General features: G+C 51.2%; 2 protein-coding genes across 2 annotated transcripts; both read right to left on the bottom strand.

The window, feature by feature from the left end:
• Positions 1-15,210: 15,210 nt before the first annotated feature.
• grcc10 (gene rich cluster, C10 gene) lies at positions 15,211-29,836 on the bottom strand. Its single transcript, XM_085974783.1, has 3 exons — positions 29,631-29,836; positions 27,291-27,467; positions 15,211-20,032 (listed from the first exon to the last, which is right to left on the bottom strand). Exons 1-3 carry the CDS (start codon positions 29,692-29,694, stop codon positions 19,893-19,895), a joined length of 381 nt encoding a protein of 126 aa, XP_085830909.1. The 5' UTR covers positions 29,695-29,836; the 3' UTR covers positions 15,211-19,892.
• A 3,449-nt stretch (positions 29,837-33,285) lies between these two features.
• Positions 33,286-119,987, bottom strand: LOC147095734 (CD166 antigen-like). The gene is made up of 13 exons (XM_085974782.1): positions 119,857-119,987; positions 91,806-91,915; positions 90,180-90,381; positions 87,618-87,682; positions 83,141-83,228; positions 69,528-69,710; positions 63,659-63,786; positions 50,070-50,202; positions 49,092-49,127; positions 46,386-46,421; positions 42,325-42,454; positions 36,345-36,426; positions 33,286-33,840 (listed from the first exon to the last, which is right to left on the bottom strand). The coding sequence occupies exons 1-13, from the start codon at positions 119,924-119,926 to the stop codon at positions 33,832-33,834; spliced, it is 1,272 nt and encodes a 423-aa protein (XP_085830908.1). The 5' UTR covers positions 119,927-119,987; the 3' UTR covers positions 33,286-33,831.
• Between the last annotated feature and the right edge of the window lie 16,694 nt (positions 119,988-136,681).

Genomic DNA, 136,681 nt, shown 5'->3' with positions numbered 1-136,681 from the left:
TCAGGGCTAGGATTATAGGCTGTGGACTGGCACTCAGGGCTAGGATTATAGGCTGCGGAGCGACACTCAGGGCTAGGATTATAGGCAGCGTAGGGACACTCAGGGCTAGGATTATAGGCTGCGGAGGGGCACTCAGGGCTAGGATTATAGGCAGCGTAGGGACACTCAGGACTAGGATTATAGACTGCGGAGGGGCACTCAGGGCTAGGATTATAGGCTGCGGAGGGGCACTCAGGGCTAGGATTATAGGCTGCGGAGGGGCACTCAGGGCTAGGATTATAGGCTGTGGAGGTACGCTCAGGGCTAGGATTATAGGCTGCGGAGGGGCACTCAGGGCTAGGATTATAGGCTGTGGAGGTACGCTCAGGGCTAGGATTATAGGCTGCGGAGGGGCACTCAGGGCTAGGATTTTAGGCTGTGGAGGTACGCTCAGGGCTAGGATTATAGGCTGCGGAGGTACGCTCAGGGCTAGGATTATAGGCTGCGGAGGGGCACTCGGGGCTAGGATTATAGGCTGCGGAGGGGTACTCAGGGCTAGGATTATAGGCAGCGGAGGGGCACTCATGGCTAGGATTATAGGCTGCGGAGGGGCACTCAGGGCTAGGATTATAGGCTGCGGAGAGGCACTCAGGGCTAGGATTATAGACTGCGGAGGGGCACTCAGGGCTAGGATTATAGACTGCGGAGGGGCACTCAGGGCTAGGATTATAGGCTGCGGAGGGGCACTCAGGGCTGGGATTATAGGCTGCGGAGGGGCACTCGGGGCTAGGATTATAGGCTGTGGAGGTACACTCAGGGCTAGGATTATAGGCAGCGTAGGGACACTCAGGACTAGGATTATAGACTGCGGAGGGGGCACTCAGGGCTAGGATTATAGGCAGCGGAGGGCCACTCAGGACTAGGATTATAGGCTGCGGAGGGACACTCAGGGCTAGGATTATAGGCAGCGGAGGGGCACTCAGGGCTAGGATTATAGGCTGCGGAGGGGCACTCAGGGCTAGGATTATAGGCTGCAGAGGGGCACTCAGGGCTAGGATTATAGGCTGCGGAGGGGGCACTCAGGGCTAGGATTATAGGCTGCGGAGGGGCACTCAGGGCTAGAATTATAAGCTGCGGAAGGGCACTCAGGGCTAGGATTATAGACTGTGGAGGGGCACTCAGGGCTAGGATTATAAGCTGCGGAGGGACACTCAGGGCTAGGATTATAAGCTGCGGAGGGGCACTCAGGGATAGGATTATAGGCTCTGGAGGGACACTCACGGCTAGGATTATAGGCTGCGGAGGGGCGCTCAGGGTTAGGATTATAGACTGCAGAGGGGCACTCAGGGCTAGGATTATAGGCTGCGGAGGGACACTCAGGGCTAGGATTATAGGCTGCGGAGGTGCACTCGACCAGGATTATAGGCTGCGGAGGTGCACTCAGGGCTAGGATTATAGGCTGCGAAGGTGCACTCAGGGCTAGGATTATAGGCTGCAGAGGGGCACTCAGGGCCAGGATTTTAGGCTGCGGAGGGGCACTCAGGGCTAGGATTTTTGGCTGCGGAGGGGCACTCTGGACTAGGATTATAGACTGCGGCGGGACACTCGGGGCTAGGATTATAGACTGCGGAGGGGCACTCAGGGCTAGGATTATAGGCTGCGGAGAGGCACCCCTCAGGGCTAGGATTATAGGCTGTGGAGGGGCACTCAGGGCTAGGATTATAGGCAGCGGAGGGACACAGGGCTAGGATTATAGGCAACGGAGGGACACTCAAGGCTCGGATTATAGGCTGTGGAGGGTCACTCAGGGCTAGGATTATAGGCCGTGGACTGGCACTCAGGGCTAGCATTATAGGCTGCGGAGTGACACTCAGGGCTAGGATTATAGGCTGTGGACTGGCACTCTGGGCTAGGATTATAGGCTGTGGAGGGACACTCAGGTCCAGGATTATAGGCTGTGGAGGGGCACTCATGGCTAGGATTATAGGCTGCGGAGGGGCACTCAGGGCTAGGATTATAGGCTGCGGAGGGGCACTCAGGGCTAGGATTATAGGCAGCGGAGGGGCACTCATGACTAGGATTATAGGCAGCGGAGTGGCACTCAGCGCTAGGATTATAGGCTGCGGAGGGGCACTCAGGGCTAGGATTATAGGCAGCGTAGGGACACTCAGGGCTAGGATTATAGGCTGCGGAGGGGCACCCAGGGCTAGGATTATAGGCTGCGGAGGGGCACTCAGGGCTAGGATTACAGGCTGCGGAGGGACACTCAGGGCTAGGATTATAGGCTGCGGAGGGGCACTCAGGTCTAGGATTATAGACTGCGGAGGGACACTCAGGTCTAGGATTATAGACTGCGGAGGGACACTCAGGGCTAGGATTATAGGCTGCGGAGGGACACTCAGGGCTAGGATTATAGGCTGCGGAGAGGCACTCAGGGCTAGGATTATAGACTGCGGAGGGGCACTCAGGTCTAGGATTATAGACTGCGGAGGGACACTCAGGGCTAGGATTATAGGCTGCGGAGGGACACTCAGGGCTAGGATTATAGGCTGCGGAGGGACAGTCAGGGCTAGGATTATAGGCTGCGGAGGGGCACAGGGCTAGGATTATAGACTGTGGAGGGGCACTCAGGGCTAGGATTATCGACTGCGGAGGGGCACTCAGGGCTAGGATTATAGGCAGCGGAGGGGCACTCAGGGCTAGGATTATAGGCTGCGGAGGGGCACTCAGGGCTAGGATTATAGGCTGCGGAGGGGCACTCAGGGCTAGGATTATAGGCAGCGGAGGGGCACTCAGGGCTGGGATTATAGGCTGCGGAGGGGCACTCGGGGCTAGGATTATAGGCTGTGGAGGTACACTCAGGGCTAGGATTATAGGCAGCGTAGGGACACTCAGGACTAGGATTATAGGCAGCGGAGGGCCACTCAGGACTAGGATTATAGGCTGCGGAGGGACACTCAGGGCTAGGATTATAGGCTGCGGAGGGGCACCCAGGGCAGGGCTAGGATTATAGGCTGCGGAGTGGCACCCAGGGTAGGGCTAGGATTATAGGCTGCGGAGGGGCACTCAGGACTAGGATTATAGGCTGCAGAGGGACACTCAGGGCTAGGATTATAGGCTGCAGAGGGACACTCAGGGCTAGGATTATAGGCTCTGGAGGGACACTCACGGCTAGGTTTATAGGCTGCGGAGGGGCGCTCAGGGTTAGGATTATAGACTGCAGAGGGGCACTCAGGGCTAGGATTATAGGCTGCGGAGGGACACTCAGGGCTAGGATTATAGGCTGCGGAGGTGCACTCGACCAGGATTATAGGCTGCGGAGGTGCACTCAGGGCTAGGATTATAGGCTGCGAAGGTGCACTCAGGGCTAGGATTATAGGCTGCGAAGGTGCACTCAGGGCCAGGATTTTAGGCTGCGGAGGGGCACTCAGGGCTAGGATTTTTGGCTGCGGAGGGGCACTCTGGACTAGGATTATAGGCAGCGGAGGGACACTCAGGGCTAGGATTATAGACTGCGGAGGGACAGTCGGGGCTAGGATTATAGACTGCGCCGGGACACTCGGGGCTAGGATTATAGGCTGCGGAGGTGCACTCAGGGCTAGGATTATAGGCTGCGGAGAGGCACTCAGGGCTAGGATTATAGGCAGCGGAGGGACACAGGGCTAGGATTATAGGCAGCGGAGGGACACTCAGGGCTCGGATTATAGGCTGTGGAGGGTCACTCAGCGCTAGGATTATAGGCCGTGGACTGGCACTCAGGGCTAGGATTATAGGCTGTGGAGGGACACTCAGGGCCAGGATTATAGGCTGCGGAGGGACACTCAGGGCTAGGATTATAGGCTGTGGAGGGGCACTCAGGGCTAGGATTATAGGCTGCGGAGGGGCACTCAGGGCTAGGATTATAGGCTCCGGAGGGGCACTCAGGGCTAGGATTATAGGCTGCGGAGGGGCACCCAGGGCTAGGATTATAGGCTGCGGAGGTACGCTCAGGGCTAGGATTATAGGCAGCGTACGGACACTCAGGGCTAGGATTATAGGCTGCGGAGGGGCACTCAGGGCTAGGATTATAGGCAGCGGAGGGGCACTCATGACTAGGATTATAGGCTGCGGAGGTACGCTCAGGGCTAGGATTATAGGCAGCGTACGGACACTCAGGCTAGGATTATAGGCTGCGGAGGGGCACTCAGGGCTAGGATTATAGGCTGCGAAGTGGCACCCAGGGCAGGGCTAGGATTATAGGCAGCGGAGGGGCACTCAGGGCTTGGATTATAGGCAGCGTTGGGGCACTCAGGGCTAGGAGTATAGGCAGCGTTGGGGCACTCAGGGCTAGGAGTATAGGCAGCGTTGGGGCACTCATGGCTAGGATTATAGGCTATGGAGCGGCACTCAGGGCTAGGATTATAGGCTGCGGAGAGGCACTCAGGGCTAGGATTATAGACTGCGGAGGGGCACTCAGGTCTAGGATTATAGACTGCGGAGGGACACTCAGGGCTAGGATTATAGGCTGCGGAGGGACACTCAGGGCTAGGATTATAGGCTGCGGAGGGACAGTCAGGGCTAGGATTATAGGCTGCGGAGGGGCACAGGGCTAGGATTATAGACTGTGGAGGGGCACTCAGGGCTAGGATTATCGACTGCGGAGGGGCACTCAGGGCTAGGATTATAGGCAGCGGAGGGGCACTCAGGGCTAGGATTATAGGCTGCGGAGGGGCACTCAGGGCTAGGATTATAGGCTGCGGAGGGGCACTCAGGGCTAGGATTATAGGCAGCGGAGGGGCACTCAGGGCTGGGATTATAGGCTGCGGAGGGGCACTCGGGGCTAGGATTATAGGCTGTGGAGGTACACTCAGGGCTAGGATTATAGGCAGCGTAGGGACACTCAGGACTAGGATTATAGGCAGCGGAGGGCCACTCAGGACTAGGATTATAGGCTGCGGAGGGACACTCAGGGCTAGGATTATAGGCTGCGGAGGGGCACCCAGGGCAGGGCTAGGATTATAGGCTGCGGAGTGGCACCCAGGGTAGGGCTAGGATTATAGGCTGCGGAGGGGCACTCAGGACTAGGATTATAGGCTGCAGAGGGACACTCAGGGCTAGGATTATAGGCTGCAGAGGGACACTCAGGGCTAGGATTATAGGCTCTGGAGGGACACTCACGGCTAGGTTTATAGGCTGCGGAGGGGCGCTCAGGGTTAGGATTATAGACTGCAGAGGGGCACTCAGGGCTAGGATTATAGGCTGCGGAGCGACACTCAGGGCTAGGATTATAGGCTGCGGAGGTGCACTCGACCAGGATTATAGGCTGCGGAGGTGCACTCAGGGCTAGGATTATAGGCTGCGAAGGTGCACTCAGGGCTAGGGATTATAGGCTGCGAAGGTGCACTCAGGGCCAGGATTTTAGGCTGCGGAGGGGCACTCAGGGCTAGGATTTTTGGCTGCGGAGGGGCACTCTGGACTAGGATTATAGGCAGCGGAGGGACACTCAGGGCTAGGATTATAGACTGCGGAGGGAGAGTCGGGGCTAGGATTATAGACTGCGGCGGGACACTCGGGGCTAGGATTATAGGCTGCGGAGGTGCACTCAGGGCTAGGATTATAGGCTGCGGAGAGGCACTCAGGGCTAGGATTATAGGCAGCGGAGGGACACAGGGCTAGGATTATAGGCAGCGGAGGGACACTCAGGGCTCGGATTATAGGCTGTGGAGGGTCACTCAGCGCTAGGATTATAGGCCGTGGACTGGCACTCAGGGCTAGGATTATAGGCTGTGGAGGGACACTCAGGACCAGGATTATAGGCTGCGGAGGGACACTCAGGGCTAGGATTATAGGCTGTGGAGGGGCACTCAGGGCTAGGATTATAGGCTGCGGAGGGGCACTCAGGGCTAGGATTATAGGCTCCGGAGGGGCACTCAGGGCTAGGATTATAGGCTGCGGAGGGGCACCCAGGGCTAGGATTATAGGCTGCGGAGGTACGCTCAGGGCTAGGATTATAGGCAGCGTACGGACACTCAGGGCTAGGATTATAGGCTGCGGAGGGGCACTCAGGGCTAGGATTATAGGCAGCGGAGGGGCACTCATGACTAGGATTATAGGCTGCGGAGGTACGCTCAGGGCTAGGATTATAGGCAGCGTACGGACACTCAGGGCTAGGATTATAAGCTGCGGAGGGGCACTCAGGGCTAGGATTATAGGCTGCGAAGTGGCACCCAGGGCAGGGCTAGGATTATAGGCAGCGGAGGGGCACTCAGGGCTTGGATTATAGGCAGCGTTGGGGCACTCAGGGCTAGGAGTATAGGCAGCGTTGGGGCACTCAGGGCTAGGAGTATAGGCAGCGTTGGGGCACTCATGGCTAGGATTATAGGCTATGGAGCGGCACTCAGGGCTAGGATTATAGGCTGCGGAGGGGCACTCAGGGCTAGGAGTATAGGCAGCGTTGGGGCACTCATGGCTAGGATTATAGGCTATGGAGCGGCACTCAGGGCTAGGATTATAGGCTGCGGAGGGGCACTCAGGTCTAGGATTATAGACTGCGGAGGGGCACTCAGGGCTAGGATTATAGGCTGCGGAGAGGCACTCAGGGCGAGAATTATAGGCTGCGGAGAGGCACTCAGGGCTAGGATTATAGGCTGCGGAGGGACACTCAGGGCTAGGATTATAGGCTGCGGAGGGGCACTCAGGGCTAGGATTATAGACTGTGGAGGGGCACTCAGGGCTAGGATTATAGACTACGGAGGGGCACTCAGGGCTAGGATTTTAGGCAGCGTAGGGACACTCAGGGCTAGGATTATAGGCTGCGGAGGGACACTCAGGGCTAGGATTATAGGCTGCGGAGGGGCACTCAGGGCTAGGATTTTAGGCAGCGTAGGGACACTCAGGGCTAGGATTATAGGCTGCGGAGGGGCACTCAGGGCTAGGATTATAGGCTGTGGAGGGGCACCCAGGGCTAGGATTATAGGCTGCGGAGGTACGCTCAGGGCTAGGATTGTAGGCAGCGTACGGACACTCAGGGCTAGGATTATAGGCTGCGGAGGGGCACTCAGGGCTAGGATTATAGGCAGCGGAGGGGCACTCAGGGCTAGGATTATAGACTGCGGAGGGACACTCAGGGCTAGGATTATAGACTGCGGAGGGACACTCAGGGCTAGGATTATAGACTGCGGAGGGGCACTCAGGGCTAGGATTATAGGCAGCGTAGGGGCACTCATGGCTAGGATTATAGGCTGCGGAGGGACACTCATGGCTAGGATTATAGGCTGCGGAGGGGCACTCAGGGCTAGGATTATAGGCTGCGGAGGGGCACTCAGGGCTACGATTATAGGCTGCGGAGGGGCACCCAGGGCTAGGATTATAGACTGCGGAGGGGCAACCAAGGCAGGGCTAGGATTATAGGCTGCGGAGTGGCACCCAGGGTAGGGCTAGGATTATAGGCTGCGGAGGGGCACTCAGGACTAGGATTATAGGCAGCGTAGGGACACTCAGGGCTAGGATTATAGGCTGCGGAGGGGCGCTCAGGGTTAGGATTATAGACTGCAGAGGGGCACTCAGGGCTAGGATTATAGGCTGCGGAGGGACACTCAGGGCTAGGATTATAGGCTGCGGAGGTGCACTCGACCAGGATTATAGGCTGTGGAGGTGCACTCAGGGCTAGGATTATAGGCTGCGAAGGTGCACTCAGGGCTAGGATTATAGGCTGCGAAGGTGCACTCAGGGCCAGGATTGTAGGCTGCGGAGGGGCACTCAGGGCTAGGATTTTTGGCTGCGGAGGGGCACTCTGGACTAGGATTATAGGCAGCGGAGGGACACTCAGGGCTAGGATTATAGACTGCGGAGGGACAGTCGGGGCTAGGATTATAGACTGCGGCGGGACACTCGGGGCTAGGATTATAGGCAGCGGAGGGACACTCAGGGCTAGGATTATAGGCTGCGTAGAGGCACTCAGCGCTAGGATTATAGGCCGTGGACTGGCACTCAGGGCTAGCATTTTAGGCTGTGGACTGCCACTCTGGGCTAGGATTATAGGCTGTGGAGGGACACTCTGGGCCAGGATTATAGGCTGCGGAGGGACACTCAGGGCTAGGATTATAGGCTGTGGAGGGGCACTCAGGGCTAGGATTATAGGCTGCGGAGGGGCACTCAGGGCTAGGATTATAGGCTGCGGAGGGGCACTCAGGGCTAGGATTATAGGCTGCGGAGGGGCACCCAGGGCTAGGATTATAGGCTGCGGAGGTACGCTCAGGGCTAGGGTTATAGGCAGCGTACGGACACTCAGGGCTAGGATTATACGCTGCGGAGGGGCACTCAGGGCTAGGATTATAGGCAGCGGAGGGGCACTCATGACTAGGATTATAGGCAGCGGAGGGGGCACTCAGGGCTAGGATTATAGGCTGCGGAGGGCACTCAGGGCTAGGATTATAGGCTGCGGAGGGACACTCAGGGCTAGGATTATAGGCTGCGGAGGGGCACTCAGGGCTTGGATTATAGGCAGCGTTGGGGCACTCAGGGCTAGGAGTATAGGCAGCGTTGGGGCACTCAGGGCTAGGAGTATAGGCAGCGTTGGGGCACTCATGGCTAGGATTATAGGCTATGGAGCGGCACTCAGGGCTAGGATTATAGGCTGCGGAGGGGCACTCAGGGCTAGGATTATAGACTGCGGAGGGGCACTCAGGTCTAGGATTATAGACTGCGGAGGGGCACTCAGGGCTAGGATTATAGACTGCGGAGGGGCACTCAGGGCTAGGATTATAGGCTGCGGAGGGGCACTCAGGTCTTGGATTATAGACTGCGGAGGGGCACTCAGGGCTAGGATTATAGGCTGCGGAGAGGCACTCAGGGCGAGAATTATAGGCTGCGGAGAGGCACTCAGGTCTAGGATTATAGACTGCGGAGGGACACTCAGGGCTAGGATTATAGGCTGCGGAGGGACACTCAGGGCTAGGATTATAGGCTGCGGAGGGACAGTCACGGCTAGGATTATAGGCTGCGGAGGGGCACAGGGCTAGGATTATAGACTGCGGAGGGGCACTCAGGGCTAGGATTTTAGGCAGCGTAGGGACACTCAGGGCTAGGATTATAGGCTGCGGAGGGACACTCAGGGCTAGGATTATAGGCTGCGGAGGGACACTCAGGGCTAGGATTATAGGCTGCGGAGGGACACTCAGGGCTAGGATTTTAGGCAGCGTAGGGACACTCAGGGCTAGGATTATAGGCTGCGGAGGGGCACTCAGGGCTAGGATTATAGGCTGCGGAGGGGCACTCGGCAGGGCTAGGATTATAGGCTGTGGAGGGGCACCCAGGGCTAGGATTATAGGCTGCGGAGGTACGCTCAGGGCTAGGATTGTAGGCAGCGTACGGACACTCAGGGCTAGGATTATAGGCTGCGGAGGGGCACTCAGGGCTAGGATTATAGGCAGCGGAGGGGCACTCAGGGCGAGAATTATAGGCTGCGGAGAGGCACTCAGGTCTAGGATTATAGACTGCGGAGGGACACTCAGGGCTAGGATTATAGACTGCGGAGGGACACTCAGGGTTGGATTATAGGCTGCGGAGGGACACTCAGGGCTAGGATTATAGACTGCGGAGGGACACTCAGGGCTAGGATTATAGGCTGCGGAGGGACACTCAGAGCTAGGATTATAGGCAGCGGAGGGGCACTCAGGGCTAGGATTATAGGCTGCGGAGGGACACTCAGAGCTAGGATTATAGGCAGCGGAGGGGCACTCAGGGCTAGGATTATAGGCTCTGGAGGGGCACAGGGCTAGGATTATAGGCTGCGGAGGGGCACAGGGCTAGGATTATAGGCTGCGGAGGGGCGCTCAGGGTTAGGATTATAGACTGCAGAGGGGCACTCAGGGCTAGGATTATAGGCTGCGGAGGGACACTCAGGGCTAGGATTATAGGCTGCGGAGGTGCACTCAGGGCTAGGATTATAGGCTGCGGAGGGGCGCTCAGGGTTAGGATTATAGACTGCAGAGGGGCACTCAGGGCTAGGATTATAGGCTGCGGAGGGACACTCAGGGCTAGGATTATAGGCTGCGGAGGTGCACTCGACCAGGATTATAGGCTGTGGAGGTGCACTCAGGGCTAGGATTATAGGCTGCGAAGGTGCACTCAGGGCTAGGATTATAGGCTGCGAAGGTGCACTCAGGGCCAGGATTTTAGGCTGCGGAGGGGCACTCAGTGCTAGGATTTTTGGCTGCGGAGGGGCACTCTGGACTAGGATTATAGGCAGCGGAGGGACACTCAAGGCTAGGATTATAGACTGCGGAGGGACAGTCGGGGCTAGGATTATAGACTGCGGCGGGACACTCGGGGCTAGGATTATAGGCTGCGGAGGTGCACTCAGGGCTAGGATTATAGGCTGCGGAGAGGCACTCAGGGCTAGGATTATAGGCAGCGGAGGGACACAGGGCTAGGATTATAGGCAGCGGAGGGACACTCAGGGCTCGGATTATCGGCTGTGGAGGTTCACTCAGCGCTAGGATTATAGGCCCGTGGACTGGCACTCAGGGCTAGCATTTTAGGCTGTGGACTGCCACTCTGGGCTAGGATTATAGGCTGTGGAGGGACACTCAGGGCCAGGATTATAGGCTGCGGAGGGACACTCAGGGCTAGGATTATAGGCTGTGGAGGGGCACTCAGGGCTAGGATTATAGGCTGCGGAGGGGCACTCAGGGCTAGGATTATAGGCTGCGGAGGGGCACTCAGGGCTAGGATTATAGGCTCTGGAGGGGCACAGGGCTAGGATTATAGGCTGCGGAGGGGCACAGGGCTAGGATTATAGGCTGCGGAGGGGCGCTCAGGGTTAGGATTATAGACTGCAGAGGGGCACTCAGGGCTAGGATTATAGGCTGCGGAGGGACACTCAGGGCTAGGATTATAGGCTGCGGAGGTGCACTCAGGGCTAGGATTATACGCTGCGGAGGGGCGCTCAGGGTTAGGATTATAGACTGCAGAGGGGCACTCAGGGCTAGGATTATAGGCTGCGAAGGGACACTCAGGGCTAGGATTATAGGCTGCGGAGGTGCACTCGACCAGGATTATAGGCTGTGGAGGTGCACTCAGGGCTAGGATTATAGGCTGCGAAGGTGCACTCAGGGCTAGGATTATAGGCTGCGAAGGTGCACTCAGGGCCAGGATTTTAGGCTGTGGAGGGGCACTCAGGGCTAGGATTTTTGGCTGCGGAGGGGCACTCTGGACTAGGATTATAGGCAGCGGAGGGACACTCAGGGCTAGGATTATAGACTGCGGAGGGACAGTCGGGGCTAGGATTATAGACTGCGGCGGGACACTCGGGGCTAGGATTATAGGCTGCGGAGGTGCACTCAGGGCTAGGATTATAGGCTGCGGAGAGGCACTCAGGGCTAGGATTATAGGCAGCGGAGGGACACAGGGCTAGGATTATAGGCAGCGGAGCGACACTCAGGGCTCGGATTATCGGCTGTGGAGGTTCACTCAGCGCTAGGATTATAGGCCGTGGACTGGCACTCAGGGCTAGCATTTTAGGCTGTGGACTGCCACTCTGGGCTAGGATTATAGGCTGTGGAGGGACACTCAGGGCCAGGATTATAGGCTGCGGAGGGACACTCAGGGCTAGGATTATAGGCTGTGGAGGGGCACTCAGGGCTAGGATTATAGGCTGCGGAGGGGCACTCAGGGCTAGGATTATAGGCTGCGGAGGGGCACTCAGGGCTAGGATTATAGGCTGCGGAGGGGCACCCAGGGCTAGGATTATAGGCTGCGGAGGTACGCTCAGGGCTAGGGTTTTCGGCAGCGTACGGACACTCAGGGCTAGGATTATACGCTGCGGAGGGGCACTCAGGGCTAGGATTATAGGCAGCGGAGGGGCACTCATGACTAGGATTATAGGCAGCGGAGGGGCACTCAGGGCTAGGATTATAGGCTGCGGAAGGGCACTCAGTGCTAGGATTATAGGCTGCGGAGGGACACTCAGGGCTAGGATTATAGGCTGCGGAGGGGCACTCAGGGCTTGGATTATAGGCAGCGTTGGGGCACTCAGGGCTAGGAGTATAGGCAGCGTTGGGGCACTCAGGGCTAGGAGTATAGGCAGCGTTGGGGCACTCAGGTCTAGGATTATAGGCTGCGGAGAGGCACTCAGGGCGAGGATTATAGGCTGCGGAGAGGCACTCAGGTCTAGGATTATAGACTGCGGAGGGACACTCAGGGCTAGGATTATAGGCTGCGGAGGGACACTCAGGGCTAGGATTATAGGCTGCGGAGGGACAGTCACGGCTAGGATTATAGGCTGCGGAGGGGCACAGGGCTAGGATTATAGACTGCGGAGGGGCACTCAGGGCTAGGATTTTAGGCAGCGTAGGGACACTCAGGGCTAGGATTATAGGCTGCGGAGGGACACTCAGGGCTAGGATTATAGGCTGCGGAGGGACACTCAGGGCTAGGATTATAGGCTGCGGAGGGGCACTCAGGGCTAGGATTTTAGGCTGCGGAGAGGCACTCAGGGCTAGGATTATAGGCAGCGGAGCGACACTCAGGGCTCGGATTATCGGCTGTGGAGGTTTACTCAGCGCTAGGATTATAGGCCGTGGACTGGCACTCAGGGCTAGCATTTTAGGCTGTGGACTGCCACTCTGGGCTAGGATTATAGGCTGTGGAGGGACACTCAGGGCCAGGATTATAGGCTGCGGAGGGACACTCAGGGCTAGGATTATAGGCTGTGGAGGGGCACTCAGGGCTAGGATTATAGGCTGCGGAGGGGCACTCAGGGCTAGGATTATAGGCTGCGGAGGGGCACTCAGGGCTAGGATTATAGGCTGCGGAGGGGCACCCAGGGCTAGGATTATAGGCTGCGGAGGGGACACTCAGGGCTAGGATTATAGGCTGCGGAGGGACAGTCACGGCTAGGATTATAGGCTGCGGAGGGGCACAGGGCTAGGATTATAGACTGCGGAGGGGCACTCAGGGCTAGGATTTTAGGCAGCGTAGGGACACTCAGGGCTAGGATTATAGGCTGCGGAGGGACACTCAGGGCTAGGATTATAGGCTGCGGAGGGACACTCAGGGCTAGGATTATAGGCTGCGGAGGGGCACTCAGGGCTAGGATTTTAGGCAGCGTAGGGACACTCAGGGCTAGGATTATAGGCTGCGGAGGGGCACTCAGGGCTAGGATTATAGGCTGCGGAGGGGCACTCGGCAGGGCTAGGATTATAGGCTGTGGAGGGGCACCCAGGGCTAGGATTATAGGCTGCGGAGGTACGCTCAGGGCTAGGATTGTAGGCAGCGTACGGACACTCAGGGCTAGGATTATAGGCTGCGGAGGGGCACTCAGGGCTAGGATTATAGGCAGCAGAGGGGCACTCAGGGCGAGAATTATAGGCTGCGGAGAGGCACTCAGGTCTAGGATTATAGACTGCGGAGGGACACTCAGGGCTAGGATTATAGACTGCGGAGGGACACTCAGGGCTAGGATTATAGGCTGCGGAGGGACACTCAGGGCTAGGATTATAGACTGCGGAGGGACACTCGGGGCTAGGATTATAGGCTGCGGAGGGACACTCAGAGCTAGGATTATAGGCAGCGGAGGGGCACTCAGGGCTAGGATTATAGGCTCTGGAGGGGCACAGGGCTAGGATTATAGGCTGCGGAGGGGCACAGGGCTAGGATTATAGGCTGCGGAGGGGCACAGGGCTAGGATTATAGGCAGCGGAGGGCCACCCAGGGCTAGGATTATAGGCTGCGGAGGGACACTCATGGCTAGGATTATAGGCAGCGGAGGGGCACTCGGCTAGGATTATAGGCTGCGGAGGAGCACTCAGGGCTAGGATTATCGACTGCGGAGGGGCACTCAGGGCTAGGATTATAGGCAGCGGAGGGGCACTCGGCTAGGATTATAGACTGCGGAGGGGCCCTAGGTGTGCCAACTCTGGTTGGACGTGGTCCTGGGCCTTTCATCACATGATCTCTCGCCTCCAACTGCCTCTGCCCGCACAGTCCCACCATCAGTGGCCCGACACGTCCATCCTTGCGATGCATCGCCTTCCCACACCAAGTGTAAAGTGAGCAAGACCCATTGCTGCTCAAGTGGAAGATTCCTGGCCGCCAAACGGCAACTTTTCCCCCTCCAATATTTTTACAACGAATAAATGGAAGTGCTCAAAGAAAATGAAAACAACAGACAATGTTGTTTTTTTAATACCCCTATGATTTGTCTCCTGGGTGTTTGCTCGGAGCAGTGCCCTGGAGGTTAATCTTTGATTCCTGGAGACTCCAGGTCAGTCCTGGAGGGCTGGCAATCCTAGTCGGGCAATATTCAGTGGGCCACAGGGTTCTTACAAGTCTGAGAGGGATGGTTAAGGAGCACTTAGGATGGGGAGCCCCTCAGGATGGGTGAGGGTTCTGGCGTGCTCACAGTAGGCATGGGGTGGGTTTCGGGGCATGAGACCTGGGGTGGGGGCAGAGGACTCAGGGCAGGTGTGGGGTTTCCAAGCACTGGAGCGGGATGGAGCCTCGGAGTGTAACGAAGCACCGGACTGGCAAAGCACTGTTAAAGGGTTGCTGAACCTCATGGCGGATTTATCCTGAAGCAATCGCTTAGCAGCAACTCCCGACTCCCCAAAGCCTTTCCACCCTCTACAAGGCACAAGTCAGGAGTGTGATGGAATACTCTCCACTTGCCTGGATGAGTGCAGCTCCAATAACACTCAAGAAGCTCGACCCCATCCAGGACGAAGCAGCCCGTTTGATTGGCACCTCATCCACCACCTTAAACATTCACTCCCTCCACCACCAGCGTACCATGGCTGCTGTGTGTACCATCTACAAGATGCACTGCAGCAACTCGCCAAGGCGCCTTCAGCAGCACCTCCCAAACACGCGACCTCTACCACCGAGGATAAGGTCAGCAGGCGCATGGAAACACCACCACCTCCAAGTTCCCCTCCAAGTCACGCACCATCCTGACTCGGAAATATATCGCCGTTCCTTCATCGTCGCTGGGTCAAAACCCTGGAACTCCCTCCCTAACAGCACCGTGGGAGCACCTTCACCACACGGACTGCAGCGGTTCAAGGCGGCGGCTCACCACCACCATCTCAAGGGCAACTAGGGATGGGCAATAAATGCCGGCCTTGCCAGCGAAGCTATATCCCGTGAATTAATTATTTTTTTAAAGAAACTAATTCGAGGAGGGCACACACAAGGGACAAGCACGACAATACAGCTTACAGGATTGGCATCAAGCAGACCCATTACAAAAGATTGGACCCATTACATATCTTTATTGCACACATGATATGAAATCCTCAAGCACACATGACAATGAATTTAAAAACACGCTTATATTAAATAGAAAACGCAGAATGATGTGTGTCAAGAGATGGGAGCAGTAAGTTGCAGAAGAGCACCATCAATTGCAGGAGCATGTAGTCAAGTCATGTACGTCTTTCAGCCCAACCTACATGGGCCCCAGGTGATTTGTAGCGTTTCCTTTAAATTCATTAAGTAACGACTTCAAGAAGTTTCCCACAGCACCAGCTGGCTGAAGGGGGATCAATCAGGGCCACTAAATTAACCCCTCGGTCACTGAAGAGACATTGCCCAGTTTGATCCTGTGAAACAAGGCCATAAAAAGAGCAAACCAGGCACTGGGTTTATTTCTAGAGGGATAGAATTGAAAGGTAGTGAAGTTATGCTAAACCTGTATCGAACCTTGGTTAGAGCACACTTATACTGTGTACAGTTCTGGTTGCCATATTATAAAAAGGATATAGAGGCACTGGAGAGGGTGCAGAGAAGATTTACAAGGATGATACCAGCAATGTGAGGGTATACATATCAGGAAAGGATGAACAGGCTGGGTCTCTTTTCTCTTGAAAAGAAGACTGAAGGGTGATCTAATAGAGGTCTTTAAAATTATGAAAGGTTTTGATAGAGTGGATACAGAGAGAATGTTTCCACTTGTGGGGAAGAGCATAACTAGAGGCCATCAATGTAAGATAGTCACCAAGAAATCCAATAGGGAATTCAGAAGAAACTTCTTTACCCAAAGAGTGGTGAGAATGTGGAACTCACTACCACAGGGAGTGGTTGAAGCGAATAGTATCGATGCATTTAAGGGGAGGCTAGACAAGCATTAGAGGGAGAAGGGAATAGAGGGTTATGCTGATAAGTTAGATGAGGAAAGACGGGAGGAGGTTCGAGTGGAGCATAAACGCCGGCATGGACTGGTTGGGCCGAATATCCTATGTATCCTATTTATCAGACAAAAATTTGACACCCAGCCACATAAGCAGATATTAGGACAGGTGACCAAAAGACTAATCAAAGAGGTAGGTTTTAAGGAGAGTCTTAAAGGAGGAGAGAGAGGCGGAGAGGGGGAATTCCAGAGCTTAGGGCCCAGGCTGCTGAAGGCACGGCCGCCGATGGTGGAGCGATGAAAATCTGGGATGCGCAAGAGGCCAGAATTGGAGCAGCGCAGAGATCTCGGAGGGTTTTTGGGGGCGAGTGGAGGTTATAGATACAGGGAGGGGCAAGGCCACGGAGCCATTTGAAAACGAGCACCAGCAACAAGTTTCACATTAAGTAAGTAAAACAAAAATAATAATGGCCCAAAATTTGCGGTTGGAGGCTTCCCGCGGGCAGACGCCTCCGACCTGTAATAAATCTACGGATGTACCTGGTGGCCCGGGAGGTACGGAGACTCGCGCTCCTGGGCCTCTCCGGGTACCCACGGGCAGTGCCCCACGTTTCCCAGGGGCGCAGGCGGTTCGCAAACGCCCCTGGGATCACATGGGCCGGCCCAACCAATAAAATGGAATCCCCATTCATACTTATGGGAGTTTTGTACGTACGGAAACCCCATAAGAATGAATGGGGATCACTTAAAAAATGCACCAACATATGAAATAATTTTTTTTTAAATGACATTTAAAATTAATTAAAATACCATTTAATTAAATATTTTAAACAAAAATGTAATGTTTTGAAAATGTTTTTAATGGGCTAGAACTTCGAGTCCCCACGGGTGAGTACGCGCCGGGTACTCACGCGTAGGCCCAACGAAAGTGCCGGTTTCGTGCTCGCACTGCGCGGCAAACCGGAACTTGTTCCCTTAAAGGAAGGGGTTCAAAGGTCGAACGCGTGTGCCAGAGAGGCAGCGCGTACGCCTGGAACTTCCGATTTTTTTGCAGGTTTTTCTGGGAGGGTAAGTCTCCAGCAGGTCTTCCTGTCAAATCTATGAATACAGATTCCCTGCTACCATTGGCTCTCCATGGCCCACGTGATCCCAGGGGACGCATTGAACTAACTGCGCCCCTGGGATACGCAAGCACTGCGCACCGGCAGTTGGAGCAGGCCCAGGATCGGAATCCCATGTGGGCCCACAGCACAACGGGAAGCCTCCAAGCCGAATTTCTGGGCCAATATGTTTTAACGGGGCTAAAAATAAACTTACCTTATTGGGCAGGGTTTTTAAAGTATAAATGAGTGACAACATTTTACTTTTCTATTTTTTAAAACTCTTATGCTGGTGAAAGCAAGCCTTTCGCTGATTCTACCAGGCGCAAGAATTTCACGGGCATTCAGCGGGCGGAAGTTGGGCAAATAGCGCAACTCTCCGCCCGCCCGCGGGGGCCTATCTCCCGGGGCTGTGGAGGATCTGTCGAGAGGATTCCTGACAGATCGCACGTTGCGGATTTCAGCGCGTGCGCTTCGCAGGCCTAAACCCGGAACGTGCGCGGCCCCTACGGGCGCGTGCGCACCTCGTATGGGTAGGGGGTTGCAAAATACGGCCCAATGTATAGGTTTAATTGTGTAACTAAGTTTTATACAGGGGATCCGTGGAATTTTTTATAACATGACGGGGGGGGGGGGGCCTCAGAAGCAAACAGGTTGAGAACACTGGTTTAAATAATAAAAAGACGGTGAGCTTCATTAGTCCAGCAGTTTGATTCCCTTTCTTTTCAAGCTCTCTGCCCTCTGGTGGTCATTTTCTTTTAGCGAGGTATATTTTTTTTGTGGACTCTTTTTCTAGTGTTGTTGACTGCAGGAAACTGCGCTGCTTACGACCGATCTCGGGGCGGGGGGGTCTGCTCCCCCCTTTTGCCGCGGGCGACGACGCGACGTCGGGTGTCAGCACCAGCCAGTGGTCAGAAGGTCGTGGGCCCGAGCCCCACTCCAAAGACTTGAGCACAAAAATCCCAGGCTGACGCTTCCCAGTGCCAGTGCCGAGGGAGCGCTGCGCTGTCGGAGGTGCGGCCTTTCGGACGAGACGTCAAACTGAGGCCCCCCGTCTGCCCTCTCGGGTGGACGTAAAAGATCCCGCGGCCACTATTGCGAAGATCAGGGGCGATCTCCCTGGTGTCCTGGGCCAATGTTTATCTCTCAACCAACATCACTGAGGAAAACAGATGATCTGGTCATTTATCCAACTGTGGGATCTTGCTGTGTGAAGACTGGCTGCTACATTTCCTACATTACGACAGCACTTCATTGGCTGTGAAGCACTTTGGGATGTCCTGAGGGTGAGAAAAGCGCTATACAAAGGCGAGTTCTTTCTTCCTTTGACCCTATTGAAGGTGCTGTCTCTTGCTCGAGACCCCATCCCATTCAGGGCGCAAACGCCTCCTGTTTTACTGCTGGCTATTGGCCGGGGAGGGCAGCACTTTTAGTTTCTAAACCAGCCCTGGTGCACGCAGTTAGGTCCCTGGTCTCGCAGCAGAAGGGTCGGAGACGGGAAGTCTGTCTGTGGTCAGCTGCTGGGGTGGAGAGGAAGCTGCCTTTGAGTGCACCGAGGCCAAACACACACAACCCCCTGTGGGTTTTTTTCTTTTCTTTTTTTGTGTGTGTGTGTGCGAGTTCTTCGAAATTTGCAGTGGAAATATATCCTGGAGCGCAGTAAACAAACACGTTCTTGTTTCAATTCAACTGCACCACCACCCTCCCCCCCCCACCCCCCACCATCCACGGGGGTGAGTTCAAAGCCAAGGCTGTCCTGTCGAGAGGGTGAAGTGAATGGAGACTGTGTGTACGCTAGGAAAGGGATGCGTGGAATACACAGCGTGCAAGTCAGGGTCCTTCACGCACCTCCTTCCTTACGGCTAATCGCAAACTGAGTGATTAGCCGTAAGGAAGGAGGGGCATGAAAGAACCTGATCGCAAGCAGAGTGTTGGGCGAGGTCTGAGGGAGCAGCAGGACAAAGCTACTCCCCCTGCTACAGTGTCTCAACTCGGCCCGGGGGCCCATTTTAACCTGGGAATCGGGGGCAACGCTGACTTTACACCGGTTTTACTCGTTCCGTTGAAGTTAATATCGGGCCGGGTGTAAAGCTGGCGTTCCACCCCATCCCGTGGGATTCCCATCCGCCGAGTTAGATTAAAATGACCTCTCAACCCCCCCCCCCACCACCCCCGGGAGTGTCAGCTGCTATTCGACTGCGGCGAACTGCAGAGCCAAGTTGTACCCCATCCTTTGTGGGGGGGGGGGGGGGGGGCAGACTCTGGGCGGTGACGAGCGGCGGGAATCCCGTCCTTCCGCTCACCCCTGCCCAGCCAAAGGAGCCAATCGCAGCCTTGGCGCAGGGGGCAGGGAACCATGCCGCAGGTGGGCTGGCCTGCACGCCCGGCAGTGCCAACACCCGCTGGCCCGTGATCATCTCCCAGCGGCTTTCCCGGTCAGTCTGCACTGAAAATGAAAAACACAAAGATGTTCTCGGCAGATGGCGGGTGTGCGTGGGGCGGTGGGACCCCAGCAGCTTGAAGATGTTTCACCCCCATCGCTTGAACACCAAATGGGGAGGGGGGGAACGACTGAATGTGTCGGAATGAGTGACAGTGCGATGGCGCTGGGAAGAACATAAAAGGCACGACCGCTGTTACAATCTGGACCGAGAGTTCCAGCCCCCTCCCCCCCGCATCGCTCTCGCTCGCTCTCTCCCGGGAAGTTACGACGCGGAGATGCTGGCGCTGTGGGGAGGAACCGTCATCGGAGGTAGAAACATGGACTTGAGCTTGCCGGACATGGCCGCTATCTCGGGGTCCTGTCCTTCGTAAGCCTTGACGATGCGAGCAAACTTCAGCACACCTTTAAAAGACAAAGAAACAAGGACGCTCAGTCACACACTCCCGTTTTACATCCCGCGCTCGACGACCGGAAGCGTAACGGTCTTTCACGCGATATGCGTAAAAAAAAAAAAAATCCTCATCTCTCCCTCAATCAATTGCAACCTTTGGTTCTTCGACACAGGTTACGAACCAGATTTATTAGTTTTTTGAGGTGAGGTTGGTTTAAGGCTTCTATCGAGCGCCAGACGTTTGGCGACAAAGACCAATGGACACCGATCCCGATGATGCCCAACAGAAAGACAGACTTGAGATGAGGAGGAATTTCTTCTCTCAGAGGGTCGTAAATCTGTGGAATTCTCTGCCCCAGAGAGCTGTGGAGGCTGGGTCATTAAATACATTTAAGGTAGAGATAGACAGATTTTTGAATGATAAAGGAGTGGGTTACGGGGAGCGGGCAGGGAAGTGGAGCTGAGCCCAAGATCAGATCAACCATGATATCACTGAACAGCGCAGCGAGCTCGAGGGGCCAAATGGCCGACTCCTGCTCCTATTGCTTATGTTCTTATTGAGGCTCGAGTGGAAGTGCCTGGGATAAAGGCTGAAGCAGTAAACTGGGGCAACAAAACAGTAGTGGTCAGTGGCACAATCGGAACTGGGTAGCAGAGCGTCACAGGGATTTATCCTTGGCATCTAGGAACACGGGGAACGGGAGCAGGCCATTCGGCCCCTCGAGTCTGTGCCGCCATTCAATGAGATCATGGACTGATCTGTATCTTAACTCTGTCTACCTGTCTTGGTTCCATATTCCTTAATACCCTTACCCAACAAAAATCTACCAGTCTCAGTTTGGACATTTTCAATTGGCCTCCCCCCCCACACCCCCCTCCCCCAGCCTCAACAGCTTTTTTGGGGGACAGTGTTCCAGATTTCCACTGCCCTTTGTGTGAAGAAGTGCTTCCTGACATCACCCCTGAACGGCCGAGCTCTAATTTTAAGGTTACTCCCCCTTGTTCTGGACTCCTGCACCAGATAAAAGTCGTTTCTCTCTATCTATCCTATCAATTCCTTTAAACATGCTAAACAGCTCAATTAGATCACCATTTAATCTTCTGTACTCGAGGGAATACAAGACTAGTTGATGCAAACTGTCCTCATAATTCAACCCTTTTATCATGCTGGTATCTAAAAAAATGCATAACATCTAGGCTTGCAGTCAATACCGGGTTGTACAGGAAAGCAGCATACAGTATTTGGCAGAAAGGAATAACATTCAGGGAGAAGTACAGAGGCTACAAAAGTGACCAGATTGAGTTATATTGAGGAGCGAGCTTCGGTGGTGATCCAGCTGGCAGATGCACCGCTCAGCGATACAAACCAGGAGTTCCAGGCCAAATCTCTGGTCTGCCTGCAGTATTCTTGCAGCCGTGGCTCAGTGGGTAACGCTCCCACCTCCGAGTCAGAAGGTCGTGGGTTCCAGTCCCACTCCAGCACGAAATCTAGGCCGACACTCCCGGTGCAGTGCTGAGGGAGTGCGGCACTGTCGGAGGTGCCGTCCTTCAGAGGAGACGTTAAACTGAGGCCCCGTCTGATCTCTCGGGTAGACGCGAGAAATCCCACCGGCCACTATTTCGAGGAAGAGCAAGGGGAGTTCTCCCCGGTGTCCTGGGGCTAATATTTATCCCTCAACCACCATCAACTATCTGGTCATTAGATGTCTTGACAGGGTAGATGCAGGGAGGATGTTTCCCCTGGATGGGGAGTCTAGAACCAGGGGTCACAGTCTCAGAATAAGGGGTCGGCCATTTAGGACTGAGATGAGGAGAAATTTCTTCACACAGAGGGTGGTGAATCTTTGGAATTCTCTACCCCAGAGGGCTGTGGAGGCTCAGTCGTTGAGTATATTCAAGACAGAGATCGATAGATTTTTAGGCACTAAGGGAATTAAAGGATATGGAGATCGGGCGGGAAAGTAAAGTTGAGGTAGAAGATCAGCCATGATCTTATTAAATGGCGGAGCAGGCTCAAAGGGCCGTATGGCCGACTCCTGTTTCTGATGTTCTTATTGCTGTTTGTGGGATCTTGCTGTGTGCAAATTGGCTGCCGCGTTTCCTACAATGCAACAGCGGCTACATTTCAAAACAAAAAGTACATCAGTGGGTGAAAAACGCTTTAAGACATCCTGAAAGGCACTGTGTAAATGCACCTTCTCTCGGGAGAGTACAGTTTGCCTGCACGGAGGGGTTGGTGGACATCAGTCAAAATACCTGCTGCTGATCGGTATGTAGTGGCCGCGGCTGGAGAGTGTGTGCACGCACACGGGCGTCGACACATGCCTCAAGAGTCCGATGGAGGCAAGGCTGGGCTCGGGCTGTTCACCAGACTGATTTAGGTTCACCAGACAGATTCCTGGGACGGCAGGACTGTCATATGAGGAGAGATTGGGTCGACTAGGCCTGTATTCACTAGAGTTTAGAAGAATGAGAGGGGATCTCATTGAAACGTATAAAATTCTGACAGGGCTAGACAGACTGGATGCAGGGAGGATGTTTTCCCTGGCTGGGGGGTTGAGAACGAGGGGTCACAGTCTCAGGATGCAGGGTAGGACATTTAGGACTGAGATGAGGAGAAATTTCTTCACTCAGAGGGTGGTGAGCCTGTGGAATTCTCTACCACAGAAGGCTGTGGAGGCCAAGTCACTGAATATATTTAAGAAGGAGACAGATAGATTTCTAGACACAAAAGGCATCAAGGGGTATGGGGAGAGAGCTGAATATGGTATTGAGATAGAGGATCAGCCATGATCATATTGAATGGTGGAGCAGGCTCGAAGGGCCAAATGGCCGACTCCTGCTCCGATTTTTCTAACCCCTTATGGTAGAACAGCCTACTGATCTCACTAGAATTTAGGCTCGGCAGTGGAGAGTCAGCACATTCAGCGGTGGGAAGAAAAGTGATGGTAGCTGGGCACATCAGCAACAACTTGCATTTATGTAGCGCCTTTAATGTAGTAAAACGTCCCAAGACGCTTCACAAGAGCGTTATCAAACAAAATTTAACACCGAGCCACATAAGGAGATGTTCGGACAGATGACCAAAAGCTTGGTCAAAGAGGCAGGTTTTAAGGAGCGTCTTAAAGGAGGAAAGAGAGGTAGCGAGGCGGAGAGGATTAGGCGGGAATTCCAGAGCTTAGGCCCTTGGCAGCTGAGGGGACAGCCGCCAATGGTGGGGCGATTAAAATCGGGGAAGTGCAAGAAGCCAGAATTGGAGGAGTGCAGATAATTTGGGGGGCTGTAGAGCTGGAGGTGATTACAGAGATAGGGAGGGTCGAGACCATGGAGGGATCTGAACACAAGATTGTGAATTTTAAAATTGATGTGTTGCCGGACTGGGAACCAATGTAGGTCAGCGAGCACAGGGGGTGAGGGAGTGAACGGGACTTGGTGCGAGCTCAGGGGGTGAGGGGTGAACGGGACGTGGTGAGAGCTCAGGGGGTGAGGGGTGAACGGGACTTGGTGCGAGCTCAGGGGGTGAGGGGTGAACGGGACGTGGTGAGAGCTCAGGGGGTGAGGGGTGAACGGGACTTGGTGCGAGCTCAGGGGGTGAGGGGTGAACGGGACTTGGTGCGAGCTCAGGGGGTGAGGGGTGAACGGGACGTGGTGAGAGGTGAACGGGAATTGGTGCGAGCTCGGGGTGAGGGGGACGTGGTGAGAGCTCAGGGGGTGAGGGGGGAATGGGACTTGGTGCGAGCTCAGTGGGTGAGGGGTGAGCGGGACTTGGTGAGAGCTCAGGGGGTGAGGGGTGAACGGGACTTGGTGCGAGCTCAGGGGGCGAGGTGGGAACGGGACTTGGTGAGAGCTCAGGGGGTGAGGGGTGAACGGGACTTGGTGAGAGCTCGGGGGGCGAGGTGGGAACGGGACTTGGTGAGAGCTCAGGGGGGTGAGGAGTGAACGGGACTTGGTGAGAGCTCAGGGGGGGAGGGGTGAACGGGACTTGGTGAGAGCTCAGGGGGTGAGGGGTGAACGGGACTTGGTGCGAGCTCAGGGGGTGAGGGGTGAACGGGACGTGGTGAGAGCTCAGGGGGTGAGAGGTGAACGGGAATTGGTGCGAGCTCGGGGTGAGGGGGACGTGGTGAGAGCTCAGGGGGGTGAGGAGTGAACGGGACTTGGTGAGAGCTCAGGGGGGGAGGGGTGAACGGGACTTGGTGAGAGCTCAGGGGGTGAGGGGTGAACGGGACTTGGTGAGAGCTCAGGGGGTGAGGGGTGAACGGGACTTGGTGAGAGCTCAGGAGGGTGAGGAGTGAACGGGACTTGGTGAGAGCTCGGGGTGAGGGGTGAACGGGACTTGGTGAGAGCTCAGGGGGTGAGGGGTGAACGGGACTTGGTGAGAGCTCAGGGGGTGTGGGGTGAACGGGACTTGGTGAGAGCTCAGGGGGTGAGAGGTGAACGGGACTTGGTGCGAGCTCAGGGGGTGAGAGGTGAACGGGACTTGGTGCGAGCTCAGGGGGTGAGGGGTGAACGGGACTTGCTGAGAGCTCAGGGGTCAGGGGTGAACGGGACTTGGTGAGAGCTCAGGGGGTGAGAGGTGAACGGGACTTGGTGCGAGCTCAGGGGGTGAGGGGTGAACGGGACTTGGTGAGAGCTCGGGGGGTGAGGGGTGAACGGGACTTGGTGAGAGGTCAGGGGGTGAGGGGTGAACGGGACTTGGTGAGGGGTGAATGGGACTTGGTGAGAGCTCAGGGGGTGAGGGGTGAACGGGACTTGGTGAGAGCTCGGGGGGTGAGGGGTGAACGGGACTTGGTGAGAGGTCAGGGGGTGAGGGGTGAACGGGACTTGGTGAGGGGTGAATGGGACTTGGTGAGAGCTCAGGGGGTGAGGGGTGAACGGGACTTGGTGAGAGCTCAGGGGGTGAGGGGTGAACGGGACTTGGTGAGAGCTCAGGGGGGTGAGGGGTGAACGGGACTTGGTCAGAGCTCAGGGGGTGAGGGGTGAACGGGACTTGGTGAGAGCTCAGGGGGGTGAGGGGTGAACGGGACTTGGTCAGAGCTCAGGGGGTGAGGGGTGAACGGGACTTGGTGAGAGCTCAGGGGGCGATGGGTGAACGGGACTTGGTGAGAGCTCAGGGGGGTGAGGGGTGAACGGGACTTGGTGAGAGCTCGGGGTGAGGGGTGAACGGGACTTGGTGAGAGCTCGGGGTGAGGGGTGAACGGGACTTGGTGCGAGGCGAATGGGACTTGGTGAGAGCTCAGGGGTCAGGGGTGAACGGGACTTGGTGAGAGGCGAATGGGACTTGGTGAGAGCTCAGGGGTCAGGGGTGAACGGGACTTGGTGAGAGCTCAGGGGGTGAGGGGTGAACGGGACTTGGTGAGAGGCGAATGGGACTTGGTGAGAGCTCAGGGGGGGTGAGGGGTGAACGGGACTTGGTGAGAGCTCAGGGGGGTGAGGGGTGAACGGGACTTGGTGAGAGCTCAGGGGGTGAGAGGTGAACGGGACTTGCTGAGAGCTCAGGGGGCGATGGGTGAACGGGACTTGGTGAGAGCTCAGGGGGTGAGGGGTGAACGGGACTTGGTGAGAGCTCAGGGGTCAGGGGTGAACGGGACTTGGTGAGAGCTCAGGGGGTGAGGGGTGAACGGGACTTGGTGAGAGCTCAGGGGTCAGGGGTGAACGGGACTTGGTGAGAACTCGGGGGGTGAGGAGTGAACGGGACTTGGTGCGAGCTCAGGGGGTGAGGGGTGAACGGGACTTGGTGAGAGCTCGGGGGGTGAGGGGTGAACGGGACTTGGTGCGAGCTCAGGGGGTGAGGGGTGAACGGGACTTGGTGAGAGCTCGGGGTGAGGGGTGAACGGGACTTGGTGAGAGCTCGGGGGTCAGGGGTGAACGGGACTTGGTGAGAGCTCAGGGGCTGAGGGGTGAACGGGACTTGGTGAGAGCTCGGGGGGTGAGGGGTGAACGGGACTTGGTGAGAGCTCGGGGGGTGAGGGGTGAACGGGACTTGGTGAGAGGTCAGGGGGTGAGGGGTGAATGGGACTTGGTGAGAGCTCAGGGGGCGATGGGTGAACGGGGCTTGGTGAGAGGTCAGGGGGCGATGGGTGAACGGGACGGTGAGAGCTCAGGAGGTGAGGGGTGAACGGGACTTGGTGAGAGCTCAGGGGTGAACGGGACTGGGTGAGAGCTCAGGGGGTGAGGGGTGAACGGGACTTGGTGAGGGGTGAATGGGACTTGGTGAGAGCTCAGGGGTGAACGGGACTTGGTGAGAGCTCAGGGGGTGAGGGGTGAACGGGACTTGGTGAGTGCTCTAGGGGGTGAGGGGTGAACGGGACTTGGTGAGAGCTCAGGGGGTGAGGGGTGAACGGGACTTGGTGAGTGCTCTAGGGGGTGAGGGGTGAACGGGACTTGGTGAGAGCTCAGGGGTCAGGGGTGAACGGGACTTGGTGAGAGCTCAGGGGGGTGAGGGGTGAACGGGACTTGGTGCGAGCTCAGGGGGTCAGGGGTGAGCGGGACTTGGTGAGAGCTCAGGGGGTCAGGGGTGAGCGGGACTTGGTGAGAGCTCGAGGTGAGGGGTGAACGGGACGTGGTGAGAGCTCGGGGGGCGATGCGCGAAAGGGACTTGGTGCGAGTTAGGGACTATTATAAGGAATCAATACGGCAAATATTTGCCATGAAAAGGAGGGCAGTATAATCGGATTGGAAGTTGAAGAATCCACAAACTACTTCTTCAAGCTTAGAGCTGTTGGTTTATAGAAGTAATAACTGTCAGTGTGCAGTGAAGAGCCAATCAATTGAAGCATTGAGGATGAACAGATTCCAGATCCCATGGGCTCTGCAGGGAGGAGAAACAGATGGATAATGGTCAGGCTGGTTGCTGTCACTCAACTTGGGTGACGAGGCTCCCAGATGGCTGAAAATGCTTTTCCCCTCACCCCTACATTACGCCCTTCTACTCCCCACTAAAATTCATCACATGGCTTCTGGTCTACAACCCTTCTAAGGCTGACACAGATGAGGGACACTCCTAGGTGGGAGCTCCATCGTAGAGAGCGTCAACGTGAGGGGCTCCAGGGTGGAGGGGCTCCATGGTGGGGAAGCTCCAAGGTGGAAGAGCTCCAAGGCGGAGGGGCTCCAGGGCGGAGGGGCTCCGCAGTGGAGGAGCTCCAGGGTGGAGGGGCTCCATGGTGGGGAAGCTCCAAGGTGGAGGAGCTCCAGGGCGGAGGGCCTCCAGAGCGGAGGGGCTCCGCGGTGGTGGAGGAGCTCCAGCACGCAGTCTACTGTCCACACACTTGCCTTCTCCGTCGTTGGTGAATCCGTATGATTTGATGACATCTTGCTGGATCTGGGTTGCCACGGGCAACACGAACTGCAGCATCTTGCCCATGTCGTTGCAGGCGTTGTCGCGGGCCTCCTCCATCCTCATGGTGTTCTCGGGGGAATTGAAGGCCTTGATCACCTCGGCTAGAACCACTGGGCAAAGGAGAGAAAGAAAGACTTGCATTTACACAGCCCCTTTCATGATCACCGGACGTCCAGAAGCGCTTTTACAGCCAATGAAGTACTTTTGAAGTGTCGTCACTGTTGTAATGTGGGAAACGCGGCAGCCAATTTGTGCACAGCAAGCTCCCACAAACAGCAATATTGACTGGATATTGTTTTTTTAGTGATTTTCATTGAGGGATAAATATTGGCCAGGACACCGGGGAGAACTCTTCTTCGGAATAGCGCCGTGGGATCTTTTACGTCCACCTGAGAGAGCAGACGGGGCCTCGGTTTAACGTCTCATCCGAAAGACGGCACCTCTGACAGTGCAGCACTCCCACAGTACTGTCGCTGGGAGTGTCAGCCTGGATTTTTAGGAACCTAGGAACAGGAGGAGGCCATTTAGCCCCTCGAGCCTGTTCCGCCATTCAATGAGATCGTGGCTGATCTGCGACCCGACTCCAGATGCCCGCCTTTGGTCCATATCCCTTAATACCTTCGGTTAACAGAAAGCTATCAATCTCCGATATAAAATTAACAATTGATCTAGCATCAATTGCCGTTTGTGGAAGAGAGTTCCAAACTTCTACCACCCTTTGTGTGTAGAAGTGTTTCCTGATTTCACCCCTGAAAGGTCTGACTCTAATTTTTAGACTCTGCCCCCTAGTCCTAGAATCGCCAGCCAGCGGAAATAGTTTCTCTCTATCTACCCTATCTGTTCCCCTTAAGTTGAAAACGTCGATCAGATTACCTTCTAAATTCTAGGGAATACAACCCTAGTTTGTGTAATAGAGTCATAGAGGCACAGAAGGAGGCCATTTGGCCCATCGAGTCTGTGCCGGCTCTCTGTAGAGCAATCCAGTCAGTCCCATTCCCCCGCTCTATCCCCGTAGTCCTGCAAGTTTATTTCCCTCAAGTGCCTATCCAGTCTCCCCTTGAAAACATCGAGTGTCTCCGCCTCCACCGCTTCTGTCGGCAGCGAATTCCAGGTCATCAACACTCGCTGCGTAAAAAAGTTTTTCCTCACATCCCCCCCTGTATCTCTTGCCCAAAACGTTAAATCTGTGTCCCCTAGTCCTTGTACCATCAGCTAGTGGGAACAGCCTTTCCCCGTCTAGCCTATCCAAACCCGTCATAATCTTGTACACCTCGATCAAATCACCCCTCAACCTCCTTTGCTCTAATGAAAACAAATCCAGCTTCTCCAACCTGTCCTTGTAGATAAGATCCCCCATCCCTGGAACCATTCTGGTAAATCTCCTCTGTACCCTCTCAAGGGCCTTCACATCCTTCCTGAAGTGTGGTGACCAGAACTGGACGTAAGACTCCAGCTGGGGCCTAACTAGCACTTTATAAAGGTTCAGCGTAACTCTAATCTCTCCTCATAACTTAACCCTTGGGAGTCCGGGTACCATTCTGGTAAACCTCCGCAACTCCCTCCAAGGCCAATGTGTGGTCCAGTCTCTGGAGTGGGGGAGAGTGGGGATTGGGGGGTGGGGGGGAATTGAAAAAAGGCTTGCATTTATATAGCGCCTTTCACGACCACCGGACGTCGCAAAGCGCTTTACAGCCAATGAAGTACTTTTTGAAGTGTAGTCACTGTTGTAATGTGGGAAACGCGGCAGCCAATTGGCGCACAGCAAGCTCCCACAAACAGCAATGCGATAATGACGCAGATAATCTGTTTTTTAGTGATGTTGATTGAGGGATAAATATTGGCCAGGACACCAGGGATAACTCCCCTGCCCTTCTTCGAAATAGTGGCCGTGGGGTCTTTTACGTCGTCCTGAGAGAGCAGATGGGGCCTCGGTTCAACGTCTCATCCGAAAGACGGCACCTCCGACAGGGCAGCACTCCCTCAGCACTGCACTGAGAGTGTCAGCCCAGATTTTTGTGCTCAATTCCCTGGAGTGGGGACTCGAACCCACAACCATCTGACTGAGGGTGGCCACCCACTGATTGAGGAGCGAAAAGTTTGCAGGGGCTCTAAGTTCTGCGAAGGATGTCGCCCCACTGGCTGAGACTGAGAGAGGGGAATCAGTGCCAGGTTACAGGGACAGAGGCCACAGGACATCAGCTGGATTGTGGAGTGTGAGGAGCATCTTACTGCAGACCGCAGTCTCTCAGACCCCAGGCTCCAGTCTCGCTCACCTTTCGCCTGCTCCAGGCTCAGGCCCGACTGCTGCTGCTGTTGCTGCTGCTGAGCCGCCGCCATTTCACCCTCCCGGGAGCAGCACTCAAATCCAGCGGCCGGTCCCGGATTCCTGGCCTAGGCCGCAAATCACCGAGCCACCGTTACCGGGCCAACACGGTACTCCAGCGCCCCCGGGTGGTCGGAGGACCGACTCGCATCGGGTAACAGCGACCCCGGGTGGTCGGAGGAGAGACTAGCATCAGGTAACAGCGCCTCCCGGCGGCCGGAGAAAGACTAGCATCAGGTAACAGTGCCCCCGGGGCGGCCGGAGAAAGACTAGCATCAGGTAACAGCGCCCCCCGGCGGCCGGAGAAAGACTAACATCAGCTAACAGCGCCCCCGGGCGGCCGGAGAAAGACTAGCATCAGGTAACAGCGCCCCCGGGCAGTCGGAGGAGAGACTAGCATCACGTAACAGCGCCCCCGGGCGGTCGGAGGAGAGACTAGCATCAGGTAACGGCGCCCCCGGGCGGTCGGAGGGGAGACTAGCATAAGGTAACAGCGCCGCCCGGTGGTCGGAGGAGAGACTAGCATTAGGTAACAACGCTCCCGGGCGGTCGGAGGAGAGGCTAGCATAAGGTAACAGCGCCCCCAGGCGGTCGGAGGAGAGACTCGCATCAGGTAACAGCGCCCCCGGTAGTTGGAGGAGAGACTCGCATCAGGTAACAGCGCCCCCGGGCGCTCGGAGGAGAGACTAGCATCAGGTAACAGCGCCCCCCGGTGGTCGGAGGAGAGACTAGCATCAGGTAACAGCGCTCCCGGGCGGTCGGAGGAGAGACTAGCATAAGGTAACAGCGCCCCCGGGCGCTCGGAGGAGAGACTCGCATCAGGTAACAGCGCCCCCGGTAGTCGGAGGAGAGACTCGCATCAGCTAACAGCGCCCCCTGGTGATCGGAGGAGAGACTAGCATCAGGTAACACCGCCCCCGGGCAGTCAGAGGAAAGACTCGCATCAGGTAACAGCGCCCCCGGGCGGTCGGAGGAGAGACTCGCATCAGGTAACAGCGCCCTCGGGCGGTCGGAGGAGAGAGTCGCCTCAGGTAACAGCGCCCCCGGTGGCCGGAGGAGAGACTCGCCTCGGGTAACAGCGCCCCCACATGGCTGGAGCTGGCTCATGCTGAACTTGTGCAGGTAATTCAGTGGCTGTACCAGCTTTGTTTAGGAAGACAGTAGAATTGATATGAAGAACCCTGATGCCCACAAGGACTCTATGTTTTTTTAAATTCGTTCATGGGATGTGGGCATCGCTGGCAAGGCCAGCATTTATTGCCCATCCCTAGTTGCCCTTGAGAAGGTGGTGGTGAGCCGCCTTCTTGAACCGCTGCAGTCCGTGTGGTGAAGGTACTCCCACAGTGCTGTTGGGGAGGGAGTTCCAGGATTTTGACTCAGCGACGATGAAGGAACGGCAATATATTTCCAAGTCAGGATGGCGTGTGACTTGGAGGGGAACTTGGAGGTGGTGGTGTTCCCATGCGCCTGCTGCCCTTGTCCTTCTAGGTGGTAGAGGTCGCGGGTTTGGGAGGTGCTGCCGAAGAAGCCTTGGCGAGTTGCTGCAGTGCATCTTGTAGATGGTACACACAGCAGCCACGGTGCGCCAGTGGTGGAGGGAGTGAATGTTTAAGGTGGTGGATGGGGTGCCAATCAAGCGGGCTGCTTTGTCCTGGATGGTGTCGAGCGTCTAGAGTGTTGTTGGAGCTGCACTCATCCAGGCAAGTGGAGGGTATTCCATCACACATGTGTGCCATTCGATGCTTGTACAATAACTACAACTTAAGAACAAAAGAATTAGGAGCAGGAGTTGACCTTACGGCCCCTCGAGTCTGCTCCACCGTTCAATAAGATCATGGCTGATCTTCGACCTTAACTCCACTTTCCCGCCCCATATCCCTTGATTCCTCTAGAGTTCAAAAATCTATCGATCTCAGCCCTGAATATACTCAATGACTGAGCATCCACAGCTCTCTGGAGTAGAGAATTACAAAGATTCACAACCCTCTGAGTGAAGAAATTTCTCCTCATCTCAGACTGGAGGAAGGTATACAGTGGTGTTCCCCAGGGGTCGGTACTAGGACCACTGCTTTTATTGATATATATTAATGACGTAGACTTGGGTGTACAGGGCACAATTTCATAATTTGCAGATGACACAAAACTTGGAAGTAGAATGAACAGTGAGGAGGATAGTGATAGACTTCAAGAAGACATAGACAGGCTGGTGGAATGGGCGGACACGTGGCAGATGAAATTTAATGCAGAAAAGTGCAAAGTGATACATTTTGGTAGGAAGAACAAGGAGAGGCAATATAAACTAAGGGTACAATCTAAAGTGGGTGCATGAACAGAGAGACCTGAGAGTATATGTGCACAAATCGTTGAAGGTGGCAAGGCAGGTTGAGAAAGCGGTTAAAAAAGCATACGGGATCCTGGGCTTCATAAATAGAGGTATAGAGTACAAAAGCAAGGAAGTTATGATGAACCTTTATAAAACACTGGTTCGGCCTCAACTGGAGTATTGTGTCCAATTCTGGGCACCGCACTTTAGGAAGGATGTGAAGGCCTTAGAGAGTTTGCAGAAAAGATTTACTAGAATGGTTCTAGGAATGAGGGACTTCAGTTACGTGGATAGACTGGAGAAGCTGCGGTTGTTCTCCTTGGAGCAGAGAAGATTGAGAGGAGATTTGATAGAGGTGTTCAAAATCATGAGGAGTCTGGGCAGAGTAGATAGAGAGAAACTGTTCCCATTGGCAGAAGGGTCGAGAACCAGAGGACACAGATTTCAGGTGATTGGCAGAAGAACCAAAGGCGACATGAAGAAAACTTTTTTACGCAGCGAGTGGTTAGGACCTGGAATGCAGTGCCTGAGAGGGTGGTGGAGGCAGACTCAAATGTGGCTTTCAAAAGGGAATTGGATAAGTACCTGAAGGAAAAATAATTGCAGGGCTACAGGGAGAGGGCGGGGGCGGGGGAGTGGGACTAACTGAAGCGCTCCTGCAGAGAGCTGGCATGGGTTCGACGGGCCAAATGGCCTCCTTCTGTGCTGCAACCATTCTATGATTCTATGATAAATGGCCGACCCCTTATCCTGAGACTATGCCGCCTTGGTTTTAGAGCATCTACTCTGCAACTTGCATTTATGTAGCGCCTTTAACGTAGTAAAACGTCCCAAGGCGCTTCGCAAGAGCGTTATCAAACAAAAATTTGACACCGAGCCACAGAAAGAGATATTAGGGCAGGTGACCAAAAGCTTGGTCAAAGAGGTAGGTTTTAATGAGTGACTTAAAGGAGGAGAGAGAGGTAGCGAGGCGGAGAGGTTCAGGGAGGGAATTCCAGAGATCAGGGCTGACACTACATGTATGACACTAGAGGGAATCTTGCAACCTGGTATCCCAGTTTTGGTCCGTGTTGAGTTCACGCTTGGCTATGGTAGAAAACCTTTACATTGGGTACCAGTAAAAGAGGGATTGGGAGCCGCACGAATTGGCGTGAGGTGTATAGTGGAACCCCAGTCCATTAGCAGAGTGGAAGGGTCGTTTCACACTAGCAGACAATGGAAATAGGTGCAGTAAAGTTTTCATTTCAAGCTTGTTTGAGCGCTTTACCAATCGAAGACTGGCTTCAAAAAGGAATAACTTTATTAATGTTTAAAATGTTATACAAAGTAGTCAGTCTGGCTTCTGCTTACAAAAACTCCACCTGCAATCCTCGCTGGAGGAGTTAGGCAGCAAACCAGCTGACTATTAGTACATTATCAGGCAGTGATTGTTAAGGGAATGTCCCCTTATGATATGAAGCATGGACACTTACTGAACAACACACGAGACACGGAATGAAGAGAGGTACAGTAACGAGTAACAAAATAAACATTCTGTATTACATTCAACAAGGAAAGGTCATCCCCCCACACCCCCCACCCCCCCACAATAACAGAAAGCTTGACAGTGAGCTGGGCATCTTGTCCCGTGAAGTCCTGGCAGATGGTCGCTATGACGAGATTGCAGATATTGGAGATTTAATTTTAAATTGTGCTTGATAAAAACAAAATAAAACATAGGCAACAAAGGCCTAAGGGTTTGATCGATCTTTGGCTTCTTTGTGCCCGAACGTTGTCCTGGATTCTTGCCGCAGGAGACGCCGCAAGGCTGGATATTCGACCGCGGAGCTCAGCATTCCTGAGATAAAAGAAAGACTTGCATTTATACAGCGCCTTTCATGACCTCAGGACGTCTCAAAGTGCTTTACAGCCAATGAAGTATTTTTTGAAGTGCAGTCACTGTTGTAATGTAGGAAATGCGGCAGCCAATTTGCGCACAGCAAGCTCCGGCAATCAGCAATGTGATAATGACCGGATAATCTGTTTTTTTAGTGATGTTGATTGAGGGGTAAGTATTGGCCAGGACACCTGAGAGAACACCCCACCCCCTGCTCGTCTTCTAAATAGTGCCATGGGATCTTTTACATTCACTCAGTGGGGTTTTGGTTTAATGTTCCAGCCGAAAGATGGCACCTCCGACAGTGCAGCACTCCCTCAGCACTGCACTGGGCGTGTCAGCCTGGATTCTATGCTCATTCTATGCTGGAGTGGGACGTGAACCCATGACCTACTGACTCAGAGGCGAGAGTGCTAACCCACTGAGCCATGGCTGACATGGCAAAACAGAGGCAGTGGTGGGAAAGAAATAGTTGGAAGTGACTTGGTTGAAGAATGATGTCCATTGGTGACTCACTGCAACTGAGCTGAATGGAGGCCACCTTGGTCATGGAATAGTTACTCTGTGACGCCAATGATGCATTCAACCATGCAGCCTCAGGCGATGCCAGCCAGTGCCCTGTTCAAAAGGGCACCTCATGGGTGGCGGTGGGTGAGGGGGCGGATTGGGTTCGGCAGCGAAGCTGCTCACAGTCAGATATCTCGCCGACCCTCACTGTCCGGTCTCGCACATGGAGAACAGGCACTAGGGTCCACAGGGCCGGTGGAACAACACGGCGGACGGAGATTTCTGAGACTCCGAGCCACAGGCCAGGCCTCGCACCCAGCGGGTGGCTCATTGGAGAATCGCGGGTGCTGGAGAGGGAGAAACGGAACAGCGGTGACACTCCGCTCACCCAATATTACAGAGACCATGAATAAAGGGCGAGAGACATAAGAGCAGGAGTCGGCCATATGGCCCCTCGAGCCTGCTCCGCCATTCAATAACATCATGGCTGAACTTCGACCTCAACTCCACTTTCCCGCCTGATCTCCATATCCTTTGATTCCCCATGAGTCCAAAAATCTATCGATCTCAGCCTTGAATATACTCAAAGACTCAGCATCCACAGCCCTCTGGGGCAGAGAATTCCAAAGATTCACAACCCTCTGAGTGAAGAAATTCCTCCTCATCTCGGTCTTAAATGGCCGACCCCTTATCCTGAGACTATGCCCCCTAGTTCTAGACTCTCCAGCCAGGGGAAACAACCTCTCAGCATCGACCCTGTCAATCCCCTTCAGAATCTTGTATGTTTCAATGAGATCACCTCTCATTCTTCTAAACTCCAGAGAGTATAGACCCATTCTACACAATCTCTCATCATAGGACAGCCCTCTCATCCCAGGAATCAATCTACTGAACCTTCGTTGCACCGCCTCCAAGGCAAGTATATCCTTCCTTCGATAAGGAGACCAGAACTGTGCACAGTACTCCAGGTGTGGCCTCACCAAGACCCTGTACAATTGTAGCAAGACTTCCTTACTCTTATACTCCAGCCCCCTTGCACTAAAGGCCAACATGCCATTTGCCTTCCTTATTGCTTGCTGTACCTGCATGCTAGCTTTCTGTGTTTCTTGTACTAGGACACCTAAATCTCTCCGAACACCAACATTTGAAAGTTTCTCACCATTTAAAAAATATTCTATTTCTATTCTTCCTACCAAAGTGAATAACCTCACATTTCCCTACATTATACTCCATCTGCCACCTTACTGCCCACACACTTAGACTATCGATATCCCTTTGCCGACACTTTGTGTTCTCCACACAGCTTACTGTCCCACCTAGCTTTGTATCATCAGCAAACTTGGATACATTACACTCGGTCCCTTCATCTAGGTCATTAATATAGATTGCAAATAGCTGAGGCCCCAACACTGATCCTTGCGGCACCCCACTAGTTATAGCCTGCCGACCTGAAAAAGGTCAGTTTATCAATACTCTCTGTTTTCTGTCCATTAACCAATCCTCTAACCATGCTACTATATTACCCACAACCCCATGAGCCCTAATCCTGTGTAATAACCATTTATGTGGCACCTTATCGAATGCCTTTTGGAAATCCACATATACTACTAGTTCCCCTTTATCTACCCTGCTAGTTACATCCTCAAAAAACTCTAATAAACTTGTCAAAAACGATTTCCCCTTTATAAAACCATGTTGACTCTGCCTAATTATGTTATGATTTTCTAAGTGTCCTGATACCACTTCCTTAACCATGGATTCCAGCATTTTCCTGACAACTGATGTCAGGCTAACTGGCCTGTAGTTCCCTGTTTATTCATAAATAAAGGGTGAGAGATCATGAATAAAGGGCCTTTATGAGCAAGGATGATGCAACCAACTCAATCTGTGGGGAAAAAAGACAGGGAAATAAAAAAATAAAATATTCAGCGATACTGCTGTGAATTAAAATTACTCACCTCGCCATCGACTTTTTCAACCGTAGGTGGGACATTTCCTGGATCCATAGCAGTCCTCTCCTCTAAATCCGCCAGCGGTTTCCTTAAACAAACAGATATCAGCCAAATTTTGGAAGCAGCCGAGCTATAAACAAGGCCCCAGGCTCCACATGGAGTCTGTGCTGAGTTACACACAAGGCCCCAGGCTCCACATGGAGTCTGTGCTGAGTTACACACAGGGTCCCAGGCTCCACATGGAGTCTGTGCTGAGTTACACACAAGGCCGCAGGCTCCACATGGAGTCTGTGCTGAGTTACACACAAGGCCCCAGGCTCCACATGGAGTCTGTGCTGAGTTACACACAAGGCCCCAGGCTCCACATGGAGTCTGTGCTGAGTTACACACAAGGCCCAGGCTCCACATGGAGTCTGTGCTGAGTTACACACAAGGCCCCAGGCTCCACATGGAGTCTGTGCTGAGTTACACACAAGGCCCAGGCTCCACATGGAGTCTGTGCTGAGTTACCACAGGGCCCCAGGCTCCACATGGAGTCTGTGCTGAGTTACACACAAGGCCCAGGCTCCACATGGAGTCTGTGCTGAGTTACACACAAGGCCCAGGCTCCACATGGAGTCTGTGCTGAGTTACACACAGGGCCCCAGGCTCCACACGGAGTCTGTGCTGAGTTACACACAAGGCCCCAGGCTCCACACGGAGTCTGTGCTGAGTTACACACAAGGCCCCAGGCTCCACATGGAGTCTGTGCTGAGTTACACACAAGGCTCCACAGGGAGTCTGTGCTGAGTTACACACAAGGCCCAGGCTCCACATGGAGTCTGTGCTCAGTTACACACAAGGCCCCAGGCTCCACATGGAGTCTGTGCTGAGTTACACACAGGGCCCTAGGCTCAACACGGAGTCTGTGCTGAGTTACACACAAGGCCCCAGGCTCCACATGGAGTCTGTGCTGAGTTACACACAAGGTCCCAGGCTCCACATGGAGTCTGTGCTGAGTTACACACAAGGCCCCAGGCTCCACATGGAGTCTGTGCTGAGTTACACACAAGGCCCCAGGCTCCACATGGAGTCTGTGCTGAGCTACACACAAGGTCCCAGGCTCCACATGGAGTCTGTGCTCAGTTACACACAAGGTCCCAGGCTCCACATGGAGTCTGTGCTGAGTTACACACAAGGCCCCAGGCTCAACACGGAGTCTGTGCTGAGTTACACACAAGGCCCCAGGCTCCACAAAGAGTCTGTGCTTAGTTACACACAAGGCCCCAGGCTCCACATGGAGACTGTGCTGAGTTACACACAAGGCTCCACAGGGAGTCTGTGCTGAGTTACACACAAGGCCCAGGCTCCACATGGAGTCTGTGCTCAGTTACACACAAGGCCCCAGGCTCCACATGGAGTCTGTGCTGAGTTACACACAGGGCCCTAGGCTCAACACGGAGTCTGTGCTGAGTTACACACAAGGCCCCAGGCTCCACATGGAGTCTGTGCTGAGTTACACACAAGGTCCCAGGCTCCACATGGAGTCTGTGCTGAGTTACACACAAGGCCCCAGGCTCCACATGGAGTCTGTGCTGAGTTACACACAAGGCCCCAGGCTCCACATGGAGTCTGTGCTGAGCTACACACAAGGTCCCAGGCTCCACATGGAGTCTGTGCTCAGTTACACACAAGGTCCCAGGCTCCACATGGAGTCTGTGCTGAGTTACACACAAGGGCCACAAGCTCCACATGGAGTCTGTGCTGAGTTACACACAAGGCCCCAGGCTCCACATGGAGTCTGTGCTCAGTTACACACAAGGCCCCAGGCACCACATGGAGTCTGTGCTCAGTTACACACAGGGCCCCAGGCTCCACATGGAGTCTGTGCTGAGTTACACACAAGGCCGCAGGGTCCACACGGAGTCTGTGCTGAGTTACACACAAGGCCCCAGGCTCCACACGGAGTCTGTGCTGAGTTACACACAAGGCCCCAGGCTCCAAATGGAGTCTGTGCTGAGTTACACACAAGGCCCCAGGCTCCACATGGAGTCTGTGCTGAGTTACACACAGGGCCCTAGGCTCCACACGGAGTCTGTGCTGAGTTACACACAAGGCCCCAGGCTCCACAAAGAGTCTGTGCTGAGTTACACACAAGGCCCCAGGCTCCACATGGAGTCTGTGCTGAGTTACACACAAGGCTCCACAGGGAGTCTGTGCTGAGTTACACACAAGGCCCAGGCTCCACATGGAGTCTGTGCTGAGTTACACACAAGGCCCAGGCTCCACATGGAGTCTGTGCTCAGTTACACACAAGGCCCCAGGCTCCACATGGAGTCTGTGCTGAGTTACACACAAGGCCCCAGGCTCCACATGGAGTCTGTGCTGAGTTACACACAGGGCCCTAGGCTCCACACGGAGTCTGTGCTGAGTTACACACAAGGCCCCAGGCTCCACATGGAGTCTGTGCTGAGTTACACACAAGGTCCCAGGCTCCACATGGAGTCTGTGCTGAGTTACACACAGGGCCCCAGGCTCCACATGGAGTCTGTGCTGAGTTACACACAAGGCCCCAGGCTCCACAAGGAGTCTGTGCTCAGTTGCACACATGGTCCCAGGCTCCACATGGAGTCTGTGCTGAGTTACACACAGGGCCCCAGGCTCCACATGGAGTCTGTGCTGAGTTACACACAAGGCCCCAGGCTCCACATGGAGTCTGTGCTGAGTTACACAAAAGGTCTCAGGCTCCACATGGAGTCTGTGCTGAGTTACACACAAGGCCCCAGGCTCCACATGGAGTCTGTGCTGAGTTACACACAAGGCCCAGGCTCCACATGGAGTCTGTGCTGAGTTACACACAGGGCCCAGGCTCCACATGGAGTCTGTGCTGAGTTACACACAAGGCCCCAGGCTCCACATGGAGTCTGTGCTCAGTTACACACAAGGCCCCAGGCACCACATGGAGTCTGTGCTCAGTTACACACAGGGCCCCAGGCTCCACATGGAGTCTGTGCTGAGTTACACACAAGGCCCCAGGCTCCACATGGAGTCTGTGCTCAGTTACACACAAGGCCCCAGGCACCACATGGAGTCTGTGCTGAGTTACACACAAGGCCGCAGGCTCCACATGGAGTCTGTGCTCAGTTACACACAAGGCCCCAGGCACCACATGGAGTCTGTGCTGAGTTACACACAGGGCCCCAGGCTCCACATGGAGTCTGTGCTGAGTTACACACAGGGCCCCAGGCTCCACATGGAGTCTGTGCTGAGTTACACACAAGGCCCAGGCTCCACATGGAGTCTGTGCTGAGTTACACACAAGGCCCCAGGCGCCACATGGAGTCTGTGCTGAGTTACACACAGGGCCCCAGGCGCCACATGGAGTCTGTGCTGAGTTACACACAAGGCCCCAGGCTACACATGGAGTCTGTGCTGAGTTACACACAAGGCCCTAGGCTCCACATGGAGTCTGTGCTGCATTACACACAAGGCCCCAGGCTCCACATGGAGTCTGTGCTGAGTTACACACAAGGCCCCAGGCTCCACACGGAGTCTGTGCTGAGTTACACACAAGGCCCCAGGCTCCACACGGAGTCTGTGCTGAGTTACACACAAGGCCCCAGGCTCCACACGGAGTCCATGCTGAGTTACACACAAGGCCCCAGGCACCACATGGAGTCTGTGCTGAGTTACACACAGGGCCCCAGGCTCCACACAGAGTCTGTGCTGAGTTACACACAAGGCCCAGGCTCCACATGGAGTCTGTGCTGAGTTACACACAAGGCCCCAGGCTCCACATGGAGTCTGTGCTGAGTTACACACAAGGCCCCAGGCTCCACATGGAGTCTGTGCTGAGTTACACACAAGGCCCCAGGCTTCACATGGAGTCTGTGCTGAGTTACACACAAGGCCCCAGGCTCCACATGGAGTCTGTGCTGAGTTACACACAGGGCCACAGGTTCCATATGGAGTCTGTGCTGAGTTACACACAAGGTCCCAGGCTCCACACGGAGTCTGTGCTGAGTTACACACAAGGCCCCAGGCTCCACATGGAGTCTGTGCTGAGTTACACACAGGGCCCCAGGCTCCACATGGAGTCTGTGCTGAGTTACACACAAGGCCCCAGGCTCCACATCGAGTCTGTGCTGAGTTACACACAAGGCCCCAGGCTCCACATGGAGTCTGTGCTGAGTTACACACAAGGCCCCAGGCTCCACATGGAGGCTGTGCTGAGTTACACACAAGGCCCAGGCTCCACATGGAGTCTGTGCTGAGTTACACACAGGGCCCAGGCTCCACATGGAGTCTGTGCTGAGTTACATACAAGGCCCCAGGCTCCACATGGAGCCTGTGCTGAGTTACACACAAGGCCCCAGGCTCCACATGGAGTCAGTGCTGAGTTACACACAAGGCCCCAGGCTCCACACGGAGTCTGTGCTGAGTTACACACAAGGCCCCAGGCTCCACATGGAGCCTGTGCTGAATTACACACAAGGCCCAGGCTCCACATGGAGTCTGTGCTGAGTTACACACAAGGCCCCAGGCTCCACATGGAGTCTGTGCTGAGTTACACACAAGGCCCCAGGCTCCACATGGAGTCTGTGCTGAGTTACACACAAGGCCGCAGGCTTCACATGGAGTCTGTGCTGAGTTACACACAAGGCCCCAGGCTCCACACGGAGTCTGTGCTGAGTTGCACACAAGGCCCCAGGCTCCACATGGAGTCTGTGCTGAGTTACACACAAGGCCCCAGGCTCCACACGGAGTCTGTGCTGAGTTACACACAAGGCCCCAGGCTCCACATGGAGTCTGTGCTGAGTTACACACAAGGCCCCAGGCTCCACACGGAGTCTGTGCTGAGTTACACACAAGGCCCCAGGCTCCACACCGAATCTGTGCTGAGTTACACACAAGACCCCAGGCTCCACATGGAGTCTGTGCTGAGTTACACACAAGGCCCCAGGCTCCACACGGAGTCTGTGCTGAGTTACACACAAGGCCCCAGGCTCCACATGGAGTCTGTGCTGAGTTACACACAAGGCCCCAGGCTCCACACGGAGTCTGTGCTGAGTTACACACAAGGCCCCAGGCTCCACACCGAATCTGTGCTGAGTTACACACAAGACCCCAGGCTCCACATGGAGTCTGTGCTGAGTTACACACAAGGCCCCAGGCTCCACACGGAGTCTGTGCTGAGTTACACACAAGGCCCCAGGCTCCACATGGATTCTGTGCTGAGTTACACACAGGGCCCCAGGTTCCATCTGTGCTGAGTTACACACAAGGCCGCAGGCTGCACCTGTGCTGAATTACACACAAGGCCCCAGGTTCCACCGAGTCTGTGCTGAGTCAGCTGATCTCAGAGGGAGAGGCGAAGAATTTTTGGGAGGGAATTCCGGAGCTTAGGGCCCAGGCAGCTGAGGGCACGGCCACCAATGGTGGAGGGTTTGAAATCGGGTCTGTGCAAGAGACCAGAATTGGAGGAGCGCAGAGATCTCGGAAGGATTGTTGGGCTGGAGGAGGTTACAGAGATAGGGAGGAGGTGAGGCCTTGAAGGAATTTGAAGACAAGGATGAGAATTTTAAAGCAGTAGAAGTATTGCCTTTAGCGACTATTTTTGCTTGGTCGCCATGGCAGTAACTTGGGCTTAAACATTCCAATGGCTGTTAACTCAGAAATGGCGGCAGAATCGAGGACTGGGAGTGCGCGATTCTGTGATGGGCACTCCAGGAATTTTAAACCTTTAAGCCACCACATGGAGAGCGGTTGAGGCGAGTAGCATAGACGCATTTAAGAGGAAGCTGGATAAATACATGAGGCAGAAAGGAGTAGACGGCTATGTTGATGGGGTGAGATGCAGTAGGGGTGGGAGGAGGCTGGTGTGGGGCATAAACACCGGCACGGGCCAGTGGGGCCGAATGGCCTCTTTCGGTGCTGTAAATTCCATGTAGCTTCAGGATGTGGGAGTGATGTCTCTTTGCTGGGGGAATGTGAAAGGTTGACTCACTTCTCTGCCTTCTTCCTGTGGTAGCACACGTAATAGGCTATGGTGGTGAAGAAAGCAACGAACATTAACGTCACTATGATTCCAATAACCATCCCAGCCTTGTTCAGTGGTTTGAGGTCTCCGTGACGACCTGCGAACAGTAACGTCAAATTATACAAGAGATACATAAAGGAGGCCAGCGGGAAATAAAGCTACTTCATGCGTGCAGCCAATAAAATTCTCCCTCCTTTGGCTTTAACTCGCTCCATGGCCTTTGCCCCTCCCTGTCCCTGTGCCCTCCCCCTGCCTTACAACTCCTCCCGAACTCTCCATTACGTTAATTCTTGTGCACGCCTTCACTCCCTTCGCCCCCACCATTGGCGGCCGTGCCTTCAGCTGCCTAGGCCCCCCACACTCTGGAATTCCCTCCCTAAACCCCTCCGCCTCTCCACTGCCCTTCCCTCCTATCAGTCCCTCCTTAAAACCCACTTCTTTCCCGAAACTTCTTGCTATGCCTCATGCTCCCTAATTCCTCGGCATGGTTCTTGTTTGACGCCAGTATTTTGGGACGTTTTTCTATGGTAAAGATGCCAGATAAATGCAAGTTATTGTGGCGTGACAACAGGACACAGAGGATACACAATGGGATAGACATGGATATAGAAAGTACACAATGGGTAATAACAGGAGACAGAGGGTACACAATGGGATAGACATGGATATAGAAAGTACACAATGGGATAGACATGGATATAGAAAGTACACAATGGGTAATAACAGGCAGGACACAGAGGGTACACAATAAATGACAATGGGATATGAAATCAACAATGGATGACAGTGGGATATAGATATCCAATGGAATATGGAGGATCAATAATTGGGTGTAGTCATTTATAGAAGACTAGCTGGGGAGCCCCGCGTTGCGAGGGCAATTTTGGGGCGCGAGGGCAATTTTGGGGCGTTTGGTCTCCCTGCCCCTGTGTGTCCCCCCTCTCCCTGTCATGTCCTCTCCCTGTCCTATCCCTCCCCTCTCTCCCTCCCTTCCCTCCCTCCCCTCCCCTCCCTCTCCCCTCCCCCGCTCCCCTCCTCCCCTCCCCCGCTCCCCTCCTCCGCTCCCCTCCCCCGCTCCCCTCCCCTCCCCCGCTCCCCTCCCCTCCTCCCCTCCCCCGCTCCCCTCCTCCCCCGCTCCCCTCCTCCCCCGCTCCCCCACTCCCCTCTGTCCCTCTCTCCGGCCCCTCCCCCTGCCTAGCGCCTGAGGTCCGGTGCCGTTGCTGAGGTCCCCCGCGTATCGCGCGGCTGATGGACGGCCGCTGCGGGCGGGCGGGCAGCGCATGCGCGGTGCGAGGGCAATTTTGGGGCGTTTGGTCTCCCTGCCCCTGTGTGTCCCCCCTCTCCCTGTCATGTCCTCTCCCTGTCCTATCCCTCCCTCCCCTCTCTCCCTCCCCTCCCCTCTCTCCCTCCCTCCCCTCCCCTCTCTCCCTCCCTCCCCTCCCCTGTCTCCCTCCCCCCTCTGTCCCTCTCTCCGGCCCCTCCCCCTGCCTAGCGCCTGAGGTCCGGTGCCGTTGCTGAGGTCCCCCGCGTATCGCGCGGCTGATGGACGGCCGCTGTGGGCGGGCGGGCAGCGCATGCGCGGTGAGTGTGGGCGGCGTATGCGCGGTGAGTGCGGGCGGCGCATGCGCGGTGAGTGCGGGCGGTGCATGCGCGGTCAGCGCGAGCGGCCCGCGGGAGCCGGCAAGGCCGTTAGCGAGCGGGAAACTTCGGGCGGCGCGCCCGCGCTCCGTCCGCGACACCTGAGAGGGGGAAGTAGAGAGAGACAGAGAGGGAAGAGGAGAAGGAGAGAGAGGGAAGAGGGGAGAGGGAAGAGGAGAAGGAGAGAGAGGGAAGAGGAGAAGGAGAGAGAGAGAGGGAAGAAAGAGAGAGAGAGAGAGAAATTTTTTCAGCTTCAGGCCCCGAGTCCCCCCTGCGCGAGGGTGAGGAGGAGGGGGGGGGGGTTGCTAAACACAATATAAAACTCAAATAAATTGTTAATTAATTGCCTAACACATAATTGAAATATTTACCTTAGTTCCCTAACACACAGAAAGTGTGGGGGAAAAAATCGTGGAAAATCAAGATGGCGGCCACTCACCTCGGTTCAGAAGGATAAGGCCCGCCCACACACGCACCGATTGGTCGACCGGTCAGGTCACCGAAGCGTAGGATTGGTCAATCGTCGAGTCACTCGACACTCAACTGTAGGAAGACCTCGACGTCACACGGTCGCTAATGAGATGCTAATGAGCGGAACGCTGAACATTTTTGGGATACCGCGGGCGGGATTTTTGTGCGGCCGAAACGTAAATACGCCGATGACCGGTCTGGAATCGCAAGCTTTCTTTTGAGGCGACGCGCGCGTCGGTACGCTCTGTAACTTCCAAACGTATAGAGACCAGGCGGACAGACAGACAGACAGAAGAGCCGCTTTATATATATAGACTAGCTGGGGAGCCCCGCGTTGCGAGGGCAATTTTGGGGCGCGAGGGCAATTTTGGGGCACGAGGGCAATTTTGGGGCGCGAGGGCAATTTTGGGGCGCTTGGTCTCCCTGCCCCTGTGTGTCCCCCCTCTCCCTGTCATGTCCTCTCCCTGTCCTATCCCTCCCACCCCTGTCTCCCTCCCTCCCTCCCCTCGCCCACCCGCTCCCCTCCCCACCCCCGCTCCCCTCCCCACCCCCGCTCCCCTCCCTCCTCCCGTCGCCCACCCCCTCCCCTGTCTGTGTCCCTCCCTCCCCCGCTCCCCTCTGTCCCTCTCTCTGGCCCCTCCCCCTGCCTACCTGAGGTCCGGTGCTGTTGCCAGAGCGGGAATGCTGAGCGGTGGCCGGCGCCGGGAGTGGGCTCTCGCGGCCGGCGCATGCGCGGTCAGTGCGGCCGGCGCATGCGCGGTCAGTGCGGCCGGCGCATGCGCGGTCAGTGCGGCCGGCGCTTGCGCGGTCAGTGCGGCCGGCGCATGCGCGGTCAGTGCGGCCGGCGCGAGCGCCCTGCGATTTCCAGAGGCTCGCGCGCCCCCGCGATTTCCCGAGGCTCTCCCCCCCCCCGCGATTTCCCGAGGCTCTCCCCCCCCCCCGCGATTTCCCGAGGCTCTCCCCCCCCCGCGATTTCCCGAGGCTCTCCCCCCCCCGCGATTTCCCGAGGCTCTCCCCCCCCGCGCGATTTCCCGAGGCTCTCCCCCCCCCATTAAATTGTTATTTAATTCCCTAACACATCATTAAAATATTTACCTTAGTTCCCTAACACAGAGAAAGTGTGGGGGAAAAAATCGTGAAAAATCAAGATGGCGGCCACTCACCTCGGTTCAGAAGGATAAGGCCCGCCCACACACGCACCGATTGGTCGACCGGTCAGGTCACCGAAGCGTAGGATTGGTCAATCGTCGAGTCACTCGACACTCAACTGTAGGAAGACCACGACGTCACATGGTCGCTAAAGAGATGCTAATGAGCGGAACGCTGAACGTTTTTGGGATACCGCGGGTGGGATTTTTGTCCGGCCGAAACGTAAATACGCCTATGACCGGTCCGGAATCGCAAGCTTTCTTTTGAGGCGACGCGCGCGTCGGTACGCTCTGTAACTTCCAAACGTATAGAGACCAGGCGGACAGACAGACAGACAGACAGAAGAGCCGCTTTATATATATAGATATACAATTGGGGAGAGTCAGAGAGAGCACAAAGTGGGATTCAATGGGATATTGAGAATACACAATGGGGTAGATTCAGATAGAGGGGGCACAAAGTGGGGTTCAATGGGATATAGAGGCTACACAGTATAATGTTGCCTTAATAAATAACCATATCACAGAAATTATGGGCTGGAAGTCCCTGCTGGCGATATTAGTGGACGAACGGTATCAAGTGGTCGTCCTCTGTCTGCTATCTGATTGGAGGTAGGTTAACGCCTCTGTTAAAATGGCAGCGGGAGGAATGTCACGTGACCGTCTTAAACGCCTGTCCGCTAATTTCCCCCTGATTGAGCGATCACCGCCCAGGTAAGATTTAATCTAACATTGGACCGTCAAACACCGCGCTCCAGACGAGTTCCATACCTCCTGAATGACTTTCCTCAGCAATGGGTTGAATGACTGTTGAAACAGAAAATGATAAAATGTTACAGCAAAATCCTTTTTCCACACCCTCCCCGCCCCCTCCATTCGAAGCTGCTTTACTTTACCTCTTGTGTTATGGGTAACCCTTTGGACAGACACTCACAGGCATGCGATTTTACAGTGAGCAGGGAGCACAGAAGTGGGAAATTTAGCCGTGCGCAAATTGGCTGCCACATTATGACAGTGACTCCACTTCAAAAGTACTTCATTGGCTGTAAAGCGCTTTGAGACGTCCTGAGGTCGTGAAAGGCGCAATAGAAATGCAAGTCTTTATTTTTATTTTTCCCCTCAATAGTTTTACCCGGTTTGCCCTCGCCTCCTGAAGGTGCTGCCCCTGGCTGGCACAATTCCAAGGGTACCGACTCGTACCTCACACCAGTGGTCGTTTCTCACTCGTGAATGCCGGTAGGCTATTCTACCACACGGGCATCACAGTCTAGCCTGACCACCCCCCCACCCACCCCCTGCACCCGCAAACATTTCAGCAGGAGTCACTGTACAGGGATCAGGAGCAGGAATCCTTTTTAAAAATTCGTTTATGGGATGTGAGCGTCGCTGGCAAGGCCGGTATTTATTGTCCATCCCCAGTTGCCCTTGAGAAGGTAGTGCTGAGCTGCCTTCTTGAACTGGTGATGGTACTCCCACAGTGCTGTTAGGGAGGTAGTTCCAGGATTTTGACCCAGCGACGATGAAGGATTGGCGATCCTGGTTGGTGATCACCCCCCTGGACCCCCTCCTCTAATTCGGAGCCACCAAGGCCATTCTTGTGTCCTCAGCTGACAACCCTGAACTCAGCACAGTTCCGTATGCCTCACTTCCACACTTCACAGTACGTTTCCATACTAAGCCACTAGGGGAGCTGTAAGCCAACACTGAAACAGGAGAGCCAACGTGGAGGCGTGGAGTACAACGAAGTCCAATACCACCTTCAGTGTGCCAGTGCAGCCTTCGGTCGCCTGAGGAAGAGAATGTTTGAAGACCAGGACCTCAAACCCGGCACCAAGCTCATGGTCTACAGAGCAGTAGTGATACCCGCCCTGCTGTATGCCTCAGAGACATGGACCATGTACAGCAGGCACATCAAAGCACTGGAGAGGTACCACCAATGCTGCCTCCGCAAGATCCTGCAAATCCATTGGCAGGATAGGCGCACCAACGTCAGTGTTCTCGCTCAGGCCAACATCCCCAGCATCGAAGCTTTGACCACACTCGATCAGCTCCGATGGACGTGCCACATCGTCCGTATGCCCGATACGAGACTCCCAAAACAAGCGCTCTACTCGGAGCTCCGACACGGCAAGAGAGCCCCAGATGGGCAGAGGAAACGCTTCAAGGACACCCTCAAAGCCTCCTTGAAAAAGTGCAGCATCCCCACTGACACCTGGGAATCCCTGGCCCAAGACCACACAAAGTGGAGGATAAGCATCCGGGAAGGCACCGAACACAGCGAGTCTCTTCGCCAGGAGCAAGTGGAAGCCAAGCGCAGGCAGCGGAAGGAGCGCACATCAACCCAAGCACCCCACCCACCCGCCCCTTCAACCACCGTCTGCCCCACCTGTGACAGAGACTGTAGGTCCCGCATTGGGCTCATCAGTCACCTGAGAACTCAATTTTAATGGGAAGCAAGTCCTCCTCGGTTCTGAGGGACTGCCTAAGCGAAGAATGGTGTACAACAGCAAGGAAGTTATGCTAAACTCTTTATAAAACACTGGTTAGGTTTCAGCTGGAGCACTGTGTTCAATTCTGGGCACCACACTTTAGGAAGGATGTCCTGGGAGAGGGCGCAGAAGAGATTTACTATAATGGTACCAGGGATGAGGGACTTCAGTTACGTGGAGAGACTGGAGAAGCTAGGATTGTTCTCCTTAGAGCAGAGAAGGTTAAGAGGAGATTTAATAGAGGTGTTCAAAATCATGAACAGTTTTGATAGAATAAAAAGGAGAAACTGTTTCCATTGGCAGGAGGGTCGGTGATTAGAGGACACAGATTTAAGATAATCGGGAAAAAAACAGAGGAGGAGATGAGGAGATTTTTTTTACCCAGCGAGTTGTTGCGATCTGGAACGCGCTGCCTGAAAGGGCGGTGGAAGCAGATTCAATAGTAACTTTCAAAAGGAATTGGATAAATACTTGAAAAGGAAAAAATTGCAGGGCTACGGGGAAAGAGCGGGGAGTGGGGCTAATTGGACCGCTCTTTCAAAGAACTGGCACAGGCACGATGGGCCGAATGGCCTCCTTCGGTGCTGTGTCATTCCATGAACTAACTAAAGATGGAGCTGTAAGGGATCTTGGAGTCTTAGTAAAAACAATGTTAAACATGTCCAACCAATGCTTAGCAGCAGTTAGGGATGGGCAATAAATGCTGGCCTTGCCAGCGACGCCCACATCCCATGAACGAATACAACAAAAAAGTCAACGAAGCCAATAGGATGTTGAAGTACAATAGATAACAGAGTCAGAGGAAGTCATGATCATACTGTACAGCGCTCTGGCTTTGAGCATTGCGTCCAGTTTTGGGCACCCAGACACACTTGGACCTCTTGTTCTGATCTTAACTTGTCTCATTGTAATAATACTAACGGATTAGTCCTCACTCTGCGCTGGGTCAAGATCAAGCAGCTCTCGAATAAATCATTGGAAATCTTACCTCCTCCTTCTTCTAACGCATTGTTATCCTCGCTTGCTGCAAAAAGTACACAAGGAAAAATAAATCAGAAAACCACAAGTAATAATATACCTGTTGACCTACATTGGCTCCCGGTCCGGCAATGCCTCGATTAAAAAATTCTCATCCTTGTTTTCAAATCCCTCCATGGCTCTCGCCCCCCCCCCCCATCTCTGTAATCTCCTTCAGCCCCACAACCCTCCGAGATCTCTGCGCTCCTCCAATTCTGGTCTCTTGAGCATCCCCGATTTTAATCGCTCCACCTTTGGCAGCCATGCCTTCAGCTGCCTGGGCTCTGGAATTCTCTCCCTAAATCTCTCCGCCTCTCTTTCCTCCTTTAAGACGCTCCTTAAAACCTACCTCTTTGACCAAGCTTTTGGTCACCTGTCCTAATATCTCCTTATGTGGCTCAGTGTCAAATTTTGTTTGATAATCGCTCCTGTGAAGCACCTTGGAATATTTTACTACGTTAAAGGCGCTATATAAATACAAGTTGTTGTTATTCTCCCAGTGTGATAGTTTATCTCCCATCTGTGTCAGCTGTGGCTCAGTGGATAGCACACTTGCTTCTGAGTCAGAAGGTTGTGGGTTCGAGTCCCACTCCAGGGACTTGAGCACATAAATCTAGGCTGACACTCCGGTGCAGTGCTGAGGGAGCGCTGCACTGTCGGAGGTGCCGTCTTTCGGATGAGATGTTAAACCGAGGCCCCGAAGAAGAGTAGGGGAGTTCTCCCCGGTGTCCTGGGCCAATATTTATCCCTCAATCAACATCACAAAAACAGATTATCTGGTCATTATCACGTTGCTGTTTGTGGGAGCTTGCTGTGCGCAAATTGGCTGCCGTGTTTCCTGCCTTGCAACAATCACTACACTCTACTGCATCGGCTGAGGCCACGAATAAATGCAAATCTTTCTTTTACTCGTACAACTGGTTTAGGTGTACAGGAGGGAATTGCTTACCTTCCACTTGGATTACCCTGACAGCTGATTGGGTGTTGAAGTCGAAGTCAAAGACAGTGCACCGGTATTCCCCTTCGTCCCGCTTCGTCACCGCCCGCAGCCTGTACTGGGCCAAGGCACTCAGCTGCTTCCCCTGAGATTAAGGTCCAACAGTCAATATCGTTCCGACAGCACAACACATCGCTTTAAACACCGGGGTGGGCGGGGGTAAGGTTAACCTAACCCTCCTGGCGGGGACGGAGTGAGATAGGGTCGTGTTTAAGCATAAAATCGGACGGGAGTGTAAAACGGGCATGCGACCTGAACATAAGAACATAAGACGTAGGAGCAGGAGTCGGTCATTCGGCCCCTCGAGCCTGCTCCACCATTCAATAAGATCATGGCTGATCTGATCTTGGCCTCAACTCCACTTCCCTGCCCACTCCCGATAACCCTTGACTCCCTTATCATTGAAAAATCTGTCTATCTCCACCTTAAATATATTCAACGACCCAGCCTCCACAGCTCTCTGGGGAAGAGTATTACAAAGATTCATGAGACTCTGAGAGAAGAAATTCCTCCTCAATTCCGATTTAAAAGGGTGCCCCCTTCTGAAACTATGCCCCCTAGTTCTAGATTCCCCCACGAGGGGAAACATCCTCTCTGCATCTACCCTGTCAAGCCCCCTCAGAATCTTATATGTTTCAATAAGATCCCCTCTCATTCTTCTAAACTCCAATGAGTATAGGCCCAACCTGCTCAACCTTTCTTCACAAGACAACCCTTTCATCTCTGGAATCAACCTCATGAACCTTCTCTGAACTGCCTCCAATGCAAGCATATCCTTCCTTAAATAAGGAGACCAAAACTGTACGCAGTACTCCAGGTGTGGTCTCACCAACGCCCTGTACAGTTGTAGCAGGACTTCCCTATTTTTATACTCCATCCCCCTTTGCAATAAAATCTGCACCCGTCCCATTCCCGCCTGGTGGGTTAGGTTAAAAGTAAGACCGTCTCCCCGCACTCCCCCCGACGCCCCCCCCCCCCACCGCCAGTACTGCTTATAAATGTCGGATAGCCAGGTGGTGAAGGATCGAAAACTAGAGCCTAGCCTTTTACAAAAGCAAAACACCGCGGATGCTGGAAATCTGAAATAAAAACAGAAAACGCTGGAAACACTCAGCAGGTCAGGCAGCATCCGTGGAGAGAGAAACAGAGTTAACGTTTCAGGTCGATGACCCTTCGTCAGAACTGGAAAAAGTTGGCGATGTAACAGATTTTAAGCATGTGTAGGGGCAGGGAAAGGGGGGAGGGAAGGAAAGAACAAAAGGGAAGGTCTGTGATAGGATGGAAGGCAGGAGAGATTAAGAGACAAAAGGGATGATGGTGCGAGGCAAAAGGAGATGGTAATGGGACAAGTTAAGAAACAAAAGATGGCTCTAGAGGAAGCGTAAATGGCAATGGCAGAATGATCGACAACTGCCATGTGAGGGAGAGGGGGGAAAAATGATAGGGGCAGAGGTTATGGTCTGAAATTGTTGAACTCGATGTTGAGTCCAGAATGCCGAATCGAAAGGTGCTGTTCCTCGAGCTTACGTTGAGCTTCATTGGAACCTAGCCTTTCAGTTGCTTACAAGCCTTAATTTACAGAGGACACACATTATATACCACGCAATCCCAAGATCAGCTCGCAACCCTTCCCCAGCCTACTCCCATATATAAGTGCACGAGAGAGTCCCCCGATTAATACCCACCACCAATGTTAGGGGGATAGGGCAGGAAACTGGAGTTGAGGTCGAAGATCAGTCATGATCTTATTGAATGGCAGAGCAGGCTTGAGGGGCCGAATGGCTGACTCCTGCTCCTATTTCTTATGTTCTTATGTTCCCTTAAATTTTTGGGGGGGATGTGTGGCCCATTCAAACGTCCGCGGTTATTTCTATAGAAATGGAAAAAGTTGGAGATGAAGCCGGCCTGCGTGGGACCTCCAGAGCGCTGCGCGGCTGCACAGCTTAAAGGGAACGTGGCCCTCCGCCTGAATACAATTAACACCCAACTGCTATACCCCGCCTGAATACAATTAACACCCAACTGCTATACACCGCCTGAATACAATTAACACCCAACTGCTATACACTGCCTGAATACAATTAACACCCAACTGCTATACACCGCCTGAATACAATTAACACCCAACTGCTATACACCGCCTGAATACAATTAACACCCAACTGCTATACACTGCCTGAATACAATTAACACCCAACTGCTATACACCGCCTGAATACAATTAACACCCAACTGCGATACACCGCCTGAATACAATTAACACCCAACTGCGATACACCGCCTGAATACAATTAACACCCAACTGCGATACACCGCCTGAATACAATTAACACCCAACTGCGATACACCGCCTGAATACAATTAACACCCAACTGCTATACACCGCCTGAATACAATTAACACCCAACTGCTATACACCGCCTGAATATAATTAACACCCAACTGCTATACACCGCCTGAATACAATTAACACCCAACTGCTATACACCGCCTGAATACAATTAACACCCAACTGCTATACACCGCCTGAATACAATTAACACCCAACTGCTATACACCGCCTGAATACAATTAACACCCAACTGCTATACACTGCCTGAATACAATTAACGCCCAACTGCTATACATCGCCTGAATACAATTAACACCCAACTGCTATACACCGCCTGAATACAATTAACACCCAACTGCTATACACCGCCTGAATACAATTAACACCCAACTGCTATACACTGCCTGAATACAATTAACACCCAACTGCTATACACCGCCCGAATACAATTAACACCCAACTGCTATACATCGCCTGAATACAATTAACACCCAACTGCTATACATCGCCTGAATACAATTAACACCCAACTGCTATACACTGCCTGAATACAATTAACACCCAACTGCTATACACCGCCCGAATACAATTAACACCCAACTGCTATACACCGCCTGAATACAATTAACACCCAACTGCTATACATCGCCTGAATACAATTAACACCCAACTGCTATACACCGCCTGAATACAATTAACACCCAACTGCTATACACCGCCTGAATATAATTAACACCCAACTGCTATACACCGCCTGAATACAATTAACGCCCAACTGCTATACACCGCCTGAATACAATTAACACCCAACTGCTATACACCGCCTGAATATAATTAACACCCAACTGCTATACACCGCCTGAATACAATTAACACCCAACTGCTATACACCGCCTGAATACAATTAACACCCAACTGCTATACACCGCCTGAATATAATTAACGCCCAACTGCTATACACCGCCTGAATACAATTAACGCCCAACTGCTATACACCGCCTGAATACAATTAACACCCAACTGCTATACACCGCCTGAATATAATTAACGCCCAACTGCTATACACCGCCTGAATACAATTAACGCCCAACTGCTATACACCGCCTGAATACAATTAACACCCAACTGCTATACACCGCCTGAATATAATTAACACCCAACTGCTATACACCGCCTGAATACAATTAACACCCAACTGCTATACACTGCCTGAATACAATTAACACCCAACTGCTATACACCGCCCGAATACAATTAACACCCAACTGCGATACACCGCCTGAATACAATTAACACCCAACTGCGATACACTGCCTGAATACAATTAACACCCAACTGCTATACACCACCTGAATACAATTAACACCCAACTGCTATACACCGCCTGAATACAATTAACACCCAACTGCTATACACCGCCTGAATACAATTAACACCCAACTGCTATACACTGCCTGAATACAATTAACACCCAACTGCTATACACCGCCTGAATATAATTAACACCCAACTGCTATACACCGCCTGAATACAATTAACACCCAACTGCTATACACCGCCTGAATACAATTAACACCCAACTGCTATACACTGCCTGAATACAATTAACACCCAACTGCTATACACTGCCTGAATACAATTAACACCCAACTGCTATACACCACCTGAATACAATTAACACCCAACTGCTATACACCGCCTGAATACAATTAACACCCAACTGCTATACACCACCTGAATACAATTAACACCCAACTGCTATACACCGCCTGAATACAATTAACACCCAACTGCTATACACCGCCTGAATACAATTAACACCCAACTGCTATACACCACCTGAATACAATTAACACCCAACTGCTATACACCACCTGAATACAATTAACACCCAACTGCTATACACCACCTGAATACAATTAACACCCAACTGCTATACACCGCCTGAATACAATTAACACCCAACTGCTATACACCACCTGAATACAATTAACACCCAACTGCTATACACCGCCTGAATACAATTAACACCCAACTGCTATACACCACCTGAATACAATTAACACCCAACTGCTATACACCGCCTGAATACAATTAACACCCAACTGCTATACACCACCTGAATACAATTAACACCCAACTGCTATACACCGCCTGAATACAATTAACACCCAACTGCTATACACCACCTGAATACAATTAACACCCAACTGCTATACACTGCCTGAATACAATTAACACCCAACTGCTATACACCACCTGAATACAATTAACACCCAACTGCTATACACCGCCTGAATACAATTAACGCCCAACTGCTATACACCGCCTGAATACAATTAACACCCAACTGCTATACACTGCCTGAATACAATTAACACCCAACTGCTATACACCGCCTGAATATAATTAACACCCAACTGCTATACACCGCCTGAATACAATTAACACCCAACTGCTATACACTGCCTGAATACAATTAACACCCAACTGCTATACACCGCCTGAATACAATTAACACCCAACTGCTATACACCGCCTGAATACAATTAACGCCCAACTGCTATACACCGCCTGAATACAATTAACACCCAACTGCTATACACCGCCTGAATACAATTAACGCCCAACTGCTATACACCGCCTGAATACAATTAACACCCAACTGCTATACACCGCCTGAATACAATTAACACCCAACTGCTATACATTGCCTGAATACAATTAACACCCAACTGCTATACACCGCCTGAATACAATTAACACCCAACTGCTATACACCGCCTGAATACAATTAACACCCAACTGCTATACACTGCCTGAATACAATTAACACCCAACTGCTATACACCGCCCGAATACAATTAACACCCAACTGCTATACACCGCCTGAATACAATTAACACCCAACTGCTATACACTGCCTGAATACAATTAACACCCAACTGCTATACACTGCCTGAATACAATTAACACCCAACTGCTATACACCGCCTGAATACAATTAACACCCAACTGCTATACACCGCCTGAATACAATTAACACCCAACTGCTATACACCGCCTGAATACAATTAACACCCAACTGCTATACACCGCCTGAATACAATTAACACCCAACTGCTATACACCGCCTGAATACAATTAACACCCAACTGCTATACACTGCCTGAATACAATTAACACCCAACTGCTATACACCGCCTGAATACAATTAACACCCAACTGCTATACACCGCCTGAATACAATTAACACCCAACTGCTATACACCGCCTGAATACAATTAACACCCAACTGCTATACACCGCCTGAATACAATTAACACCCAACTGCTATACACCGCCTGAATACAATTAACACCCAACTGCTATACACTGCCTGAATACAATTAACACCCAACTGCTATACACCGCCTGAATACAATTAACACCCAACTGCTATACACTGCCTGAATACAATTAACACCCAACTGCTATACACCGCCTGAATACAATTAACACCCAACTGCTATACCCCGCCTGAATATAATTAACACCCAACTGCTATACACTGCCTGAATACAATTAACACCCAACTGCTATACACTGCCTGAATACAATTAACACCCAACTGCTATACACCACCTGAATACAATTAACGCTTCTCCCCCAGTAGTGTAGTCGGGGGTGGGGTCAGGTGGTCGGGGGTGGGGTCAGGTGGGCGGGGGGGGAGCAGTGTAAGATAGAATGTACCTTAGGATTTAGTAAACATTATTAAGATTTTAAACCATTATTAAATAACTATAATATGTGCAATTGTATGTTAGAAACCTAAAAAAGCCTGTATAAAAGGGCGAATGGTTGAGAAGTAAAGCAGGATGGGAAATTATGCCAACCTGATTAAAACGCTGTTAGAAAATGCTGTAGTAATGAAATGTTGTGTTAAGTAAACCCAGATATAGTAGGAGGCATGGAATTCGGTCATGTTATCGAAAAGAGATAAGAGCTAGGGGAGAGAGATATGAGTTAGAGACAGCCTCCACATAAAAATCTGCAGAATAGACAAACTGTTTAGAAAACACCTCAAGAATGTTCTGTAAAGTGAAACTCTTGGACAAGGGTAGCTTGCTATGCACAGAAAGAGGCCTAGTGGGATTCACAAGGTCATAAGATGACTGGCAAGGAAAAGAGGGACATTTACCAGGTGTCAGAGAGCTAATTACTGCCACGTAGGCAAAACGGGAGGAAAAGGGTATAAAAATGCAGATATTGAACACTGAAAGCAACGCAAAACCAGAGGAAGAAGAAACTTCAGTCAACAGAACACAGCAAGAGAATAAAGAGACTGTGCCACAGTCACTCGGAAGGAACGCTGGGGTTTGATGAACAGACTGCGACTATCTTCTTGTTTAGTATTACTTAATTGTACTGGATGTTTAATGTTTAATAAGCCTGTTTTACTGATACACAATATCCTTGTACCCAGAGTGGATTGTGTAGTCACGGACTGTTTTACTGATACACAATATCCCTGTATCCAGAGTGGTTTGTGTAGTAACGGACTGTTTTACTGATACACAATATACCTGTACCCAGAGTGGTTTGTGTAGTCACGGACTGTTTTACTGATACACAATATCCTTGTACCCAGAGTGGATTGTGTAGTCACGGACTGTTTTACTGATACACAATATCCCTGTACCCAGAGTGGTTTGTGTAGTAACGGACTGTTTTACTGATACACAATATACCTGTACCCAGAGTGGTTTGTGTAGTCACGGATTGTTTTACTGATACACAGTATACCAGTACCCAGAGTGGATTGTGTAGTCACGGACTGTTTTACTGATACACAATGTACCTGTACCCAGAGTGGTTTGTGTAGTCATGGACTGTTTTACTGATACACAATATCCCTGTACCCAGAGTGGTTTGTGTAGTCACGGACTGTTTTACTGATACACAATATACCTGTACCCGGAGTGGTTTGTGTAGTCACGGACTATTTTACTGATACACAATATACCTGTACCCGGAGTGGTTTGTGTAGTCACGGACTGTTTTACTGATACACAATATCCCTGTACCCAGAGTGGTTTGTGTAGTCACGGACTGTTTTACTGATACACAATGGCCCAGAAATTCCAGAACGGGGCTTGCAGCGCGTGCAAGCCCTGTATTTGCACTTACCCCGCGCTCGTGCCGATCAGCTTCTGGGACGCCTGAACTTGCAGAAATAGAAAGCACATTCCCGGGCAGCATATGACGTCACGCCGCCCAGGAGTGCAGCCAGCGCGAAGCCAGGAGCGTGCAGTGTAAGTGAGACACGCCCCTTGAGGTCTCAGTTTCACTGGACACGCCCCCAATGTTTCTGTCAAGCTGCTAAGGATTTTTACATGCAAAGCAGCAGTTTAAATAGGTTTTTGGAAGTTTTTTGAAGATTTTGGTAACTTTTATAAACTTTTTAAAATGTTTACATTATTTTGAGTAATCTGAAGTAGTTTTAAAGAGAATTAAAGCAATTTAAAGACTTTTAAAAGCCCTAAAAGAATTTTTTTAATTCCATTTATTTATTTAGCAATGTCGTCGTCATACGTGTCTTCACACTGTTCCCTTTGGGGAACTGTATGAAGTGGTGGAAGGATTTATGGCCATGATTAACGCTCATTCTGTGACCGTAACCATCTTTGAACCAGCCATTAGGGCGGTTAGTCCTATGGCGGGAGGGTTTTACGGGCTCCCACAAGCTATACAAGGAGGGGGGGCCACCCACACCCACGGACGCAAATATCCCACTGGATGTCAACCCAGAATTTAGAGCCGGAGCTCCGACTCCACTTGCCGGGACTGTCTGGAGCGAGGTTCGAAACCCTACCCTGATCTGGCCCAGCGGCGGGGATCCTACCGCTATGACAAAGGCCCAATCCAATTAGCAACGTGAAATGGCAGCATAGGGCTCCAGTCACGGGGAGGGAAAAGGCGCAGGAAACGTATGGGTGTCACCTTTTGTGCGGAGTGGGCCTTTTGCGTAGCAGTAAGCATCCCCGCCGCTGGGCCAGAAGGAGTAGGGTTTTGAACCCCACTCCAGACAGTCCCGGCAAGTGGAGTCGGAGCTCCAACTTTAAATTCTGGGTGGACATCCAGCGGGATACTTGCGTCCGTGGGTGTTGGTGGCCCCCCCCCCCCTCAGATGGGTTGTGGGAGCCCGTAAAACCCTCCCGCCATAGGACTAACCACCCTAATGGCTGGTTCAAAGATGGTTACGGTCATGGAATGAGCGTTAATCACGGCCATAAATCCTTCCACCACTTCATACAGTTCCCCAAAGGGAACAGTGTGAGGATACGTACGATGATGACCTCTTGCGCAATGCACCTCCTTGGGCCCTCAGTCGCAGATGCGAGGGGGCAAGTCGTGCAATTGTTAAATTTTTTATTTTATTGACATGTAAAATGTTGGCCCAGTAATTCCCTTCCAAATGCGCTAGTACGGTCGGGGTACTTACGCATCTGGCCGGATGAAATGCCGGTTTTCAGCATTCACAGTGCATGTGGGGAAAACCGGCATTTCCTGTCCTCTGAATGAAGGGGTTCAGAGGCAGAACGCGTGCGACTGCACAGGCAGCGCGTGCGCAGTATAATTCGCCGCTTTCATTAATGCTTTCAGTGAGGTCCAGTCATTACAACTTACACATGAAAAAAGCATGGGTACAGTTGCTCCACAGGCTGCGGAGGAAGATATTTCTTATCGTGGAGCTGCTGAAAGTATGTATGTCTGTATATATTCCTTTGCATGTTATGTATATATTCCTTTATTTATGTGTATGAATGTATTATTTAATTATGACTTTCAGAGAAAGTAACTTATTGGAAAATCATAATTAAAAACATACATTCATACACATTAGTAAAGGAATATAAAACATACATACATATACGTAAAGGAATATATGTGGACATACATACATAACTCATTCTCACATTCCATTCACACAGCCACAATTGCTCCTTCTACCTACCGTTCTGAAAACCCTTTTAAAAAAAAAATTTAAACTTTAAAACTTACTTAAAATTTCTTAAAATAACTTCCCTCCCTTTCCCAAACAAAAATATTGCATTTCAAAAGCTCCACGATAAAATATATCTTCCTCCGCAGCCAATGAACAACTTTACACTTGCTTTTTTCACGTGTAACTTCTAAGGACTTACCCTCACGGATTTCATGAATGAAATCCACGAAGTTCACTGCGCAAGCGCTGCCTGTGCAGTCGCACGCGCTCGAGGTCTGGAAATGCCGGCGTTCCCCGCATGCGCTGTTCATGCTGAACGCCGGCATTTCCAACGGCCAGAAGTGTGAGTAAGCCGACCGTACTCACGCTTCTGGCCTGGAATTTCTGGCCCATTATACCTGGACCCAGAGTGGTTTGTGTAGTCACGGACTGTTTTACTGATACACAATATCCCTGTACCCAGAGTGGTTTGTGTAGTCACGGACTGTTTTACTGATACACAATATACCTGTACCCAGAGTGGTTTGTGTAGTCACGGACTGTTTTACTGATACACAATATACCAGTACCCAGAGTGGTTTGTGTAGTCACAGACTGTTTTACTGATACACAATATACCTGTACCCAGAGTGGTTTGTGTAGTCACGGACTGTTTTACTGATACACAATATACCAGTACCCAGAGTGGTTTGTGTAGTCACAGACTGTTTTACTGATACACAATATACCTGTACCCAGAGTGGTTTGTGTAGTCACGGACTGTTTTACTGATACACAATATACCAGTACCCAGAGTGGTTTGTGTAGTCACAGACTGTTTTACTGATACACAATATCCCTGTACCCAGGGTGGTTTGTGTAGTCACGGACTGTTTTACTGATACACAATATCCCTGTACCCAGAGTGGTTTGTGTAGTCACGGACTGTTTTACTGATACACAATATACCTGGACCCAGAGTGGTTTGTGTAGTCACGGACTGTTTTACTGATACACAATATATCTGTACCCAGAGTGGTTTGTGTAGTCACGGACTGTTTTACTGACACACAATATACCTGTACCCAGAGTGGTTTGTGTAGTCACGGACTGTTTTACTGATACACAATATACCTGGACCCGGAGTGGTTTGTGTAGTCACAGACTGTTTTACTGATACACAATATACCTGTACCCAGAGTGGTTTGTGTAGTCACAGACTGTTTTACTGATACACAATATACCTGTACCCAGAGTGGTTTGTGTAGTCACGGACTGTTTTACTGATACACAATATACCTGGATCCAGAATGGTTTGTGTAGTCACGGACTGTTTTACTGACACACAATATACCTGTACCCAGAGTGGTTTGTGTAGTAACAGACTATTTTACTGATCCACAATATACCTGTACCCAGAGTGGTTTGTGTAGTAACAGACTATTTTACTGATACACAATGGGCCAGAAATTCCAGAACGGGGCTTGCAGCGCGTGCAAGCCCCGTATTTGCACTTACCCCGCGCTCCTGCCGATCAGCTCCAGGGACGCCTGCACTTCCAGAAACTGAAGCAAGAATCCCGGGCAGCGTATGACGTCACGCCGCCCAGGAGCGCAGCCAGCGCGGACCCAGGAGCGTGCAGTGTAAGTGAGACACGCCCCTTGAGGTCTCAGTTTCACTGGACACGCCCCCAATGTTTCTGTCAAGCTGCTTTGCTTTTTTACATGCAAAGCAGCAGTTTAAATAGGTTTTTGGAAGTTTTTTGAAGATTTTGGTAACTTTTATAAACTTTTTAAAATGTTTACATTATTTTGAGTAATCTGAAGTAGTTTTAAAGAGAATTAAAGCAATTTAAAGACTTTTAAAAGCCCTAAAAGAATTTTTTTAATTCCATTTATTTATTTAGCAATGTCGTCGTCATACGTGTCTTCACACTGTTCCCTTTGGGGAACTGTATGAAGTGGTGGAAGGATTTATGGCCGTGATTAACGCTCATTCCATGACCGTAACCATCTTTGAACCAGCCATTAGGGCGGTTACTCCTATGGCGGGAGGGTTTTACGGGCTCCCACAAGCTATACAAGGAGGGGGGGCCACCCACACCCACGGACGCAAATATCCCACTGGATGTCAACCCAGAATTTAGAGCCGGAGCTCCGACTCCACTTGCCGGGACTGTCTGGAGCGGGGTTCGAAACCCTACCCTGATCTGGCCCAGCGGCAGGGATCCTACCGCTATGACAAAGGCCCAATCCGATTAGCAACGTGAAATGGCAGCATAGGGCTCCAGTCACGGGGAGGGAAAAGGCGCAGGAAACGTATGGGTGTCACCTTTTGTGCGGAGTGGGCCTTTTGCGTAGCAGTAAGCATCCCCGCCGCTGGGCCAGAAGGAGTAGGGTTTTGAACCCCACTCCAGACAGTCCCGGCAACTTTAAATTCTGGGTGGACATCCAGTGGGATACTTGCGTCCGTGGGTGTTGGTGGCCCCCCCCTCCCTCAGATGGGTTGTGGGAGCCCGTAAAACCCTCCCGCCATAGGACTAACCACCCTAATGGCTGGTTCAAAGATGGTTACGGTCACGGAATGAGCGTTAATCACGGCCATAAATCCTTCCACCACTTCATACAGTTCCCCAAAGGGAACAGTGTGAGGATACGTCCGATGATGACCTCTTGCGCAATGCACCTCCTTGGACCCTCAGTCGCAGGTGCGAGGGGGCAAGTGGTGCAAGTGTTAAATTTTTTATTTTATTGACATGTAAAATGTTGGCCCAATAATTCCCTTCCAAATGCGCTAGTACGGTCGGGGTACTTACGCATCTGGCCGGATGAAATGCCGGTTTTCAGCATGCACAGTGCATGTGGGGAAAACCGGCATTTCCTGTCCTCTGAACGAAGGGGTTCAGAGGCAGAACGCGTGCGACTGCACAGGCAGCGCGTGCGCAGTATAATTCGCCGCTTTCATTAATGCTTTCAGTGAGGTCCAGTCATTACAACTTACACATGAAAAAAGCATGGGTACAGTTGCTACAGAGGCTGCGGAGGAAGATATTTCTTATCGTGGAGCTTCTGAAAGTATGTATGTCTGTATATATTCCTTTGCGTGTTATGTATATATTCCTTTACTTATGTGTATGAATGTATTATTTAATTATGACTTTCAGAGAAAGTAACTTATTGGAAAATCATAATTAAAAACATACATTCATACACATTAGTAAAGGAATATAAAACATACATACATATACGTAAAGGAATATATGTGGACATACATACATAACTCATTCTCACATTTCATTCACACAGCCACAATTGCTCCTTCTACCTACCGTTCTGAAAACCCTTTAAAAAAAAAAATTTAAACTTTAAAACTTACTTAAAATTTCTTAAAATAACTTCCCTCCCTTTCCCAAACAAAAATATTGCATTTCAAAAGCTCCACGATAAAATATATCTTCCTCCGCAGCCAATGAACCACTTTACACTTGCTTTTTTTCAGTGTAAGTTCTGAGGACTTACCCTCACGGATTTCATGAATGAAATCCACGAAGTTCACTGCGCACGCGCTGCCTGTGCAGTCGCACGCGCTCGAGGTCTGGAAATGCCGGCGTTCCCCGCATGCGCTGTTCATGCTGAACGCCGGCATTTCCAACGGCCAGAAGCGTGAGTACCCCGAGCGCACTCACGCTTCTGGCCTGGAATTTCTGGCCCAATATACCTGTACCCAGAGTGGTTTGTGTAGTCACGGTCAAATTAATTCAGAGCATTTAAAAGCGACAGGGGATTCAGCCGCAATAACCTGACCTTCCCTGGCGGGAATGGGGGCGAGTTCGGGGACGGGCGCCCGTTTTATCCCCCTCCCCCCCCGCCCGACTTTATTCTCCGTTCACTTCGAAGGAGAGTGAGATCGGGCGGGGGTGTAAAACTAGCATTCGCCCTGTTCCCATCGGGCGGGGTAAGGTTAAAATCGGGCCTGAAGCTGAAAACCCACCGGATTCTCCTCGAACCTACCAGCGCTCCGAGGTCTAATTTGACAGACTGGCAGCAGTAGTAGGACATTTCTAGTGATTCTATGAGCAGCGACTTGCCCCCGCCCCCCCCCGCCGCAACCACTGAGGGAGCAGTTAGCCGCTCCGTTCCCAGAAAAATAAGAGTCCTTAAGAACCCAGACGCCTTAAGAAAATTGAGCAGCATCGTTCACCGTTGACCACCACCGTTTGACCATTGGCTTGTTACCACTTACATCTTTTTCCCAGAGATATTCTGCCGGTGAAGGGTTGGTGTCAGCCGTACAATTCAGGGTGATGGTGTCGCCTTCTCTGATTATGTCGTTGGATGGGTCCACTTCTATCGTAACGTGCTCTATTGGATCTATACACGGGAAGGGCAGAAAACAAATGCTGCTTAGGGGTAAAGGGAAAGAAAGAAATATACAGCGTCTCTCAGGGCCTCAGGACGTCCCAAAGCCCTTTACAACCAATGAAGTACTTTTTGAAGTGTTGTAGAGTAGGAAACGCGGCCGCCAATTCGTGCACAGCAAGCTCCCACACACAGCAGCGGGATCACTTTGGTGATGTTAGTTGAGGGATAAAGATTGGCCAGGGAGAACTCCCCCCTGCACTTCTTCAAAATAGTGGCCGTGGGATCTTTTACGTCCAACTGAGAGAGCAGACAGGGCCTCGGTTTGAAGTCTCATCTGAAAGGCGGCACCTCCGACAGTGCGGCGCTCCCTCGGCACTGCGCTGGGAGCATCGGCCTGGATTTTGCGCTCAGGTCTCTGGAGCAGGGGCTTGAACCCACAACCTTTTGGCTCATAAGCAGGCAGGGCCTCGGTTTAGTCATTCACGTAAAAGATGGCACTGTCAGCAATGCCTTGGCTGCCACCTATGTCTACAGAAATGACAGTGACTGCACTTCAAAAGTAGCCCACTGGTTGCAAAGCACTTGGGAACATCCTGAGGCGGCGATGAGGCATGTAAACTCTTTTTAATTGAGAAATCAAAGCACATCCTGTTGAGGTTGGAAGAAACAGGAGAGAGAATGAGGCAAGTAGTGGTAATCCGGCAATGCCACATTTGGAGTTTAATAACCTGGAGATTATTGGAGGCAGGGAATTACATAGAATTACATAGACTTTTACAGCACAGAAACAGGCCATTCAGCCCAACTGACATTTGTGCTCCACACGAGCCTCCTCCCCACCCCTCTTCATCTCATCCTATCAGCATAACCTTCTATTCCTTCCTCCCCCACAAGCTTCCCCTTAAATGCCCTATTTTCAAATGGGGAACAAACCCAGGACCCTACTTTCTGAGGGAGATGCGGTGTTGTGACACTGCGTACCCTCCATCCCGACAAGACCAGTGAAACCGTGATCACTGAGCTGCCAGGTGAGACTGAGCACTAATGCAATACGCCCTCCAGCCCATGGCTCTAGTCTTTTTAAAAAATTTGGTTATGGGATGTGGGCGTCGCTGGCAAGGCCAGCATTTATTGCCCATCCCTAGTTGCCCTCGAGAAGGTGGTGGTGAGTCGCCTTCTTGAACCGCTGCAGTCCGTGTGGCGAAGGCGCTCCCACAGTGCTGTTAGGCAGGGAGTTCCAGGATTTTGACCCAGCGACGATGAAGGAATGGCCGATATAATTACAAGTCAGGATGGTGTGTGAGTCGGAGGGGAACCTGCAGGTGGTGGTGTCCCCATGCGCCTGCTGCCCTTGTCCTTCTAGGTGGAAGAGGTCGCGGGTTTGGGAGGTGCTGCCGAAGAAGCCTTGGCGAGTTGCTGCAGTGCATCTTGTAGATGGTACACACTGCAGCCACGGTACGCCGGTGGTGGAGGGAGTGAATGTTTAAGGTGGTGGATGGGGTGCTAATCAAGCGGGCTGCTTTGTCCTGGATGGTGTCGAGCTTCTTGAGTGTTGTTGGAGCTGCACTCATCCAGGCAAGTGGAGCGTTTTCCATCACACTCCTTACTTGTGCCTTGTAGATGGTGGAAAGGCTTTGAGGAGTCAGGAGGTGAGACACTCGCCACAGAATACCCAGCCTCTGACCTGCTCTTGTTGTCACCGTATTTATGTGGCTGGTCCAGTTAAGTTTCTGGTCAATGGTGACCCCCCAGGATGTTGATGGTGGGGGATTCGGCGATGGTAATGCCATTGAATGTCTTGATTGAATTGCTAGATTTGAAGTCTGTGTTAATTAACGGTTTTTCAGTGTCTCTTCAAATCAGCTCAGGCACCTTTTTCTTATTTTTAAAAAGTGTTTTATTTTCAGAAGCAAATTGATCTGTCTTAATCCGTTGCTGCGATCCCAGCCTTCAGCCAAGTTAGATTTCAGGAATAACAACAGAAAATGCTGGAAAAACTCAGCAAGTCAGGCAACATCCGTGGAGAGAAATTTGAGTTGGCGTTTCGGGTTTGACCCTTCTTCAAAACTGGAGAGAAAAGGAACTAGATCGAAGGCAGGGCTGCGATCGGACAAAAGAATAAAAGAACCAAAAGAAGTAAAAGAGATTAGAAGCTAGACGAGATGGTAATAGGCTGTGATTAGGTGTAAAGTGTACTGGCAGGGTAAAAGATAGCTGCCAGGTGTGAGAGAGAAACAAAAGGAAAGGGGGGGGGGAAGGAAAGGAGTGGAAAAATATAAGTGAAAATGAAATTCTTGTATTTTAAGACAACGCAACACCGCCATCTGTTGGTCGGGTATGAGTACTGCAGGGAAGGGAAGGATTGCCTCGCTACACAAGATAGTCGGCCCATCCATCCTGAAACACCCTACAGTGCCTCTGTTAACAGAGTCCAACTGTTTCTTAAACGATTCCAGGGATTTTCGCCTCTGCCACTTAATCCAATGTCCATTCTGTGTGTCGATCACTTTATCTAAATTCACGTAGCATTCGCAACAAGGTGGATGAATTAATGGCACAAATAGAAATAAATGGGTATGATGTAATTGCCATTACAGAGACTTGGTTGCAGGGTAACCAAAGCTGGGAACTGAATGTTCCAGGGTACTCAACATTTAGGAAGGACAGACAAAAAGGAAAAGGAGGTGGCATAGCGCTGTTAATAAGGGATGAGATCGGTACGATAGAGATAAAAGATCTTGGCTTGGCAGATCGTGATGTAGAACTGGAATCAGTTTAGGTGGAGCTAAGAAACAGCAAAGGGCGGAAAACATTGGTGGGAGTTGTGTATAGGCCACCAAACAGTACTGGTAATTTAGGGCACAGTATCAATCAAGAGATTAGAAGTGCAAGTAACAAGGGCAATACGGTAATCATGGGGGACTTTAATCTACATATTGACTGGGCACATCAAATCAAATGTGGAGGACGAATTCTTGGAATGCATGCGAGATGGTAACCAACCAGGGAACAGGCTATTCTGGATCTGGTACTGTGTAATAAGAAAGGGCTAATCAATAATCTTGTGGTAAAGGGGCCTTTAGGGACAAGTGATCATAATATGATTGAATTTTACATTAAGTTTGAGAGGGATGTAGTCCAATCTGAAACTAAGGTCTTCAATTTAAACAGAGGAAACTACAAGGGTATGAGGGACAAGTTGGCCATGGTAGATTGGGAGACTACACTAAAAGGTATGAAGGTGGACATACAATGACTAACATTCAAGGAAATAATGCATAATTTGCAACAAACATATATTCCTCTAGGGCATAAAAACCCAAAAGGAAAAGTGATCCAACCATGGCTAACAAAAGAAATTAAAGCTAGTATTAAGTCAAAGGAGGAAGCTTATAAAGTTGCCAGAAAAAGCGGTCAGCCTGAGGATTGGGATCTTTTTAGAAATCAGCAACGGGGGACCAAGAAATTGATAAAGAAAGGGAAAATGGAATATGAGCACAAACTAGCGAAAAATATAAAAACGGATTGTAAAAGCTTCGATAGGTATGTGAAAAGGAAAAGACTGGTGAAGGTAAATATAGGTCCTTTACAGTCAGAGACGGGAGAATTTATAATGGGGAATGAGGAAATGGCAGAAAAATTAAATAAATACTTTGTTTCTGTTTTCACGGAGGAAGACACAAAAAACCTCCCAGAAATACGAGAAATGTGGTGAAAATGAGGAACTTAAAGAAATTATTATTAATAAAAAAACAGTACTAGCAAAATTAATGGGACTAAAAGTCAATAAATCCCAAGGACCAGATGACCTACATCCTAGGGTTTTGAAAGAGGTGGCCATTGGGATAGTGGACGCATTGGTTGTCATCTTCCAAAATTCTATAGATTCTGGAATGGTTCCTGCAGATTGGAGGATAGCAAATGTAACTCCGCTATTTAAGAAAGGAAGGAGAAAGAAAACGGGGAACTACAGACCTGTTCGCCTCACATCAGTAGTTGGGAAAATGCTGGAATCTATTATAAAGGATGCAATAACTGGGCACTTAGAAACTAATAGAAAGATTGGGCAGAGTCAACATGGATTTATGAAAGGGAAATCCTGTTTGACAAACCTATTGGAGTTCTTTGAGGATGTAACTACTGGAGTAGACAAAGGGGAACCGGTAGATGTGGTGTATTTGGATTTTCAGAAGGCCTTCGATCAGGTCTCACACAAGAGGTTGGTGAACAAAATTAGGGCACATGGAATTGGGGGCAATATACTAGCATGGATTGAGAATTGGTTAAGAGACAGAAAGCAAAGAGTAGGGATAAATGGGTCTTTTTCAGGATGGCAGGCTGTGACTAGTGGGGTACCGCAAGGATTGGTGCTTGGGCCCCAGCTATTCACAATCTATATCAATGATTTGGATGAGGGGACTAAATGTGACATTTCCAAATTTGCTGATGATACAAAGCTAGGTGGCAGTGTCAATTGTGAAGTGGATGTGAAGAGGCTTGAAGGGGATCTCGACAGGCTCAGTGAGTGGGCGAGAACATGGCAGATGGAATATAATGTGGATAAATGTGAAGTTATCCAGTTTGGTAGAAAAAACAGAAAGGCAGAGTATTTCCTAAATGGTGATAGATTGGGGAATGTAGATGCTCAAAGGGACCTGGGTGTCCTTGTACATGAGTCACTGAAAGTGAATGTGCCGGTGCAGCAAGCCATTAGGAAGGCAAATGGTGTGCTGGCCTTCATTACAAGAGGATTTGAGTACAGGAGTAAAGAAGTCTTACTCCAATTATATAGGGCCTTACTCCAATTATATAAGAGACCACACCTGGAGTACTGTTTGCAATTTTGGTCTCCTTACCTAAGGAAGGATATACTTGCCACAGAGGGAGTGCAATGAAAGTTCACGAGATTGATTCCTGGGATGGCGGGACTGTCGTATGAGAAGAGATTGAGTAAACTAGGCCTGTATTCTCTTGAATTGAGAAGAATGAGAGGGGATCTCATTAAAGCATACAAAATTATTACAGGGCTTGATAGGGTGGATGCTGGGAGAATGTTTCCCTTAGCTGGGGAGTCTAGAACCAGGGGCCACAGCCTCAGGATAAAGGGTAGGCCATTCAGGACTGAGATGAGAAGAAATTTCTTCACTCAGAGGGTGGTGAATCTTTGGAATTTTCTACCCCAGAGGGCTGTGGAGGCTCAGTCATTGGGTATATTCAAAACAGAAGTCGATAGATTTCTGACTAGTAAGGGCATCAAGGGATATGGCGATAGGGCCGGTGAATGGAGTTGAGGCAGAAGATCAGCCATGATCTCATTGAATGGCGGAGCAGGCTCGAAGGGCCGAATGGCCGACTCCTGCTCCTATTTCTTATGTTCTTATGTTCTTTGTGTGAAGAATATGAGGAGCTGAGGTCCCGGGAAAAGAATAATTAGATCAGGAGGCCATCCATGAGTCTCGATTTCAGCGCACTGAACATACAGGGCGGAAGAAGGATGGTATATGTGGGAAGTCTGGAGGAATAAGTGGGTGGGAGTCCTGAGAAGCAATGGTGATGGAAATATTGAGAAAATGAAACCGAGAATGAAGATAGAGAGAGATTGGAGCCTAAAGGGGGAGGAACAGTCACCTATCAACCACAAGCTTTTTCATGAATACTGCCCAACCGTGCGAGAGGGGTTGCAGGAATAGCCTCCCCACGTACGGGAGCAGTATTCAAGTCTTCACAAAGAGTTAAGAGTCAATACTTACAGTACACGTCGATCTTAACCGGTTCTGAGCGCTGCGTGCCACTTCCCCCTCGGAAAGGATAAACCACTTCACAAAAGAACTTGGCATTTATGTCGTCCTTGCTCAGTGTATAATACAGCGTTGACTCTATCGTGTGAAGCCTGGTGTTCTGGTCCTTCGTAATATGAATTGTGGTCTGTGTTTCTGGAAATAGAGAGGCACAACATCTGAAAACCAGGAAAGCTCTGGTGAAAACCTTGGCGAACTGGGATATCTGTGTCTGCATCATGAGAAGTACAGTCAATTCTCAAACATTCCTTTCATCGTGACTCGGGACAAGAGGCTCTTTATTGACCCCTTAATCTACAGAGGATGCACACCATTCACTTTTCATTTGGAACAGTTTGGATTAGTTCTGGATTCTATAGAGCGTGTGTGAGCTCCGTATTCCAGAATCTGAGTGAGCTTTGTGTTCTGTGGGATGTTGGTGCCTCACAGAGTACAGAGCTAGCGTACGTTTTAGAGAGTTCAGCAACACACTTCAGAATACGGAGTTTGCCGAGATTGCAAAATGCATGCTTAGCACTGTATAAGACAGATGACTTAGTCATTCATCTCATTGCAGTTTGTGGGATCTTGCTGTGTGCAATTTTGGCTTCTGTACATGCCTCTAAAACAATGACTACACTTCAAAAGTGATTCATGGACTGTGAAACTCTTTGGGATGTCCCTAGGACCCAAGACCCACCATACAAAATCCTTTTTCTTATCTCTGTATTCTAGGCCAGCTCTATCTTCTGTAGCGTGTCGGTTCTCTCACCACCCATAGCTGGCAGCTATTTCCTTCAGCACTCGGCCAGTGGTGTTACTACCGAGCCACTCTTGGTGATGGACACTGAGCTCCTCCACCCAGAGTACATTCTGGGACCTTGCTTCCCTCAGTCATTCCTCCAAGTGGTGTTCAACATGGAGGGGTACCGATTCACCAGCTGAGGGAGGGCGGTAGGTGGTTATCAGCAGGAGTTTCTTTGCCCTTGTTTGACCTGAAGCCACAAGACTTCATGGGTACCGGAGTCAATGTTGAGGACTCCCAGGGCCACTCCTTCCCGACTGTATACTGCTGTACCGCCACCTCTGGTGGGTCTGTCCTGTTGATGGGACTGGACAATCCCAGGGATGGTGATGGAGGAGTCTGGGACATTGGCTGAAAGGTATGATTCTGTGAGCATGACCATGTCAGGCTGTTTGCTTGACTAGTCTGTGGGACAGCTCTCCCAATTTTGGCACCAGATGCTAGTGAGGAGGACTTTGTAGGATCAACTGGGCTCAGTGTGCCGTCATCGTGTCCGAATTCGATTCCTGGGTCACAGCCAAGTGATCCGTCCGGTTTTATTTTTATTATTCTTTGTAGCGCTTTGATACAACCGGGTGGGTCACTCGGTCACTTCAGAGGGCAATTAAGAGTCAGTCACGTTGGTGTGTGACTGGAGTCACATAAGAACATAAGAAATAGGAGCAGGAATAGACCACTTGGCCCCTCGAGTCTGCTCCGCCATTCAATAAGATCATGGCTGATCTTGGGCTCAAATCCACTTCCCTGCCCGCTCCCCATAACCCTTCACTCCCTTATCTTGCAAAAATCTGTCTATCTCCACCTTAAATGTATTTAACGACCCAGCCTCCACGGCTCGCTGGGGCAGAGAATTCCACAGATTTATGACCCTCTGAGAGAAGAAATTCCTCCTCATCTCAGTTCTAAAAGGGCGACCCTTTATTCTGAGACTGTGCCCCCAAGTTCTAGATTTCCCCACGAGGGGAAACATCCTCTCTGCATCTACCCTGTCGAGCCCCCTCAGCATCCTATATGTTTCAATAAGATCATCTCTCATTCTTCTAAACCCCAATAAGTATAGGCCCAACCTGCTCAACCTTTCTTCATAAGTCAACCCCCTCATCTCAGAAATCAACCAAGTGAATCGTCTCTGAACTGGCTCCAATGCAAGTACCTGTATATCCTTCCTTAAATATGGAGACCAAAGCTTTATACAGTACTCCAGGTGTGGTCTCACCAATACCATGTACAGTTGTAGCAGGACTTTCCTGCTTTTATACTCCAACCCCCTTGTAATAAAGGCCAACATTCCATTTGCCTTTTTGATTACTTGCTGTACCTGCATGTTAACTTTTTGTGTTTCATGCACAAGGACCCCCAGGTCTCTCTGAACTGTAGCATTTTGTAATCCCTCTCCAGTTAAATAATAATTTGCTTTTTTATTTTTCCTGCCAAAGTGGATAATCTCGCACTTTCCTACATTATACTCCATCTGCCAAATGTTTGCCCACTCACTTAGCCTGTCTATATCCCTTTGCAGGCTCTTTGAGTCCTCTGCATCACTTGCTTTCCCACCCACCTTTGTATCAACCGCAAACTTGGCTACATTACACTCGGTCCCTTCATCCAAGTCATTAATGTAGATTGTAAATAGTTGAGGCACCCCACTAGTTACCGTTTGCCAACCGGAAAATGACCCATTTATGTAAAGTCCGCGCCTCAATAATACACGGACTTCGGGAGAACAGTTTAACAGGTACTTTACTGAACAAGAGGCAGCTTGAAACTGAAACTACAGAAGCCTACTAGGGCCTTTTATACAGGGGTGGTCACTGCCGGTACTGCAGTCTAAGACCAGTTATTCCCTTAAAGGTACATACACAATGATTCCTCCCCTTTTAGATAAACAGTACATAACATTCATTTAACAACTAAATAATAGCTAATTACAATTACAATTTTCTCAGTAATATATACATCAACTGAAATGGTCATTTATAAGTTCAGTCTTTGAGGCGGCTTCCTGATCCGGACTGGATAGCGCCTTTCTCAAGTATCCTGTTCTGGCGGTGGAGTCAATTCTGGCTCATTGTCATTGGTTGGTTCGTCAGCTTCCAATACCACTGCTTCTGAGGTAGACGCAATCTGTACTTCGGGCTCATTACCAGGTGCACATGCTTGTGGTACAGGTTTGGCTTGTTCCTGTGACTCTAGAATCTGGTCAGCAATGCATCTCACGATGCTCTCTCCAACGTCCACTGTGTACATTAGTGGTCCCTGCTGTGTGCATATCGTGCCTGGCTGCCATTTTTCTGTTCGGTAGTCGCGGGCCAAGACTGGTTGCCCTATCTGGAAGCTCCTGGTTGGCTTCTCATTTATGTGCTGGAACTGCTTATCCTCAACATCTCGTCTTATGTTTGGTTTGAGCAAATCCAAGCGACATCTTAGTCTCCGGTTGAAAAACAGTACGGCTGGAGTTTGGTTGGTTACTGCATGTGTCGCATTCTGGTAAGCAAACAGAAAGTTATCCACCTTGTGTTGCAGTGGTATGTCGTCATTATACATTGCCTTTATGGCCTTTTTAAAGGTCTGAACAAACCTCTCAGCCAATCCATTTGTGGCTGGATGATATGGGGTAGATGTGTAATGTTTCACCCCATTATTCTTCAGGAACCTCCGGAAATCCTCAGACACAAACTGTGGGCCATTGTCAGAACAGATCTGTTCTGGCAACCCATTCCTGGCGAAGATGGTCCTTAGGACTGCAATAGTTTTCTCCGTGGTGGTGGAGGACATTTTAATGACCTCTGGCCATTACGAATGGGCGTCCACAGCGATTAGAAACATTGAGTCCATAAATGGACCAGCGAAATCAATGTGTACTGTTGCCATGGAGATGAGGGCCACTCCCATGGATGTAGCGGGGCCTGTGGTGGAGCGTTTTGGACCTTCTGGCATCCTGTGCATCTCTTGGTCATATCCTCGATTTCTTTATCGATTCCCGGCCACCACACAAACGCCCTGGCTAGGCTCTTCATTTTTACCCCTCCCAGATGACTCTCGTGAAGCTCATTGAGTACTCTATCTCTCAACTTGGGTGGAATTACCACTCGGGATCCACACATCAAGGCTCCCCGGCACACTGACAGCTGTTCCCTCCTTGGCAACAGTGAGTCGCCATATGTTGGCCATCCCTTCACCGTCAAATCATAGACCCGAGAGAGTGTCAGGTCATTTCGGGTTTCCTTCTCAATACTTGCGTTTGTAACAGGCAAACATTCGACTATGGTCGCATGGAATATCTCCACCGGGTCCACTGCAGGTGCTTCTTCCACCATAGGCAACGGTAGGCGCGACAGCCCATCAGCGTTTCCATGTTGTTTCGTACCTTTGTACTCTATGTCATACTGATGTGCCCCTAGAAAAAGTGACTATCTTTGCAGCCGTTGCGCCGTCATCACCGGAACGCCCTTCTTTGGGTTAAAAATTGAGACCAGGGGTTGATGATCAGTCAGTAGGGTAAATTTCTGCCCGTGCAGATAGTGATTGAACTTCTTCACCCCCCACACCAGGCTGAGGGCCTCCCTGTCAATCTGGGCATAGTTACGCTCGGCTGAGGTTAGCGAGCGCGATGCAAAGGCTATCGGCCTCTCTGAACTGTCACGGAATTTGTGTGACAGCACTGCTCCAATGCCGTAAGGTGACGCATCACATGCCAACCGAATCGGTAGTGTTGGGTTGTAGTGGGCCAATACTTCTTTTGAAGTGATTTGGCATTTACATTCCTGAAAGGCACGCTTACACTCATCACTCCATTTCCATGTTACACCAGTTGGAAGGAGGGCGTTCAGTGGGTGCAGAATTGTAGATAAATTCGGCAAGAACTTATGGTAGTAGTTCACCAGCCCGAGGAACGACCTCAGTTGCGACACATTTTCTGGTGCTGGAGCCTTGACTACAGCCTCAATCTTGTCCGGCGACTTATGCAACCCTTCCTCATCAATCATGTGGCCACAATACGAGATTTGTCTCCTGAAGAACTCGCATTTGGGACGGTTGGTTGGAGCCCATATTCCTGCAATCTCGTGAGCACCTGTTCCAGGTTGGCAAGGTGTTCATTGTCATTTTCGCCCGTAACCAGGATGTCGTCCAAATAACACTGGGTCCCCGGGATCCCTTGCAGGACTTGTTCCATTGCCCTCTGCCACATAGCCGGGGCCGATGCTACCCCAAATACCAGTCAATTGTACTGGTAAAGGCCTTTGTGAGTGTTTATCGTGAGGTATTTCCTAGATGCTTCTTCCACCTCCATTTGTAGATACGCTTGAGCAAGGTCAATCTTTGTAAAACGTTTCCCTCCAGATAGTGAGGCGAAAATATCTTCTATCCGCGGAAGCGGATACTGTACTGTGTGCAGGACTGGGTTCACAGTCACCTTGAAGTCCCCACAGATGCGAACCTTCCTTGGCTCCCCAGGCGTGCTGCTCAATGCTTTCTTCATTACAGGAACGATGGGTGTGGCCCACTCACTCCAGTCCACCTTAGACAGCACCCCCGAACGCTCCAGACTCTCCAGTTCAGCTTCCACAGCTGGGCGTATCGCGTATGGCACCGGTCTGGCCTTGAAAAATTTTGGGGTCGCGTTATCCTCAATCTTTATGGTTGCCTTTACTCCTTTTAGAGTCCCAAGTCCTTGTTGGAACACCTCTTCCGCGTCAGATAGAATTTGTGACAGACGTCCAGGTGCGACGTCATCATCTTTTTTGTCAGTCACAGTTAGTGCCAGAATGGAATGCCAATCCAATTGTAGTCTTCGGATCCATTCACGTCCCAATAATGGTGGTCCTCCATCTCGTAGTATATACATGTATAGTTTCTGTGTTTCCTTTCCGTTATATTCAACTGGCACCCTTATTTTTCCTCTGGGGTAGACCTTTTGCCCTGTGTATGTCTTCAATACAATGGACGTGTCCTTTAAGGGTATGTGTGAGAATAGCTGCTCATAGTCTCGTCGATTCATGACAGTTAGGGCTGATCCTGTGTCCAATTTCATCTTCACTGGGGACCCTGCTATCATGAGGGTGACCCAAATGGTTTGGTGATCTTCTTTTGTGATCACGTTGTGTAATTTTAAACAACTTAGTCGCCTGCTCCCGGAGTCCTTATCACTCTCCTGATCTTCGGAACTACTATCTGTCAATTTCTTTACTTTCCTGTACTGTTCTTTAGTAGTTCTTGTCGTGTTGGTCTTCTTTCCCAACCTGCAGACTCTTGCTATATGTCCCATTTTTCCGCATTGCCTGCATATTTTGTCTTTAAACTAGCAGTCCTTCTGCTCATGGGTTGTTCTGCCGCAGCGATAGCACTTTTCGGCTCCATACGCCATTTTGTTAGCGCTGTATTCTTGTGGTTTCTGTTGTATTTCTGCAGTTCCCCGTGCTGCTGCTTCGTAGGATACTGCCACGCTGAAAGGCTGTTCTAGCGTCAGGTCCTTTTTTGAAAGTAGTCGTTTCTGGGTTCCTTCACTCTGGAGCCCGCAGACAAACTTATCCCGTAAGGTGTCTGCCAGTCCTGCTCCGAACTGGCAGTGCTTCGATAACTTGTGTAGTTCCGTAAGATAGTCAGCATTGCTCTCATCTTTGTGCTGGTTTCTTTTATGGAACTTGAATCTTTCTGCTATCAGCAGTGGTGTAGGGCTTAGATGTTCCTGTAAGATATGAACAATCTCCTCAAAACTTTTCTCCATTGGTTTAGCTGGGGTAATTAAATTCTGCAATAGGCCGTACGTACTCGCACCCATCAGATTTAATAATACCGACGCCCTCTTTCCATCAGCCACCTCATTTGCCTTGCAGTACACTTCGATTCTTTCCACATACGTGGTCCAGTCTTCTACCTCGTTGTCGAAAGCAGTGATACTGCCACTTTTCGGCATCTTGGGCGATTTAAAATGGCGCCTCCCGCGCTTTTGCTTCTTCCCCAATGGAATAAAATGGTGCCTCCCGCGCTTTTGCTTCTTCCCCAACGGGATAAAATGGCGCCTCCCGTGCTTTTGCTTCTTCTCCTTACTGCCACGCTGCTCCTAGCGTTCTACGGGGTAATGGCGGTGACCCGCAGCTTCGGCGCGTCTCGCTTTCCTTCCCCCCCCGTTTAGTTTCTCTCCGCTGTCCTGTTCTCGAGCACCGACCGCGCCCTGTGCGCTCCACCCTCTCTCTCTTGTTTTCTTTTCCCAGCGACACTGCGCGGCCCGATTTGTAGAGCCGCTCGATCGAGCTTGAGCCCGCCGCAGTCCGGAAGGGTCAGCGCGCTACCTGCTACCAGCACGATTCACTGGAACCACAGTCTCTCCCGCAATTCTCCAAACACCGATGGATTCTTCGGGCGGTTGCCCTCGGTCGACGCCCGTTGCTCAGACTACGACCTTCCAGGACCTTCCTTTCAGGCGAGATCCCCGTGAGATGATGCCACACTGCAGGTGAGTTCGAACTTACTCGTCGCCACTGTAAAGTCCGCGCCTCAATAATACACGGACTTCGGGAGAACAGTTTAACAGGTACTTTACTGAACAAGAGGCAGCTTGAAATAGAAACTACAGAAGCCTGCTAGGGCCTTTTATACAGGGGTGGTCACTGCTGGTACTGCAGTCTAAGACCAGTTATTCCCTTAAAGGTACATACACAACAATTTATCCTGATTCTCTGCTTTCTGTTGGTTAGCCAATTCTCTATCCATGCTAATATATTACCCCCAACTCCGTGAGTTCTCATCTTGTGCAGTAACCTTTTATGTGGCACCTTATTGAACGCCTTCTGGAAATCCAAATACACGACATCCACTGGTTCACCTTTGTCCACCCTGCTCGTTACATCCTTAGTGAACCAGTTGGGTGTTTTACGACCATCCGACAGCTTCATGGTCACTTATACCGAGACCAGCTTTTTATTATTATTTGTTTTAAATTGAATTCAAATTCTCCGACTGCCATGGTGGGATTTTGAACTCGCGTTCCCTGAATTATCAGTCCAGGCCTCTGGATTACTGGTGTCCAGTAGCATAACTACCACTGGGTTCCCAGTTGAATTAAGGGTTAACTTGGTGAGTGCCAGGTATTAGTCCTGTTAATCACTGACTTTCGGCATCCAATGTTTCAAATTATACAGAAGCTAATCAGGGAGATAGTGAATCAGCTGGTACTACAATTCCAAGAGGTAAACTCTAACCAACATTCCCTGCATAATTCAGGGAAGGTGTGGAAACAAAGTACATTAATTTAGTAATACTACAGCATGTATTGCTTTACTTTTATTAAACGTTTCCTCTGTTTGTCTGCTGATTCTGCTAAAGTAGGACATAAGAACATAAGAAATAGGAGCAGGAGTAGGCCACTCGGCCCCTCGAGCCTGCTCCGCCATTCAATGCGATCAATTTACCTCAACTCCACTTTCCTGCTTTATCCTCATATCCCTTGATTCCCTTAATATCCAAAAATCTATCGATCTCTGTCTTGAATATACTCAATGACTGAGCCTCCACAGCCCTCTGGGGTAGAGAATTCCAAAGATTCACCACCCTCCGAGTGAAGAAATTTCTCCTCATCTCAGTCCTGAATGGCCGACCCCTTATCCTGAGACTGTGACCCCTGGTTCTAGACTCCCCAGCCAGGGGAAACATCCTCCCTGCATCCTACTTGTCAAGCCCTGTAAGAATTTTATACGTTTCAATGAGATCACTTTTCATTCTTCTAAACTCTAGAGAATATAGGCCTAGTCTACTCAATCTCTCCTCATAGGACAATCCCCCCATCCCAGGAATCAATCTGGTGAACCTTCGTTATACTCCCTCTAAGACAAGTATATCCTTCCTTAGGTAAGTAGACCAAGGACATTGTAGTCAACGTTCCAGCGCGGCCGCGCAGCGGTCTGGGGGTCCCTCGCAGGCCGCTCACCGGCTGTTACACGGGGAAACCGCGTGTGCGCGAAGATTTGATTGGGCCCGAAAATTCGAATGGGCCGGGCAGCTAACTGAAAGGGGAAAATCAGAGGGAGCATTGATGGTAGCGTGGCGGTTATGTTACTCATTTACCCAGAAGCCTGGGCAAATATTACCGAGAAAGTGGGTTCAAATTCCATGTTGGCAGTTTGAGAATTAAAAATAAATGAATCTGTAAATAAAGATCTGTTATCAGTGAACGTGACCATGAAGCTGTCGGGATGTCGTGGAAAACCCCAACTGGCTCACTCATGTTTGCTTTAGGGAAGGGTGCGGGGCCAATCGGAGAGCTCTTTCAAAGAGCTGGCACGTGCTCGATGGGCCGAAAGGCCTCCTCCTCCTGTGCTATATTATTCTATGGTTCTAACCTGCCATCCCCACCTGGTCTGGCCTCTACGTGACTCCCGTCCCACACACCATTGCGGTTGACTCTTAACTGCCCTCTGAAGGGTGCCCAGTGAGTCAGCCAGCTGTATCAAACTGATACATAGAGATATAACAGCACTGTAGGAGCCCCTTCAACACACGGTTCACCACGAAGGCAGCCTGCCACCACTTTCTTGTGCTGGCCTTGCCAGCCACGCCCCCCCCCATCACCAGAATGAATTCAACATAAAGAGACTGACTGACCCTTGCCGGGCTACGGTTCCACAAGCAACAGGGTTGGCAGTGAGAACCAGCTGGATGGTCCACCTGGATGGGAGGAGAAGGGTGGCAATAAACAAAAAGCGAGCCCCACCATATTGCTCAGCCGACGCCCACTTCAGGAGAGTCTCTGGATTGCCAATTAGCAGGAGGAGTCATTTCCCCGCCCCCACCCTCCCTAGCCCAGGGGTGCTTGTAGACCAAGGAAAGCAAATGGAATATTGGCCTTTATTGCAAAAGGGATGGAGTATAAAAGTAGGGAAGTCCTGTTACAACTGTACAGGGCGTTGGTGAGACCACACCTGGAGTACTGCGTACAGTTTTGGTCTCCTTATTTAAGGAGGGATATATTTGCATTGGAGGCAGTTCAGAGAAGGTTCACGAGGTTAATTCCTGGGATGAAGGGGTTGTCTTATGAGGAAAGGTTGAGCAGGTTGGGCCGATACTCACTGGAGTTTAGAAGAATGAGAGGGGATCTTATAGAAACATATAAGATTCTGAGGGGGCTTGACAGGGTGGATGATGAGAGGATGTTTCCCCTCGTGGGGGAATCTAGAAATAGGGGGCAAAGTTTCAGAATAAGGGGAAACCCTTTTAAATCGGAAATGAGGAGGAATTTCTTCTCTCAGAGGGTCGTGAATCTTTGGAATTCTCTTCCCCAGAGAGCTGTGGAGGCTGGGTCATTGAATATATTTAAGGTGGAGATAGACAGATTTTTGAATGATAAGGGAGTCAAGGGTTATGGGGAGTGGGCAGGGAAGTGGAGTTGAGGCCAAGATCAGATCAGCAGGCTCGAGGCACCAAATGACCTACTCCTGCCCCATGTCTTATGTTGTCATGTTCTTATGTGTAACACCCCTCTATACACCCCCGTGCCTAACTTACCACTGTCCGAGCTGGCAGTGTCCTGTTCTGTGTGGCTCAGTTTACCCTTGAGCTCATCCGAAGCTCTGCTGCCCGTCTCCTAACTCGCACCAGCAGTCCCATTCACCCATCACCCCCCTCGCTCCCGGTCCACCAACTCCTCAATTTTAAAATTCTCATCCTTGTGTTCAAATAACCCCATAGCCCCGCCACCGCCCCCCGTCCCCTCCCCCCCCCCCCCCAATCTCCAGCCGCTACAACATTTCTGAGATCGCTGCGCTCCTAAAATTCTGGCCTCTTCCACATCACCATTGGCAGCTGTGTGTTCAGCTGCCACGGCCCTAAGCTCTGGAATTCCCTCCCTAAACCTCTCCGCCTCTCTCTCTTTTATGATGCTCCTTAAATGCTACCTCTTTGACCAGGCTTTTGGTCACCTCTCCTAAAATCTCCTTAAGTGGCTCTGTGTCAAATTTTGTTTGATTACGCTCCTGTGTAAAACAGACTATCTGGTCATTATCACATTGCTGTTTGCGGGAGCTTGCTGTGCGCAAATTGGCTGCCACGTTTCTCTCCATCACAACAGTGGCTACACTTCAAAAAGTACTTCATTGGCTGTAAAGCGCTATGGGGTGTCTGGTGGCCGCGAAAGGCGCTATAGAAATGCAAGTCTTTCTTTCTTGTGAAGCACCTTGGGGTTTTTTAACATTAAAGGCGCTATATAAATTTAAGTCATTGTGGTTTTCCACGCTGGGTAGGGCTCATAGTATCGAGGCATCTAAGGTGCATTTCTTAAATCCAGCCAAGCAGAATCAGGCAATGGGGTGTTCTTTTAACTGGAACTGTTAATCAAATGTAACTCCCTAGAGGCATCAAGGAAGTCAAGATAAAACTTGTAGAGGCAGATAACACCTGTATTGATATGAAACACCCATATACTGAGTCACTGTAGAATTCTTCTTAAATGGAAGTGAAGTAGATACACACAACACTCCCCAGAGATAACAGGCCTGCTCCCATATAGTTACTGGGCAAGATCACTGGTAGAATTAAAACCTGGTACCACACAGCCTGCAGCCCCTTGAAATTCCTCAGGCCTTCTGCTGCTGCGCCGTCGGAAGTGCGTCGGAAAAGTTACTTAGGATTACATCGGATAGACGGCACAGAAACAGGCCATTCGGCCCATCCAGTCAATGCCGGCATTTATGCTCCACTCGAGCCTCCTCCCGTCTTTCTTCATCTAACTCTATCAGCATAACCCTCTATTCCCTTCTCCCTCATATGCTTATCCAGCCTCCCCTTAAATGCATCGATACTATTCGCTTCAACCACTCCCTGTGGTAGCGAGTTCCACATTCTCACCACTCTTTGGGTAAAGAAGTTTCTTCTGAATTCCCTATTGGATTTCTTGGTGATTATCTTATATTGATGGGCTCTAGTTATGCTCTTCCCCACAAGTGGAAACATTCTCTCTGTATCCACTCTATCAAAACCTTTCATAATTTTAAAGACCTCTATTAGGTCACCCCTCAGCCTTCTTTTTTCAAGAGAAAAGAGACCCAGCCTGTTCGCCCTTTCTTGATATGTATACCCTCGCATTTCTGGTATCATCCTTGTAAATCTTCTCTGCACCCTCTCCAGTGCCTCTATATCCTTTTTATAATATGGCGACCAGAACTGCACGCAGTACTAAGTGTGGTCTAACCAAGGTTCAATACAGGTTTAGCATAACTTCACTACTTTTCAATTCTATCCCTCTGGGAATAAATCCTAGTGTTTGGTTTGCTTTTTTTATGGCCTTGCTAACCTGTGTCACAACTTTTAGTGATTTGTGTATTTGTACTCCGAGATCCCTTTGTTCCTCCACCCCACCTAGACTCGCACCCTCAAAGAAATAAGTGACCTCCCTATTCTTCCTAACAAAATGCAATACTATCAAAGTTACGATGGAAGTCCGAGGAAATTCAAGGCCGGTCCCGCTCCAGTATTCCCTACTCCTCTCCTGCAGGAGATGATTCCTAAAGGCACTGACTCCAGCCGAAATGTTCCCATATCCGCTGTGTCTGGGGCTATCGGATGGGCTGGTGGTAGAGTCTATCCCCTCTCTAACGGAGAGCGCCTGGTATCAGTCCACAACTACTACTACTTCAGATGGCTGATATAGTCCATGTAGAGCAGCAATTATAATTTTACATTCAGGAGTTTAAGCCAGGTAACTGTGTCAGAAGTAGCGGAGTGCATCACTGTGTGGCCTCGAAGTATTTGTGAATCGTGCTTAGAGTCATTAGAAACAGAAGAAACAGAAACATTGGAGCAGGAGTAGGCCATTCGGCCCTTCGAGCCTGCTCAGCCATTCAATATGATCATGGCTGATCCTCTATCTCAATACCATATTCCCGCTCTCTCCCCATACCCCTTGATGCCTTTTGTGTCTAGAAATCTATCTATCTCCTTCTTAAATATATTCGGTGACTTGGCCTCCGCAGCCTTCTATGGTAGAGAATTCCACAGGTTCACCACCCTCTGAGTGAAGAAATTTCTCTTCATCTCAGTCCTAAATGTCCTACCCCGTATCCTGAGACTGTGACCCCTCGTTCTAGACCCCCCCAGCCAGGGGCAACATCCTCCCTGCATCCAGTCTGTCTAGCCTGTTCCATGTGCCATGGTCGGTTTTGGGTGACCACAGCACAAACTGACTGCCGCGTTTCCTACATTTCAACATTTTAACAGTGGCAGTAAGGCGCTTTGGAATGTCCTGAGGAAATGACAGGTGCTATATAAATGCAAGTGTCAGCTGTGGCTCAGTTGGTAGCATTCTTGCCTCTGAGTCAGAAGGTTGTGGGTTCAAGTCCCACTCCAGGGACTTGAGCATATAAATCTAGGCTGACACTCCAGGACAGTGCTGAGGGAGTGCTGCACTGTCGGATGTGCCGTCTTTCGGATGAGACGTTAAACTGAGGCCCCGTCTGCTCTCTCAGGTGGACGTAAAAGATCCCACGACCACTATTTCGAAGAAGAGCAGGGGAGTTATCCCTGGAATCCTGGCCAATATTTATCCCTCAACCAACATAACAAAAACAGATTATCTGGGTCATTATCACATTGCTGTTTGTGGGAACTTGCTGTGTGCAAATTGGCTGCTGCGTTTCCCACATTACAACAGTGACTACACTTCAAAAGGACTTCATTGACTGTAAAGCGCTTTGAGACGTCCGGTGGTCGTGAAAGGCGCGCTATAGAAATGCAAGTCGTTCCTTCTTTTTCTTCATTAATGCAAAAGATAGCAGTGGGTCAGTAGGTTTCTCACCATTTCCATTAGCAAGCAGCTCTTTGCCATTCTTATACCAGGTAATTTTACCAACGGGATAGCCATCCCTCGCGATACACTTCCCAATCTGCAGAAAATAAGCAAAAAATTAGAGTTCACTTTGGGCTCATTAAGGTGAAGCATGTTGGCGAGGGGAATGGAGAACTTTCATTCAACTGGGTGTGGGCGCAAAAGGAGTGGTATTGGATCAGCTGCCCGAGTAACCTTTCCATTAAAAAAAATTAATTCTCGGGCTGTGGGCGTCGCTGGCAAGGCCAACATTTATTGCCCATCTCCAGTCGCCCTTGAGAAGGTGGTGGTGAGCTGCCTTCCTGAACCGCTGCAGTCCGTGTGGTGGAGGTGCTCCCACGGTGCTGTTAGGGAGGGAGTTCCAGGATTTTGACCCAGCGACGATGAAGAAACAGCGAGATATGTCCAAATTGGGATGGTGCGTGACTTGGAGAGGAACTTGGAGGTGGTGATTGCGGGTTTGGGAGGTGCTGCCAAAGAAGACTTGGCGAGTTGCTGCAGTGCCTCTTGTAGATGGTACACACTGCAGCCACGGTACGCCGGTGGTGGAGGGAGGGAATGTTTAAGGTGGTGGATGGGGTGCCAATCAAGCGGGCTGCTTTGTCTTGGATGGTGTCAAGCTTCTTGAGTGTTGTTGGAGCTGCACTCATCCAGGCAAGTGGAGAGTATTCCATCACACTCCTGACTTGTGCCTTGTGGATGGTGGAAAGGCTTTGGGCAGTCAGGAGGTGAGACACTCGCCGTTTCACACCTGTTGTGATACTCAGAGACGAGAGGCAGCCTTGTCCCAAGTGTATATGTTTGGTGTGTGACTTGGAGGGGAACTTGGAGGTGGTGGTGTTCCCATGCGCCTGCTGCCCTTGTCCTTCTAGGTAGAAGAGTTCGCGGGGTTGGGAGGTGCTGCTGAAGAAGCCTTGGTGAGTTGCTGCAGTGCATCTTGTAGACACACACTGCAGCCACGGTGCCTCGGTGGTGGAGGGAGTGAATGTTCGACTTCAGGGGAAAGTACTATTGGGCGGGATGCACAATGGGTGGTCGACCCGTTACCGCCTATTTTGCACCCCCACCAAGTTGAACTGTACACCTCCCCCCGCCTCCCGCAAGGCCATCCTGGGCCTAGCAATCGACGGGAATGGTCGCCAAAGTAAGTGCCGGGGATTCGCCGGCAGTGACCTCTGCTCCTGACCTTCGCCGAGGCGCGTGGGAGGTCAGGGCGAGGTCAACTACTGTGCATCCAGCTGGTGAGAGCCTGCACCACTGTGGGGGCATCTTGGGAAACCGTCGAATCATAGATGGTGGGAAGGGATGTTGGCGGGGGGGTGGGGGGGAGGGGGGGAGTGGAAAAGCCATGCTGACCAAACTACTCACCGAGCAGTCGATGCCACCAGCGCAATGTAAATGTTTAGATGCCCCTTTCAGAGCAAGTAATCTCATAGAAACATAGAAACATAGAAGATAGGAGCAGGAGTAGGCCATTCGGCCCCTCGAGCCTACTCCGCCATTTAATGAGATCATGGCTGATCATCCAAATTCAATTCAATACCCTGTCCCTGCTTTCTCCCCATATCCCTTGATCCCTTTAGCCTCAAGAAATATATCTAACTCCTTCTTGAATATATTTAATGAATTGGCCTCAACTGCCTTCTGTGGTAGAGAATTCCACAGGTGCATCACTCTCTGGGTGAACAAATTTCTCCTCATCTCAGTCCTAAATGGCTTACCCCTTATCTTTAGCTTGTGACCCCTGGTTCTGGACCATCGGGATCATCCTTCCAGCATCTAGTCTGTCTAGTCCTGTTAGAATTTTATAAGTTTCAATGAGATCCCCTCTCATTCTTCTAAACTCTAGCGAATATAAGCCCAATCGACCCAATCTCTCTTCATACGTCATTCCTGCCATCCCAGGTATCAGTCTGGTGAATCTTCGCTGCATCCCTCCATGGCAAGAACATCCTTCCTCAGGTAAGGCGACCAAAACTGCACACAATACTCAAGATGTGGTCTCACCAAGGCCCTGTACAACTGCAGCAAGACATCCTTGTTCCTGTACGCAAATCCTCGCGCTACGAAGGCCAACATGCCATTTGCCTTCTTAACCGCCTGCTGCACCTGCATGCTTACCTTCAGCGACTGGTGCACAAGGACGCCCAGGTCTCGTTGCACTTCCCCTTTTCCCAATCTATTGCCGTTCAGATAATAATCTGCCTTCCTGTTTTTGCCACCAAAGTGGATAACCTCGCATTTATCCACATTATACTGCATCTGCCATGCATCTGCCCAATCATCCAACCTGTCCAAATCATAGTGGAGTTTCTCGGCATCCTCCTCACAGCACACACGCCCACCCAGCTTTGTTTTGCCTGCAAACTTGGAGATATTGGGGAAAAATTCAGTTGTTTGCACCTCCCGTTAGCACCTTAAGAGGGCACTAGTGGGGCACAAAGCAACTAGCGCCCGGGCGTGGCAATGTTTGCGCCGATCGCGAAATTAACTAGACATTTTGTGGCGGCGCTAAACACTGCCGCCACAATCTCTCGCGCCAGCAGATCGTGACGTCAGTCGAGTGCATAATGCCCCGGTAGCGCCCCGGACCGGATATTGAGTGGCGCCCCCTGCCTTACCACCTGCCGCTAGCAACGACAGGCTGAGGAGAGCGTTTTGCAATCAGAAAGGGACTGGGGGAGCGCTATTTAAAGGCGACCGCTTCCTGCCTTTTTTTGTTGGCGACATTTGTGCACCACACATTCTGAGAGAGAGAGAGAGAGACTTCTGGAGAGATTCAACGCTGAGTGAAGGAGTTTTGGGTACTGAGCAGCACTTTGCAGGTTTATTTTGATATGCACTTCCTTGCTTCGCCAGCGCTCTGAGGTAGCGCCTCGCTCCTCGGACTTTGCGCCTTAAGACAGGTGTGTAGCGCCTGATTTAGCGCGCCAATCACCTCCAGGGGCGATAAAAGCCAAGTTTGCCGTCGCAGGTGATAATTAGTGCCAGGCGCTAAACTTTGCGCACAGCCGATAATGGCGCCCCAAACAGGGCGATACTCAATTTTTCTCCCATTACATCTAGTTCCCTCATCTAGATCATTAATATGTGAATAGCTGGGGTCCTAGCACCGATCCCTGCGGAACCCCACTAGTCACTGCCTGCCACTCGGAAAAAGACCCGTTTATTCCAACTCTTTGCTTTCTGTCTGCCACCCAGTTCTCTATCCAAGTCAGTACCTTACCCCCAATCCCATGTGCTTTAACATTACACGCTAATCTCTTATGTGGGACCTGTAAAAAGCCTTCTGAAAGTCCAAATACACCACATCTACTGGTTCTCCCTTATCTATTCTACCAGTTACATCCTCAAAAAATTCCAGTAGATTAGTCTACAACAGACCCAGACATGAGGCGAGGAAAACCCCCAGTGATGGAGAGCTTTGGGAATTATTTGGGGTGCTATCGTTAGTTAGTTAGCTAGTTAGTGCCCCTCTGCCGGAAATTCAGTGGTAGTGCCCCAAGCAGGATGCAGGGCGCTACTACTGAAATTTGCGGTGCTATGTGCAACAGCGGCACGCGCGTTGGTACGTAGCGCCGCATCATTGCAGGCCTCCTCCCCCGTTTAATGGGGAGGGCCCTAGCTCTGCGCTCACCGCGGGGCCCTGCTGGACCACCGGGGAGCGGGGTGCTAGGAAAACAGCCCAGCACTCAAGAGGAGTGTCAGGCTGAACGATGGCGGCCGGCACCCTGAATAAAAAAGGGGAAGGAGGGCAGGTGCTGGCAGTCGGCCAGAGTAAAAATGGCCGTCCGACACCTGCCCCTTTAAGTAACGCCGCCGCCGCCGATGCCAAATCACCCCCTGATCCTGTCGGACATATCGTCCGGCAATAGGTCAGGGGGCCCAAGGGAGGTTTGTGAATGGGGCGCCGTGCACGGCGATGATGTCGTCTCCGGCGGTGCAGTGCCGTGCACTGCTACCGGATACTGCTGCCGCTAACCTCTCGCTGAATTCACAGGAGGCGTTAGCGGCGCCGTGCCTGGGCGCTAGGGGTTTTGCGCCCCTGGGGGCACTAACGAGAGGCGCAAATCAACCCAATTTTTCCCCCCATAGGTCCAAAGTCACCTGTACCTCCCCAGCATTGCTACATGCACCACTTTTCATGCCTCAAGTTACTCATATACTGTATCCCAAAATGTTATTTACTGCAATAAATCTCTCTAATTTGCCTTTGAAAGAGTCAACACTACCCGCTTACAATCTCTCCCGAGGGAGCCTGTTTCATGCTCCTCGAGGTCTTTCCCTGTTCCTCAAAGGTGCTTCCGTTTTTGTGGCACGGCAGCAGAACAGGTAGGGTCCGATTGCAAGTATCAGCCCGTGCTGGGGTAGGAGTTCACAAGCGACCGCACTGCAGTTCATCGACACGACCAGAAACCCAACCCAGCCCGTCTAAAAATGTCATTACCTCAGAATGTATTCCAGCGGTAAATGTCAGGTAGTTTTCTGTGAGCTCAGGTTTGGTGGGAGACTCTGCAAGTGAAGATAGTTACATTAGCCCTCGGCAGCACAGAGTCTTGACAGATACCCACAGCACTGCCACAGCTCTCCAATGTGTTACAGATAACAACAGGAACACCATTGCAGATGTTCATTCTCTATCTCTCTATCTCTTTATTTATCTATCTATCTATCTGTCTTTCTGTCTTTCTGTCTTTCTCTCTGTCTGTCTATCTATCTATCTATCTATCTATCTATCTATCTATCTATCTATCTATCTATCTATCTATCTATCTATCTGTCTTTCTGTCTTTCTCTCTGTCTATCTATCTATCTATCTATCTATCTATCTATCTATCTGTCTGTCTGTCTATCTATCTGTCTATCTTTCTATCTCTCTATCTCTCTATCTCTCTGTCTCTCTCTCTATCTATCTATCTATCTCTGTCTGTCTGTCTGTCTGTCTATCTATCTATCTATCTATCTAACTATCTATATACTGTCTCTCTGTCTGTCTGTCTGTCTGTCTATCTATCTATCTAACTATCTATATACTGTCTCTCTGTCTGTGTGTCTGTGTGTCTGTCTGTCTATCTATCTATCTATCTCTCTATCAAAGTGATAATGATACTCTGAACGGCAGGATGTTGGGTGATGTGGAAGTTGGAGGCTCTGGTTCATGGGACATTAGAAGCAGCTCCTCCAGAGGATAAGGCCATAAAAAAGCTGACGGAATACTGGGATTTCTGGCACGAGGTACAGAACATAAAAGTCGAGATGTAGTAGTGAATCAATGTAAAAACCTGAGCAGGACCACATTGGGGGCATTGTGTGTAGTTTTGGGCTCCACACTACAGGAAGGATGTTGAGGCAATAGAGAGGGAACAGCGCAGATTCTCTAGGATGCTGCCTGGTGTGAGGAAATACAAATACGAAGAAAGACTAGAAAAAGAGGGGCTGTTTGTTGGAACAGAGAAGATTACAGAGTGATTTGATAGAGGTGTGTCAAATTGTGAAGGGTTGGGACAGGCGATTTTAACACTACCCGATCAGCAGAAACCTGGCGGGTGGGCAGTTAAGATCGCCCTGGCTCTTACCTGTCTGAAAGCCATGATTGCAACTTCTGCAATTTTAACCTGCTCTCCTGAGCAGGCAGCAAGGACAGACGCCCGGGGCCAACAGGGTCCTTCTTTACATATGCCTGTTGCAACCTGATGGCGTCATTGAGACTCGACTGTAATTTTAACTCAGGCCTGAGCGGGGAAGCCACCTGGAGTTAAAATCGGGGTCGGGAGGGAATGAGGAGGGCATAGATTTATGCTTAAATGTAAGAGCTTTAGGACAGAAAGCAGGAGTTATTTTTTTTTTACACGCTGAGAACATAGGGACAGGAGGAGGCCGTTCAGCCCTTCGAGCCTGTTCCGCCATTCAATGGGATCATGGCTGATCAGAGATTGTGGGGCTGTGGACTGCACTACCGGAGTTAGTGATGGAACACAATGAGGAGGCAGGGAGGAGGATCGGTGTATTTGAATTGAAATTGTCAAGACTGAGATCGGCAGATATATGTTGGTTAAAGTGTATCAAGCCATATGGAACAAAGGCGACTAAATGGAGTTGAACTACAGATCAGTCAGGATCTACTAGAAGTGGGGAATAGGCTCAAGGGGCTGAATGGCCTCCTCCTGTTCCTATGTTCCTATTTATAACAAGAGAATAAAGCTTAGAGGAATAGTGACAATAACTCTATCAATAAAACAGAGAGAGAGAGAGACAGGAAAAGTTGCAATCAAGGGAATATAGAGGGTAGAGGAGAGAGAGGGTTCATCTATCACATAACAAGCTGCTTCTTGCATAGTGCCTGTAGTTTGAGAGGACCATAGCAACATAGGAACAGGAGGAGGCCATTCAGCCTCTCGAGCCTGTTCCTCTTATTCAATTAGATCTGTACCTTAACTCCATCTCCCCGCCTTGGTTCCATAACCCTTTGCTACCCTTGCCTAACAAAAATCTATCTTTTGTTTCTTAACTTGTCCCATTACCATCTCCTTTTGCCTTGCACCATCATCCCTTTTGTCTCAGACCCTATCACAGACCTTCCCTTTTGTTCTTTCCTCCCCCCCCTTTCCCTGCCCCTGAACTTGCTTAAAAACCGGTTCCATCTCCAGCTTTTTCCAGTTCTGACGAAGGGTCATCGACCTGAAACGTTAACTCTGTTTCTCTCTCCGCAGATGCTGCCCTGACCTGCTGAGTATTTCCAGCATTTTCTGTTTTTATTTCAGATTTCCAGCATCCACAGTATTTTGCTTTTGTAAAAATCTATCGACCTCGGTTTTGACATTTTCAATTGACCGTCAGCCTCAACAACTTTTTTGTTGTGGGAGAGGGAGTTTTGTTAGAGGAGACTCCCAGAATCCCAGATGTGGGAGCATTATGTAAAGACTGGCAGAGACTTGATGCTGTTAAAAGAGCATTCGACGAATCAGCTGGGAGACCCCTTCCCTCAGAGTGAGCGAAGAGCAGTACTCACTGAAGACCGTAACATTGGTCACCGAGTGGTGCTTCAACCCATTCTTCACCACTTGACATTTGAACTGTCCTTCATTCTCGATGCCCACGGATCGGACCAGCAGGGTCCCGTTCCCCAGCTTCTCAAACTGGTCCGCCTCTGTCGGCCTCTCGACTCGCCTTACCACAGCGACCTGCTGCCATTGCTCCATGGAGCTGGTTTTCTGGTAGAGAAACACAGAGGCAGAAAGCAAGGAGAGTTAAGGACGATGAAAGTCTTTTCAACGGGGCCGCTGCATTGATATAGCACCTTTAACCTTTGCCCACGCTCGATCAGCTCCGATGGACGGACCACATTGTCCGCATGCCCGATACGAGACTCCCAAAACAAGCGCTCTACTCGGAGCTCCGACACGGCAGGAGAGCCACAGGTGGGCAGAGGAAGCGCTTCAAGGACACCCTCAAAGCCTCCTTGAAAAAGCGCAACATCCCCACCGACACCTGGGAATCCCTGGCCCAAGACCGCACAAAGTGGAGGAGAAGCATCCGGGAAGGCGCCGAACACCTCGAGTCTCTTCGCCGGGAGCAAGCGGAAGCCAAGCGCAGGCAGCGCAAGGAGCGCACGTCAACCCAAGCACCCCACCCACCCGCCCCTTCAACCACCGTCTGCCCCACCTGTGACAGAGACTGCAGGTCCCGCATTGGGCTCATCAGTCACCTGAGAACTCATTTTTTTAATGTGGAAGCAAGTCCTCCTCGGTTCTGAGGGACTGCCTAAGAAGAAGAAGAAGAAGAAAACCTCCCAAGGTGCTTCACAGGAGCGATTATCAAAGAATATTTCACACCGAGCCACAGAAGGAGATATTAGGTCAGGTGACCAAAAGCTTGGTCAGAGAGGTAGGTTTTAAGGAGCGTCTTAAAGGTGGAGAGGCGGAGAGGTTTAGGGAGGGATTTCCAGAGCAGCAATGAGAGCAGATTGTCAGCCCTGCCAAATTGAAATACAGCAAACCCAGTGGCATAAACACCATCACCAGAAACAGCGATGGAGCAGCCTGTCGGAGGGTGAGTCACGAGAGTTTTACTGGTCTTACAGTCAACACTTGCAGCCCGGGTTCTGTAAGAAAGACTTGCATTTCTATAGCGCCTTTCATGACCTCAGGACGTCCCAAAAGCGCTTTACAGCCAATGAAGTACTTTTTGAAGTGTAGTCACTGTTGTAATGTGGGAAACGCGGCAGCTAACTTGTGCACAGCAAGCTCCCACGAACAGCAATGAGATAATGACCAAATAATCTGCTTCTGGGGCTGCTGGTTGAGGGATAAATGTTGGCCAGGACACCGGGGAGAACTCCCCTGCTCTTTTTGAAAAAAGTGGCATGGGATCATTTATGTCCAGAGAGCAGACGGGGCCTCGGTTTAACGTCTCAGCCAAAAGACGGCACCTCTGACAGTGCCGCACTCCCTCAGTACTGCAGTGGAGTGTCAGCCTGGATTATGCGCTCAAGTCCCTGGACCCACGACCTTCTGACTCCAGGGTGCTACTAACCGAAACACGGCTGACACCTTGATGTAAAGTAGCACTGTGTTAGCCTTAGAACAATGTCAATGCACAACAGCAAACAGCCTGAGCCACCAAGAAAGACACTTACCAGAAGCCATCGTATGACCTGCGCATTCTTCAAATGGGGTACAGTACAGGACAGCTGGAGTTTCTCCCCGTATATAGCAGAGACTGTCTGGACTGCGATTTCACTATGTCCTGTTTGATAGCAACATCGTGTAGAATAAAAAGAATACTTTTAGTTCTAACCACAGTCCATTTACTTCTAGATTTTGTTTAATGTTTTTAGTGTCTGTCTCAATATCACACCTATAGATGTATGCGCAGAGTAAAAGGGAACAATTCACCCGCGTCTGGTACAGTACAGCCCGTTGTGTCTCAGTGTCAGCTCCCGCACATATACAGCACACAGCGGGTAAAGGGAACAATTCACTCCCATCTGGCACCGTACAGCTTGAGTGTGATTTGAGTCAGTCCCAGAACATGTACAGCACACACAGGGTATGGGAGAATACCCACTCCTCCATGGTGGCATGTGCAGAGCTAAGTTTCGGAGGTACAGTGCAGAGATACGGTGCGGAGATACAGTCAGAGAGACGGTGCGGAGAGACCATGCGGAGATACAGTGCAGAGAGACGGTGCAGAGAGACGGTGCGGAGAGACGGTGTGGAGAGACGGTGTGGAGATACGGTGCGCAGAGACGGTGCGGAGAGACGGTGCGGAGAGACGGTGCGGAGAGACGGTGCGGAGATACAGTGTGGAGAGACGGTGCGGAGAGACGGTGCGGAGAGATGGTGCAGAGAGATGGTGCAGAGAGACGGTGCGGAGATATGGTGCACAGAGATGGTGCGGAGAGACGGTGCGGAGATACGGTGCGGAGATACGGTGTGGAGATACGGTGCAGAGAGATGGTGCGGAGATACGGTGCGGAGATACGGTGCAGAGAGATGGTGCGGAGATACGGTGCGGAGATACGGTGCGGAGACACGGTGCGGAGTGACGGTGTGGAGATACGGTGCAGAGAGACGGTGCGGCGATACGGTGCACAGATACGGTGCAGAGAGATGGTGCAGAGAGACGGTGCGGAGAGATGGTGTGGAGAGACGGTGCGGAGAGACGGTGCGGAGATATGGTGCACAGAGACGGTGTGGAGAGATGGTGCGGAGAGACGGTGCGGAGATACGGTGCGGAGAGACGGTGCGGAGATACGGTGCAGAGAGATGGTGCGGAGATATGGTGCAGAGAGACAGTGCAGAGAGACGGTGCGGAGATACGGTGCAGAGAGATGGTGTGGAGAGACGTGCGGAGATACGGTGCGGAGAGACGGTGCGGAGAGATGGTGCGGAGATACGGTGTGGAGAGACGGTGCGGAGATGCGGTGCGGAGATACGATGCAGAGACCCGGTGCGGAGTGACGGTGTGGAGATACGGTTCAGAGAGACGGTGCGGCGATACGGTGTGGAGATACGGTGCAGAGAGACGGTGCGGAGATACAATGAAGAGATACGGTGCAGAGATACGGTGCAGTGAGACGGTGCAGAGATATTGTGTGGAGATATGGTGTGGAGATACGGTGCGGAGAGACGGTGCGGAGAGACGGTGCGGAGATACGGTGCGGAGAGACGGTGCACAGATACGGTGCAGAGATACGGTGCAGAGAGATGGTGCGGAGAGACGGTGCGGAGAGATGGTGCAGAGAGATGGTGCGGAGATACGGTGCAGAGATACGGTGCAGAGATACGGTGCAGAGATACGGTGCAGAGATACGGTGCGGAGGTACAGTGCGGCGAGACAGTGCAGAGATACGGTGTGGAGAGATGGTATGGAGATATGGTGCAGAGAAACGGTGCGGAGAGACAGTGCAGAGATACGGTGCGGAGATATGGTGCAGAGATACGGTGCGGAGAGGCGGTGCAGAGATACGGTGCAGAGAGACGGTGCGGAGAGATTGTGCAGAGATACGGTGCAGAGATACGGTGCGGAGATATGGTGTGGAGATACAGTGCGGAGAGACGGTGCGGAGAGACGGTGCGGCGAGACGGTGCAGAGAAATGGTGCGGAGGTACGGTGCGGAGAGACGGTGCGGAGATATGGTGCGGAGATACGGTGCAGAGAGACAGTGCAGAGAGATGGTGCGGAGATATGGTGCGGAGAGTTGGTGCGGAGGCACGGTGCGGAGATACGGTGTAGCGATACGGTGCAGAGACAGTGCGGAGATATGGTGCGGAGATACGGTGCAGAGACGGTGCAGAGATACGGTGCAGAGAGACGGTGCGGAGATACGGTGCAGAGAGACAGTGCAGAGAGACGGTGCTGAGATACGGTGCGGAGATACGGTGCGGAGATATGGTGCGGAGAGACGGTGCGGAGAGACGGTGCGGAGATACAGTGCGGAGATACGGTGCCGAGATATGGTGCGGAGAGATTGTGCAGAGAGGTGGTGCAGAGATATGGTGCGGAGATACGGTGCAGAGATACAGTGCAGAGATACGGTGCGGAGAGACACTGCGGAGATACGGTGCAGAGAGACGGTGCAGAGAGACGGTGCGGAGTTATGGTGCGGAGAGACAGTGCGGAGAGACGGTGCGGAGATACGATGCAGTGATACGGTGCCGAGATACGGCGTGGAGAGATTGTGCAGAGAGACGGTGCAGAGATCCAGTGCAGAGATACGGTGCAGAGAGACAGTGCGGAGATATGGTGCAGAGAGATGCTGCAGAGAGATGGTGCAGAGAGACGGTGCGGAGAGACGGTGCGGAGAGACGGTGCGGAGAGACGGTGCGGAGATACAGTGTGGAGAGACGGTGCGGAGAGACGGTGCGGAGAGATGGTGCAGAGAGATGGTGCAGAGAGACGGTGCGGAGATATGGTGCACAGAGATGGTGCGGAGAGACGGTGCGGAGATACGGTGCGGAGATACGGTGTGGAGATACGGTGCAGAGAGATGGTGCGGAGATACGGTGCGGAGATACGGTGCAGAGAGATGGTGCGGAGATACGGTGCGGAGATACGGTGCGGAGACACGGTGCGGAGTGACGGTGTGGAGATACGGTGCAGAGAGACGGTGCGGCGATACGGTGCACAGATACGGTGCAGAGAGATGGTGCAGAGAGACGGTGCGGAGAGATGGTGTGGAGAGACGGTGCGGAGAGACGGTGCGGAGATATGGTGCACAGAGACGGTGTGGAGAGATGGTGCGGAGAGACGGTGCGGAGAGACGGTGCGGAGATACGGTGCAGAGAGATGGTGCGGAGATATGGTGCAGAGAGACAGTGCAGAGAGACGGTGCGGAGATACGGTGCAGAGAGATGGTGTGGAGAGACGTGCGGAGATACGGTGCGGAGAGACGGTGCGGAGAGATGGTGCGGAGATACGGTGTGGAGAGACGGTGCGGAGATGCGGTGCGGAGATACGATGCAGAGACCCGGTGCGGAGTGACGGTGTGGAGATACGGTTCAGAGAGACGGTGCGGCGATACGGTGTGGAGATACGGTGCAGAGAGACGGTGCGGAGATACAATGAAGAGATACGGTGCAGAGATACGGTGCAGTGAGACGGTGCAGAGATATTGTGTGGAGATATGGTGTGGAGATACGGTGCGGAGAGACGGTGCGGAGAGACGGTGCGGAGATACGGTGCGGAGAGACGGTGCACAGATACGGTGCAGAGATACGGTGCAGAGAGATGGTGCGGAGAGACGGTGCGGAGAGATGGTGCAGAGAGATGGTGCGGAGATACGGTGCAGAGATACGGTGCAGAGATACGGTGCAGAGATACGGTGCAGAGATACGGTGCGGAGGTACAGTGCGGCGAGACAGTGCAGAGATACGGTGTGGAGAGATGGTATGGAGATATGGTGCAGAGAAACGGTGCGGAGAGACAGTGCAGAGATACGGTGCGGAGATATGGTGCAGAGATACGGTGCGGAGAGGCGGTGCAGAGATACGGTGCAGAGAGACGGTGCGGAGAGATTGTGCAGAGATACGGTGCAGAGATACGGTGCGGAGATATGGTGTGGAGATACAGTGCGGAGAGACGGTGCGGAGAGACGGTGCGGCGAGACGGTGCAGAGAAATGGTGCGGAGGTACGGTGCGGAGAGACGGTGCGGAGATATGGTGCGGAGATACGGTGCAGAGAGACAGTGCAGAGAGATGGTGCGGAGATATGGTGCGGAGAGTTGGTGCGGAGGCACGGTGCGGAGATACGGTGTAGCGATACGGTGCAGAGACAGTGCGGAGATATGGTGCGGAGATACGGTGCAGAGACGGTGCAGAGATACGGTGCAGAGAGACGGTGCGGAGATACGGTGCAGAGAGACAGTGCAGAGAGACGGTGCTGAGATACGGTGCGGAGATACGGTGCGGAGAGACGGTGCGGAGAGACGGTGCAGAGATACGGTGCAGAGATACGGTGCAGAGGTACGGTGCGGAGAGACCGTGCGGAGATACGGTGCGGAGATATGGTGCGGAGAGACGGTGCGGAGAGACGGTGCGGAGATACAGTGCGGAGATACGGTGCCGAGATATGGTGCGGAGAGATTGTGCAGAGAGGTGGTGCAGAGATATGGTGCGGAGATACGGTGCAGAGATACAGTGCAGAGATACGGTGCGGAGAGACACTGCGGAGATACGGTGCAGAGAGACGGTGCAGAGAGACGGTGCGGAGTTATGGTGCGGAGAGACAGTGCGGAGAGACGGTGCGGAGATACGATGCAGTGATACGGTGCCGAGATACGGCGTGGAGAGATTGTGCAGAGAGACGGTGCAGAGATCCAGTGCAGAGATACGGTGCGGAGAGACAGTGCGGAGATATGGTGCAGAGAGATGCTGCAGAGAGACGGTGCAGAGAGACGGTGCGGAGAGACGGTGTGGAGATACGCTGCAGAGATACAGTGCGGAGATACGGTGCGGAGAGATGGTGCGGAGACACGGTGCAGAGATACGGTGTAGCGATACGGCGCAGAGACAGTGCGGAGATACGGTGCGGAGAGACAATGTGGAGATACGATACAGAGATACGGTGCAGGGATATGGTGCGGAGATACGGTGCGGAGATACGGTGCAGAGAGATGGTGCGGAGAGACGGTGCAGAGAGATGGTTCGGAGAGACAGTGCGGAGATACGGTGCGGCGATATGGTGCGGAGATACAGTGCAGAGACGGTGCGGAGAGACGGTGCAGAGAGATGGTGCAGAGATACGGTGCAGAGACACAATGCGGAGATACGGTGCAGAGATACGGTGCAGAAAGACGGTGCAGAGAGACGGTGAAGAGAGACGGTGCGGAAAGATGGTGTGGAGATACGGTGCAAAGAGACGGTGAAGAGAGACAGTGCGGAGAGATGGTGTGGAGAGATGGTGCGGAGACACGGTGCGGAGATACGGTGTAGCGATACGGCGCAGAGACAGTGCGGAGATACGGTGTGGAGATACGGTGCAGAGACGGTGCAGCGATACCGTGCGGAGATACGGTGCAGAGAGACAGTGCGGAGATACAGTGCAGAGATATGGTGCAGGGATACGGTGCGGAGATACAGTGCGGAGTTACAGTGCAGAGAAACGGTGCAGAGATACGGTGCAGAGATTCGGTGCGGAGAGACGGTGCGGAGAGACGGTGCAGAGATACGGTGCGGAGAGACGGTGCGGAGAGACGGTGTGGAGAGACGGTGTGGGGATACGATGCGGAGAGACGGTGCAGAGATACAGTGCGGAGATACGGTGCGGAGAGATGGTGTGGAGACACGGTGCGGAGATACGGTGTAGCGATACGGCGCAGAGACAGTGCGGAGATACGGTGCGGAGATATGGTGCAGAGAGACAATGCGGAGATACGATGCAGAGATACGGTGCAGGGATACGGTGCGGAGATACAGTGCGGAGTTACAGTGCAGAGAAACGGTGCAGAGATACGGTGCAGAGATTCGGTGCGGAGAGATGGTGCGGAGAGACGGTGCAGAGATACAGTGCGGAGATACGGTGCGGAGAGATGGTGTGGAGACACGGTGCGGAGATACGGTGTAGCGATACGGCGCAGAGACAGTGCGGAGATACGGTGCGGAGATACGGTGCAGAGAGACAATGCGGAGATACGATGCAGAGATACGGTGCAGGGATATGGTGCGGAGGTACGGTGCGGAGATACGGTGCGGAGAAATAGTGCAGAGATACGGTGCAGAGATTCGGTGCGGAGAGACGGTGCGGAGATACGGTGTGGAGAGACGGTGCGGAGACACGGTGCAGAGAGACTGTTCGGAGAAATAGTGCAGAGAGACAGTGCTGAGATACGGTGCGGAGATACGGTGCGGAGAGACGGTGCGGAGAGACGGTGCAGAGATACGGTGCGGAGATACGGTGCGGAGGTACGGTGCGGAGAGACCGTGCGGAGATACGGTGCAGAGATACGGTGCAGAGAGACGGTGCGGAGAGACGGTGTGGAGATACAGTGCGGAGATATGGTGCCGAGATTTGGTGCGGAGAGATTGTGCAGAGAGGTGGTGCAGAGATACGGTGCGGAGATACGGTGCAGAGATACAGTGCAGAGATACGATGCGGAGAGACACTGCGGAGATACGGTGCAGAGAGACGGTGCAGAGAGACGGTGCGGAGATATGGTGCGGAGAGACGGTGCGGAGAGACGGTGCGGAGATACGATGCAGTGATACGGTGCCGAGATACGGCCTGGAGAGTTTGTGCAGAGAGACGGTGCAGAGATACAGTGCAGAGATACGGTGCGGAGAGACAGTGCGGAGATACGGTGCAGAGAGACGGTGCAGAGAGACGGTGCAGAGAGATGGAGCAGAGAGACGGTGCGGAGATACGGTGTGGCGATACGGTGCAGAGAGACAGTGCGGAGATACGGTGTGGAGATATGGTGCAGAGAGACGGTGTGGAGATACGGTGCGGAGATACGGTGCAGAGAGACGGTGCAGAGATACAGTGCGGAGATACGGTGCAGAGAGACGGTACGGAGATACGATGTGGAGAGACATTGCAGAGATACAGTGCAGAGATACAGTGCAGAGAGACGGTGCAGAGAAACGGTGCGGTGATATGGTGTGGAGAGACGGTGCGGAGAGACGGTGCGGAGAGATGGTGCGGAGAGATGGTGTGGAGATACGGTGTAGAGTGACGGTGGAGAGATACGGTGCGGAGATACGGTGCGGAGATACGGTGCGGAGAGATGGTGTGGAGACACGGTGCAGAGATACGGTGTAGCGATACGGCGCAGAGACAGTGCGGAGATACGGTGCAGAGATACGGTGCAGAGAGACAATGCGGAGATACGATGCAGAGATACGGTGCAGGGATATGGTGCGGAGATACGGTGCGGAGATACGGTGCGGAGAAATAGTGCAGAGATATTGTGCAGAGATTCGGTGCGGAGAGACGGTGCGGAGATACGGTGCGGAGAGACGGTGCGGAGAGACGGTGTAGAGAGACGGTTCGGAGAGACAGTGCAGAGATACGGTGCGGAGATACGGTGCGGAGATACAGTGCAGAGAGACAGTGCAGAGAGACAGTGCTGAGATATGGTGCGGAGATACGGTGCGGAGATACAGTGCGGAGAGACGGTGCAGAGATATGGTGCAGAGATACGGTGCGGAGGTACGGTGCGGAGAGACCGTGCGGAGATACGGTGCGGAGATACAGAGCAGAGATACGGTGCGGAGAGACAGTGCGGAGATACGGTGCAGAGATACGGTGCAGAGATATGGTGCAGAGAGACGGTGCGGAGTGACGGTGCGGAGAGACGGTGCGGAGATATGATGCAGTGATACGGTGCGGAGATACGGTGCAGAGAGACGGTGCAGAGAGATGGTGCAGAGAGACGGTGCAGAGATACGGTGCGGAGAGACAGTGCAGAGATACGGTGCAGAGAGACGTTGCAGAGATATGGTGCAGAGAGACGGTGCGGAGAGACGGTGCAGCGAGACGGTGCGGCGAGACGGTGCGGAGAGACGGTGCGGAGATATGATGCAGTGATACGGTGCGGAGATACGGTGCAGAGAGACGGTGCAGAGATACGGTGCAGAGAGATGGAGCAGAGAAACGGTGCAGAGATACGGTGCAGGGAGATGGTGCGGAGATACGGTGTGGCGATACGGTGCGGAGAGACAGTGCGGAGATACGGTGTGGAGATATGGTGCAGAGAGACGGTGTGGAGATACGGTGCGGAGATACGGTGCAGAGAGATGGTGCAGAGATACAGTGCGGAGATACGTTGCAGAGAGACGGTGCAGAGATATTGTGCAGAGATACGATGCAGAGAGATGGTGCAGAGAGACGGTGCGGAGATATGGCGCAGAGAGACGGTGCGGAGATACAGTGCAGAGAGACGGTGTAGCGATACGGTGCTGAGATATGGTGTGGAGATACGGTGCAGAGAGACGGTGCGGAGATATTGTGCGGAGATACGGTGCAGCGATATGGTGCGGAGAGACGGTGCGGTGCTACAGTGTGGAGAGACGGTGCGGGAAGACAGTGCAGAGAGATGGTGCGGAGACACGGTGCAGAGACACGGTGCGGAGATACGGTGCGGAGATACGGTGCGGAGAGACGGTGCGGAGAGACGGTGTGGAGAAACGGTGCGGAGAGATGGTGCAGAGATACAGTGCGGAGATACTGTGCGGGGAGATGGTGTGGAGACAAGGTGCGGAGATACGGTGTAGCGATACGGCGCAGAGACAGTGCGGAGAGACGGTGCGGAGATATGGTGCAGAGAGACGGTGCGGAGAGACGGTGTGGAGATACAGTGCGGAGATACGGTGCCGAGATACGGTGCGGAGAGATTGTGCAGAGAGACGGTGCAGAGATACGGTGCAGAGAGACGGTGCAGAGATACAGTGCAGAGATATGGTGCGGAGAGACAGTGCGGAGATACGGTGCAGAGAGACGGTGCAGAGAGACGGTGCGGAGATATGGTGCAGAGAGACGGTGCGGAGAGACGGTGCGGAGAGACGGTGCGGAGATACGATGCAGTGATACGGTGCCGAGATACGGTGCGGAGAGATTGTGCAGAGAGACGGTGCAGAGATACAGTGCAGAGATATGGTGCGGAGAGACAATGCGGAGATACGGTGCAGAGAGACAGTGTGGAGAGATGGTGCAGAGAGACAGTGCAGAGATACGGTGCAGAGAGATGGAGCAGAGAGACGGTGCAGAGATACGGCGCAGAGAGATGTTGCGGAGATACGGTGTGGCGATACGGTGCAGAGAGACAGTGCGGAGATACGGTTTGGAGATATGGTGCAGAGAGATGGTGTGGAGATACGGTGCGGAGATACGGTGCAGAGAGACGGTGCAGAGATACAGTGCGGAGATACGGTGCAGAGAGACGGTACGGAGATACGATGCAGAGAGACGTTGCAGAGATACAGTGCAGAGATACGGTGCAGAGAGACGGTGCAGAGAAACGGTGCGGTGATATGGTGCGGAGAGACGGTGCAGAGAGATGGTGTGGAGAGATGGTGTGGAGATACGGTGCGGAGAGACGGTGCAGAGATACAGTGCGGAGATACGGTGCGGAGAGATGGTGCGGAGACACGGTGCGGAGATACGGTGTAGCGATACGGCGCAGAGACAGTGCGGAGATACGGTGTGGCGATACGGTGCAGAGACGGTGTGGAGAGACGGTGCAGAGAGATGGTGCGGAGATACGGTGCAGAGGCACAGTGCGGAGATACGGTGCAGAGATACAGTGCAGAAAGATGGTGCAGAGAGACGGTGCGGAGAGATGGTGCGGAGACACGGTGCGGAGATACGGTGTAGAGATACGGCGCAGAGACAGTGTGGAGATACGGTGCGGAGATACGGTGCAGAGACGGTGCAGAGATACGGTGCGGCGATACGGTGCAGAGAGACAGTGCGGAGATACGGTGCAGAGATACGGTGCAGGGATACGGTGCAGAGAGACGGTGCGGAGAGATGGTGCGGAGAGACGGTGTGGAGATACGGTGCAGAGAGACGGTGCAGAGATACAGTGCGAAGATACGGTGCAGAGAGACGGTGCAGAGATACGGTGCAGAGAAATGGTGCGGAGGTACGGTGCGGAGAGACGGTGCGGAGATACGGTGCAGAGAGACGGTGCGGAGAGACGCTGCGGAGATACAGTGCCGAGATACGGTGCGGAGAGATTGTGCAGAGAGACGGTGCAGAGACACAGTGCAGAGATACGGTGCAGAGAGACGGTGCGGAGAGACGGTGCGGAGAGACGGTGTGGAGATACGGTGCGGAGAGATGGTGCAGAGATACAGTGCGGAGATACGGTGCGGAGAGATGGTGCGGAGACACGGTGCGGAGATACGGTGTAGCGATACGGTGCAGAGACAGTGTGGAGATACGGTGCGGAGATACGGTGCAGAGCTACGGTGCAGAGAGATGGTGCAGAGTGACGGTGCGGCGATATGGTGCAGAGAGACGGTGCGGAGATACAGTGCAGAGAGACGGTGTAACAATACGGTGCTGAGATATGGTGTGGAGATACGGTGCAGAGATACGGTGCGGAGAGACGGTGTGGAGCTACAGTGTGGAGAGACGGTGTGGAGAGACGGTGCGGAGAGATGGTGCGGAGATACGGTGCAGAGACACAGTGCGGAGATATGGTGCGGAGAGATGGTGTGGAGAAACGGTGTGGAGAGATGGTGCAGAGATAAAGTGCGGAGATACGGTGCGGAGGGATGGTGTGGAGACACGGTGCGGAGATACGGTGTAGCGATACGGCGCAGAGACAGTGCGGAGATATGGTGCGGAGATACGGTGCAGAAAGACGGTGCGGAGAGACAGTGCAGAGATACGGTGCGGAGAGACGGTGCAGAGATACAGTGCGGAGATACAGTGCGGAGAGATGGTGCGGAGACACGGTGCGGAGATACGGTGTAGCGATACGGTGCAGAGATATGGTACGGAGATACTGTGCAGAGACGGTGCAGAGATACAGTGCGGAGATACGGTGCAGAGAGACGGTGCAGAGAGACGGTGCAGTGAGACGGTGCAGAGAAACGGAGCAGAGAGACGGTGCGGAGATGCAGTGCGGAGAGACAGTGCGGAGAGACGGTGCGGTGATACGGTGCGAAGAGACGGTGCAGAAATACAGTGCAGAGATACGGTGCAGTGAGACGGTACGGAGAGACGGTGCGGAGATACGGTGTAGCGATACGGTGCAGAGACGGTGCAGAGATACGGTGCGGAGATACGGTGCAGAGACGGTGCAGAGATACGGTGCGGAGATACGTTGGAGAGAGACGGTGCAGAGGTATTGTGCGGAGATACGGTGCGGAGATACGGTGCAGAGATACGGTGCAGAGAGATGGTGCGGAGATACGGTGCGGAGATACGGTGCACAGAGATGGTACGGAGATACGATGCAGAGAGATGGTGCAGAGATATGGTGCGGAGAGACGGTGCGGAGAGACGGTGCGGAGAGATGGTGCGGAAATACGGTGCAGAGGCACGGTGCGGAGATATGGTGCAGAGATACGGTGCAGAAAGACGGTGCAGAGAGATGGTGAAGAGAGACGGTGAAGAGAGACGGTGCGGAGAGACGGTGCGGAGATACGGTGCGGAGAGACGGTGCGGAGAGACGGTGTGGAGATACGGTGCGGAGAGACGGTGCAGAGATACAGTGTGGAGATACGGTGCGGAGAGATGGTGCAGAGACACGGTGCGGAGATACGGTGCAGAGACGATGCAGAGATACAGTGCGGAGATACGGTGCAGAGAGACAGTGCGGAGATACGGTGCAGAGAGATGGTGCGGAGATATGGTGCAGAGAGACGGTGCGTAGATACAGTGCAGAGAGACGGTGTAGCGATACAGTGCTGAGATATGATGTAGAGATACGGTGCAGAGAGACGGTGCGGAGAGACGGTGCAGAGAGATGGTGCAGAGATACGGTGCAGAGACACACTGCGGAAATACGGTGCAGAGGCACAGTGCGGAGATATGGTGCAGAGATACGGTGCAGAAAGACGGTGCAGAGAGATGGTGAAGAGAGACGGTGAAGAGAGACGGTGCGGAGAGACGGTGCGGAGAGACGGTGTGGAGATACGGTGCGGAGAGACGGTGCAGAGATACAGTGTGGAGATACGGTGCGGAGAGATGGTGCAGAGACACGGTGCGGAGATACGGTGTAGCGATATGGTGCAGAGATATGGTGCGGAGATACGGTGCAGAGACGATGCAGAGATACAGTGCGGAGATACGGTGCAGAGAGACGGTGCGGAGATATTGTGCGGAGATACGGTGCGGAGATACGGTGCAGAGATACGGTGCAGAGAGATGGTGCAGAGAGACGGTGCGGAGATATGGTGCGGAGATACGCTGCAGAGTTACGGTGCAGAGAGACGGAGCAGAGATACGGTGCAGAGAGACGGTGCGGAGATATGGTGCAGAGAGACGGTGCGTAGATACAGTGCAGAGAGACGGTGTAGCGATACAGTGCTGAGATATGATGTAGAGATACGGTGCAGAGAGACGGTGCGGAGATATTGTGCGGAGATACAGTGTGGAGATACGGTGCAGAGAGATGGTGCGGAGATACGGTGCGGAGATACGGTGCGGAGATACGGTGCGGAGATACGGTGCGGAGAAACGGTGCAGAGATACGGTGCAGAGATTCGGTGCGGAGAGACGGTGCGGAGATACAGTGCGAGATACAGTGCGGAGAGACGGTGCGGAGAGACGGTGCAGAGAGATGGTGCAGAGATACGGTGCAGAGACTCACTGCGGAGATACGGTGCAGAGATACGGTGCAGAAAGACGGTGCAGAGAGACGGTGAAGAGAGACGGTGCGGAGAGACGGTGCGGAGAGACGGTGCGGAGAGACGGTGTGGAGATACGGTGCGGAGAGACGGTGCAGAGGTACAGTGCGGAGATACGGTGCGGAGAGGTGGTGTGGAGACACGGTGCGGAGAGACGGTGCGGAGAGACGGTGCAGAGATACAGTGCGGAGATACGGTGCGGAGAGATGGTGCGGAGACGGTGCAGAGATGCGGTGTAGCGAGGCAGTGCGGAGATACGGTGCAGAGAGACGGTGCGGAGAGACGGTGCAGAGATACAGTGCGGAGATACGGTGCGGAGAGATGGTGCGGAGACACGGTGCGGAGATACGGTGTAGCGATAGGGCGCAGAGACAGTGCGGAGTTACGGTGTGGAGATATGGTGCAGACACGGTGCAGAGATACGGTGCGGAGATACGGTGCAGAGAGACGGTGCGGAGATACGGTGCGGAGATACGGTGCGGAGATACGGTGCGGAGATACGGTGCGGAGAAACGGTGCAGAGATACGGTGCAGAGATTCGGTGTGGAGAGACGGTGCGGAGATACAGTGCGAGATACAGTGCGGAGAGACGGTGCGGAGAGACGGTGCAGAGAGATGGTGCAGAGATACGGTGCAGAGACACACTGCGGAAATACGGTGCAGAGGCACAGTGCGGAGATATGGTGCAGAGATACGGTGCAGAAAGACGGTGCAGAGAGATGGTGAAGAGAGACGGTGAAGAGAGACGGTGCGGAGAGACGGTGCGGAGATACGGTGCGGAGAGACGGTGCGGAGAGACGGTGTGGAGATACGGTGCGGAGAGACGGTGCAGAGATACAGTGTGGAGATACGGTGCGGAGAGATGTTGCAGAGACACGGTGCGGAGATACGGTGTAGCGATATGGTGCAGAGATACGGTGCGGAGATACGGTGCAGAGACGATGCAGAGATACAGTGCGGAGATACGGTGCAGAGAGACAGTGCGGAGATACGGTGCAGAGAGACGGTGCAGAGAGACAGTGCGGAGATACGGTGCAGAGAGACGGTGCAGAGAGACGGTGCAGAGAAACGGAGCAGAGAGACGGTGCGGAGATGCAGTGCAGAGAGACGGTGCAGAGAGACGGTGCGGAGAGACGGTGCGGAGAGACGGTGCAGAGATACAGTGCGGAGAGACGGTGCGGTGAGACAGTGCGGAGAGACGGTGCGGAGATACGGTGTAGCGATACGGTGCAGAGACGGTGCGGAGATATGGTGCAGAGACGGTGCAGAGATACGGTGCAGAGAGACGGTGCGGAGATATTGTGCGGAGATACGGTGCGGAGATACGGTGCAGAGATATGGTGCAGAGAGATGGTGCGGAGATATTGTGCGGAGATACGGTGCGGTGATACGGTGCAGAGATATGGTGCAGAGAGATGGTGCAGAGAGACGGTGCGGAGATATGGTGCGGAGATACGCTGCAGAGTTACGGTGCAGAGAGACGGAGCAGAGATACGGTGCAGAGAGACGGTGCGGAGATATGGTGCAGAGAGACGGTGCGTAGATACAGTGCAGAGAGACGGTGTAGCGATACAGTGCTGAGATATGATGTAGAGATACGGTGCAGAGAGACGGTGCGGAGATATTGTGCGGAGATACAGTGTGGAGATACGGTGCAGAGAGATGGTGCGGAAATACGATGCAGAGATACGGTGCGGAGAGACGCAGCAGAGATATGGTGCGGAGATACATTGTGGAGATGCAGTACGGAGATACGGTGTGGAGATACGGTGCAGAGAGACGTTGCAGAGATACAGTGCAGAGATACGGTGCAGAGATATGGTGCGGTGATACGATGTGGAGAGACGGTGCAGAGATATGGTGCGGCAATACGGTGCAGAGAGACGGTGAGGAGATACGGTGCAGAGAGATGGTGCGGAGATACGGTGCAGAGATACGGTGTGGAGATATGGTGCAGAAATTCCGTGCAGAGAGATGGTGCAGGTGGACAGTGCAGAGATACGGTGCGGAGATACGGTGCGGAGAGACGGTGCAGAGATACGGTGTAGCGATACGGTGCAGAGACGGTGCAGAGACGGTGCGGAGATACGGTGCGGAGATACGGTGCGGAGATACGGTGCAGATATACGGTGCAGAGAGACGGTGCAGAGAGACGGTGCAGAGATATTGTGTGGAGATATGGTGCGGAGATATGGTGCGGAGATACGGTGCAGAGATATTGTGCGGTGATACAGTGCGGAGAGACGGTGTGGAGATATGGTGTGGAGATACGGTGCAGAGAGATGGTGCAGAGATACGGTGCAAAAAGACGGTGCAGAGATATGGTGCAGAGAGATGGTGCGGAATAACGGTGCAGAGAGACGGTGTGGAGATACGGTGCAGAGATACGGCGCGGAGAGATGGTGCAGAGGGACGGTGCAGAGTGATGGTGCGGAGATACGGTGCAGAGAGACGGTGTGGAGATGCTGTGCAGAGATATGGCGCTGAGAGATGGTGCAGAGATACGGTGCAGAGTACCGGTGCAGAGAGACGGTGCAGAGATACAGTGCGGAGATACGGTGCGGAGATACGGTGCGGAGATACGGTGCGGAGATACGGTGCGGAGAAACGGTGCAGAGATACGGTGCAGAGATTCGGTGCGGAGAGACGGTGCGGAGATACAGTGCGAGATACAGTGCGGAGAGACGGTGCGGAGAGACGGTGCAGAGAGATGGTGCAGAGATACGGTGCAGAGATACGGTGCAGAGACACACTGCGGAGATACGGTGCAGAGATACGGTGCAGAAAGACGGTGCAGAGAGACGGTGAAGAGGGACGGTGCGGAGAGACGGTGCGGAGAGACGGTGCGGAGAGACGGTGCGGAGAGACGGTGTGGAGATACGGTGCGGAGAGATGGTGCAGAGGTACAGTGCGGAGATACGGTGCGGAGAGGTGGTGCGGAGACACGGTGCGGAGATACGGTGTAGCGATAGGGCGCAGAGACAGTGTGGAGTTACGGTGTGGAGGTACGGTGCAGAGACGGTGCAGAGATGCGGTGTAGAGAGGCAGTGCGGAGATACGGTGCAGAGAGACGGTGCGGAGAGACGGTGCAGAGATACAGTGCGGAGATACGGTGCGGAGAGATGGTGCGGAGACACGGTGCGGAGATACGGTGTAGCGATAGGGCGCAGAGACAGTGCGGAGTTACGGTGTGGAGATATGGTGCAGACACGGTGCAGAGATACGGTGCGGAGATACGGTGCAGAGAGACAGTGCGGAGATACGGTGCAGAGAGACGGTGCAGAGAGACGGTGCAGAGAGACGGTGCAGAGAGATGGTGCAGAGAGATGGTGTGGAGATGCAGTGCGGAGAGACGGTGCGGAGAGACGGTGCGGAGATACGGTGCGGAGAGACAGTGCAGAGATACAGTGCGGAGATACGGTGCGTTGAGACGGTGCGGAGATACGGTGTAGCGATACGGTGCAGAGACGGTGCGGAGATACGGTGCAGAGACGGTGCGGAGATACGGTGTGGAGAGACGGTGCAGAGATACGGTGCGGAGAGACGGTGCGGAGATAATATGCAGCGAGACGGTGCGGAGAGACGGTGCGGAGATACGGTGTGGAGATACGGTGCGGAGAGACGGTGCAGAGATACAGTGCGGAGATACGGTGCGGAGAGACGGTGCGGAGATACGGTGCGGAGATACGGTGCAGAGATACGGTGCAGAGTTACGGTGCAGATATATGGTGCAGAGAGACAGTGCAGAGAGACGGTGCAGAGATATTGTGCGGAGATACAGTGCGGAGAGACGGTGTGGAGATATGGGCCCAGAAATTCGAGTCGGGGGCTTGCCGCGCGTGTAAGCCCCCGATCTGCACTTACCCGACGCGCCGGCCGTTGAGCTTCAGGGACGCCTGGAATTGCTGTTTTAAAATGTTGACTCCCGGGCAGCGTCTGACATCACGCCGCCCAGGAGTGCAGCCAGCCTGTGCAACTGAGACACGCCCCTTGAGGTCTCAGTTTAATAGGACACGCCCCCAATGTTTCTCACAAGCTGCTAAGCATTTTTACATGCAAAGCAGCATTTTAAATAGGTTTTTGGTATTTTTATGAAGCTTTTGGTAACTTTTATAAACTTTTAAAAACGTTTACATTATTTTGAAGAATCTGAAGTAGTTTTAAACAGAATTAAAGCAATTTAAAGACTTTTAAAAGCCCTAAAAGAATTTTTAAAATTCCATTTATTTATTTAGCAATGTCGTCATCATACGTGTCTTCACACTGTTCCCTTTGGGGGACTGTATGAAGTGGTGGAAGGATTTATGGCCGTGATTAACGCTCATTCCGTGACCGTAACCATCTTTGAACCAGCCATTAGGGTGGTTAGTCCTATGGCGGGAGGGTTTTACGGGCTCCCACAAGCTATACAAGGAGGGGGGGCCACCCACACCCACGGACGCAAATATCCCACTGGATGTCAACCCAGAACTTAGAGCCGGAGCTCCGACTCCACTTGCCGGGACTGTCTGGAGCGGGGTTCGAAACCCTACCCCGTCTGGCCCAGCGGCGGGGATCCTACCGCTACGCCAAAGGCCCAATCCGATTAGCAACGTGAAATGGCTGGAATGAGCACAATTCACGGCATTAAAAGAACTCACAATTGAACTGATGATGACCTCAGCAATCTCCTCAACGAGGTGGCGGCGCAGCGCCTGCTCATCATTGGTAATGAGAAGTCAAAGGCGCTGCAAAAAGGACAGATGATAGCTTGGTCTTTCAAGTGGCAGCATAGGGCTCCAGTCACGGGGAGGGAAAAGGCGCAGGAAACGTATGGGTGTCACCTTTTGCACGGAGTGGGCCTTTTGCGTAGCGGTAAGCATCCCCGCCGCTGGGCCAGAAGGAGTAGGGTTTCGAACCCCGCTCCAGACAGTCCCGGCAAGTGGAGTCGGAGCTCCAACTATAAATTCTGGGTGGACATCCAGCGGGATACTTGCGTCCGCGGGTGTGGGTGCCCCCCCCCTCAGATGGGTTGTGGGAGCCCGTAAAACCCTCACGCCATAGGACTAACCACCCTAATGGCTGGTATGAAGATGGTTATGGTCACGGAAGGAGTGTTAACGTGGCCAGAAATCCTTCCACCACTTCATACAGTTCCCGAAAGGGAACAGTGTGAGGATACATACGACGATGACCGCTTGCGCAATGCACCTCCTTGGACCCTCAGTCGCAGATGCGAGGGGGCAAATCGTGCAATTGTTAAATTTTTCATTTTATTGACATGTAAAATGTTGGCCCAGTAATTCCCTTCCAAACGCGCGAGTACGGTCGGGGTACTTACGCGTCTGGCCGGAGGAAATGCCGGTTTTCAGCATGCACAGCGCATGCGGGGAAAACCAGCATTTCCTGTCCTCTGAACGAAGGGGTTCAGAGGCAGAACGCATGCGACTGTACAGGCAGCGCGTCGCAGTAAAATTCACCGCTTTCAGTCATGCTTTCAGTGAGGTCAAGTCCTTACAACTTACACATGAAAAAAGCATGAGTACAGTTGCTCCAGAGGCTGCGGAGGAAGATATTTCTTATCGTGGAGCTTCTTAAAGGCAATATTTTTGTTTGGGAAATGGAGGAAAGTTATTTTAAGAAATGCTGAGGTAAGTTTTAAAGTTTATTTTCGTTTTTTAAAACGGGTTTTCAGTACTGTAGGTAGAAGGATCAATTGTGGCTATGTGAATTGAATTTGCTGTGTTTATTAAATGTGAAAATGACTCCAACATTTTTAAGAAAGAAACTTTTCATCAGTAATATATTCTTTTAAGTAATTATGTATGTATGTCTGTATATATTCCTTTGCGTGTATGTATATATTCTTTTACTTATGTGTATGAATGTATGTATTTAATTATGACTTTCAGAGAAAGTAACTTATTGGAAGATCATAATTAAAAACATACATTCATACACATAAGTAAAGGAATATAAAACATACATACATATACGTAAAGGAATATATGCGGACATACATACATAATTACTTATTACTGATGAAAAGTTTCTTTCTTAAAAGTGCTGGAAATGTTACATTACTCATTTTAGAACACTCATTTTCACATTCCATTCACACAGCCACAATTGCTCCTTCTACCTACCGTTCTAAAAACCCGTTTAAAAAAAAAAATTTAAACTTTAAAACTTACTTAAAATTTCTTAAAATAACTTCCCTCCCTTTCCCAAACAAAAATATTGCCTTTCAGAAGCTCCACGATAAAATATATCTTCCTCCGCAGCCTTGGAACAACTTTACACATGCTTTTTTCAAGTGTAACTTGTAAGGACTTACCCTCATTGAATCCATGAATGAAATCGACGAAGTTCACTGCGCAAGCGCTGCCTGTGCAGTCGCACGCGCTGTGCCTCTGAACCCCTTCGTTCAGAAGACTGGAAATGCTGGCGTTCCCCGCATGCGCTGTGCATGCTGAACGCCGGCATTTCCACCGGCCAGGTGCGTGAGTACCCAGACCGTACTCACGCATTTGGACACGAATTTCTGGCCCATGGTGTGGAGATACAGTGCAGAGAGACGGTGCGGAGATACGGTGCAACAAGATGGTGCAGAGATATGGTGCAGAGAGATGGTGCGGAATAACGGTGCAGAGAGACGGTGTGGAGATACGGTGCAGAGATATGGCGCGGAGAGACGGTGCAGAGATACGGTGCAGAGAGATGGTGCAGAGAGACGGTGCAGAGATACGGTGCAGAGGGACGGTGCAGAGAGACGGTGCGGAGATACGGTGCAGAGAGACGGTGTGGAGATACGGTGCAGAGATACGGTGCTGAGAGATGGTGCAGAGATACGGTGCAGAGAGATGGTGCAGAGAGACGGTGCAGAGATATGGTGCAGAGATACAGTGCGGAGATACGGTGCAGAGATACGGTGCGGAGATACGGTGCGGAGATACGGTGCGGAGAAACGGTGCGGAGAGACGGTGCGGAGATACAGTGCGGAGATACAGTGCAGAGAGACGGTGCAGAGAGACGGTGCAGAGAGACGGTGCAGAGAGACGGTGCAGAGAGATGGTGCGGAGATACAGTGCAGAGATATGGTGCAGAGACACAGTGCGGAGATACGGTGCAGAGGTACGGTGCAGAAAGACGGTGCAGAGAGACGGTGAAGAGAGACGGTGCAGAGATACGGTGCAGAGAGACAGTGCAGAGGTACGGTGCAGAGATACGGTGTGAAGATATGGTACGGAGATACAGTGCAGAGAGATGGTGCGGAGATATGGTGCAGAGATACAGTGCAGAGAGATGGTGCAGAGATATGCTGCGGAGAGATGGTGCAGAGATATGGTGCGGAGTGCAGAGAGACGGTGTGAAATGATGGTGCGGTGATATGGTGCAGAGATACGGTGCAGAGGGATGGTGCAGAGCTATGGTGTGGAGAGACGGTGCAGAGAGATGGTGCGGAGATACGGTGCGGAGATATGGTGCAGAGTTACGGTGCAGAGAGACGGTGCAGAGATACGGTGCAGAGAGACGGTGCAGAGATATGGTGCAGAGATGGTGCAGAGATACGGTGCGGAGAGATGGTGCGGAGAGACGGTGCGGAGATACGGTGCAGAGAGGCGGTGCAGAGATATGGTGCGGAGATACAGTGCAGAGAGTCGGTGTAGAGATATGGTGCAGAGATACAGTCAGAGGTACAGTGCAGAGGTACGATGCAGAGGTACATTGCAGAGGTAGGGTGCAGAGATACGGTGCAGTGAAACGGTGCGGAGATACGATGCAGAGGTACACTGAGCAGAGGTACGAAGCAGAGGTACGGTTAAGTGGTATGGTGCAGGGATACGGTCAGAGATACGATGCAGAGGTACGGAGCAGAGGTATGATGCAGAGGTACGGTTAAGCGGTACGGAGCAGAGGTATGATGCAGAGGTAGGGTGCAGAGCTAATTTGCAGAGGTACTCTGAGCAGAGGTACGGTGCAGAGATACAGCTCAGAGATACGGTGCAGATGCATGGTGCAGAGGTACGGAGCAGAGATACGGTGCAGCGATACGGTGCAGAGATACGATTAAGCGGTACAGAGCAGAGGTGTCCATGAAGCTGGTGGATTCTCGTAAAAACCCAACATATTCACTGATGTCCTTTAGGGAAGGAAACCTGCCGTCATTAGTCGGTCTGGCCTATGTGTGACTCCCGTCCCACACACCAACGTGGTTAACTCATGACTTCCCTCCGAAGTGGCCCATCATCCCTTCTCAGGGCATCTAGGGGACGGGCAATGAATGCCGGCCTTGGCAGCGAAGCCCACATCCCGAGAATTAAAAAGAAAACTTGCTCAGGGTGGGAAAAAAAAGGCGAAGGTGAGTCAGAATCACAGCAAAAAACCCAGCAGGCGATAATGCAGCAGATTAGATTCCTGGTAACCGTAGGTCTTTCAAGGCTGACACAAAGAGCACAGTGTCAACTTTCCGGGGTGTTCCTGTTTTGTTTCTCTCTGCGGTGTGGGAGATATCAGCGCCCAATCTGTGCCTTGCCGTGAGACGCTGTTTGTGCATTTTTCTTTCAGGCTGATCAAAGGAGATCGTGCCTGACTCGGGTCAGTCATAACAGCCCCCCGGCCCCCCTCTGTTGCTCAGCAAGAGCCAGACAGGCGCCATCCTGCATCAGCACCGCGCTGCGTCAGAGGGGGGCGCCGTGGGCGGCACACAGCGTTCTCCATACCGCACGCCTTCTGATCCTCCTCAATCAAGCTGGTTATCTGTGAAAGCACACACGCACACAAAAGGGCTCCTGTCCCTTCCCCACACAACACCGGGCTGCTGTTAACCCAGCGGAGACCAACTCCGAGGCTCAGTGGGCCGCACTCTCGCCTCGGAGTCATGGAGGGCTTGGGCTTGAGTCCCACCCCAGAGGCTTGAACACCATTAAGTTCCTTTTTTTGAAGTGTACCGTAGGGAAACGCGGCAGCCAATTTGTGCACAGCAAGCTCCCACAAACAACAACGTGATAATGACCAGATAATCTTGGAGGGGGGGGGGAGGTGGTTTTGAGCGATGCTGGTCGAGGGATAAATATTGGCCCAGGACACCGGGGAGAACGCCCCTGCTCTTCTTCGAATAGCGGCCGTGGGAATCTTTGCTACAACTGTACAGGACGTTGGTGAGACCACACCTTGAGTACTGCGTACAGTTTTGGTCTCCTTATTTAAGGAAGGATGTATTTGCATTGGAGGCAGAGTTCAGAGACGATCAACACGGTTGATTCCTGAGATGAGGGGGTTGACTTATGAAGAAAGGTTGAGCAGGTTGGGCCTATACTTATTGGAATTTAGAAGAATGAGAGGGGATCTTATCGAAACATATAAGATACTGAGGGGGCCCGACAGGATAGATGCAGAGAGGATGTTTCCCCTCATGGGGAAATCTAGAACTCGAGGGCATAGTTTCAGAATAAAGGGTCGCCCTTTTAGAACTGAGATGAGGAGGAATTTCTTCTCTCAGAGGGTCGTAAATCTGTGGAATTCTCTGCCCCAGAGAGCCGTGGAGGCGGAGTCATTGAATATATTTACGGTGGAGATAGGCAGATTTTTGCAAGATAAGGGAGTGAAGGATTATGGGGAGTGGGCAGGGAAGTGGCTTTGAGCCCAAGATCAGTCATGATCTCATTGAATGGCGGAGCAAGCTCGAGGGGCCAAGTGGCCTATTCCTGCTCCTATTTCTTATGTTCTTTTACCTCCGCCCAAGAGGGCAGACGTGACCTCGGCTTAACGGGAAGTGTCAGCCTGGATTTTGCGCTCAAGTCTCTGCAGTGGGGCTTGAACCCACAACCGCCTGAGTCAGAGGGAGAGAGTGCTGCCCACTGAGCCACAGCTGACCCGTACTGAGCAATGAGTGTACTGGTTGCGCGTCCTGCCACATCGATATATCTGGGGACTAGAGTGTATTTCGGGTCGACCTTCTTTCACCCTCTCCCTCTATCCTTCTGATTTGTTATTTGATTGTTTTTCAGCTTGTCCTGCTCCCTCTCCCCAGCTCTGGATGGTGACAGTTCCTACCCAAGCTGCTCAGCGAAGGTGAAGCCTCTATATGTGCCACGGCAGGGAGGGCTCCGACACACAACGCCAGCTCACTGCTCACCGCCGACTAGCAGTTTCACAGCATAGCTCATGTGACAAGGGAGCGTTTTCAGCATGTCTGTCTCCCTGCCGGCAGGGAATTGAACCCTGGTCCTGCACGTGACAGGTGGGGAGACTAACCACGATACTAAACAGAAGGCCACAAGATGACTGAATGTCGGGAGCACTTTCAGATCCATTTAACACATACATGATGATTCTCATGAATGAATGCGTCATTTAAGAGGCACTGCACGGTTGGAAGTAGAACTCTTCAGACAAGCGATATAAACACAAACCGCGTCAAGTACCGACAAGCTTAGGAGGCAGTCCTGCTCTCGTATGCTTCCAAAAAAAACACTCCTGGGACACAATGATAGAGAACCCGAAACCTAACCCTATCCTGATCCCTCACCCGAACCATAACCCTATCCTGATCCCTAACCCAAACCATAACTCCAACTCTAACCCTAACCCTATCCTGATTCCTCACCCGATCCCAATATTATCCCTAACCATGATCCTAACTCTAACCCTATCCCAATCCTATCCCTAACCATAACTCTAACTCTAACTCTAACCCTAACCCTATCCTGATCCCAAACTCGAACCATAACCCTATCCTGATCCCTAACCCTAACCATAACTCTAACTCTAACCCTAACCCTATCCTGATTCCTCACCCGATCCCAATGTTATCCCTAACCATAGCCCTAACCCTAACCCTATCCCAATCCTATCCCTAACCATAACTCTAACTCTAACTCTAACCTTAACCCTATCCTGATCCCTAACCCTAACCCGAACCATAACCCTATCCTGATCCCTAACCCTAACCCTAACCATAACTCTAACTCTAACCCTAACACTATCCTGATCCCTAACCCTATCCCAATCCTATCCATAACCATAACCCTAACTCTAACTCTAACTCTATCCTGATCCCTACCAACATTACCAACGAAAGAATAATGGCAAGCAAAACAGGATAAAAAGCAATAGAAAGCAGAAGCCAAACAAAAGTAGCAGGCACCAGTGAAACAATAAAACTTTAACTCTAACTCTATCCCTAACCTGAACCCAAACCCTAACCCTAACTCTAACTCTAACCCTATCCTTATCCCTAAACCTAACCTTAATCCAAACCCTAACTCTAACTCTAACCCCATCCCTGGCCTTAAGCCAAACTCTAACCCTATCCCTAACTCTAACCCTATCCCTAACTCTAACCCTATCCCTAACTCTAACCCAAGCCCAAGCTCTAACCCTAACTCTAACTCTAATCCTATCCCTAACCCTATCCCTAACCCAAACCCTAACTCTAACTCTAACTCTAACCCTATCCCTAACCTTAACCCAAACCCTAACCCTAACTCTAACCCTATCACTAGCCCTAACCCTAACTCTAACCCTATCCCTAACCCTATCCCTAACTCTAATCCTATCCCTAACCCTAACCCTGTTGTGTATGTAATATGTGTGCTACTTTGAACCTATGGACAGGACTGCACTACTTGTAGGGCGTAGTGATACGCAGTACCACTCCTGGCCATAGGGGTATAAATAGTACTGTGGGTACTGATCTCCCCTCAGTTCCCGCCTGTGGGCATGAAGTAAAGACCTACGTGCAGTCCCTACCTCCAACCAGTAAAGACCTGTTTGAGTTATACGTTTAAGTCCTTGTGTTAATTGTTCAATACAATACACATACTTAACACTGGCGACGAGTCGGTTCGAACCCTGCGGCAGTTATTCCACGGCGGCTTCGTCCAAAGACAGGACGTTGAAGAGAGGTTTCAATCCTCAACACCCCACTCAAAACTGAAGGGCCGCACTCGGACTGAAAGGCACGGCGGCTGCAGAAGCTCAAGGTGCGAGAGCCGCGGTGCACAGCGCGGGCCAGCGATCGGGACCGAAGATAAGGGCCGCACTTGGGGGCTGAAGGGAGACGGCGTCGGGGGACGGGTGAAGACCACCAAGCGCGGGAAAACCGCCATTTTGTGGGCGGAGGACGACGGCAAGAGCGGGAAGCCGCCATCTTTGATAACAAGTAAAGAAAAGAAAATCTGAGAAATTGCAAATCTACAATGCCTAAACACGGGAATATTAGCACCTTTGATAGTGACCTCGAAGATTGGGCCATATATGTTGAAAGAGTAAAAAATTATTGTAAGGCCAATAAAATTCGTGACCAAGATAAAGCTCTAACATTATTAAATTTAATGGGTGCGAAGACATACGGGCAATTGAAACACCTGTTATCACCAGATGAACCGACGGATAAGACATTCGATGACATTGTTACTGTCCTGAAAGATCATCTAAACCCCACGCCGCTGATGCTAGCGGAACGATTTAAATTTTACGACAGAAGGCAGCTACAGCATGAAAGCAATGCTGAATATTTGCTGGAATTGCGTAAATTAGCGAAATATTGCCAGTTTGGAACGGGACTGACAGATGCACTACGAGACAAATTTGTGTGTGGTTTATTTAAACAAGATACACAAAAGCGACTGCTCGAGGAGAATGAGCTGACGCTTGAGAAGGCGGTCACTATGGCAGCAGCACACGAAGCCGCAGCGAGAGGCACGGCAGTAATGCAGCTACAGTCACCGGAGCTCAGTGCACACAAATTGGGTGTGAGTTCTGGCAAATGTTATCGTTGTGGAAAGACAACGCATGATCAGAACCAGTGTTGGTTTAAAAACCAAGAATGTAGAACTTGTGGTAGGCTTGGACATATAGCTAGAGTATGCAGGTCAGCGAAGAAGACCAGCAACAAGAAGTCACCGCAAGGGAAATACGCAAAGGTACACAAGGTGGCCGAACAGGAGTCCGATTCAGACGCAAGCAGTATTGAACTGGCTAGCTTAAGGGTACTCAACGTTGGTAAGGGTGCAGACCTCCAGACAATTTGGGTTACTCTTCAGATAGAAGGAGTCCAAGTAAAAATGGAATTGGACACTGGATCGGCATTGTCGGTCATAAATAAGAAAGATTACAGAAGGTTATTCCAACATATTCCCCTACAGGATACGGAGATTATATTGACAACCTACACGGGGCAGAGAGTGTACCCCATCGGGACAATAAAGGTTGCAGTGGCCAACAAGGGCGAAGGAAGTCAAATAATTGACTTATATGTGCTACCGGAGGGAGGTCCACCACTACTAGGCCGGGAGTGGTTTAGAAACATAAATATGGACTGGCATTCGCTAAAAGCCATAAAGAGTGAGAACTCGGTGCAGATAATCAGCCCAGACTCTAGAACTGATGATGGTAAGACCAACCCATGTGCAAAAGACAAAGTTTCAGCACAGAATTCCACTGAGCAACAACAACATAGTTTAACAGAGAATTCTGAGTCTGTCAAGTCTACTGATATGCACATTTTTGAGGGACACTGGGCTCGAACTCAACTCCATTTCAAACTACAACAGCAATTAGAACAAATGATTCGCCGTTTTGAGCAAGAGATGAATGAAATAAAAAAGTTCTTTGTTACAGAGTGGGAGAATCTGGAAAGTCAACAGAAGCAACTGATGGAGAAAATGGAGCAGGAGCACACCAACCATCTGCGCGAGGAGGCCGAACGAATCAAAGCTGATTCAGGTTCTGAAGGTGCGTGCCATAATCTGGTATCAGAAGAGTTAACGGTCAGCCAACTCCTTCATATGCTGAGGGACAAGACTCTGAAATGGGAAAAACTTGAACACGAGCTGCGATCTTCAAAGGAAAAGGGTTCGGAGCTCTCAAAAGTCATTGAGATGGCTGATGTGACGACACAGACTGAAACGACTGCAACAGAGCAGCCATTGGATGCCAAAAGTACGCTGACTCACGTCAATGTAGAACAACAGACCGCTGAAACAGCTGCTCCGGTAGAGGGATTGCATAGTCCGATCAATCAATCTCCAAAGGAAGTTGAAGTATTAAAATCACAAATGAGGTCACTAGTAAACGACTTGCTGAAAGCCCAGAAAAAGCTGGATGCAGAGGTACACATGAAGAAGTCTCTTCAGGAAAGATGTCTGGATTTGGAACAAAAGCTGGCTAACGTCCAGCTGGGTATGGAGGAAATAGACGACCCTCTCACTGGCCTAGCTCAGGACGACACCGAATATTACCATGACCTGGTGGACGACACCGAATATTACGATGTCCTGTCCTGCCCAGCTTGTAACTTCGACTCCCAAAGTGCAGAAATCATGGAGGAGCACCAAAAGTCTACGGAACATCGGGAGAAGCTGGCTCTACGACGGAAACAGGAGGAAGAGAAGGAGGAACTGCGCATGCAGCTGGCAGCTGTGGCAGCTGACAATGGAGCCCAGAGAGTCTCCAAGAAGCAGAAAAGGAAAAGTCGAAACAGAAGATGACCCATCTGAACCATTATTACCACTACCAGATCACACACGTGGTCCCTCCGAATGGAGCCAATTCAGTTCGGAAGTTCAAACTGTTAAATCCATGGAAGGACTATTGAATGAGTCACTCCAGCAACGTGAACCGACTACACCACAGAGATTGAATCTGTGAACTGTTTTCCGCAGAGACTGAATCTGTGATCTGTTTTGACATGAAGTTATCTATGTATCTATGTTATTCTGTTATGTAAACCTGAAGTTATATATGTATATATGTTATTACGTTATGTTAAATGGGGAGATGACTGTAAAGCTAAGAAGGGAGGAATGTTGTGTATGTAATATGTGTGCTACTTTGAACCTATGGACAGGACTGCACTACTTGTAGGGCGTAGTGATACGCAGTACCACTCCTGGCCATAGGGGTATAAATAGTACTGTGGGTACTGATCTCCCCTCAGTTCCCGCCTGTGGGCATGAAGTAAAGACCTACGTGCAGTCCCTACCTCCAACCAGTAAAGACCTGTTTGAGTTATACGTTTAAGTCCTTGTGTTAATTGTTCAATACAATACACATACTTAACAAACCCTAATCCTATCCCCATCCCGAACCCTATCCTTATTCCGATCCTGATACCCATCCCTAACCCTATTCTCATCCCGATCCTGATACCCATCCCTAACCTTATCCTCATCCCGATCCTGATACCCATCCCTAACCTTAACCTCATTCCGATCCTGATACCCATCCCTAACCTTAACCTCATTCCGATCCTGATACCCATCCCTAACCCTATCCTCATCCTGATCCTGATACCCATCCCAAACCCTAACCCTAACTCCTGGGAGCCCTCCTAGGACCCCAGCATAAACAACATCAACTTGCTGTGAAAAAGGATAAATAGACAATTGAGTACCTACCTCGTGGAGAGGCGACGTGAGCATAAATTGAGAGAAGAACTCCGCAGATCAGAGCAGGAGCCATGGCCATGCTGAGAGGGAACTGAGGAACCGAAGAAATGTTTACAGAGTGTTGCAATTTCCAGCTCAGATCACCTGTCCTGTTGGCTGGGAACTCCTACAAGCTGCGGAGATTGGAAGTGGAGCTTCTGTGAATGTTAACTCTTCCCTTGCTGGTTCCACTGCTGAATCAATCTTTTGCTTCCACAGCTCACAGCTCGCCCAGGAACACCAGTTAATGAATTAAAAACAATGAACAGTTCTGGTCTCCATATTACAAAAAGGATATAGAGGCACTGGAGAGGGTGCAAAAGAATATTTACTGGAATGATACCAGAAATACGAGGTTATAACATAGAAACATAGAAAATAGGAGCAGGAGTCGGCCATTTGGCCCCTCGAGCCTGCTCCGCAATTCAATATGATCATGACTGATCTTCTACCTCATCTCCACTTTCCTGCACTATCCCCATATCCCTTGATTCCCTTAATATCCAAAAATCTGAAAGGCCTGTTTCTGTGCCATATATCCTATGTACATAAGAACATAAGAAATAAGAGCAGGAGTAGGCAATTTGGACCTTCGAGCCTGCTCCGCCATTCAATAAGATCATGGCTGATCTTCTACCTCATCTCCACTTTCCTGCACTATCCCCATATCACTTGATTCCCTTAATATCCAAAAATCTATCGATCTCTGTCTTGAATATACTCAACGACTGAGCCTCCACAGCCCTCTGGGGTAGAGAATTCCAAAGATCGACCACCCTCTGAGTGAAGAAATTTCTCCTCATCTCAGTCCTAAATGTCCTTCCCCGTATCCTGAGACTGTGACCCCTCGTTCTAGAACCCCCAATCAGGAAAGATTGAACTGGCTGGGGCTCTTTTCTCTAGAAAAGAGAAGACTGAGGGGTGACCTGATAGAGGGATAAATATTGGCCCAGGACTCCCCTGCTCTTCTTGGAAATAGTGGCCGCAGGAACTTTCATGTCCACCAAGAGAGCAGACGGGGCCTCGGATTAACGCCTCATCCGAAAGACGGGACCTCCGACAGTGCCACACTCCCTCGGCGGAGAGGATGGGAAGGAAAGGGGCAGAAGCAGGGGAGTGGGACTAATTGGATCGCTCCTTCAGAAGGGGGTAATTTGAACCTAACTCACCGGGCGAGGATCGCACGGGATCGGGGCGGGGGGGGGGAACAGCGATTTTACACCCCGCCCGTTATCACTCTTCACTAACTTCAACGTGGGGTAACATCGCGCCCGATCCCGTCAGCTTCCCGACGGGCGGCTTAGGTTAAAACTATCCCCAAAGAGCCGGCACAAAATGTTTGGCCGAATGGCCTCCTTCTGTGCTGTGTGATCCTCTGAGCGGCCACATCGCACACCTGTTGACAGAGAAATGCTGCAACATCACAGACAGGTCTTCGACAAGGCAGGACACGGGGCAAGCTTCCTACAGACATCACTTTCAAACCTTTTTTATTCACGGGCCTTGTGTTGGGACAATTGTCCAAAAATACACACATGCAAATAACGCCCTCTACATACACTGTTAAGCCTCTGCAGGAGAAGGCTCCACAGCCCCCTGCTACACCAACGTTAATACCCTGGCTTTCTGTGTGAGCTCCCCCAAGCATTAAATATTTGAAGATCAGGCATGTAGACCTGTTACTGTCAGCGTTTGTTTATTTGCCAACTTTTCAAATTCCACAATGAATTTCTTTGTTTTAAGGATGTCCTTAACTACTGAAATAAAATGTAAACTATGCAGAGCAGGCAACAGCACGAAGCAGGAAGAGTTATTTCCCAAGCTGATTGTTTTTAAGTAGGTTGTTGGCGAGCTATGTGGTCATTGTTGGTGCTGCTAAGTCTGAGCCCTGAACTCAAACTCTGTCGACATTTCTACATTCCCCCTCCGCCTCCCACTTGCAAAGTCTCCTCAAAATCTTTCCTCCCATCTTGGTGTCGGCTAACACTCCCTGCCTCCATCCCCCCCTTCCCTCCCTCGCTCCTTACTGCTGCTCCCTGTCTGTATACCCCCAACCTGCCCCCACCCCAACCCTTTGGCTTCCCTCTGAAGCACGTTCTCTATTGCCACTTGCTGCCCCAGCCAGGAATTTCCTCTGGATTTCTCCCAGTCCGCCGCCGTAACCTCATTGTAACCTACGCTTCCGGCAAAGTTACGCTGGTGGAGTGGGATCAGCTCTGAGGAAACTGCCGGCCGCTGTCTCTCAGAGTGAGTTGCGCATGATGTCACTCCTGGCTGTCTTCCACCTTCCACCCTCCATAAACTTCAGCTCATCCAAAACTCGGCTGCCCATGTCCTAACTCACACCAAGCCCCACTCACCCATCACCCCCTGTGCTCGCTGAACTACATTGGCTCCCAGTCCACCAATGCCTCGATTTCAAAATTCTCATCCTTGTGTTCAAATCCCTCCATGGCCTTGCCCCTCCCTATCTCAGTAACCTCCTCCAGCCCTACAACCCTCCGAGATCTCTGCACTCCTCCAATTCTGGCCTCTCGCGCATCCCGGATTTTAATCACTCCGCCATTGGCGGCCGTGCCTTCAGCTGCCGAGGCCCTAAGCTCTGAAATTTCCTCCCTAAACCTCTCCACCTCTCTACCGCTCTCTGCCCTTGAAAATGCTCCTTAAAACCTACCTCTTGACCAAGCTTTGGTCATCTGTCCCGATATCTCCTTCTGTGACTCGGTGTCAAAATTTTTATTGCTATCTTGTTAAGCACCTTGGGACGTTTTACTACGTTAACTGCGCTATATAAATGCAAGTTGTTGTTGTTATCTGCACTGACATCTCTGAGAGAGACCGATCCTCCCAAGGATAAATGTGGCTCAGTGAGTAGCACTCTTAGGAACATTAGGAACAGGGAGGAGGCCATTCAGACCCTCGAGCCTGTTCCGCCATTCAGTGAGATCATGGCTGATATGTATCTTAAATCCACTTACCCACCTTGGTCCCATATCCCTTAATGCCCTTACCCAACAAAAATCTACCAACTCTGAGTTAGAAGGTCACAGGTTCAAGTTCCACCTCCAGACTTGAGCACAAAATCTAGGCCTTGCTGTGTTGCTGGAGCCATCGTCATCTTTTGGCCCCATTTACCTGTTCAGGTGGGCATCAAGGGATCCTATGACATTATTCGAATAAGTTCGAAGAGTTCTCTCAAAGTCCCAGCCAACTTTAAGGCAGAGGTAGATAGATTCTTGATAAGCAAGGGGGCGAAAGGTTATCGGGGGTGTAATGATATCAGCAAATAGTGATGGTATTTGCCTGTTTGATTATGATGCCTTACCAGCATGTTTGCCTGATTGATTACTTATGCCTGACCAGCAGAGGGCATGTGAGAGACAAGCAGTTGAGTTGAGTTTTGGTTTTCGTTTTAGATGGATCACTAAGATGGTGTCTCCTATAATGCTGTTTAACTGAGTTGAACATACTTTAGATAAAAAGTCATTCTCTTTCATAAATGTCTCGTCATTGAACCCACAAAGAAATCAATACATGGTGTCAGAAGTGATTGAAAGAGATGAAGAGGAAAAATCTGAAGTTAAATCAGCTCTCCACATATTAGTAAGCCAAAAGAGAACATCGTTACTTACCATTGGAGAATAGCTAACAAAGTGAAAAAATGGAAGGTTTACACCCACCGGCGAAGCTTCAGTTGACAGGTAATGTGGCTGAAAATTGGAGAAGGTTCAAACAACGTTTGGAGTTGTATTTATCAGCAATCGGAGCTGACGAGAAAAGTGATAAAATGAAAGCGTCAGTGTTCTTACATGTCGTGGGTGATGAAGCGCTGGAGGTGTATAATAACTTCACATTTGCTGCTGATGGAGACAATATGAAGCTAGATAAAATAATGGAACAGTTTGAGGCCTACTGCATACCTAAACGTAACGTGACATTTGAGAGGCACAGATTTTTCACATGTGTACAGAAAACGGGTGAGACTATTGATCAGTATGTGACTGAACTGAGAAACAGAAGCAAATCGTGTGAATTTGGGGGACTGACAGACTCGCTGATAAAAGACAGACTGGTGTGTGGTATTCCAGATAATGGTCTAAGGGAAAGACTGCTAAGAGAGCAAAATCTAGACCTGGGAAAAGCCATAGCACTGTGTAGGGCTACAGAGACTGTGAAGTCGCAGGCAAAGGAGCTGTTCAGTGACAGTAGCTGCAACGTGGATGCAGTGAGTAAGAACGGACACAAACCGTTTAACAAAAAGAGCGCCAATGTGAAAAAAGAGGCTTGGCCAGCGAACAAAAATGAAAGGGGCAATCGAAAGTCATGTAGTCGATGCGGTACACAGCATCCACCAAAAAAGTGTCCAGCATATGGTAAAACATGCAATAGTTGCAACAAAAACAACCATTATGCCCATTGCTGTAAGAACCAAGCGCAACAAAGCAAGGTCCATGCAGTAGATGAAAGCGAGATAGAGGAGTTCAATGTGGATGTTGTGTCTGAAAACAAAAAAGAAAAAAGAGACTGGATGTTGACACTAAAAGTGAATGACATACACATTCCATTTAAATTGGATACTGGAGCACAAGTTAATGTGATATCAGAGACTGATTTTAAGAAAATTAGACCCAGACTAAAGATACATGGAATAAAAGTGAAAGTGACAGGATACTCAGGTACTAATATACCAGTGAAAGGAAAATGCATTGTCAAAGTGACACACAAGGACAGAGAGCACATGCTAGCATTAATCGTGGTGCCAAAGGATGTGCAGGCCATACTAGGTTTAATAGCCTGTGAGAGACTGAACCTGGTAAAGAGAGTCCTCGTTGTGGAAAGTGAAGGAGAGACAGTCTATGATGAACTCATGAAAGAGTACAACGACCTATTTAAGGGTCTAGGCTGCCTTCCAGGAGAACACATGATCAGAGTAGATAAAAGTATGCCAACGGTCATACATCCATGCAGAAAAGTTCCGTTTGCTCTTCAAAAGCAACTGAAGGCAGAGTTGGACAGGATGGAAAGCCTGAACGTGATTCAGAAGATAGATGAGCCAACTGAATGGGTGAGTTCCCTCGTCGTTGTGGACAAAAAGAATGGAAAGCTCAGAATTTGCCTGGATCCAAGAGATCTAAACAGAGCAATAAAGAGAGAGCACTTCAAGCTTCCTACACGTGAGGAAATCATGTCACAGTTTGCAAATGCAAAGTATTTCAGCAAGTTAGATGCATCATCAGGATTTTGGCAGATGAAATTGGACGAGGCAAGTTCAAGACTGTGCACGTTCAACAGTCCATTTGGCAGGTACAGATTCCTAAGGTTACCATTTGGCATTGCCTCAGCTCCTGAAGTGTATCACAAAACTATCCATATGATCTATGAGCACCTGGAGGGAGTTGATACATCAATGGATGACATCATAGTATGGGGAAGCACGAGAACTGAGCATGACGAGAGACTGAAAAAAGTGCTGGAAGCAATAAGGAAAACAAACCTGAAGCTGAATAGAGAGAAATGCCAGCTCGGGGTGACAGAACTGACATTCGTGGGAGATATCCTTAGCAGTGAGGGCATCAGACCAGATCCCAGAAAAGTGTCCGCCATTGAGAATATGCCAAAGCCACAATGCAAAAAGGACGTGCAGAGGTTTAATGGAATGATCAACTACATGGGTAAATTCATATCCAACCTCTCAGAAAAGATGGCGCCACTGAGAAGACTAACTGAAAAGAACATAGAATGGGAATGGAATCATGAGCATGAGAAGTCATGGAGCGATCTAAAGAAACTGCTCACAGAGGAACCAGTTCTGAGGTTTTATGACCCAGCGAGACCCATCAAGATATCATCAGATGCATCACAGAGTGGGCTCGGTGCCGTTCTTCTGCAAAAATATGACTACTGGCAACCTATTGCATATGCATCACGCTCAATGACAGACGCGGAGACGCGATATGCTCAAATAGAAAAGGAGCTGCTCAGCATCACATACGCCTGTGAAAGATTTCACCAGTTTGTGGCAGGACAAGCAATCAGTGTAGAGACTGACCATAAGCCCTTGATTGCATTGTTCCAAAAGCCACTAAATAGCTGTCCGCTTAGAATACAAAGAATGATGATCAGGCTGCAACGCTATACACTGAATGTTGCGTACACACCGGGTAAGCTGATGTATACAGCAGACACATTGTCCAGAGCTGTTGACCCAAGTGAGCCCGCAAACACCAAAATGGATGAAAAAGTGAACGCTTACGTGGACATGATCACAAGTGCACTGCCCATAGCAGATGCAAAAATGGAGCTCATAAAGACTGAGACAAACAAAGATGAAACAATGAGACGACTGAGGAAAAGCATCTTGGATGGATGGCCCAACATGAAGCAAGACTGCTCACCTGACATGGCAGAGTACTGGAACTGCAGGGCGAAACTATCACTGGTCGAAGACATCATCTACAAAGGAAGTAAAATAGTTATCCCAAAGAGTCTGAGAAAAGAGATGCTAAAAAGGATCCATGGAGGACATCTGGGAATTGAAAAGTGTAAGAAAAGAGCACGAGAGGTGATGTACTGGCCACGAATCAACCAAGATGTGACAAATGAAGTGTCAAACTGCACAATATGCCTGAAATATTGAGCAAGCAATCCGGTAGAACCACTAAAGCCACACCCAGCGCCAGACAGACCTTACCAGAAGGTAGGCGCTGACCTATTCGTATGTCAAGGGAAGGACTATCTTGTAGTCACAGACTATTACTCCCTGTATCCAGAGGTTGGTAGACTGTACACCACCACTGCAGATGCTGTGATAACATGTATGAAAGCCATATTCTCCAGACATGGTGTGGCAAGCGAGGTCTTCACAGACAACGGACCCCAGTTTTACAATGCAAGTTTCCGACACTTTGCCAAAGAGTGGGACTTTGTCCACACTACGTCAAGTCCTCACTTTCCACAGTCCAATGGATTGGTGGAAAAATCGGTCCAGACAGTGAAAAGACTGATGTACAAGGCAAAAGACAGTGGAACTGACTTCTACCAAAGCATGCTTGTATACCGCACAATGCCGCTCGAGTGTGGTATGTCACCAGCCCAACTCCTTATGGGACGTCGGCTAAGGTCAAACCTACCCATCCCGGAGAACCTCCTGAAAACAAAAGAGGGGGAGAAAGTGAGGAAGTTCAAAGAACAACAGAAAGAAAAGCAAAAGTACTACTATGACAGAGGAACACAAAACCTACCTGAACTCCACACTGGTGACCAAGTAAGGTTCAAAGACAAAACAAACATATGGACTCAGAAGGGAACTGTCCTGAGTGAAGTTCAACCAAGATCATACACCATTCAGACAGATAAGGGTGCTGTTCTGCGAAGAAATCGTCGGGATCTTCTCATGGGACCAGCCACAGCAGGTCAAAAGACTGATACTGTTGAACAACCTGATCACTCAGCAGGTCAAAAGACTGATACTGTTGAACAACCTGATCACACAGCTGAGAAACCATCATCTGAGGCAACAACTCAGATTCAAGGACAATCAATCAGAAAATCCTCAAGACAAGTGAAGCCTCCTGAGAGACTCATTGAGCAAATTTAAGGACTCTTGTTATAGAAGGAAGTAATGTTATCTTATTCTTTCTTCAAGTTCTGGGTATTTACATATTTCATGTGAACACACAAAACAAGGTTAAAAAACCTTGATCATGATAATGATAATGTAAGTTCATTAAGTGTTACAGTTAAAATGCAGATTAATACAAAGAAAACATGTTGTTAGATAAAAGTAAAATACTTTTGTTTTAAGAAAGGGAGATGTAATGATATCAGCAAAGAGTGATGGTATTTGCCTGTTTGATTATGATGCCTTACCAGCATGTTTGCCTGATTGATTACTTATGCCTGACCAGCAGAGGGCATGTGAGAGACAAGCAGTTGAGTTTAGTTTTGGTTTTGGTTTTAGATGGATCACTAAGATGGTGTCTCCTATAATGCTGTTTAACTGAGTTGAACATACTTTAGATAAAAAGTCATTCTCTTTCATAAATGTCTCGTCATTGAACCCACAAAGAAATCAATACGGGGTAGGCGGGAACGTGGAGTAATTGGATCAGCCATGATCTTATTGAATGGCGGAGCAGGCTCGAGGGGCCAAGTGGCCTACTCCTGCTCCTAATTCGTACGTTCGTATAACTTTCCTCCCTCGCCGTAAAAACATTAACCGGCCATTGATCTCATTTGCTGGTTTTTTTTATTCGTTTATGGGATGTGGATGTTTATTGCCCATCCCTAGTTGCCCTTGAGAAGGTGGTGGTGAGCTGCCTTCTTGAACCGCTGCAGTCTGTGTGGAGAAGGTGCTCCCACAGTGCTGTTAGGGAGGGAGTTCCAGGATTTTGACCGAGCGACGATGAAGGATCGGCCGATATACTTCTAAGTCAGGATGGTGTGCGACTTGGAGGGGAACTTGGAGGTGGTGGTGTTCCCGTGTGCCTGCTGCCCTTGTCCTTCTGGGTGGAAGAGGTCGGGGGTTTTGGAGGTGCTGCCGAAGAAGCCTTGGCGAGTTGCTGCAGTGCATCTTGTAGATGGTACACACTGCAGCCACGGTACACCGGTGGTGGAGGGAGTGAATGTTTAAGGTGGTGGATGGGATGCCAATCAAGCGGCCTTGCTGCGTGCAAATTAGTTGCCGCATGTGAGCACATGACAACAGTCATCACTTCGGAGCAGCAGAGAGCAGCGAGGAGGAGCCCGGCTTAAAAACCGGCGGCAGTTGCGAGGCCCGACCACTCGGAGCAGCAGAGAGCAGCGAGGAGGAGCCCGGCTTAAAAACCGGTGGCATTTGCGAGGCCCGACCACTCGGAGCAGCAGAGGGCAGCGAGGAGGAGCCCGGCTTAAAAACGGCGGCAGTTGCGAGGCCCGACCACTCGGAGCAGCAGAGAGCAGCGAGGAGGAGCCCGGCTTAAAAACCGGCGGCAGTTGCGAGGCCCGACCACTCGGAGCAGCAGAGAGCAGCGAGGAGGAGCCCGGCTTAAAAACCGGCGGCAGTTGCGAGGCCCGACCACTCGGAGCAGCAGAGAGCAGCGAGGAGGAGCCCGGCTTAAAAACCGGCGGCAGTTGCGAGGCCCGACCACTCGGAGCAGCAGAGAGCAGCGAGGAGGAGCCCGGCTTAAAAACCGGCGGCATTTGCGAGGCCCGACCACTCGGAGCAGCAGAGAGCAGCGAGGAGGAGCCCGGCTTAAAAACCGGCGGCATTTGCGAGGCCCGACCACTCGGAGCAGCAGAGAGCAGCGAGGAGGAGCCCGGCTTAAAAACCGGCGGCAGTTGCGAGGCGTACCAAATCAACAGCAGAGGAGAGGGGTAAATAGTAATCAGTGTGTGACGTCACCAGGGAGCAGCTGGTGCAGTCGGGAGAGCAGGAGGCCAGTAACTCTTATATAGGTGGAGCTGTTGCTAAACCCGAAACACTACAGTGTAGTGTCTCCCACCCTTCCACCTCCTCTAACCTTTTAGGGGTTAGGGGAAGTTGAAAAGGTAGGTTCAATTTATTTTATTTCAGGAGCCTAACCTAGGTGGAAAAGGTTCCAGGACAGGAGGCGGCAGTGAAAATACAACACCAGAAAACAGGTAGGTGACTGGTTGGTGAGTACTTTCACAAACTTATTCTAGTAGAATTCAATAATTAAGCTAAATCGTAGTAAATAAAAAGGTATTGTAAGGGTTAAGTCATGGAAGGGCAGCTCAGACCCGTGTCATGCTCCTCCTGTGCCATGTGGGAAATCAGGGACACTGTCCCTGACAACTATGTGTGCAGGAAGTGTGTCCAGCTGCAGCTCCTAGCGGACCGCATGGCGGCGCTGGAGCTGCGAATGGACTCACTCTGGAGCATACGCGATGCTGAGGATGTTGTGGATAGCACATTCAGTGAGTTGGTCACACCGCAGGTAAAGGCTAGCTCAGACAGTAAATGGGTGACCAAAAGGCAGGGTAAAGGCAGGAAGGTAGTGCAGGAGTCACCTGCGGTCATCTCCCTCCAAAACAGGTTTACCGTTTTGGGTACTGTTGGGGGAGATGACTTATCAGGGGAAGGCACCAGCAGCCAGGCTCAGGGCACCATGACTGGCTCTGCTGCACAGAAGGGCGGGAAAAAGAGGGATAGGGCTATAGTGATAGGGGATTCAATTGTAAGGGGGATAGATAGGAGTTTCTGTGGCCGAGACCGAGACTCCAAGATGGTATGTTGCCTCCCTGGTGCAAGGGTCAAGGATGTCTCGGAGCGGGTGCAGAGCATTCTGAAGGGGGAGGGGGATCAGCCAGTTGTCGTGGTACATGTAGGTACCAACGATGTAGGTAAAAAGAGGGAGGAGGTCCTACAAGCTGAATTTAGGGAGTTAGGAGCTAAATTGAAAAGTAGGACCTCAAAGGTAGTAATCTTTGGATTGCTACCAGTGCCGCGAGCTAATAAGTTTAGAGAGAGTAAGATAGATAAGCTAAATACGTGGCTTGAGCAGTGGTGCAAGGGAGAGGGATTTAAATTCTTGAGGCATTGGAACCAGTTCTTGGGGAGGAGTGACCTGTACCAAGGGGACGGTCTACACCTGAACTGTGAGGGAGCCGATGTCCTCGGGGTAATATTTTCTAGGGCGGTTCGGGAGGATTTAAACTAATTTGGCAGGGGGATGGGAACCTAGGTAGTGGAAAAGAGGGAAGTCATATGAAGTCAGAAATAGATGGTAGAAAGGTGAGAAGCAATAAGCAAAGGAGAGAAACACAAAGGGCCAAACTAATTCATAATGAGAGTGTGAAAAAAGCAAGCCTGAAGGCTTTGTATCTTAATGCTAGAAGCATTAGGAACAAGGTGGATGAATTAGTTGTGGAAATAGAGGTAAACAAGTATGATTTGATTGGGATTACAGAAACGTGGCTGCAGGGTGGGCAAGGCTGGGAACTTAACATCCAGGGATATACAATATTTAGGAAGGATCGGCAAAAAGGTAGGGGAGGTGGGGTAGCATTGCTGGTAAAGGAGGGGATTAATGCAATGGAAAGGAAGGATATTAACTCGGATGAAACGGAATCTGTATGGGTAGAAATGAGAAATAGCAAGGGGAGGAAAACGTTAGTGGGTGTGATATATAGGCCTCCAAATAGTAATATGGAGGTGAGGGAAGGCATAAAAAGGGAAATTAGAGAAGCGTGCGATAAGAGCACAGCTGTCATCATGGGTGACTTTAATTTACATATTGATTGGACTACCCAAATTAGTAAAAATTCTGAGGAGGAGGAATTCCTGGAATGTTTTCGGGACGGTTATCTGGACCAATATGTCGAGGAGCCGACTCGAGATCAGGCCATTTTAGACTGGGTATTGTGCAATGAGAAGGGACTTATCAGCAATCTTCTTGTACGAGGCCCCTTGGGTCAGAGCGATCATAATATGATCGAGCTCTCAGTCGAGATGGAGAGTGAGGAAATTGAATCAGAGACTAAGGTCCAGAACTTAAATAAAGGGAATTACGAGGGTATGAGACGGGAATTGGGTAAGATTGATTGGGTGGTGTTTCTGGGGGGATTGACAGTGGAGAGACAATGGCAAGCATTCAAAGATAGAATGGAAGAATTCCAGAACATGTTTATACCGGTTTGGCATAAAAATAAACCTAAAAAGGTGACTCAACCGTGGATAACGAGGGAAATTAGGGACAGCATAAAATCAAAAAAAAGGGCATATCAACTGGCAAAAAAAAGCACCAGACCGGAAGATTGGGGGCAGTACAGGATACAGCAAAAGAGGACAAAGGGATTAATCAGGAAGGGGAAAATAGAATACGAAAGTAAACTTGCAGCAAACATAAAGACAGACTGCAAAAGCTTTTATCGGTATATCAGGAGGAAAAGACTGGTAAAATCCCAAGTCGGTCCCTTGCAGTCCGATTCGGGAGAATATATAATGGAGAATAAGGAAATGGCAGACCAATTAAACTCATACTTTGGTTCTGTATTCACAAAGGAGGACACAAATAACCTCCCAGGAATATCGGCAAACATAGGGACTAATGAGAGGGAGGAGCTGACAGAAATTAGTATCTCTAGGGATATGGTGTTGGGTAAGTTGAGGGGACTGAAGGCCGACAAATCCCCAGGGCCTGATAAACTACATCCTAGGGTACTTAAGGAGGTGGCCCTGGAGATAGCAGATGCTCTAAGGATCATCTTCCGGAACTCCATTGACTCGGGAACAGTACCCGTGGATTGGAGGGTAGCTAATGTTACCCCAATATTTAAAAAGGGGGGTAGAGAGAAAGCAGGGAATTATAGACCAGTAAGCCTTACATCGGTTGTGGGCAGAATGCTAGAGTCCATTATTAAGGATAAAATAGCGGAGCACTTGACAAATGGGGAAAGGATCGGACAGAGTCAACATGGATTTACAAAGGGTAAATCGTGTTTGACTAATCTGCTGGAATTTTTTGAGGAAGTAACTGGTAAAATAGATGGGGGAGAGCCAGTGGATGTGGTGTACCTTGACTTCCAGAAAGCCTTCGATAAGGTTCCACACAAAAGATTATCATGCAAAATTAAGGCTCATGGGATTGGGGGCAAAGTATTAACGTGGATAGAGAACTGGCTGGCGGATAGAAAACAGAGAGTTGGAATAAACGGATCGTTTTCGGAGTGGCAGGCAGTGACCAGCGGGGTGCCGCAAGGATCTGTCCTGGGACCCCAGCTGTTCACAATATATATAAATGATCTGGATCAGGGAATTGGATGCAATATTTCCAAATTCGCTGACGACACTAAACTAGGAGGAGGGGTGGGCTCTGATGAGGATGTCAGGAGGCTACAGTGCGATTTGGACAGGTTGGGGGAATGGGCGGATACGTGGCAGATGCACTATAATGTGGATAAATGCGAGGTTATCCACTTTGGGGGTAAAAACAGGAGGGTAGATTATTATCTAAATGGCAATAGATTGGGAGATGGGGAAGTGCAGAGGGACCTGGGTGTTCTTGTGCACCAGTCACTGAAGGAGAGCATGCAGGTGCAACAGGCGATTAAGAAGGCAAATGGTATGTTGGCCTTCATATCAAGGGGGTTCGAGTATAGGAATAGGGATACCTTACTACAGCTGTACAAGGTGCTGGTGAGACCGCATCTGGAGTATTGTGTACAGTTTTGGTCGCCCCATCTGCGGAAGGATGTTCTTGCCATGGAAAGAGTGCAACGGCGATTCACCAGGCTGATACCTGGAATGGCGGGAATGACCTACGAAGAGAGATTAAATAGTTTGGGCTTGTACTCACTGGAATTTAGAAGATTGAGAGGGGATCTCATCGAAACATATAAAATTATGGCAGGCCTGGACAGGCTGAATTCAGAGAGAATGTTTCCAATGGCCGGGGAGCACAGAACCAGGGGCCACAGTCTAAAAATAGCGGGCAAATCATTTAAAACAGAGATGAGGAAGAATTTCTTCACTCAAAGAGTGGTGAGCCTGTGGAATTCCCTGCCACAGAGGGCTGTGAAGGCTAATTCAATAAATATTTTCAAGAGAGAATTGGATATATTTCTGAAGGCTAAGGGGATTAAGGGTTACGGAGAAAAGGCGGGGACGGGGTACTGAACTGGTAAGATCAGCTATGATCTCAGACGAAGATCAGCCATGATCTCATTGAATGGCGGAGCAGGCTCGAAGGGCCGAATGACCTACTCCTGTTCCTATCTCTATGTTTCTATGTTTCTATGGAACAAATCAATTGACTACGAAGCACTTTGGGAAGGCTAAAGCCATGATTTATGTTACATAAATCCATGTTTTCCCACTGTATGCAAATGTACATATTTACTGTAAAGTTTCACAATGTGAAATTGGATGCCTGTAAACTTTATAGCTTCTACTTGCTGGTACTTGTTCCACAGAGTCAGTACTGTAAGGGATCCTGAAAATGAGGTATGATGTAGTCACATTGTAACTCTGCACAACATGTTTTTCCTTTGGAAATGTAAACAACTTAATCTTATTAGACGTGTAGATGCCTTTTAAAATTGTGGTAACTGAACTCTAAATAGCTTGACAATTTTGCTCCCCCCCTCCCCCGTATCCTAACTCGCACCAAGTCCCGTTCACCCATCACCCTCTGTGCTCGCTGCCCTACATTGGCTCCCGGTCCAGCAGTGCCTCGATTTTGAGATTTTCATCTTCATGTTCAATTCCCTCCATAGCCTCGCCCCCGCCCTATCTCTATAACCTCCTCCAGCCCTACAACCCTCCGAGAACTCTGCGTTCCTCCAACTCTTGAGCAGCCCCCCGATTTTAATCGCTCCACCATTGGCGGCTGTGCCTTCAGCTGCCTGGGCCCTAAGCTCTGGAATTCCATCCCTAAACCTCTCCGCCTCTCTACCTCACCCTCCTCCTTTAAGACGTTCCTTAAAACCGACCTCTTTGACCAAGCTTTTGGTCACCTGTACCTACTATCTCCTTATGGCACTCGGTGTTAAATTTTTGTCTGATAATCGCCCCGTGAAGCGTCTTGGGAGGTTTTACTACATTAAAGGCGCTATATAAATGCAATTAGTTGTTGTCTGTGTCAGAGGCTAAAAACCTTTGATCAAGAATTAGTCAAGTTAAAGGCCATCTTTGAAGACGGGCTATTTTAAATGATCCAACAGCAAAATACTGCGGATGCTGGAAATCTGAAATAAAAACAGAAGATGCTGGAAATTCTCAGCAGGTCAGGCAGCATCTGTGGAGAGAGAAGCAGTGTTAACGTTTCAGGTCGGTGACCCTTCGTCTGCTAATCTGCTAATGTACCAAGGAAGAAGAAAAGAAATTGCATTTATGTAGCGCCTTTCACAACCTCAGGACATCCCAAAGCACTTTGCAGCCAATGAAGTACTTTTGACATGTAGTCACTGTTGTAATGTAGCCAGTTCTGACGAAGGGTCATCGACGTGAAACGTTAACTCTGTTTCTCTCTCTTTACAGATAGAAACACAGAAACATAGAAAAATAGGAGCAGGAGTCGGCCATTCGGCCCTTCAAGCCTGCTCCGCCGTTCAATATGATCATGGCTGATCCTCTATCTCAATACCATATTCCCGCTCTCTCCCCATACCCCTTGATGCCTTTTGTGTCTAGAAATCTATCTATCTCCTTCTTAAATATATTCAGTGACTTGGCCTCCACAGCCTTCGGTGGTAGAGAATTCCACAGGTTCACCACCCTCTGAGTGAAGAAATTTCTCCTCATCTCAGTCCTAAGTGTCCTACCCCGTATCCTGAGACTGTGACCCCTTGTTCTCAACCCCCCAGCCAGGGGAAACATTCTCCCTGCATCCAGTCTGTCTAGCCCTGTCAGAATTTTATACGTTTCAATGAGATCCCCTCTCATTCTTCTAAACTCTCGTGAATACAGGCCTAGTCGACCCAATCTCTCCTCATACGGCTGTCCTGCCATCCCAGGAATCAGTCTGGTGAACCTTCGCTTCACTCCCTCTATGGCAAGTATATCCTTTCTTAGATAAGGAGACCAAAACTGCTGACCTGCTGCCTGACCTGCTGAGTATTTCCAGCATTTTCTGTTGCTATTTGAAATGATCGTTCAGTTAACTGCATGCCAGTCAGGAATGTTTGCAATTGGTGCGGCACTCGTGTCCTAAGTCGTGTGCCAACCAGTGACCTTGCCAGTTGAATTCTTCACGCCTGCGCCCTCACCATTCAATTCTCTGCAGGTATTCGCACTTCCAGATTGCGTGCCAATAATGAGGAAGGCGTTCTGGTGTCTGTGGACTAACTGCTGGATACATCGAGCCCCTTTCTTTGCCAAAGCTGAGCGCACGTAGCTCCATTGTAAATAGTGAATGGGAATTGGTGTTACCATCACAGGGCAAGATACCAGTGTTGCTTTGACGCGCAATGTAATCAAGCTTGACAGATAGTATCATCTTCAAAGAAATGGTTTGACTTTCAAAGGATTTCAACATATCCTTTGAAAGTCAAACCATTTTGGCATAGTGGTTAGCACGGTGGCATAATGGTTAGCACTGTTGCCTCACAGCGCCAGGGACCCGGGTTCGAATCCGGCCTCGGGTGACCGTCTGTGTGGAGTTTACACATTCTCCCCGTGTTTGTGTGGGTTTCCTCCGGGTGCTCCGGTTTCCTCCCACAGTCCAAAGATGTGCGGTTAGGTTGATTGGCTATGATAAATTGACCCTTAGTGTTAGAGGGATTAAATACGTGGGGATAGGATGGGACATGTGTAGGGGTTACGGGGATCGGATGGGACATGTGTAGGGGTTACGGGGATCGGGTGGGATATGTGTCGGTGCAGGCTTGATGGGCTGAAATGGCCTCTATCTGCACTGTGTGATTTCTGTGAACCCAAGAACCTCGTAATGCACAAAAAATAGGATTTGCATTTCTCTAGCGCCTTTCACACCCTCAGGACATTATACAGCCGATGAAGTGCAGTCACAGTTGTAATGTAGGAAACACGGCAGCCAATTTGCGCACAGTAAGATCCCACAAACAGCAGTGCGATGACGACCAGATCGTCTGTTTTTTTTTTAGTCATGCCTGCTGAGGGATAAACCTTGGCCCAGGTCACCGGGGAAGAACTCCCCTGCTCTTCTTCACAAAATGCCTCTTCCGAAAGACGGCACCTCCGACAGTGCAGCACTCCCTCAGGACTGCCCTGGGAGTGCCAGCCTGGATTATGTGCTCACGTCTGCGGAGTGCGGCTTGAACCCACAACCCTTCTGACTCTCAGGCGCGAGCGCTACTAACCAAGCCACGGCACTAA

This window comes from Somniosus microcephalus, unplaced genomic scaffold, assembly GCF_052327205.1.
Source record: "Somniosus microcephalus isolate GS21.2 unplaced genomic scaffold, FLI_Smic_1.0 unresolved_chr1, whole genome shotgun sequence".
In the NCBI taxonomy this organism is placed as follows: domain Eukaryota; kingdom Metazoa; phylum Chordata; class Chondrichthyes; order Squaliformes; family Somniosidae; genus Somniosus; species Somniosus microcephalus.
Note: the sequence above shows the minus strand (reverse complement) of the source record. Positions and strands in the feature narration are given on the sequence as shown.

Coding starts and splice junctions, on each gene's coding strand:
- grcc10 (XM_085974783.1), bottom strand. CDS start 29,694: ATGGCGGCGGCTCAGCAGCAGCAACAGCAGCAGCAGTCGGGCCTGAGC. Junction 27,468..29,630: donor GAGCCTGGAGCAGGCGAAAG/GTGAGCGAGACT, acceptor TCCTTTGCCCAG/TGGTTCTAGCCGAGGTGATC. Junction 20,033..27,290: donor ATTCACCAACGACGGAGAAG/GCAAGTGTGTGG, acceptor TGTCTTTTAAAG/GTGTGCTGAAGTTTGCTCGC.
- LOC147095734 (XM_085974782.1), bottom strand. CDS start 119,926: ATGGCCATGGCTCCTGCTCTGATCTGCGGAGTTCTTCTCTCAATTTAT. Junction 49,128..50,069: donor CAGGGTAATCCAAGTGGAAG/GTAAGCAATTCC, acceptor TACTTTTTGCAG/CAAGCGAGGATAACAATGCG. Junction 42,455..46,385: donor TGAGGAAAGTCATTCAGGAG/GTATGGAACTCG, acceptor TACTGTTCGCAG/GTCGTCACGGAGACCTCAAA.